Source organism: Canis lupus, chromosome 4 (assembly GCF_003254725.2).
Source record: "Canis lupus dingo isolate Sandy chromosome 4, ASM325472v2, whole genome shotgun sequence".
Taxonomy (NCBI): domain Eukaryota; kingdom Metazoa; phylum Chordata; class Mammalia; order Carnivora; family Canidae; genus Canis; species Canis lupus.
Window position 1 is genome coordinate 75,252,900 of NC_064246.1, and position 144,179 is coordinate 75,397,078.

Genomic DNA, 144,179 nt, shown 5'->3' on the forward strand with positions numbered 1-144,179 from the left:
TTTTACCATCCTGAGGCAACTAGAGATGCTTGAAGCTAGTCAGTTTGCTTAGAATGCCAGAACCTAAGGAGTTCTTTGGAGTGGCAAAACTGACCTAGAATCTCTTCAAACTGGGCAAGCGACCTAACAATATGAGTCACTGAGGCCAACTGTGTAACTGTGTAGAGCTGTAGAGATGCATGATAATAGTATTCCTTGAGAGTTCTTTCCTTACCTGCCACATCAAGGTTTATCATTCATTATAATATATTATTTTCTAATTCCTATAAACTTCCCCTTTGCTGGGCAGAAATTCTTGAGTTCTCTCATGGGTACCATTCAAGCAGTACGATTCATCACAACCACTAATTGATCTTTACTTAAACTTGCCCTAGGAAAACAGAAAGTCCTCAGAGAATATGGATATGTGCAGTGTATGTTGGTTGAATCATAAACAGGAAAAGGTTTCTGTGGGATGTATTTTTAATGAGAACACATTGTTATACTGCGAGCATGTGGCATTCTTGCTTAAGAGAAACATTTACAAGAACACATACACATTTATATCCAAACACCAAATGAAGTAGATACTTTAAATGACCAGTTTGCACCAGAAATAAAATATATTATACAAAACAGGGGTTATATCCACAGTCATTAATCTTCATTTTCTACACAAAACAATAAATTAAATCACATTATATGCAGATAGTTCTACTTACATTAGAATAATAAACTGTAGCTTGTGCGGCTTTCATTTTATTTTTCTACCATACTTCTGGTAGATCTGTATTGTTTGGTAGTCCCATATTTAAAATAACAATGAGTAATATGGCCCAGAAGACAAGGGCTGCAGAAGTAATCCTCCACAGTATCTATTCCATGTCCTCTTGGTTTCAACTATTCACCGTGAACAAACAGGGAACAAAGCTCAGACTCCCAGGACCCAACAAAAAGTCTGCAAACTCACAGCATCTCCAGGTTGTTGAGGGCACCCCATTGCTGTCTTGTAAGTAAGACACACCACACTGGACTTCTTCAGATGTTGGCATTGAATACTAAATAGGGTATCCTGTTTTGAAATCCAAATTTTCCTCTTTCTCGACATTTTCTGCCCAGTGATTGTGTGCTATCACAGCTTTGGTCCCCTAGCAAATAAACAATTTGGTAGTCCATGTTACGACTTACACCTTTTGTTGGAAGGGCCTTTATTCCTGTGCATAAAATGTAGGTCTTTAAACACGTGAATCAAAGCAACAGCATTTTTGCTAACTCTTAGTTTTGCTTGTTCAAATCTCTCCCTTAAGAATCAATCCACACCTGATACATCAAAGAGCTATTATAACATATGGATTTTTACTTCTGAGATTCAGCTTCCATTGAAACCCTTTCACCATGTTTGAAGTAGCTTAAAACATGAACATTAACTGCATCAGCTGGTTTAGAATTGCTTTACCTTTGGTCTGAATTAACATTAGTGGTTAATGAAAAATTTGAACAAACTCCAATCCAGCACCTTTTGAAAGTCATTTTAATCCTAGAGTCTAGCTGTGGGGTATGCTTGTAAGAGACATTTGTGAAATCTACATGCTGAAAACCAAAGCAAGGCTTGTTGGAATATATGCACATCACAGGCTTGTCCTGCGTGTGTGGTCAAGTTAGCATAAGGGTTCTGATCCAAAGCCAGCTACATTCTTATAGGCAGCACTGTTTTGTCTTCTTTCCCTCTGAGGAAGCACAGAGGTCCTACTCACAAGTTGCTACCTGCTTGGGCAAGATGCCGATGCATCTTGGAGCCACGATGGATGGTGGAGGGGGGAGTGAGGGAGGAAGGGTGGGAAGGACAGTGGCAGCTTGCGATGCCACCCTCTTCTGTTTCTTTCAGAGGATCAAGCTCCTGATTCTTCTGGCTGGGTGTGTCCCAAGCTTCTTGCTGAGTCTGGCTGTTGAAGATGGGCTAAATTATTGGGTATTCTGTAGTTCTAAAGACCAACTGAAAAAGAAACAGATCCCTCTGAACAGCACCTTCTCATTCTCTATGCTTCCACACTGCCCCAAAAACATATTCCATGTTTTCAGTTTCAGTTTTTTCCACTGAAGAAGAAATTTAGCCCGTTTTCAGCTTCCCCATAAAGCGCTAACCACCAGGGCATAACTAAACAGAACCCATGAAATATAGATCGAGGGGCCTAATTTTGGTTGGCGTTTGGTTTTATACTGTATCCACTCAGGATCTGGGCTCTTTGTGTCCCAAGAAACATAAGTATGCATTCTTTTCAGTTTATAAATACTCCCTTAATACTGGTGGTATAATATTTTATTTGGCCTCCTAAAGAGACTTCCACAAATAGTCCTGTATACTCACTCACAAGAAGGTGGTGATGCCACGGGAAGCTCATTTCTGAATTGTCACTGTCTGTTGAGGTCTATACAATAGCTTCAATTTTACTGCCAATGGCATAACTTACACTTCCAAAATCAGGAATAATCAGAAAGAAAGTGGTAAAACTGGGACAAAAGGGGCACAGGTTCCTTGAATAAGTTAAGGACCCTAGAACCTGTAAACAGGGAGAACTGATGGGATATTCTAAAGCAAAAGTCTGAATTTTAAGGAAGAGGAGAAAAGGAGACATTCTCTTTCCATACATTTCTCTTCTCCCTCTGTTAAATATAGCTTCTGAAATGTAAAACAAAAACAAAAACTATTTCAGAGCCTATGGAACTATGTCTGTGGTTCAGGAAAGGATAAGCTGACAGTTCTGGGAAGTGTAATGTTGTAGGGGCTTCCTCATGGAAACTATAGTCATCTGCGGGCAGATACGCGATTGATACAGAAAATTATTTCTGGATAAAAGTGATTATCTGGAGAAAACTTTTATTTTTGAGCCCAGAAAAAAAAAATCTACAAAGTTGACAATGATAACCGTAAAACCTATACTTATTTCCAACACAATGAGTATATACTTTCTGTATATACGCCATATATACGCCGTATATACAGAAAGTAAATACTCATTTTGACCTATATAAATATCATCTTGTTTGGCCAGATGAGAAAATACTGATAAAGCTTCCCTTTTAAAATCTGAACACCCTAGACTTCAGGGTAAAAATTTATAGGCTGATTTAAGAACTAAAGCCCTATTCACTTTGCTATATGATATCTGGCTTCTGGTGAAATACGAATGATTAGTTGTCAAAGATGCTGCTTAGCAGTTAGGAATTTAAGTCCCAGATTATAATCTCCAGCGATCTTAACCCAAGGTACGCTTGGGACAAACACCTACACTTGTGAGATCTACATGCTCTTTACAAGCGAAGTTTTCCAACTTAATGGAGTTTTGGTGACTCATATGATGATTTTCAGGAGGAAAGAAGTGGAAATAGACATGTAAATAAGCAATCAATCTTAAGAACCCCAGAACTGCTTTAACTTTGGAACAGAATGGCATGTATCTATGAAACCTCATGATTTGTCCTGCCATCTTTAAAAAACTAATGCCTTATTTCTACCATTTTATCTGGGGATATAATATTAAGTTTAGAACTATTCCTCAAAAAAAAAAAAAAAAAAAGAACTATTCCTCTACCTGAAGTAGAAATAAAAGATATTTGCTTTAAAAATGTTACAGTTATCAGGCCCCTATATAAATTCCAGAAGGGTTCGAAATGTTTATATCCAAAGACTGCAACCAGGTAGAGTGATTTTCTCCCTGTACATAGGCTTGAAATTTACATTTTTTTCACAAACACAAGATAGTATAAAATGAATATCTCTAAAACACATTGAAAACATCATTGAAAAATAAAAATGAGAGAGAAATAAGCTCTCAATTCACACAAAAAAATATGGATGCAAACCTTCCATTCTGTTTTCACTCTGAAGATTTCTGAGCTGTTAAATGTTTTCTCTCCTATATTTCACTTCCCAAACTCTCCGCCTACATTGGAATTTCTGGAGCTTGCCTTTCTTGCCTTCTTTTTCCATCTTTTTTTTGAAGTCAGCACTTTTTCCTTTGCATCCTCCTGGAGAACTACAACATAGTCATTTCTGTTGATCATAACTCATTCTGTTATCATGCTCTCCAGCTGCCCGAATCCCGTTTTTTAAATGTAGAGGGGAACTATGCTTCACACAGAAATCATCGATTCACTGAAATAAGCCACTTGGCTGGCTGAAATAATAGTGACAGAGGCAGACTCCTTCAGGGAAGCATGCTCAGCCAGCTTCCAAGATATTCAGCTTTCACCCTGCCTGCCTCCACTACTACCTGTGTGGATTACCACCTTCATCACTACCAGGGAATTGCTTGAACTCCCCTATTCTCCTCCCTATACATGGTCTTTTATAGTCACTAAGGTAATTTTAGAAACTATTTTCCAGATGTTCAAAATGTTACTGAGGAAAGCCCCGAGTGACATAATTACAAGATGGTACACTAATTTGGCAACTCCCTATTCTCTTACCATTTTCTCTAAAAATTATCAGCAAAAATGGCAACCTGAGTTTAAACCTATGTATAGAGTACTGGGTACAAAGGAGATATTCAGATATTCAATACTTATTTAACTTTGTCCAAATCCCTTATATCTACACCTAACCCGCTATTGCATGGGTTATTAGTGGATGACTATAACACTGTATAAAGTTGTCCTTGAGGAAAAAGGGCTGCCTTAAACCCTAGTTAATTCTAATAAATTCCACCCCTTTATGTTGAAACTTATCATTTGACCAGAACTGGAAGAGGTCTATCCCTAAAATAACTTTTCATTTAAAACAGAAAAATGGGGTGGGGTGGGGTAACTGGGTGATGGGCACTGAGGAGGGCACTTGATGGGATGAGCACTGGGTATTATACTATATGTTGGCAAATTGAACTTCAATGAAAACAAATGAAAAATTTTTGAAAAAAATAAAACAGATAAATTGATGTACTCCTGTAAAGTCTGCGATCTGAATACATTTCTAGATCTCCGTAATTAAAGCAGCAATTGGCATTTGGCTATGGCCAAGGGGGAGAGGGAAACAAGGGGAAAAAGTGAAGCATCTTTCATTGCTGGTTTGTTGTACACTTATATTTTGCTTTTAAAATATAAGTGGAATTTAATCTTCAAAATGAAAAAATAGACACATTTTCTAATAGCAAAATATAAGATTAAAATACCTAAAAATAAAGTGTTAGTGTGAAATAGGGCTTTTTTTTTTACATTAAAAAGTGAAACATTTTAGACTTGCTTTTCTTATATAAATCCTCTTATCTTATTAATAGTTACAACTTTCCAGAATAGCTTTTATGAGACACTGAAGGAGACAGGCAGGAAATCCTTTTTCAAGATACGAAGTCAGGACCTAAATATATACATTGGACAGAGCAGTCCTCAACTTCAAATCTGTCCATCAGCACTAGAAAAAGGAACACTGTATTTCCAACCTTGAGATTTTTCATTACATTTTCCTCTTTTTGGATGTTAAATTTTTCCAAGAATATTCTACTTTTAAAAACTTTATTCTAGCTATAAAACATTTCATTTAAGAAAACCACATTTTTGTAGCCTTATGTGACATGCCCCCCAAAACCATCAAGATATGGAGACATCAGATTTTCAAACATAAATCTAATCATATGCCCTTGAAACAGTATGAACATTTAACAGAGTGAGGCTATATTCTCATATTAGTTTGTCATGAGGTGAAAGGCCAGGAGGCTTATGGTGATTAATAACAGTTCCTGAGCTTCTTACGAAATTTTACAACAAAATGACTAACTGCTTAAAAGAATGAGTTCTTCAAGAGCGCTCCTTCTGTTCCATTGATGTCTTTCATCCCATCTATCTCCTTAAAGAATCTCGGGCCAAAAGAAAAGGCTTTCTTTTAAGCCACTGAAAAATGGGATCTGATGGAATCTTCCCGTAACTCTCGATGTTTTCCAACGTTACTTTCTTCTTGCTGGCTTCGCCTCTCAATGGTTATTCTGTATTTCTTCCTGGGTAAAGGGAAAGTGAATGTAGTAATAAAACCTTCCTTGGCTACAAAATACTATGGTTTCTCTTACAAAGAATGCCCTCAAGGGACATCTGGGTTTGGGCTGATAAATGAGAAGTGATAGAATATGAAACCCTGGTCAGAGATTAAAGCAGTGTGCCCCAAGGCGTTATGCCCTTACTCAACAAGGAAAATTGGCATGCTTTCTGAAATGCCAAAGAACAAGCCCTCCCCTTTTTTCCCTGGGTGCCTTGTGGGTTAAGTCTTGTCTTTCTGCCACAGAAGCTCTCCCTAACTCCCAGGATATGTCCGAGATAAAGATCAGATTAAGTGGACTGTGACCAAAGGAACAGGAATACAATTGTTCCCACAAAGAGTCACATACACTCAGGGTTACATTTCCATACAGAAATGAAGAAATCTTGGTCTAATGACTTGGGACTAAGCCACAAACTCAATCACCAAAGATTACAAAGGAATGGACCGCCCTCATGATTTGGGACTATCAGTATCTTGAACACACATAAATATTACAATTTTATGAGCTTTGGGGCTTAACCACAGTGGCAATTAAATGTGTGGATTCTCCAAATACTGAGCACAGACCAGCCCAAGAATGTGGACTGCTCAGACCCACCTCCTCCTCTTTGGAAGGCAAACCCAGACACCTATTTCTGAATTGGAGGAAGCTTAAGAATAGGTTAAGTTGTTTTTCCTTTGTCCAAATTCCCTCTCCACTTACGAATTTGGTGGGTGATAGGAATTTGCATCAGGATATTTGTGATCAAATGATAGCCGTGGCTCTGTGGCCCATAGAGGGATGCAATAGAATCCTGTGCCACTGCCCAGGATGCTAACCCATCAACCACCAAACCAGCTGGGTCACGAATACCATCACGAATGAATGGCTCCATTTTTTAATTACCATGCTTTTGGGGGAAAAGCAAGATACAGACAAGTGATAAGAAGGACCGTGCAAAGGTGAGTGATTAAGGCAATAAAAGAAAGTGAATTTTAAAACTTGATAAAGCAGTCCTAACCTGAAAAAGTAGAAGGCCATTAACAAGCCAGCTCCTAGTAAGGCCCCCACCACAATTCCTGTCACTGCCGATTCTTCTAGACCACCTGCTTAAAAAAGAAACATAGATAATCAGAGTTCATTTGGAGAAACAATTGGAAATGTCTCAAGTTTCAGTCCCTGGAGGGTTTATCTCAATTTCCCACTTATGGCACATTTTCCTTTTTTTTGTTTTTGTTTTTGTTTTTGTTTCGTTTTGTTTTTTAAGAAAGCTTTTCTAAGGGATCCTGCACTTTCCTTTCTTTACCAAGTACAAAGCTTAATAAGCATTTAAGGAAGGACCAGATGAATGAACACAGTGCTAAAAGAGTGAGAGCTATGGGAATGAAGCAGGTTCAAGGAGGATCCGAGCAACACTGGAAATGGAGGTTTTCAGGTCCGTCCATCCACACTTGAGCTCCTAGTCAGAGAAGACAACTGGACAGACCATGGCACTGACCCAGCACATCTTATTTTCTCAGACAGATGATGACACTTCGAAGTGGTAGAAGATTTGGTGAAAAATGCATTGGGCTAGTGTTCTGTTTTTAGATGTTCTCTCACCAAAGCCAGAGTTTCATGTCAAAATGTCCTATATAGCTTTGTGAAAATGTGAACAATCTGAAACAATCGAGTTCAGTAGTGTCCCACTTATTACATAAACATGATAAATAATGCATTATCCCATTTAATCCTCAGCCCAAAGGATTGGGTATGCTTTTTTCATTTTACATATGAGAAAATTGAGGTTTAAAGACGTAAGGGAACATTCCTACAGTCACAAAACCAGTAAATGACAAGGGTGGGATTTCAAATCCACGCCCGGTAACTCCACAGACTGTTCTTAACACATTTCTGCCTTTCTCCTTCCCATAACTATCACATACACACAAATAACATGGTTTGAAGGCTGGTCCCAAAGTAGGAAGCACACACATGTTAGCCTGCAGTGACGAACTGGGCTGAAATACCGATACTCACTTGGTTCTCCCTCACCAGCTTATCAAAGGGTCTCTCTGAAGCAACGATTTCCAACACTTTCCTCTTTGTAAGCTCCTTCTGAGAATGTCCACTTGCTTCTATATGTATGGCAAGGCTGCTCATAAATAGCATATTTTACACATATTTGCCAATTTGTAAATTTGGTCGCGTTTAAGGGACATTATCTGTTCGGTTCTGAGGGGGTAGGAGGACACGTACAAACTCAAAATCAGAAGGAGACTTGCTACACATTTAATTTGATCTTTTTATTTTCTCTAAGTGGAAGTCTCAAATGTTAAGGGACTATATTATGGCAATACATGTAATAATGGGGAGAAGCCTTCTACCACTATGAAAAAATAAGAAAGACCTAGAAACCTCTGAGGCAAGTGGGCTGCCAGTTTGTGAATTCGTCCCATGGGTTTTACCAAAAGCAAGCTGGACTTTTCGGAACATGAGCTCCTAGATAACATCTGTCTTTTAAAGTTGCATTATGGTTAATACCGTAGATGGTGAAACACAGAGCAATTAAGTCTCTAAACTTACATGATTTGCAAGGAGAGCTGTTGGTGTGCTCCACAATTCTGGTTTCATCTATTCTCAGTTTTAAAGGTCCCCAAGGATATTTGACATTCGGCCGCATTTCAAAACGACCTTCTTTTCCAAAGTAATCACCAATAACCTATGTAAAGGCAAAAAAATAATTATATATATATATATATATATATACACACACACACACACAAACTGAAAGCTCAAAGTTCTCTGTTTCCAGAGGAGGCACAGGGTGGGCTCCCCTATCACGCAGACGATGATGCTGCATTCTTGAGGACTTCGTCAGTCAAGATTTGCGGTCACTGGTGATGCTTTTAAGGTAAGCTGAATTTAGGGAGCACTGTGGCTCCCATGGCAGGAAAGTGGTTACATAGAAAACGATAACCTCGGAATTTATGGCTTTTCTCTTGCTCACGGGAGGAGGCACTGCTCCACTCCTCTGCCATCTGGCACACAGCTCTCACGCGGTCAGCTGTAGTAGAGCCCAAGTTACTTTCAGGGATGTGGGAGAGAGTCGGGGTCCACCTCGGAGCCAGATTAAGCCATTAGAGGTACCCAGCCTCAGACCACCCTATAAAGAGTCAAGAAGGGGGCACCTGGGTGGGGCAGCTGGTTAGGCGGCTGCCTTTGGCTCAGGTCATGAATCCCGGGGTCATGGGATCAGGCCTCACCAGGCCCCCTGCTCAGTGGGGACCCTGCTTCTCCCTCTGCCTCTGCCCATCCCCCTGCTTGTCCTCTCTCTCTCTCTCTCTCTCCTCTCTCTCTAATAAACAAATAAAATATTTTTTTAAAAAAGTCAAGAAGTCTCTTTTAGGAACATCCTGTTTCACCTTTCTCTGGCTGGAAGATTAGTCCATGACTTTGGGAGTTACATTCTCCTCTCTGATGAATTTACCTATTTGCACCCCCATTTCCAGACTGAACTCTCTTTTTCAACTGGCTCGGTATTCCTGGAGACTCAATTCAAGGTCTGTCCACAGTTTCTAGTTCCAACTGAGGTTTCACCAGCTACCGGAGCCCTGATCTAGAAGTACCTTCCCACCCAGGTTCTCGGGATCTGTTTCTCTTTCTTCTGGGCACCAGCACACCGCTCCTGAGTGGCCTGTGACATCCCTCTCTCTCCAGAAGGAGGCCCAGCCAGCGTCCACAGGCCATTTCATGTCATAGTAAAAAGAAGACTAGACAATCACCAAAATATAACAATCGCTGGCATGTGCTGAGAACTTACTGAGTACTTTACACACATTCACTCCTGAGTGCTGACAGCGACCCCATAATGGACTGTTACTATCTGCCTTTTACAGAGGGAGAGACTAGAATGTACATGAGACCCAGACCACTCCAAGCGTTAGAAAACCATTCAGGAAATGTAGCAAGTGCCTGCTGGCTCTGCTCCTCCCACAAAGGCCAAACATGTATACTAAGAGAAAAGCAGCAAGTCCCTTATGCCAGGTCACATCAAGCGCTACAAGGACATCAACTCTGGGTGGGAGCCAACCAACAAGGACATTTGACCACTGGAAACATGGGATTTCCCCACTTCGGGTCAACATGGAACCATTTCTTGAAATCTTCCAAAATACCCTCGACCAGAAGTGAGCCTTCCCTACTTGGAAACTCCCAAGATTTTCAGCTCATTTTTTATTTGAAGGCTGCTTTGGGGACAGCTATTTGGACACCAGGACACATGCATTCCTTGGAATCTCAACAAGCAGAAGGAGCAGCTGAGGCACAGTCTCGTTTGCTCACCTCCTGGGTGCCTGCTTCTGGGTCTGTCATAGCGATCACAGAGAAATCCCCGTACCGGTCTCCATTGGCATCTATGGACACCTGCCCGGCAATACCTAGAGGATGAGATGTGAAGAACTCCAAGTTAGTGACTTAAAAGACCTCCGTCCGCCAACAAAAACAAGAAAATGAATTGACAGGATTTTTTAAACAAACTCATGCCACAGGGAATCTCATCAGACTCTGAGCATTTTTGTTGGCATTTGGAAAGACATTGTAATTTCATCTGTGTCTGCATTCCTAAATTCTTAACATTTCTCCATTTAAAAATGAAAAGAAAAAGAAATAAATGACCTTCTTTGGGGAATATGTTCAAAAAAAAAAAAAAAAGATTAAGGCTAATCCTGAAAGTAGCATGCTTATCCCAGAGTTTTGTATTAATTTAAAAAAAAAAAAACAACTTCAAGGAGAGAAAGGTTGGAGGTGCCGTGAGCTCCTAGACTTGTCATGAGTTTGTGTTATCACTGGCCAAACATTATAAAAGAAAACTCATTCCAGGCCCAGGATTCAGCAAATGCACTTCATTATGGGCTCCAGTGACGCACAGAAGAGCAAAGGGCCTGCTTCACAGGTCATGGGAGCCAAGCGCTGAAGAAGAGCTAGTCTTTACCCCACTTGTGTTCATTCCTTTTTGTTATATTTTGTTTTGGGGGTTTTGTTTCCCCGCTTTTACTGGGATATAATCAGCACATCACTGTATGAGTTCCAAGGATATGGCGTAAAGGTCTGACTTCTGTATATTGTGAAATGATGACCACGATAAGTGTAATTGACACCCACCACCTCATAGAGATAATTAAATCATTCGTTGTTTATCCAGATGAGTTCTGGGCCATGACTAGGTGCTGAATTTAATGCTGCCACTGAGGCAGAGATGAACCGGACACGTTCCCCACTCAAGACAGGGGCAGCCTGGACTAAGCATTTCTGACTACGTGCATCTGAAACCTAGCTTTCACATCGATGAGCTCTGTGACTGTGGGCAAGGATGTAGCCCTCTGGGCCTCAGTCTTCAGGACTGTGAAAGAGGCACACTAGCACCTCCCAGCCAAGAGGCTGTTGAGAAGATTAAGTGAGCGACAACAGGCTGAGCACTTCTGCCACAGGTGTGAAAGACATTAGTTGTCTTCTTCTGCTGTGGCTACTACTGCTGTGCCTGCAATCTGAGAGAGGACATCCGACCGTGCCCACACTACTCAGAGAAGGAACGGGCATCTAGTTGGAGACTCAAGGAAGACCCAGTAAAAGAGCAGGTCTTTATAGGAATGTTAGTAAAAGTCCATGATTTAGACAAGCAGCCATCAGGGAGTAGCTCTCTCAGCAGAAAGGCTAGCCTTGTGAGTATTTAAGGAGATGAAAGCTGAAAGGAAGCAGAGGGACCATGAGGCTCTGGGGGAGGTAGCCGAAGGTGTGTCGAAGGAAGCAGTAAGGGGTAGTAAGACTGGCATAGGGTGGCCAGAGTGCCCACACGAAGGATCTGACTTTGCCCTGGCTAGCAACAGTGGCTTAGCTCATCAGTAAAAGCAAGTGTGTATCATTACTTGATACTAAATATGTCTACATTGTAATTTTCATTAACTAAAGTAAGAGAATGCATATGTCAGCCACATCCTAATTAACTAAGGCTATTTGTTTTCTTTCATTTTAAACTGTAATAGAGTTCAGTGTAATTCTTAGTGTTTCTATTGATTTGATTCTCTCCGGAAGTAAAGTGAATGTCTGGGAAAAGGGATCCCAAGGGAAAGTTCCATCCTCTGGTGTGGTTTGGAGAGGGCAAGTATTTGGGTTTACTGTCCTTTGGGTTGTGGTTTGAAGGCCCACTGATTTTTCCAGACCTTGGTCTACTTTGCCACAAACAGAATGGAGCTACCATTCATCTTGATTTGTCTTTTTAATATAGACTGGTTACAAAGGATACACCTATATTGAACGTGTTTATCTTCAACAGCCTCTACAACTTTTAAATAAGAAACATCTTTTTTTTAAAAAGCGTATTTGTCTCCAAACATATTTCCTACCCCAAACCATCTGTCATTCCGTTCAGAGGTGTTTATAAAGGTGTGTTCTGCTAAGGCTTTTGCAGAGTGTATGAGACAAAGTGGCCCTAGTAATCCAAGACCTCATTACACTTTAAGCTATTACAATTCTGCCAAGAAATGGGGTGAGAACCCTCAGGTGGCCAATTAGCAAGTGAGACTTCACCTGAGAGTATTGTGTATAAGGTGAGATTGTCAGGCTGACAGCAGAATTTTCCTGTACCTAAGTAATGAGACTTTCCACCCTCATTTCTATTGGCCTGTAGTGGACCTCAAGGTTTGAGCCACAGTCCTATTTACCTTGTCACCCTGACCTCTCACACAGAGAGGAAATTCAGCTTCTTCCCAAGCCATTTATTGAGAGCCTTGAATGATGGTCATAGGTTTCATGGTAATAAAATCCAAATTTGTCAAATAACATCCAGAGTATTTTTCCTTTGACAATTTAATGGTCACTTACAGAGCGACTATTTCTCAGAGTTCTTTTGGGGGCTACCCTCAGATTGATCAGTGTTTAGCAAATAAAATGGGCTTTCCAAACACTTCAAGCTCAAAACTTACATTGGCTTCAATTATCTTTACATTCGGACAGATAAGATTCTAAGTTTAGACTGAACTATATAGTCAATTGTTTTTGGACTCATTTCATATTGCCTGTGTAGACCTGGCCCTAGAATGGAAGCACCAAGATAGTCTATGGGAAAATTTAGTTCATGCCCTCTATACAAAACTGAATTCCAGCCCTTGTGGGCACCTGCCCTTCCCTTAACAACCTCCTTTAGAAGACCAAGAACAAATGACCACACCATGTAGCGAGGAATAGCTAAGAACGGGATGTGGCCTACCAAGGTTATGTCCACACACGCCAGTTTCTCAGTGTATTGGGCACAACTTCTGGGAAATTTGACTCTGTCCTAACATGCCCCCTGAATTATCCTATTTGATTCCAGATCCTCAACTGAAGCAGTCAGAAGCTGAGCAAGACAATCCTAGAGACTTACTTGTTCATGTCCTACAATCTATCTAAAGTTAAAGTAGATGTCACTCTAGTTTCAAGTAAGATGTGGCATTCACTAAATCCACCAAGGAGAAGTTACATCCACATCCAATTATCACCATAGCTGCTGCCCAGGCAGCTAGAACCTGACAAGGACAGGATGAGGCAGTTGAATACACTGAAGTCCCAAATGAGAAACCATATATATGTGCCCCAAATCCAGACCTGGCACTACTTGTTTGCATCACTGAAAAATTTTATCAGTTGAATTGCAAATAAATGTAGACATAGCCCCGGTGTATGAAAGGGCTCAAGGAAAGAGTTAGCATGATGCATCATCAGTCATTGGCTAGTCTGACCCCTTTGTACAGGTAATGAAAGAGAAGCCCAAAACACTGTGTCAGGGACTAAGATGCAGGTCCTGAACCCTGGTCCAGCAATCTATACTCTGTATCAAGGCGTTTTAAATGACACCCATCCACATGATCCCCATAAGGTTAAAAACTCCAGAAAGACCATGTCCCTCAAAACCTTCTAGTTGGCTCTGTATCTCACTTAGGGTGGAACCCAAAGTCCTCAGCACAGCTTCCAGGTGCACAGGATCTGCCCTCTACCCACCCGCTGCTTCTCTGAGGGTGGCTACTAACACACTGCCCCTCACACGCTGTGCTTGAGCCACACAGGCCTCTTCGTTCTTCCAGGGGAACTCAGCACTCTCTCTCTCAACAGGCAATGCAAGGTCTTTGTGTTTGCTGCTCTGTCTAGAATGTTCTCTCCTAAATATCTACATAATTTCTTTCACTTCCCTCAGGTCTCTACACAACTGCAACATTATTAGAGACCTTCCCTGGCCCCTGTTCCTTAAAGTAACAGTCCTCCTACCACCCCCTCCTGTCACGTTCTGTCTCCCTACCCTGCTTTCTGATATAGCCCCAGAAATAGTGTATTTATTTGTTTGTCATCAATTCCTCCCCAACTACCCTGAAAGTTCAGTTGATTTCAGGGAGGTTCTTTAGTGCACTGCTGAATCCTCAGCACTTTGAACAATGCCTGGCACACAGTAGGTGCTTAAGAATATTTGATGACTGAATGAATATGAAGTTGATAGCTCCAAAGCTCCAGCAGCTGGATCATTCTCATTGACTCTCATGTCAATTTTCTTTGAGTGTGTCAGTGAAGTGAGAGGAAACAAGCACTCTGTATGCTGTTAGCAAGAATTTAGACTAGTAGACCTTGATATTTGACAATATTTAATGCACTTTCAAAGGCACTAAAAAAAGACACCAACATACATTTGGACCCAGATATCTCATGACTAGAAATGTTCCCTGTCAGATGTACTCGCAAATATTCATCAAGACGTATAAGATGCCTGTGATAGCATTTTGCATAACAGCAAAAACTGTAAAAAACTGAAGTTATCCATCAATAGGAGACTGATTAAAGGGATCTTTGTGCAGCCATATGGCCAAAATCCATGGAACTATCATTTAAAAATGTGCTGAATCTTTGAGTGCTCGTATGGCAATTTTTTTTTACTTGATATACAATTTTAAAAAGCTGAGACGAAGAGTGGCATTCATTATATATTCCTTTTGTACAATTTTTTATAAGATATACAAATGCATATGTGCTGGCAGAAGGCACAAAATATTTTTAGACCGAATCATAGGAAATTGTTAATAGTGGTTACGTTAGGGAAAGGAGACTAGGGTGGGAAGGAAAACTTTCGCTTTTCATTTTGTACGTTTTTGTACTGTTTAAATTTTCCAGCCAAGAACAGTCTCATTCTCGTACAATTTTTAAGTGTCAACAGAGGTTGCTTGAGTGATGAGATTATAGGCCTTTTTTTTTTTTCCAAGGTTCTTACACTTCTTTGTCCTTAAGAAAGCCCACAGCTGATATTTACCATTTTAAAAGTAAAATAAAAGCACAGGACTTGACTGGACTTGCTTACCATCTCAGACCACCCAGGATTGAACAGATAAATATATTACCTGGTATAATTTCTTTTAAAACATCACAGAACTCTTCACAAACTGATTATTTGTTGTGAATGAGGCTTGCGATAAATTTAATTTGAAGAAGCAGAGTTGTTATCTAAAAATCAGAAGGAGACAAGGCACTTCCTGTTTCAGTGGGACTCTACCAAAGTGCTTTCACAAGCTTTCTCTCATTTAATTTTCACAACAAGCCTGTGAGGTGGGTTGATCTTGACCTACTCTCCTTACTTCAAAGCTGAGAAAAACAAGAAACTGACAAAGTACCACAGGTGCAAGAGAGAAAAGCAGAACCAGGGAAGAAGCAGCTGGATCGCCTGCAGTGTTGTCACCTTACAGACTGAATCCTCACCTTCAAAGGTTCTGTTCCAAGTCTGCTGGATAATTTTCCCTCCATCCTTCTTGCTGTAACCAGCTCTGAGTACTTCATGTAAAGCCAGAACATAGAGGAGGATGGCATCGTGGAATCCTTCAACAAACATGTTAACCTGGAAAGGAAACCCCAGTTGGGTGAGCCCAAACACCAACGTCTCAACATTCATGAGTCATGTAGGCAAATCAAAACAGCTAACAAGTTAGACTTGAGGTCCACAAGCAGTGGCAGAGATGAGCAGAAGAGTAGCTAACAAGAATCACGCCATGGTTTTCCTGGCCCTGGCTTAGAAGGAAAACCATACCTCAGCTGGGGACTTTGGAAAGCAGACAAGATATTACAGAAGTCGAGGAAATTGTACCTGTTGGTGAGGCTAAGTATTCCAGGTGCATCTGCCTTTGGCCTCTACACAGGTGCCCTCCTCCTTCCTCACATCTGTTCTCTACCTCAAGCCAACTGAAGCCCAACCTCTCCCTTGAGGTCTTCACCATCTTCAACAGTCCCCACGATCTCTCCATGCTCTGAATGTGACACTGACTGAAAGAACAGTGCAGGTCCATTCATTCATTTTCAGACACCATTGAACACCTACTCTAGGATTCAAAAGGATTCAAAAAAGAGTAGGCACTGCCATTTTAACCTGCCCAGCATCTGTGTCCTCTCTTCCATCTCAGTTTCTCTTTCCAGCTTGTGTTCATAGTGGTTCCTGAGCATCTGACCCCTCCCTCCCAACTCTGGACCCACCCCTACCCTACTAAGCTCTAACAACAGGAATGGAAATAGGCCTGGACCCGACCGGTTTATCCCAGCAGAGTTCTAGGTCAAATAAGATACCCCTTGTCCTCAAGAAACTTAAGTTGCAAGTACTTTGGGGGAAGTCACTTAATTTCTTTGAGCCTTGTTTCATTCCGTAAGTACCATTTGAAAGTTCTGATATTATATTTAAACCCACTGAACATTCATTGAACACGAAATGAGCAAATACAATCTTGAAACCGAGTAGCTTACAAATTCTGTATAAAGTACAAAAAATAAAACTAAAAACAAGTCTTATTTCAGGAGAAAGTGACAAGAATGGAATGCCATGGAGCAGAATGAATTCAGCATCCCACAGATGACCACTGTGAGTCTTGGGGAGGAGGCATTCTATGCTCTCCCCTAGAAAGAGATCCCATAGGAAGAGAGACACACTGACCTGCATCACCTCATTCAAATACAAGCATTCACAGCAGACACAGCCCAATGTCCAGTACTAGGTGGCCTCATCCGGCCCTTAAGGATGATGAGTTTTCATCACAGAAGCAAATATTTTGGATTTGCCAAAGCCCAGTGCTGAGAGGCCGTTTAGAATAATGGCTAGAACCTGGGCTCACTACTCAGCTTTGCCACTTCCTAGATGTGTTTCTCCGCAACTCTGAGCCTGTTTTCCCTATCTGGAAAATGAGGAAAATAATAGTACTTGTCTCATGAGGTTGCTCTTAGGTTTAAATGAATTACTAGATGTGAAAGATCTCCAACAGTGCCTGACAGAGTCAGTGCTCACAGTTAGGTTTTGTTGTTGTTATTGTGTACCTATAGAGAATTATAAACCGAGGGATCCTGCTTAGCCTTTAATTCCTAATAGCAGTATTCAGAAAATAAGCAATCCACTTATGGTATAACATATTTTGTGGACCCATTTTACATTTCATGGAAACTAAGGCTCCTTGTTCATGCTTTAACATGCCAAGCAGTTCTCTTACTTCCAGAGTGGTCACACCCCTAATTCTGCCAGAGCATGAAGTGTGCACCCCACACTGGTCAATTCCACTGACCATCTAGGAGAGAAGGAGGAAGGGAAGAGTGCTGATTCACAGAAAAGCTCAGAGTTAGCTGCTGGACCCAAAGTCTAATCCTAGCCCTGACACATTACTTAATCTCTCTAATCTTCAATTTCCTCATTGGCTAAATGGGACTTTAGCACCTATTCATCCCACAGAGCTCTTCTGGGAATTAAATGAATTAGTGCATATAAAACAGTTTCTGGGGCCACAAAAACAAATGGTAGACACTGGCTTTTACTCTGAGTCATCAAACTTAAGTTTCAGTCATTATTTTCTTAGGCAAAGAAGAATGGAGTAGAAATAACATCTACTAGTCAAAGATAATTTTCTAGATATGCTAATTCAGATATGCTGATTTAGATATGCTAATTCAATTTTCCAAAGAAATATGAAATTTTCACTTAAGCCGTGAAGTCACCATGGCTTGAAAAGTGTGTGTGCTGATGAGTTAATGCATCTTAGTAAGTGGAATTTAGCTGTAAAGTTTCTCTGACCATGATAAAAATATTTTTTTTCAAAATATCTATCTTCCCTTTGTTAATTGTATAAAACTCAACCTGCTACAAAAGGAAGTCACAGAACCTTGGCATATGGGAGATGGAAGACACCTTTAAAAAGCTCTGGTCTAGGGATCCCTGGGTGGCGCAGCGGTTTAGCGCCTGCCTTTGGCCCGGGGCACGATCCTGGAGACCCGGGATCGAATCCCACATCGGGCTCCCGGTGCATGGAGCCTGCTTCTCCCTCTGCCTATGTCTCTGCCTCTCTCTCTGTGTGACTATCATAAATAAATAAATAAATAAATAAATAAATAAATAAATAAATAAAAATAAATAAAAAAAAAAATAAAAAGCTCTGGTCTAATCTCCTTAGTCTTGGAACCAAAAGAGCATCACTCCCTATCAGTCTTCCTACACTCGCTCACTGAGGGTTGTTCCCTCTCTAGTCCTTGTTCCTGGGGAGCTAGTATGGCCCCTGCTTACACTGTAAAGTACCGGCTACTGGGTATCAGCTGTCCACTTCTCTCCCTCCTCCTCCTCTTGATTCCTTCTCAAAATCCTAACCTAGGGCCATCATGCTGCCATTGGTGACCCAAAGCACAGGACATGTGCCCCAGTACCAACCCCCTTCTGGCCCATCCTCTTTCCTTGATAGGCCCTCTCAATTGCCCCCTGTACACTCCCCAATTATCTGGCTGAGAAACACGAACTTGGATTACCCTTTTCTTCTTTTTAAAGATTTTATTTTTTTATTCATGAGAGACACAGGGAGAGGGAGAAGCAGGCTCCCTGCAGGGAGCCCGATGTGGGACTCAATCCTGGGACTCCAGGATCACGCCCTGGGCTGAAGGCAGACCCTGAGCCACCCAGGCATCCAAATTACTCTTTTTCTAACAAGTTTGACGGGAAAAGAGAACAGATAGCTCTGGACACGTGTCCAGGTCTGAAAACTCATTCTATCTTGATTTGCAAATGGATCGCAAAATTTACCTTCTTTCCTCCCAAAGTAGCTGAGTGTTTCCCTCTCCTGCCAAAATTAGCAGGAGAGCTGTTGACCCGCACTGAGGTTCACTGGCACCCCAGCCTGCTGCGGGGGAGGTTTCATAACACCTACCTCATAGAACTTCAAGCCAGAAGCAAAACCCTAGAGACCATCTTTTCTCAAGGAGAACATTCTCACATCCACACGTGTTTTTTAATGGGAGGAAAGCCCGTTAGCACATTATAGGCACTGAAAATCGCAAGTGTAATTTTTTTTTTAATGAAGGAGAAAATGATCCAGAGTACTCAGTTGCCTTGAAACATTTTTCACTCAACCTCCAGGCTAAAAGGAACAAAGTCATCTGGTATGTCCCCCTGCTTCTGGTCATAACAAAATTTGAACCTCAAAGTCCTGACTGACAGATCATGCTATTGTTACTAATCGAAGAAAATAGGATTCCCCCACCTGAGTATTCTAATATTTAGCATCATTTCTAGCCAAAAAGCTCTTCCTTACTGTCATTAGGCATAGTCTTAATTAAATTCCTTAACACAGCCTTTCCCCTGCTAGATGCTGAACAGTATAGTTCATGAGCCCTGGGAGTTTACAATCCCAACCAAACAGTACCACAGCTCCACAAAAACACACAGATGGACTTTACACAACAAAGTTATGAAGTAGACCATGATGAAGGGCAAGCTTCAAGGTAATAAGTACTTATGCTATGTATCAAGTAAAATGCCTGTCCTTTAAACAAGATGGAAGTCACTCATCATCTTCCACTCATTCTGGGAAGTTTGCCAGAACAAGATAGCATGCTGGCACTAACAGAGGTCTCATCATTTTATCTCCATTCTCTTGATTTTGTCCTCTGTAGTTGGCCAGCAGCAGGTCTTCCAAATGAAAGAGCGCCATTTTGTCGCTGGCCTTCCTCTCTGAGAGCACCTGTCAGACATGTCTATTAGTGTTGTGTTATTTTTTTAATCCTCTATCATGGAGAAAGCTGAATTGAAATCTTGTTATATTTTAACTGATCATAAAGAGTTGCCCTTCATGACAGGACTCCTATCTGTGACAGTGAGTGGAGTCTTTCTCATTTCTCTTTGGAGGGGCAAATTCATAGATGAATTCCTCAGTGCCTGAGTTCCAAACAAGTAAGCAGAGTATGCTGCATGCCTCAGCTGTTCTGTAAAGTGAGAGTGAATAACACAGCAGTAATCTAGCTCCCCAGGTCGTCTGGATATCTGAGAAAGCCTGTAAAGCTCTCAGACAGAGGCCACTGGGAGAGAGCTACCAAAGTTAAATGCAAGGCTCGGCTGTCCTGGGATTTTGCTTGTGGTATTCACATAACTCAAGCATATCACACAGTGATTTTATCTTCCTTACCACAAACCAGTGGTTCCCAATGCAAAAGAAGAAAGCAAAGGATATTGGGCAACATTTCTCAAGAGTCTTTTGAAAAAGACATGACCTTTAACCTCTCACTTAGTTGAAGGGGAGATGAGAGAAATGGAAATTTTTTAAAGATTTATTTATCTATTTTGGAGACAGCAAGAGGGGTAGAGGGAGAGGGAGAGAGAATCTCAAGCAGTCTCCACACTGAGCTCAGAGCCTGACATGGTGCTTGATCTCACAACTCTGAGATCATGACCTGAGCTGAAACCGAGAGTTAGACACTCAGCCAACTGTACCACCCAGGTGCCCCAAGAAATGGAAATTTTGGTGGTGAAAAGGTGAGAAAAGAACTGGGTCTAGGACGTGCCCCTTCCCCTTCATAGCAGGAACAATGACAGCTTGTCTAATTCATAAATGAAACTTATCCTGACCTACTGGGTCCCTGTGGTGGTGAATGGGGGAAAGAAATGGCCTGGGCATGCTACATGGATAGAACAAAGGTTAAAGAATATTATACATTTGATGAACACTTTATAAGTGATCTCCACGCAATAAAAACAGAGATTTTGTTTTAATTCAACTTTCTGTTCAATCATAAAGTTAAATAATCTATAATTTAGAGTAACAGCAAGAATTTCCATAAACCAAGTGACATCACAACCTCTTCAACACCAAAAAGAGGGAGTTCTCATTCTTACTGGCAGACACTCCAATGCCTGCCTCTTCTCTACTGGGCCTGCCTTCATGGAATTCACACTTGGTCACTTGCTTATTTTAGCCTTGAGGAAAGTTAAGTTGAAAATCTAAATCCTTATCCTAGTTGAACTCTGAGGAAATGCAAAGGTCAAGAGGCTTACTAACAACAGTTAGGCAGCACATCAGGGAGAGAGCCAGGGCCCAGCTGTGTGCTGGCCGAAGCACTGCCATCATGTCTGGCAGATTTCTTCCTCCCTATACTGAAGTTATGACTTACATGGGGTGGGAGTTTGCCCTAAGTTTCCCAAATGACTGTCTCTGTCCTGGGCTCAGATCCACCCCTGTAGCCATGCCTGCCCCAGGATTAACTCAGATCTTACAGCCTAGAATGTGGCTGCCCTCAGACAGAGGCAGATTTTTTTTCCTCTGTCTCTCTCTAAAACAGAATGGATCATTAAACAAAAGCAGTCCTGGGAAGATCTTTAAGTTATGACCCGTCCCCTACTATAGCAACTGGCTGCCCTTTTAATGATTGCAGCAGCCGTGGAAGCTAAACACAGGCACCACAACACTGGTATATGGCATCCATTTACACGAGCATACCTCAGCAACCCAAGCCACATGGGGCCGCCTGGTAGGGAGCAACAAAGTAGAGGAAGACTCTATGGAATTGGATTCTTCAAATTGGTGGCTGTGGAGCACAAGCAAATGAGAATGACTCAGAAACTCTCCCCTTGCTCATGCAGAGAATTCAGTCATCTGATATGTTTGCCCTCTGAATATGTCACACACACGTCATATCCGGATACTTCTCATCACCCATTACCCTTGAAGGCTTAGTTGAGAAATGCACATACATAATGACCTAATTGTCCCTGGCTTTCAGATGATCAAATGAGTGATGTATGGTCTTGGCCTTGATATCCCACCAGTGCCCAACCAGATAGATGTGCCTCTGCAAGGCTTGGTGACCCAACCCCCACAGACTGCTCTGGATACTCATTGGCCTGTCTTCCCAGGGATCTGTGGTCCTATCAAGCACAATGTTGAAGTGGATAAATGCATAAACCAAAATCCAATGGGAGAAGGGCTGGGCCAGACAGCAGGACCCTGTGTGGCCTGCAGTGTTCATGCCAGGTGGTGAGGCAGACCCAAAACAAGAGGAAGGCTGATGAACAAAGCCAAAGGGAGATGGAGACAGGGAAACACAGAAAGACAATTCTGGCTTCATTATTTCTAAAAGGTCAAAATCAGAAGGGACAGGTAAATTCTAATTTCTCCAACTTGATGAGATCCTTTTAAACATCCTGATAACTTCAGACTACATCCCCTGAGTCATCTGGAGATGTGATGGTAAGTAAAAGATGGGCAAAAATCCAGGCTTTGGGGATTTTTTTCTTGGGTGGACTTTTCATTTATGTCCTGTATCTTTTTTTTATTTATTTAACTTAATTTTTTTATGTTTATGAAACTCCTCCCTCCTCCTTTTTCTTTAAGCAATTTCAAGATGTAGTTAGAACTGAGCTAAGATCCAGAACCCCTACTCCTAGTTCAAGCATTCTTGATTTATTCAATCACTATGAATAGTCAAAAGGTTAATTTTATTAAATTCTTAATTCAGAGTTTCCCAAGATATATTTCACAGAGCAGCAGCAGCATTCCTTAAAATGTTAATGGATGACTCTATAAATAGCAGGATTGTGGTTAACAAGTTTACAGAATGCTAGATTGAACAACGTCAAGCAGTTCTCTTTAGTGCCAGGTAATTATTAGAACATCTAACTTTTCTTGAACATCTCCTACATGCTAGGGGCTACGTAAACAGTTAAGTTCTATTGTACTTAGTCCTTACAAAACTTTCATAGATAGGCACTGTATTATCCCTGAGACAGACTCTAATACTCTTACAGAATGGAGATATCTGAGTCAATGGATGGGGTCAGAATCCCAGAAAATGTTGGATGAACAAGTTCTTAGTAGGAGTCCAAACCAGGACTGCCTAGTTATGACATTTATCCTATTGACACATGTGTTCAGCCAACTAATACTGGAAAACAGCTTTGTGCTCTAGTCTGTGTTTTTAATTGGCTTGATAGCTCTAAAAGTATCTTGAGTATATAGACTCGAAAGAGCAGTAAGAGTCTATAAAAAAGAAGACTAAGACTCAAATGAACTCTATGCCCTACTCTTTACAAAATATCTTGGATTCTCAGAGCATGCCATGAGGTACCTTTACACATTAGCCCCTGGGCTTGGAATGCCCTCCCCATGGGCCTTGTCTCATCCAAAGCAAACTCCTACTCAACTTTACTGGATATTCTTGGGTTACTCCCTCCAGATCCACTTTCCACCCTTCTTCAACCAGCTCTGTGCTCTGGGAGGCTGACTTATAGGGACAACTCAACTGGGTTCCCTTGTCCCCTAGCTTCTGGTTCGTTCAGCAGATGAGAGGGTAGAAGGAGATAAAGATCAGGATGTCACCTGCACTCCTCCATCAGATGTCACAGGTGGTTCTCCAAAACTGCCACAAGCCTCATGGGTGCTAGTAACCTTTCCCTCCTGTTGCCCCTTCTGGTCTAGGGGTTGTAACAACTTCCCACATTTACAGGTCATGGGGTTCTTTGCCATCTTTCGTTGATCTTCCTTAACTCCACACATAACTCTGTGACCATCCCTTCACTGAGTTCTCTTTCATTTCCTTTCAATGTGTCTTTTATTTCCTTCCAGGATCCTAATGGACACATCAACCTTCTGTGAGCCACTCAAACTTGTTCTTGCTGGATCTTTTGCTGAACCACCCTATTCCTCCTTTCTTCCACAAGTGCACTTAGTGCTAACTCATATCATCTCACACACCAGTCTATCTTGCACTTTTGTGTGCTCTGACATTCCACAAGCTACTTGCACAAACCCTATGGCAGGTATCTTAGTTTCCCTGGATCTAGCCCTGCATCTAACACAACTCACTTGAGTTGACTCCACTGTCACCTGTCATTAACCTACTACTTTGACTGTGCCTCTCTTGATGCCTTCTCCTTCTCTCAGACTTATTACTACTAATGTTCTGTAAACTGAGGAAGAAATCACATAGCTCATTATGACATTATGACTACACTTAAAATGGGGTAAACAGTTTCTGAGTAAGAATTTGAGAGATTCTCCTATGATAAAATGAATATATGTTGATTTTAGCTGCTTAAAGGCCTTTTTCACATACTTCTTTGCTTTTGACTGGATCTAATATAGTTGAGATTGCCATTAAATTGATCCTGCAGCTGCTACTAAGAGAAAGACCTCCAGATTTTAAAACTGATACATGATGCTTATGCTGAAACTAACAATATAATTCTCAGCCAGTGAATGAATTAACTTTTTAAAGAAACTTTTTCCATCAAATTTGCTACACACACACACACACACACAGATTATCTACCTTACAAGAAACTTAATTCCCTGAACATTTTGAACACTTTATTGATGAAATTAAGGAATTATTGTAAAATTTCAGGTGTGATAATAGCATCATAGTTCTGTTTTAAAAAGAGAGTTATTTTTAACTCTTTAAAAAGCAGAGTTGTTTGTATCAGATTAACATTTCAAAAACAATTATACTCTCTGAACAAAATTTTTTTTAAAGAATTAATTGAAGAAAAGAGACAGAAAATGTAGGAGATTTGATCCTTGAAAAGAAGGACCATATTTTATGAGAACTAAATGTATATGAATATCCTCTAAGGGTACTCCTTGTCCAGAAGACATGCGGTAGCTAGGACTCAAGCAGAAAGTCACAGCCTTCTTTGCTCCCAATGCACATCTGCATTTTACAGATGATGTAGTTCAGAGTTGATACTGAGGACATAAATGAGGGAGTAAATCCTGGGAAAAAGAGAGCCAGAGAGAAGGGAGCACTCAAATCTGTTCATAAATTCTGCCGTCCTTAGTTGATTCCTAAACTGCACACACACAGGAAAGGCACCAAGGAATCCTGTAGAAAGCAACAGCTGGAAAGTTGAAGAAGCTAAGGAACATCTAAATTGCTGCCTTCTGCACAGAAGAGCATTTGGAGTTTGTAACTTGGGAAATAACCCAGGCTTTCTAGTAAAACCCTATTGGGCCACACCTCTCTGTACCAAGAGACTAAGGATTTGTCCTAAAGCTAAAAGCAAACCAAAAGAGAGTCACCTTAATAAAAAATAAAACCAAGCCTCCAAAAGCTCAAAGTAATCAGTAATTTAACTGCCTGCTGGAACAAAAATTACTCTTCAGAGTAACATAACTGAATACAGTTTTTATAACATATTCACAACATCCACTACAAACTCAAAAATATTAGACATTCAGGGGCAAGAGAAATGATCTATAGTCAAGAATAAAAAGTGACCCTGAAATTATCTAAATGTTGAAATTAGCAGATAAGAACTTTAAAGCAGTTATTACAAATACTTACAAAGGCTTAAAGAAAAAGATGACCACAAAGAATGACCAAATATGGAACCAGCAGAGAAATGAAATCTTTAAAAAAATAAAATCTTTAAAAAAGAGCAAGTGGATATTCTAGAACTGAAAAGTACAATACTGAAAAAATAAATACCCACTGGTTAAGTTTAAAAACAGATTGAATCCACTATTTAAAAGATATATATGAATAGTAAACATCTCAATTTAAAGAACAGAAACAATACAAAATCAATATACATAAACCAACTGTATTTCTATATTCTACCAACAAAAAATTGAAAATGAATTGTTTATTCTGCTTACAGCAGTTCTAGAACACATAAAAGTATCAGCAATAAATTTAATCAAAGATGTAGAACCTCCACACAGAAAACTACAAACATTACTGAGGAAAAATTAAAGACAACTCAAATAAATGGAGAGATAGACCATGTTCATGGATTGAAAGATTCACTACTTTTAAGATGTCAATTTTTCCCCAAATAAGTCTACAGATCAATACAACCCAAATAAAAAAAAGTCCCAGGATCTTTTTTTGTAGCAATTGACGAGCTGCTTCTAAAATTTATATAGAAAAAGTAGGGATGCCTGGGTAGCTCAGTGGTTTAGCACCTGCTTTTATCCCAGGGCATGATCCTGGAGTCCTGAGATTGAGTCCCACATTGGGCTCCCTGTATGGAGCCTGCTTCTCCCTCTGCTTGTGTTTCTGCCTCTCTCTCTCTCTCTCTCTCTCTGTCTTTCATGAATAAATAAAATCTTAAAAAACAAAAAACAAGTAAAGAACTTAGAAGATGAAAAACTTCCTTTAAAGAGAAAGGCAAATTAGAGGACTTGTATTATCAGATTTCAAAATTGACTATAAAGCCATAGTATTCAAGACAGTATAGAATTGGTATAAATACAGACAAATAGAGTAATGGAACAGAATAAAGAGTTCAGAATTCACACTTACATCATTATCTGAGTTTTGGCCAAGTCACTTAAGCAAGTCACAATGGAAAAAAAACAGAATATAGGAAAAAACTTAAACTTGATTTCTATCTCTCAGCAAAATTCATTTGAGATGGATCACAGATCTCAATATAAGAGCTAAAACTATAAAGCTTTGAAAGAAAGTGGAATATTATAAAATAATTATGCCACCAAAAGTTGTCATTAAAGATGTTAAAAAGTGAAAAACTGAAAGAAAATATTCATTATAAATAAATCTGACTTATATTCAGACTATTTAAAAATAACTTATTTTTTAAAGATTTTATTTATTTATTTATTTATTTATTCATTTATTCATTTATTTATTCATGAGAGACACAGGGAGAGAGAGGCAGAGACACAGGCAGAGGAAGAAGCAGGCTCCATGCAGGGAGCCTGATGCGGGACTTGATCCTAGAATTCCAGGATCACACCCTGGGCCAATGGCAGGTGCTAAATCACTGAGCCACCCAGGGATCCCCTAAAAAGAACTTTTAAAGTCAATAATGAGAGATAAGTAACTCAGTTTAAATTTGGGCAAATAGTTCAGCAAACATCACAAAAATGAAGTAAGCCAACACAGCAAACATCACAAAAATGAAGTAAGCCAACACAGCACATGAAAAGAGGTTCAAAATCACTAGTCACCAGGAGAATGCAATTTAAAAACACAATGAGAGAAAAAAATAAATAAAAATAAATAAATAAATAAATAAAAATACAATGAGGTACCATTCTACCTTCATCAGAATAACTAAAAGTAAAAAGCTGACAACACCAAATGTAGATGAGATTGTAGAAACAACTGTAACTCTCATACATTGTGGGTGGAAATTTAAAACTGTATTACTTTGGCAGTTTCTTATAAAATTAAACATATACCTATGCTCTGACCCAGCAATTTCATTCCTAGATATTACCCAATAAAAATGAAAGCCTCGGTCCCCAAAGAGACTAATACAAGAATGCTCATTGCAGCCTTAGTCATAATAGTCCCAACTTGGGAAAAAAGTCCATCAACAGGCGAATAAATTGTGAAATTATGGTACACAATAAAATATTACTCAGCAATTTTAAAAAGAAAGACTAATAAGTAAAATATCATGCAAAATCTCAAAAATAGCATATGAAAGAAAGAAGCCAGACAAAGAGTATATACTGTATGATTCCATTCACACAGTATGTGCCATGTGAATTTAAGAGTGGGCAAAACAAATTCATGCTAATAAAAGCAAGAAGAGTGTTTTGCATCAAAAACAACAAACTACTTAGGAATAAATTTAATCAAGATCTGTGCACTGAAATTAACTCAAAATGGATTAAAGTCTTAAATGTGAGGCTGAAACCAGAAAACTACCAGGAGAAAACACAGGGAAAAAGCTTCTGGACATTGGTCTTGGCAATGATTTTTTGGGGGTATGACATCAAAAGTATAAGCAGCAAAGGCAAAAATAAACAAGTGAGACTATGTCACACTAAAAAGCTTCTGCACACCAAAGGAAACATCAGCCAAATTAAAATGCACCATATGGAATAGGAGAAAATACTTGCAAACCATTTATTTGTTAAGGGGTTAATATCCAAAATATATAAGGAACTCATACAACTCAACAGCAAATAATAGTAGTAATCTAGTTTAGAAATGAGCAAAGGACCTAAACAGACATTTTCCCCAAAAGGTTCATACAGAGAGTCAACACGAAAAGGTGCTCAACATCAGTAATCATCAGGGGAATGTAAATCAAACCACAATGATATATCACTTCAGACTTCTTAGGATGGTTATTATTTAAGAAAAGGAAACAGGAGTGACTGAGTGGCTCAGCTGGTTAAGGGTCCAACTGTAGATTTTGGCTCAGGTTGTGATCTCAGGGTCCTGGGATCAAGCCTGGCATCAGGCTCCATGCTCAGCAGGGAATCTGCTTGTGGATTCTCTCTCACTCTGCCTCTCTCCCAGCACTCATTTTCTCTCTCTCTGTGTGTGTCTCTCTCTCCATCTCTCTCTCTCAGATAAATAAATAAATCTTTAAAAAAATTTAAAAACAAAACAAAAATCAAGAGATAACAAGTGTTGGTGAGAATATGGAAAAAAAAGGAACACTTGTGCACCATAGGTAGGAATGTAAATTGTTACAGTCATTATGGAAAACAGTATGGAGATTCCGCAAAAAATTAAAAATAGAACTACCACTACTTCTGGGTATGTATCTGAAGGAAATGAAATCAATATCTTGAAGAGATATCTGCAACCCCATGTTCACTGCAGCATGATTCACAATAGCCAAGACACAAAAAATACGTAAGTATCCATCAATGGATTAATAGATAAAGTAACTGGTAGATATTCAATAGAATATTATTCAACCATAAAAAAGAAGGAAATCAAAAAAAAAAAAAAGAAGAAGGAAATCCTAACATCTGTGACAATATGACAAGATGAATCAGGAGGGCATTATGCTAAGCAAAATAAGCCAGACAGAAAAAGACAAATACTCGAGGATCTCACCTGTAAGTGGAATCTAAGAAAGTCACATTCATAGAAAGTGGAATGATGATTGCCTGATTGCCAGGGGCTGGGGATGGGAGAAATGGGGAGATGCTAGTCAAAGCGTACAAACTTTCAGTTGTAAGATGAGTAAGTTCTAGGGATCTAATATATAGCATGGTAATTATACTTAACAACACTGTATTGTATACTTGTAAAAATAATAAAGAGTGTTATCTTTTAGATACAAACTAAAATATTTACAGATGACATGAGGATGCCTTTGATTTGCTTCAAAATTATCAGGTGTTGGGAGTGAAGGCAGGCAAGTTTATAGATGAAATTAGACTGAGTTGGTAATTGTTGAAGCTCAGTGACAGGGACATGGAGCTTGACTATATCACACTTTTACTTTTTGTATATATTTGAAATTTCCCACAATAAAAAGTGTTCTTTATTAATCAATTCCCTAGATGAACAACTCAAGCCTGAAAAGTAGTAGAAATTTTCAGAGTTGGTGCTATTAGAACATATGAAAATACATAACAATCAGGTCAACATGCATGCTTTATCTAGTTCTGTTTTCTATCATCAATCAAAAATTTTTAAATCAATACTTTTTAAAAAGATATTCGTAATAAATAATAGTGAAAGGGAAAATAAGGGAAGGGAGAAGAAATGTGTGGGAAATATCAGAAAGGGAGACAGAACATAAAGACTGCTAACTCTGGGAAACGAACTAGGGGTGGTAGAAGGGGAGGAGGGCGGGGGGTGGGAGTGAATGGGTGACGGGCACTGGGTGTTATTCTGTATGTTAGTAAATTGAACACCAATAAAAAAAAAAAAAAAAAAGAAAACCGTTAAAAGCCAAAAAAATAAAAAATAAATAAAAAAAATAAAAAAAAAATAAAAAGATATTCGTAGATCTTAGATATCAACCTAAAAGAATAGAGCAACACAGCAACACACCAAATGATCAACATGCTCTCAATGCCATTTGGAATCCATCATAATGAACTTATCTAAATCATTCTGGAACGCATTTTAGGACAGCCGTTGGAAACTATGCAAATAATGAGTTTCATATGCTTACTAACTACCAGGAAAAATAGTCATCCCTTGTAATTATCCCGAAAGTACGCCTTCAGGTCTACAGTTTGAGAATTCAGTTAAGTCTTCAAATTTCAAGAAATGCCCCATAGTCTTCACAAGGATGGATCATGCTGCATCTTATTATACATTTTGAAGAGATTGATCTTTTTAAGCCTATCTCATTAAGAAAATTGTTTCATTCCCTTAAACAATTAAAAGATACTGCATTTCTTTTTTAAAACATGTAGAGCTAACATTCTCGGCTAATGTGAGGAGACTCAATACTTCTAAGAAAGTCACCAAAATGGTCAGAGTAAAATACTCTGGATGCACATGTGTCATGATTTTGAATCATGGTGGTAGCCCGAATATTTTGCAAGGCACAATAACCCTGAGCTCAATAAATATTATTGGCCACAATAGAAGAAGCTCCTGGGTACAGCCCAAAATAATCAGAGAATTTAAAAATTCCACAAATTGAAGGGAATTTAGAGCTCATACAGTCCAACCAACATATTGTACACATGAGAAACTGAAGCGTGCAGCAGTGGCCTGATTCATTCAAAGTCACACAGATACCAGGACAGAACTATAACCAGAACTCAAGTCTCCTGACTCTAAACCAGCACCTCCATCATCAGTGTTATCAAGCAAGGCACCAGAGATAGAGCACCACAGATATTGGCCTCTTCTTTCAAAGACTAATATAACTTCTCTAACATAAGATTCCCAAGATGTTATCTGCATATCGGGAGGAAGAAAAAACAGAATGTGAAAGTTTATCCTAGCAAACACATTTTTAATCGTCAGGAAAATAGGATCAAAGGGAGAATATCGGATATCAGATTATTAAAGCCAGCTCTTGCTGCTATAAAAAAAAAAAGGAAGAAGAAAAGAAAAATTATAAATTGACATAAAGCCAGAAAAAAGGGCTTAGCCTTGTTAGGTCCACTGCTCAGAAAGCCCATCCATCATCATTTAAGAACCTGCTATGTTATTTTAAGAGCTGAGACATGGAACTTAAAGAGGAAAAGTCCTAATTAGAGACTCTATTCTCAAAGAACTGAAATGTCAAAAATCCTCTCTCAAATCTCACTGTCATCTGATTCAAGGACCCTCCCTCATTCCCAGGGCATAATGAATGCATTAAGGAGGTTGGCAGTCAGCTCACATTCTTCCTCTCCACCCACATTATTGCATTCATACTGGGCCATTTCAACGTCCCTGTGCATTATTCATTCATTTAACACTATAGCCTCTTGGTTCCCTGATTGCCATTATTTGACAAATTTCATCTCCACTCAGTTTCAACTCACTTTCATGCACACACCCTAAACCAATGCTTCTCGGACTTTAATGTGCATACAGGTCACCTAGGAACCTCATCCAAATGCAGGTTCTGACTCAGTAGATCCAAGGAATGAGGCACTAAGATGCCTCATTTCTACAGTCTCCCAGTTGATCCCAATGCCACTGCTCCAGAGACTACACTTTGAGTAGCAAGACCCTAGACCTTGTTATCACCTGGAGCTGCTCTACTTTCAAAATCCTTGACAATCTTTTTTTGACTAGTCTCCTACTTCCTACTTCCTTCTGCACATAGAACAAGTTCCTTGAATTTAAACTTCCATCCTCCTTGACTCCCCTCTATGCTTTGTCCAGCCAAGCACCGAAATTGAGCAGTTCCCAATAAAAGGACAAGGCGGGAAGACACCATGTTATTCAGGCAGAGGTACTGGTGGGAAATTGGAAGCAGGGGCCTGTCACTCAAGAGAGAGGTTGCAATTGGTGATATAAATTTAGGTGCTATCCACATAGAGATGAACATCCTGCCCAGACAAGTGGATATGCTGCCCAGAAATTGTGTTTAGAGAGAAAAGGGCCAAGGGAAGAACCCTGGGAAACACCAATATTTGTGGAGCAAGTGGGAAAGAGGATTCATGAAAGGACACTAGGAAGGACTGCTGCGTAGGCAGAGAACTTGGAGATGGCGGCATCTTGGCAGCCAAGGGAAGGGCAAATTTCACCACAGAAAGAGACCTTTCCAAACTACTCCTCTGTGAAATCCGTCCGGTCAAGCCAGGTTATTTTGCTCACTATTCCCTAAATGTGTCTAATGGCATTCCTACTTCTAAGCCTGGATTCACTTAGCCTCACTTACGAGGCTCATCTGTACCTATCTCTTCTTCCCTGTACTTCCATAGCCATCCACACAGATGCTGAATCATCCTCACAGGACCTGGCACAATGCCTTGACCAAAGGAAGGACATGGTAAAGGCTGGATGGTATGCATACAGATTCACACAATAACCATCTTCAGGCTCAACTATATGCACGGTGATACTCTGGTTCAAGTGCGCCGCAAGAATACATGTGCACCGAGAGAGTGCATAGACTATATCTGAAATCTGTTCTCCCCAAGAAATTCTTGGATGGAGGTTTAACATAATATGTGTCACTGCTGTGTATAGAAAAGGAAAAGTGTCCTTAAATTGAAATGCATTTGTATGCCAACACTGGGCAAACTGGGGCACCAATCTGACATGAGGCCATTTGCTAATAGAAAAATTAAATCTTCAAGATCTTTAGTCTAGGATAGAAACACAGCTATCTGAGTTCAGTGAATTAGTGATTATCTTACCTAGAGATAACAGGAAAGGGAAAGAATAAAGGAAGTAATTAATAAAGATCCCCAAATTCAGACCAATTATCAAATTATTATATGGAAAAAAATTCCTCCGTTCACCTCCTCCCTACCTCTGATCACAGCCTGTGGGAGCAAGATTTTTAGAACTTTATAAATGAAGCAAGTTCACTCCAGGGGGAGAAAAAAATCAGAAGACAAATACTAATCCAAAATAATTTCCTACAGCTTGAGTTACTTTCAGATTTCACAACTGGGAAGAGGATTGAGTCCCCAGCAATACATTATCCTAGTTCCTCTCTTTTAACAATTGGCTGGACCCCAGAAAGGATGTCATTTAAAACTGCTACTGCACACTGCTCACAGGGCTATGGGATGTTCTGCTCTCAGCTGCCGGGCTATTTTCTTTGGACACTATCACTCAAGGCGCTTAAGCTTATAAAACCCCTTTACAATCATTTTTCATAACTTCCAAGAGCAACTCAGTGTGGTTTTCTCCATTTCGCAGATTAAAGTCTCTGGCACACAAGGTGGCATGCCCCGAGGTCATCAATTGTTTTAATGCCCATTAATTAATATTTATTGAACCACTACCTTGGGCTCCTCCACCACATCCACCCACCCGGATAAGCAGCATCAATGGCCAGGCCTTATGAACCACACTCTGCCCTCGGACTTCAAAAACCTGTGGCTGCTGTCAGCATCAAACACCAGAATCCGGGGCTAGTGCAGCGGCCCATGAAGCTGCCCGGGGCCTGGGCGCCGCCCTCCTCCCTTCTCCCAAGCTCGAAGGCTGAACACACAGGCATTCTCTTCTGGCTCCTGTCACATTATGTCAACTGCAGAGGCCTTTTGCTGCTGTTCTATCCGTGAAATGCAAGGCTTCATGTAAGGGAGTTGAAGTTCTGAAAGTGCCATGCTGCTCCAGCTGGAGGGTGGTGGGGGGTGATGTGACCAAAGCAACATTTCCTGAGCAGAGCTCTCATTGAAAGAATGAATCCTGGCTTACAGGTGACTCTTTCACCTCCTCCTCCTGACAGCAAAATATCACCTTTAGGTTCATTTACTGTAAGTCTTCCTTTTCTAGGTTCTTCCTGTAAGTGCGACATCCTGGTAATGTTAATCTACTGAACCCCAAAATCTTTGTGTAAATGAATTCCTCACCATATGGGAAAAGAGGGATGCTGAGACTCTGAGCCCCCAGGAGCATCAGGGGAGGAAAAACAAAAAATCAGACATTTCATCCTCTCCAATTTTGTTGTCTGTTCCTTCACTTGCACTAACGGATATAATTGTTAGAGCTGATGCATGTTCTTTTTGCAAGCTGAACTGGTAACGTAGCCACAGTCCATATTTTAAGTGATCTGACTATTCTGAAAAGAACTTAAATTGTATTTTCGTTGTAAAGAATTTGGACAAATGTGCTAAAATATCCTCTACTCTATGCAGTGACAATACAAATAAAAAAAAAAAAGTAAAACAGCTTAGGCTTCCAATTGTGAAACATATTTCCCCACTGCATTGCTATTTTAGTCATGCGTATTTGAGTATATTGTCGCGGCTATTGCAAAATATCTTTCTAACTGAAATTACATCACTGTACATAATGGAAATTAAAAAACAAAGATTGTCTTTCAAAAGGTCAAAATGAAACCTACTGTTTGGAAAAAATCCTTTTTCACAGGTACTGTGGTCTTCCTTAAACATTTTCAGATCGCACCTGTTCAATAGTATTTTTGCAATTAATAAATCCACACCTGCCAAAATGTGAAAAATCACAAGCATATGGATAATTACTTACAAGCAAACAGAAAGCACTTGAAATAGGAGATTCCCAAGTTTTTAAAATATTCTAATTTAGCACAACTAAAGCTATTTAAAAACCATAGGAATAAAAAATTTCAGAACAATTTTCCTATTTCAAGAAAAGGAAACTATTTTTTAGATTTCAGGGCATCTTTATTTAAATGTGTTTTGAAAGCCAACTGGTATTTCTTTAGCTAGCAAAAAGAATGGCTTTTAATAAGCCCTTCCTTTTGCAGTGCCACTGTCTGCCTGATTACGTTTTCCTAATAAAACTAATCTTATTAATATGTTGGCATGTGAACTCATTATTTTTCTGTTGTTAAAAGCCAACTTGTGGTTCGCTTTTACTCTTTCAAATACAATTAGCAAAGCTCTCCAGTGCCTGAAAGGGCCCTTTCATTTGGACAAATTATTCCCTGGCTGGCTTTAAAGAAAGGGGGTGAGGACAAAAAGGGGAGATGGCCGGGCAAAAGGGGGAGGGTCTCCTCTATTCTGATGCATCCTTGGCAGACACAAAAGCTCGCCTGTGCACAATCCCACCAGAAGTGGGGCAAACACGGCTTGCATCCATCAGCTGCATTTTTTTCTTTTACTGAAGGGCGAACTTTTAAAAATCTCGGTAAAAGTATACAGAGTCCATTAAATGATATTATGTTAAGACAAGAGGGAGTGAAGTGCCTGGCCAAGATTTTATTGATGACCTGATAACTTTTCAACTGATGTCACCTCCCACTCTGTTCCTGTGCAAAACCAGTGTCAAAATACAAGCTGGTTTAGACAGCTTTACTGCTAGGCCATCCCCTCATTGAAGGAAATGAGAGTGTTGTTTTTCAACATTTTGGACTTTCCAAAATGTAATGTGTGGCCTATCTAAACAATGATTTATTAAACCTGTCTCTGTTCAAATACCTTGGCTAGATAAATCGGCTGCTCCCCAGGCTCCCATTTCATTTTTGAGTGTCAGAGGGAAACGTGGGAGAGAGTCAGTGCCCAGATACACATCCCACCTCCCTAACAATACTGCTGTGCATCAAACACTGCCGGAATATTTGTTTAATTAGTTAAATTTTCAACTTTTAAATAAGGAGAAAAAACAAGCTATGGGTGGCCCGCTAACCTCAAACGAGCAAATATTCAAGGTTATAAAATCACCCCCTGCTCAGAATACCTGGTTAGAAATGAAAACAGCATTTACCAAATTCTACCCCAAGTCAAGAACAGAGGTGGCATTAAGAAGCTTGAAACTGAATTTGAAAGCCAAAGCACTAAGGATGCAGCATTATTTCATTAAAAAATGGACTCTATACATCCTTTATAACTAGAACACCCTTTCTTAAAAACAAAAAGCCATTTCTGAGGTTAACTGGAGAAATACTAAAAAACAGTTCTGGTCCATTCTTAAAAACTAGGCTCTAATTTTGCGCTTGCAAAAGTACACTTGCAGCTGTATCTTTGCTAGTGCAAATTGAACACAAAACACTGCAATTACTTACGTATGCAGAGAGGAGTTCTGTGAATACAAACACGTGCCATAGAATGGCAACCACTTCAAACCTAAAGAAAAGTTGGTCTCTTGTTTTTAAAAACTACAGTAATAAAAATTTCCAAGAGACTTTTCTGAGGTATTGTCGCAAGCAGCAGCATAGTGCATTGTAATAAAAGTCTCCTAAAAGGGGATTGTTTGGAAGGGGTGTGTGTGTGATGATTGTTACACTGTGATTTTTCAGTAAGGGATAGGTACCTTCCAACCCAGATACAGACAATGAAAGGCAGCCTCTAAATTAAGACTAAAGTCAGAAAAACACTTTCAATACATATTAACAGAAACCCGGGGATGGGAAAGCTCCTTGACGCGGTAGCCCGAATCTCTGGTTTTACAATAGAGGAAGCCTCAAGAGGTAAAGGGACCTGGCCAACGGCTGTCTCTGCCCAAGGCCACTGCCCTAGTCCATGGTCAGGAAATCTGCCTTCTCTCCTACAGCTCTTTCCCAGCTGGATTGCATTTGGCTCTAGAATAATGCTGTCTGCAATACCGGAGATTACCAGGGGTTGGATCACATTCAGAGGAGACAGTCCCTGCTTTGGAAGGTAACTGAGCCCCACAATGGGGACATCTTAACATGTTTAATGTCTTTAAATGCTTTTTAACTTGTTTTTCAGAGTATTTTGTTTTACAATAAGAGAGTCCTAACAGATTCTAGAAAGAAAGGGTTTTAAACCCTTGCCACTGCATTGTAATAAATTACAAATAACCTACCAGGATGCAAACAGCCCCCGTTATTGTCATTTAAATATCCCATCTTTTAACCTTAAAAGTCCACTTGGCTTTTAAAACATCTACTTTAAAACCTAAACGTCTACTCTGACTGGCCAAAGGATCCCTAGTTGATGTTCCTGTATATGTACAAAAGAATCATTTTCAAGTGAAGCTGGTATATAAGTTATATTAGAGGAGTTTAGCCCTAGACATAAAGTAAAAAAAAAAAAAAAAAAATTCATACACCAGTATAATAAACCTGTAAAAGAACAACCCTTTCCTTAGTATTACTGTTGATGTGTGTTGTTTGTGTATAGTTGTTTTTAAAGAATCATAGAAGGCAAGCATGTCTGTGAGGGTGAGAAAGTGAGCACTAAGCTATTAAGTCAAGAAAAAGTAGCCACTAGAAGGGAAACTAGAACCAAACAGGAATTTCTAAAGGAGCTACAGCATTGGGGACCAAAAGAAACATGATAGATCCCTCTCTCAAACACACACAACTCTCTTCCTTGCTTTAAATATAGCAAGATTACTCACCCACACCTGTCACTACCAAAAACAAACAAACAAACACACAAAACAGGATGGCATTGCCATCTTTGAACATTTGCGTAGTCCTGAGATTCAACAATCCAAGGAGACTTCTGGAAAAACACAAAGTCCCTCCAAAATCCCTACCAAAAAAAAAAAAAAACATTACAAGAATTTTTTAAGGTGCAAACTTCTAAGTGGAAAGAGTGCAGGAAGGAAAGAGTAGATGAGAAACATCAACAAAATTTTGAAAGCTAGAAAGGGGTGACTAACACAACAGACCCAAAAAACTAAAGCTAGAGTGTGCACAGGAACAGAGCAGGGAGCTCCACTAGAAAACAAAGAATTCTTGTAAAGAGATTCTAGAATTGGAGACACTAGTTATCTCTGGAGGCAGGGATGCCATACAGCTGAAAATGGCAGGATTAGGTGAAAGTCTGTACAGATCACCTCAAGTCAGATGAACCCATCCCTCCCCCAGCCACCGCCAAACCTTACCCAGAGAAGAAATTATCCCTTTCTATCCAGGCAGAAAACAGGTTTATCGGCTGAAAGTGTTGATACACAAAAAATATCTGAACAGGAAGATATCAGACACAGCTGGAGTCCCAGTGACCATAAAACTGAAAGTGAGGTTTAAGTGAAAATTCTACAATCCTAGAGGTGAGGCTTTCCCACCATGGTCTCCCAGAATGTACAGAAGCCTTATGACTCTCAGGAAGGGATTTGGAGGAGAATTCTTTAGCTAACTCGATAAGCCTAAGAGAAACAACCTCCAGCTAATCATATTTGGGATAACCCTTTGAAAAAGCTAGCTCAATATCTTATCACCTTACAATAATATCTACCTCTAAACAAGTTCTCATGCACACAGAGCTTCTAGATAGCCTCTTTCATGGATCACCCTTAAATGTAAATAGCTAAGGATTACCAATAGTTTAAGAAAACCTTGTAATATGAAAGAGAAAGAAATCAAAAGTAATATTTTTAAAGGAATTTGAAATAAGTAATGAAGAAAGTAAAAGAAAACTTACAAAAAACAACTTGTTTCAACAAAAGATACCAGAATTACAAAAATCACCTGTTTTATGTTCCCTTAGAAAATATTCTACTTACTAAATGATGACAGTCTACCAATTATAAATGGATAAGTTAAAATGTGAAACTTCAGATAAGTTAAAATGTGAAATAAGTGTACTCTAGAACTGATGAAAGGGTATATACAGAAAGATAAGATATTAAATCCAGGAAACAATAGAAGAGTACTATTTTTTAGAAAGAGAGGTACTCAGATAATAAGAGAGAGCTCTTGGAAATTATAACTACGATAGCAAAATTTAAAAATTCAATGGGAAGTTTGGAAAATAAAGTTGAGGCAATCTCTCAGAAAGGAAAAGAAAAAGGCAGAGTTGAAAATGACAGAAAAAATTGGAGAATCAACTGAAAAGAGCTGACATCCAACTTTAAAATTCTGGAAAGAGCAAAGTGACGAGCACAAAGATTTTATAAGACCCACACCAAGACACATCATTGTGAAACAGCAGAGCACCAGTGAGCCAATTGTCTGCCTGTGGCCTCCAATTCATTTCCCCTCCCTACATCTGCTTTGCTCTGCTCTGTATCATAGGAGGATAATTCTTCCAGGCTGCATAGCCCTGTCAGCTGACTTCTGGTTGGTTCAGCCAACAGGAAGCACTGGTGGAAAAGTCAGGAAGAAGGGAAAAGCCAGGATATTTCTTCCTCTCTCCCATCTCGCCTTAGGTAGCAACCATCTCTGGCAAAGGATGTATTTCTTCCATGCTTCTAGCTCCTGTGACCAGCCCTAACTCTTTGGCCCCTCTTTGGTATAACTATTTCTCTCCTGGTCTTGCTAGCTCTGGAAGTAGTAATAGCTCTTGCTGTTGCAGTTTCTGGTTTGCCTTACTATTCCACTTGGCATTTCAGCTTTTCCTACACCTTAAATTTAGCTTCTCCTATTAAACTCCTTCTGTTGAATTACCTAGTTTTTCTTGACCAGACCCTGATTAAACAATCGACAACAACTAAAGGCTTCTAGAGGTAGAGGGAGGAAGAAGTGACATGAAAAGGATAAATAATCAGAATGGTAACACCAAAAGCTGCAAAACAATAGAGCAATGATATCAAAATTTGAGGGAAAATTAATCTTCAAACCAAAATTTTATACCCAGCTAAATAATCGATTATATAAAACAATAAAACAAAATGTTTTCTGATATTCAAAGTCTCAAAAGATTTCCACTCATACCACCTTCTCCCTCAAAACTAGAATAAAATTCAACTAAGAAGATTTGACATCCAAGAAAAAGGAGAACAAATACAGGAAAAAACTGAAGGACATTTCCAGTTTGATAGTAAAGGAAGCAATTACTCTAAACTGGAGCAGAAAAACAAGGAACTGAAAAAGAAAAATCAATACCATCCTTATAGGTAATGAGAATGAAATAGTGAGAACTACATGGAAGCAAATAAAAAAACAAGAAAATTATTAACTTCAGAGGAAAAGGGCTATACAGGAAAGGAAATGTAATCATAAAATACCACATGTTTCTGCTACCTGGTTCAATATTATACAGTCATAATAATAACTCCGAATATGGGGGGGTAGCTTTTCTTCAATTTTTTTTTAAGAATGTACCTTTAACTAAAAACTATGTTATAAAATACTGGAAGAATGGAAGGATGGAAGGAAAAGTAGTATTTGTAGAAAAAGTGTGTAAATTTCTTTCCATTTTAGAAAATAATGAGATATCAAATTTTTCATATCAAAGACAGCAGTATAAATAAGCTATTTTAAAAATATAGAGGGAAACAGCAGAAGAAGCCAATAAAAACATTAAGGATTATTGCCTCTAAGGGATGGGAGTCAGGAGTAGAGAAGAACAGGACACTGCTGTTTGTCCATAACTCTTACAGTACCATGAATTTATTTTTAATTCAGTCGGGTTCTTTTTTCATTTGTTGTATTCAATCTAGAAAGCCCTGTATTACTTTGGTTTCAACAACAACAACATCAGGGGAAGAAGGTGAGCTTCACCCAAAGGCAGAGCCAACTGTTCATGAGGCCAGCCAGTGAATGGGCCGCAGAAGTGCCAAACACAATAGGGAGAATGGGGCAAGGCCAAGAGTGGGATTTACACGACTGAAAAGTCAGACAGGCTGCCAGAGGGGAAAAGATGTCTCCAGCCCTGGCTCAGTCTAAATTGAGAAATAGTAGCAAGGACAAATTTAAGTCTACCTCTTAAAGTCATAATATGAAAACACTAGGAACTAGAAAGACTAGACTGACTCTCTAGTCCAAAATGAAGGAAGGAAGGAATGACCTAGTATCTCTTTCATCTCAGCAATAAACTAATGGTTTTAGAAATTAAAATTAGGAAATACTCAAACATTTAGGTGTTTCTTCATTTTCTTCCAGGGGAGTGATTTTTCAATGCAGTTGCACATGCACAATGTTATGCCCTACCCATGAGAATACACAGGGCTTCTGACAATAACTGGGCAAATGGAATGCTGACTAGCCATCGTCTAGTTCAATGACTCTTACTTTCTTGTGACACTTTTTTGTGACATTCTTCACCCCATTAAGAATCAGGTGAAGGGTCCTGGCCCCTCTCTCTAGAAACATACACCTACTCCCTAGTACTTCCTTCCTTTTCCTGCACCCTGCACGCTATTCCCTAGATCATCACCTAAAAATACTAGGACCATGGATATTTTCACATATACACCACACAGGGTCTGCTACAAGATAAACTGTCCACACCTCTGTGAGTACTGTCAGTGTACCAGAATGCTTTACGTTGTGGTGCATAATGTTTTATAACCATGTTAGCATAGAGATGCAGCTCTGGTGGGCTTCCAGAGCTCATGGCCATGGATATACCTGCTTCAGTATTTTTAGGGAAAGAGGACCTCACCCCAGGTAGGACCACTGCAGGGTCACAGATCAAGCTCACAACCATGATATCTGGAGAACTCAGTAAACAGCATCTCATGATCTAGAAAATAATGATTTACACTGCAGAAGAAAACAAGGAAAACAGGTTGCTGCAGATGAAGAGACAGACTACTAGCCAGATTTTGTCAAGCGTGTAAAAGAGTAAAGAGAAATTGATATCTTAAAAGAGCGTATTTGGGCAGGCAGGGTGCAGGAAAAGGAAGGAAGTACTTCAGCCTGTGTTGCCTGCCAGGCTCACTTGTAGGGCCTGAGACACTTAATCTTCAGGTCATGGGTTCACCTCCATGTTGGGCACGTTGTTAATAAAGGGGTCAGACTGATGTAGTGGAAAAAGAAAGTCATTGAAGCAGGAGTCAGGGGATGCAACTAATCTTGGCTTGGCTACCACACAGTGCATTCTAAAACCAAATGCCAGGGCTCTAGAATTGCAACCACTCACACGGCAAAGGCCAAACACCCATTAAGATACCCTTGAGTGAGATCCACTGCCCATGCGGCTCCACCAGAAAAGGCCAAGCAGGCACTTTCCAAACACTTGTCTGAGCCAAGGTGGGAGCCCCTCTGATACTTGGGGGCCTCTCCAGTGGAGTCTTACTTCTAACTTTAGGTTTCTGATGATTCTCAGAGAATCTTCAGAATCCCCATTATGAAAACCCATTACTATCCCCCAATACCATCTCCTACAGCGTAAGTGAAACTGACTCCTCATTTTGTGGACTGAACAAGGTCTAGGTACAGGGTTCCATCACCACCCAACATTGTTATATTGAGTGAAGCGTACTAGTTACGTCTGGAAAGGTCACCTCACCTGCCTGGGCCTCAGTGTCTACCTTTCCATCACTGTGATGAGAGTAGGTCGGATTTGATGTTCTCTGGTTTAATGATAACTAAAATCATAAGCATGACAATAAAAGTTTACATTTATTGGCTGCTTCCTTTGTACCAAGCACACAACAAAGGGAGGCAAGAATGAACAGAAATAGTTCCTCCTCTCACAGGGGTTACAGTCTGGTAGAAGAGGCCAGATTTAATTAGAAAAGCCCACACATAGCTAGAGGCTATGATGGAAAGGATCAGAGTGCCTTAAGATAGTGTGGAGTGTCAGGAAAGACATGTCCTGAGAAGGTGGTATCTGAGTTGAGATCTAAAGGGTAAATAGGAGTAATAGGGACCACAGACATGCAGAAGCATCATATACACTGGTATGGAGTATAAGAAACGAAAGTAAGAGAAATAATAGCTATTGTCCATTGAATATTTACTAAGCGCCTGGAATTGTGTTAAATATTATTTATATACAATTCTTTAGTTCTCTCAACAGCCTTGTCAGTTAAAAATTATTATCCTCATTTTATAGTCAGTAAACTAAGGCACAGAGTTTCAGAAATGTGCCCACGCTAAGAACAGTAAGAGGCAGAGGCAGGTCTACAAAACCCCAAGGCCACATATTTTAACCATCAAGCTGCACTGTCTCCAGTAATGGCCCCTGGGCTCTACTAAAACATGATGTATCAGAATGGAATAGGTCTCCATTAGCTTCACTAGTAAAAGGACAAATGTACTTTAAAAATATTTGTCAGTTAAGTGGCTGACTTGATTTTGGCCTAGATCATGATCTCAGGGTGCTGAGATTGAGCCCCAAGTCATGGGGCTCTGTGCTCAGCGGGGAATATGCTTGATATTCTCTCCCTCCTCTTCTCCCTCTGCCCCTCCCCCCACCTGCACGTGTTCTTTCTCTTTCCAAAATAAATAAATAAATATTTTAATATATATATTTTATATTTTTATGTTACCTGTAAGAATGGTGAAAACATCATCCTAAAGACATGTACTAAGAACTAGACCATTACAGTCCATGCAACAGATACAGCTCCAATGATAGCCCTGCCCTAAGCAGTCTGATTTTCTATCACGCCACACACATGCACCCACCAAACTACCCACCACAGATGAGGAAAACAGGAGTAGATATTTGACCCAGAGATGCTAATGTAGAGGTTTCCAATAAATAGCCTCTGAGATGATGCAGCTGAAGAAGCTGTACCCAGGCAAACATGCATAGGTTCAACCATAATCTTACTCCCCACAATTTGACTTGGGAAATAAAGAAGCTCAAAGTCTTGAAGTATACAGAGACCAGAGTTATGCCTGGAGTGCAGACATTGTTAACATAGAAAAATCTAGTAATGAAAATGATGTTTAAAAGATACAAACTTCCAGTTATATGATAAATAACTTCTGGAAATCTAATGTACAGTATGATAGCTATAGTTAATACTATATTGTATATTTGAAAGGTGCCAAGATAGTAGATTATAAAACTTCTCATCACAAGAAAAAAATGTTTTGTAACTATGCAAGGTGATGGAGGTTAACTAAACTTACTGTGGTAAGCACTGTGCCATATATACATATATAAAATATTAATTTATATGATACATGTCAATTTTATCTCTATAAAATTGGAAGAGAGAAAAATCTAGTAGTGCGACTTAGCACATTATAACAGAATTAAGAAAAAAATCATCTGATTATCTCATTAGATACAGAAAAGGCATTTAATGAATTTCAAACACCCCAATCTACATAGATGATAAAATTGCGTAGAACTTAATATGCACACTCTATGCGCACACACACACACACACACACACACACAGGTCAATGCATTGTATCAGTATCAATATCTGTATTGTGATCATATACATAATTTTCCAAAATGTTACCGATGGGGAAAATTGGGCAATATATACAACCAATCTCTTTGTACTGCATCTTAAAACTGCAAGTATCTCAATTTTAAAAATTCAGTTTTAAAAAGAGAGGCCAAGAGGTAGAGATGGGGGAAAAAAGGGTGGGGTAAAGGAAAAGAAAATCAATTTTATGGAAACAAAATTGCATTAATCCATCAAAATTTGAAATCAAAATCTTTGAATTCAAAATTTTGAAATCAAAATTTGAAATCAAAATTACTATAGTAATTTCATTTAAAAAATCAGAGCCACTCAACTTCTCAATGTTTCAGTATAGACTGACAAAAGTTTAAAGTTTCAAATTTTTGCATTTTGAGACAATCAGAACCTTTTCAAGGCTGCTACCAACATGCTAAATATGATGAGTGCAGTACAACACATATGACATAGTGTCAGGGATATATTACAATTCACAGTGCCTATGATAAAAACCTGTGTCCAAAGTCTTTCCCTAAATTACACTATATAAACTTCAATACTTGTGCTATTTTTGTTTCAGTTATTCTAATAAAAGATGCAATTGTGCCAAAACAAAACTTCACCAACAAAGAATAGAAGGGAACTTCCATAATCTAACAAGGACTCTCCCCAAAATTCCACACTAAAACATTATGCTAAAATGATGATATGAATAGATATGAGATGTTATGTGTTCTTCATACTAAAGTTAAAAACAAGGCAAGGTTGCCCACTATCACTGCTTATATTTAATACTGTACTGGGATCCTAGCCAGTGCCATTAAAAGTTTTAATTTAATTAGTTATACTTAATTTAATGAAGTATACTTTTAATTAGGCATACCTAGGAAAAGAATTGAAAAGAAACAAAACTGCCACTAATCACAAGTCATGTGATTGTTTAGAAAATGAGTGGTAAACTTTAGAACTCATAAGGGAGTCCACCAAAGTTGCTGGATTTGAAATCAGTACCAGAGGCTGAAAAGCCCATGATGAGTGTCATGAACTGAAGTTCTAAATAAGTAGATAAGAAAACCCGTTAGTACAAAGAAGAGAAGAAAAGACCTTTACAAAAGAGCTGAGTCCTAGAATGAAGACCACCAAGCCTTGCTAGCTGTGTTAAGCATCTCCTGCTGCGTTAGATCAAGGTCTAGCACCTATGATTCCCAGCTACAGCAGCTCCCGGGTCTTTGACTCCCCTATCTCCCTCTTCCACAATACTCACCACAACCTCCTGTCTAAACTAACCCAATGAAAAAAAAAGAAAAAAATAAATAAATAAATAAATAAACTAACCCAATGAACATCTGCAACTGGCGCTCAAAAGAGCCCAACCAGAACACACATAACATATGCTGGGGCACCTGGGTGGTTCAGTCAGTTAAGCATCTGACTCTTGATTTCAGCTCAGGTCATGATCTCAGGATTATGAGATCCAGCCCCTTGCCAGGCCTCTGTGCTGAGCAGGGAGTCTGCTTTAGAGTCTCTCTCTCTCCCTCCTCCTCCGTCTCTCCCGACCCCTGCTTGCTCTCAAGCGCTCTCTCTAAAAATAAATAAATCTTTAAAAAACACATAAAATATGAAGAGTAGACACATGTTCAAAATTGGCATAAATTCTTATAAGCTCTAATTTCTACCTAAAATTATAATTCTTATTTACTTATAAAGTCATTTTTAATGATCCCATCATCAGAGAGAAACAATATTGTAATCAACTACACCTAATCTCTAAAGCACTTGGCTTGGAAAATATTATGGATCTTTCCAGTAGGTACAGAGGAACATACTTCTTTTGTCCAAGAAACATGATTATGTGGAACAGCCTCTATTTTAATACTTGAACTTCAACAGCCTCAGGTAGGAGGCCAAACAAAAATGTTCAGTGCTTTTATGTTCTTTGCTATTCCTGAGGCAAAGGACTTGGATGATGACAATACTGTCACAGGTTTCCTCAAACTTGGGCTCTATTGCAGAAGCTCTACTTCTTTCATGATTCAGAACCCACTGTCCAATATGGTAGCCACTAGTCATATATGGCTACTTAGCATTTGAACAGAATTAGATATGTTGTAAGGCTAAAATACACACTGGATTTCAAAGACTTTACATAATAAAAAGAATTTATAATCTCCTCCATAGTTTTTACGTTGATTAAATGTTGAAAGAACATTATATATTTAAATTTATATTTAAATAAAATGTGTTATTCAAATTAATTAACTTCACCTGGTTATTTTAACTTTTTAAAAATGTAACTACTAGAAATTTTAAATTACATCTGTGGCATATATATATATATATATATATACATATATATATAACAAATATATATATAACATATATACATACAGACACACACACACTGGGCAGTACTGATTTAGAAAGTCAAAAGGTATTTTTTTTTATTTTTTTATTTATTTATGATAGAGAGAGAGAGAGAGAGGCAGAGACACAGGCAGAGGGAGAAGCAGGCTCCATGTACCGGGAGCCCGACGCAGGACTCGATCCCGGGTCTCCAGGATCGCGCCCTGGGCCAAAGGCAGGCGCTGAACCACTGCGCCACCCAGGGATCTACAAAAGGTATTTTAAATGATATGTGTATTACATGTAACATTTAAGACATGAATAAATAGGCTTTTAAGACCCTTTATATATCTTTTGATAGCAAATTCTTATAAAGACAGGTGTAATATAACAATAGTATAAAAGAGGCATTTTTATTGAGCTCCAACTTTTTGATGGAGCTAACACAATGCTTCAGATAGAATTATCAGTAATCCTCCCTACAGGGAGGAGTAGTTTGGACCAGGGAGATTGTGTAATTTGCCCTAGATCACACAGCTAAGTGTTAGATTCAGGCTCTGAATGTAGGTCTGTCTGAGGCCAATGTCTGTAGCCAGTAATACTTCAAATAAAGAAATTGAGAGAGGTCCTGTTTGGAAGTGCCCAAGTGAAACTGGTCATACGAAAATGGCCATTATCCACTTCGGGCAAGAACTATCCAAAGTGATCTACCTATTGCTGAGAAGGTGTTCCTTTTCTGCTTTAGACACTGAGGAGTTAACAGTTTTGAAAATCAGCACACCAACCCAACCAGTCTGAGGAGTCCACTGCTCATCCTTCTCTGAGAAAAAATCTATAGGAGTAATGCAGAGTTTTGAGAAGCCACATAGCAAAGTGTGCCAGAGGCCTCAAAACAATGGTGTCAACCCTGGTATGGTCAGCTGTCTTTGGGGCCACCTCTTAGATGAGTTCCTTTGCTTGGTCCATAGTGTGTCCAAAGAATGTATCCGTAACAACAGCACTCATGGAGTGGGAAGATCTGGAATACCTGAGAAACATTACACTGCCATAAGAGAGAAAAGCAGACTCGCCAAAAAGATTGCCAGAAGGGACTTCTGAAATTCAAAACATCTCTGCCATCAAGCTTTGGAAAAATTAAGCATGCAAAACTTTGGCACTCCATCATCCATCTTGTCCCCAAACACGCTCACAGCCAAATAGGCGATGGAAGTCTACGGACATCTGCTCAGCATTACCACAAGTACCCACAAAGAGCAATTTTCCCTCCTGCAGCAGTTGAAAAAGTGGGGTGGGGGTGGCTGGGGGTGCGGGAACAGGCCAGAAAAAAAAAACACACAGAAAGCTCAGTGACATTCAGACACGAACCTAGGAAGTCTTGAATGGTTCAGAGTGGGACACTGTCACCTCTGATTTAATTAGAAGACTGTTTTCAGGATGCTGAAGGTCCAGGCCCATAATCAAGCACTTACATAATCCTCCTCATTGAGTCCTTGTTTCTCAACAGAACTTTTCACCTCCATGGAAAACTTCTCAAACTCAGGCTTCACTGTCCTCAGTAGAGTGATTGTTTGGAGGGACGAGTATGCTTGCTTAGCTTCAAAGTCATGTTTGTCTCCTCTCTTCCACGAGCCATCTCCTACAGAGAAATAAAAACATTTATAATTCCAAGGCAGTCACCATAAAGGAACCATTCTCCCTCTTCGACTGCAGTGTGTCACTGCATGGTACTTTTGGCAGCTGGGGCAAGTGGTATTGTCATCGTTTTGCACTTGGATATAACCTGACAATGCCAAGATCCTCAAAGGAGAAGGCCTTGTGAACACGTGTTCTTTTGAAATGTGAGAGAGAAAGAAAAGCACGCTAGAGTTAACTGCCTTATAATAACCACGTAACTGTCATTTTCAGCCTCTGAGAACTGCAGCACTGCAGAAATAATTAGAAAGTTTTTACTCCTTTCCATTCACATTTTTTTTTAAATACCTACAATCAACTGTGGAGGTCAACCGAGTTGTTACGCTGGTACAATAAACCTGATGTTATGTGGATGTGGAATGACAGGAATGCCACGTATGACAACGGATATGCACAAGTATGATAAAGTTGGCGCTAGTCATAGAAAAAAGTTTGAGATTATTGATATTTTTTGAAATATTTCTGGAATCTCTTCAGAATGAAAGTAACTTAGGTGAACATGAGGACTTATCTCTCTCTCTCCAGTGCTGGCAACGTCATATAAAAATTATTTATTGGGCCATATCCATCAGTGCATCGATGGTGATAAAATAAAAATTGCTAACATTCATTGAGCACTATTATAATAACAAAGCTCTATTTATTGAACACTGCATATGTATAAACTCATTTAATCTTCACAAGAGTCTATGTTGGCAAATTGAATTTAACTAAAATATTTTTTTATATATTTTTTTAAAAACTCTTCACAAGACTCTGTGGTTCAGGTACATCATCCCCTTTCACAGATGGGGAAATAGAGGCATTGAGAAACTGAGTGCCCCTTGCCTCACAGTGCTCCCGTTCACAAAAGCAAAGGCAAATGATGTGCATAAGATATATTACTCTTCTCTTTATGATTTCATTTTTGAGGGCACACGTGGCCTGTAGGACCCCAAAACGAAATGTTTGGCAATGAACTGTTGTTTCTATCAATCATCATTATGATCCCTACAGATCTCTGGAATCACCTCTAAGAATTCAACCTGCTGGAGTCCAACATCAGAGTCATTTGTGCGCACCGAGCCCTAGTCCACGGCCGGACACCTGGAGCCCAGCGGCCGAGTAGTGAGGATGCTTGGGCTCCAGGGCATCCCTCTCCTCTTCCAGACAGAGCTTGGTGAAGCACTCCTATCAGTGCTTAAATCAGACAAATATCAGTGAACTACGTATGCCCCGCAAGGTTCTGTGATGGGCACCACGGTAGGCATTACGAATGTCTGGAACAGCCTCCGCCAGCCTCAAAAAAGGGATTCAGAGCCACCATGTAAATAGCTGAAGTTATGACAGGGTAACAGCTAGGTCACTCTGGGCAGGAGGCGCCGAAGAGTACAAAGAAGCAAGCAGAGGGTGTAGGAAGAGGCAAGGGAAGGAAGGAGGAGGCAGCATCCCGGGTCCTAAATGTGTGAACAGGATTTTAATAGAAGGACAGAAAGACGTAAAGGGGTGGTTGGCAGAGCCATGGCACAGGCAAAGGTGCAAATGTATACGACACCCAGTAGGCAGCTGGGAGCCCCAGTCCACAGCTCGAGAAGGGGCAGAGGCAAAAGCTTGTGTGTGGTGTTGTCTAACGATAATCCTCATAATAGCAACCATTTACTAATTGTTTCTATGTGCCAGGGAGCTGTTAAAAGATAAATAAGACAGAGCTGAGGACAGAATTCATTAAAGACTAGATCCATTCTAAATTTCAGGCCACTAAACCAAACCTGACAAAGTCCTCCTCCGTATGAAACCTCCCAAACACCAAGGAGGCGACCGCATGCAGGGCAGGCAGCGGTGCCTGTAGTGACCTCACTGCAGGTCCTGCCCTGAGCCAGGGGACAGCCAGCTGGGTGCTCGAGACACGGACGTGGCCTTTGTTGAGGAGCCAAATCCATTCACTAGGAAGACCTCCCCCCCAATTCTAAGAATGTCCAGAACATCTTCATCCCAAGGAGGAACCCGTTTCTTTTAAGCATGCAATCAAAATTTATTGATTCTTTATCATTGATTTGAGATATCAAGACAACAGGAGTGAGCTCTGCAGGCCAAGAGGGTCAGAGTTTCTTAGCTCTGGGAAAGAGTACTCTCCAGGTGCCTAAGAAAGAAAATACTTAACCCTACAGGGGCAGAATTAGAAAACACATACAGAACTGGAAACAGCAAGTATCTCACTTACTGAAATAGGAAAACACTTTTTTTCTGAAAGAAAAAAAATACGATACAATACATCTGTCTACCGCAATCTAAAGGGTAATAACTTTGGAGTTTTGTCTCCTAGGAAAAAAAAAGGAAAACAGTAATGCTTAATAAATCTAATCCAAATTAAATACTTATCTGGTCACCACCATAATCAATCCCGTGACTGCCTGAGTTTGTGGGTGCCCCTTATTTTAACGTGTCAGTAACACTGCCCACACCCAGGCTGTTGAACACTGGAAAAGCAGAGTTGGCTTGGCATGATGCCCCATCAGTAGGGACAAATTTAATTCAGTAGACAACTGGGTGCCTCTGGAGATTTATGAGTGTAACAGAAGAATGACATGATCAGAATCACGCCTTGGGAAATAGCAGCAATGGATTCGCATGGGGAGACATGGAGGGTTCACAGCCACAGCCGTCCCGGCAAGAGGTTACGGGAGGCTATGCGAGGAAGTCACACTCCAAAAAGCCAAACGTGCTTTTCTGCATAGTTAGAACCACGAGCAAGTGTTCTTTTGCTCTTTCTTTCTTTTTTTTTTTTTTTTTGCATATGTGGGTGTGTGAATCTAGTGAATTTTCAATATTTACTGCTTTTAGAATCATAAGAAGAGGGAGAGCCCTTGAGAATGAAAGGAGAGGACAGTGTGAAGGAATCTCAAGACTCTACCACAGTGAGGGAGTGAGGGACACCAGGAAGGGAGGCACATCGCTGGTGACGCCAGAGAGGAAAGCAAAAGGGGTTGTAATTAGAGGAAAGAGCAGAGCCAGATGGAGGAGGAGGGAAGTGATGTGGAAATGGTAATGATTTCAGTTAGGGTCACGGTCAATCCAAGGTGACCAACTCCAGAATGCCCAAGTGACAACACCGGGCTGGAGCTGGAAATAGTGGTGTGAAGCCAGAAAGAGGAGTGAGTGCTAGAGAGAGAGCTGGATGTCATTTCCAGATGGCCTCGAGTTAGACCAGGGCCTGACTGCACTGGATAAGAAAGCGAAGGGGGAAGGGCCGGGCACAGACACTTTGGGGATGGTGTTCCTAGTGGGCAGGAGGAGTATGAGGAGACAGAGAGGAGCTGACACGGAACCAAAGAATGCTGGGCCGACCAGCACTAAGAAAACCTGGGTCTCCAGAAAGAAACTGGTGGAAACAATATGGAATGCTCTAGAGCTGTGCTGCCTAAGAGAGCAGCCACCAGCCACATGTGTGACTATTTAGATTTAAATTAACTAAAGTTAAGTACAATTTAGAATTCGGTTTCCCAGTCTCGCGTGCCACACGTTGGGTGCTCGGTAGCCACATGGGGCTGGTAGCCACCACCCTGGGCAGCACAGAACACAGTCAGCATCACAGAAAGGCCCATTGGACAGCACTGCTTTAGAGGCACGGAGAAGGCCGTCGGTGACCTTGATGATAACACTTGCAGAGTGGCGAGCACTAACGTCATATTCTTCCAGTGGTCCTGAGCACGAGATTAAGAAGAGGAAAAAGAAGTCTACTGAGTGAAAAGTAAGGAAGGTGACTCTTCGCAGTTGTTTCAGAAACGAGGAAAGTGAATTTGCTTTGTTTTGTATTAAACATCATGGAGCCCCAAACTTGTGTGTAGAGTAAGAGCACAGAATATTTGTGAAAGAGATAACCTGCTCGTCACCAAGCCCTGTACTCAGCAATCTCGTGGCCACGGAGCTGGCGCTGGCAAGGGGCACCCACACCGGGATAACTAGCCGAGACTACACAGAAGATGTCCAAGAAATGAATGCCTGAAGCTCACCTGGGCTGGCTGTGTAGCATTATGGCTCTTGACCTCGGCTCACCCCACCCTCTCCAAACATCCAGGTGTTACATGCTTGCCACGAACTAGGCTGGTCCAGTTGCTCCCAACAGTAATAACAGCACCACTTAGTGGGTGATGCCATTGTGAATGGCATTGGCTGTAGCATTTCATTCTTTAATCCTCTTAAAAACTTCATGAGGAAGATGTAAGTATAACTGCCACCATACAGATGAGGAAACTGAGGCTCAAGGAGATTGATGTGCCCCAAGTCCCTTAGCTAATAAACAAAAGCAGGATTCAAATGCAAGCCAGACTCCAAACACTGCTGCCATGCCATCCCTGCTCCATATTCATCTCATCAGACTTTGAGGTGTCCCAAGCTTTAAAAATGAACATACGATGGGATGACAAAATGTTAAAAAAACAAAAGTAACACAGAAAGTAAGATCAGAAGAGGAAGTGTCTAAATGTGATTTAACAACTGTTACAGGGATCCCTGGGTGGCTCAGCGGTTTAGCGCCTGCCTTCAGCCCAGGGCGTGATTGCGGAGACTCGGGATCAAGTCCCACGTCGGGCTCCCTGCATGAAGCCTGCTTCTCCCTCTGCCTGTGTCTCTGCCTCTGTCTCTCATGAATAAATAAAATCTTTAAAAAAAAACCCGTTACAGTTCAAAGATTGTGTGAGAATTCTTTTTCTTTTCACATCATCCCAAACTGACTTTAATGTGCATATGTATTACTTTTATAGTAAAACATAATAAATCTAGCAAGTCAAATAATTGATGTGCATCCTCTAACTCTACTATACCTCCATGTTCACCTTAATTAGTGCCCTCTGAGTTATCAGGAAGTCAAGAAAGCTCTACAATAATCTTAACAGCCCTGGACAGGATCGCCCAAATAACTTGCCACCTAACTTACATCCAAAGACGATAATGCCAGTGAATAAGAATGCTGATAGGTGCTATTTAGAACTCTACAGGGCAATATAATATCATCTTCTCTCTAGATTTTTAAAAAAGATATACTGATTTATTGATTTACAAGAGAGAGCATGTGTGTGAGCAGGGGGAAGGGGCAGAGAGAGAATCTCAAGAAGACCCCATGCTGAGCACAGAGCCTGACAGAAAACTTAATCCCTGAACCCTGAGATCATGACCTGAGCTGAAATCAAGCATCAGATGTTTAACCAACTGAGGGAGGCACCCAGACACCACTTCTCTAGATTTTTTTAAACCTATCCTGTCAGTCTTATTCTCCATCATTTGAAATCCTCCATAATATATTCTGAATTCCTATAACCATAATTTGAGCAGATCTGAGAATTTTTTTGAGTTCTCACCAAGAACAAACAATCCAGTAATTAGTAAATATGGACACTATCAATATGGGGTTCTTTTAAGATCTAATAGCAAGTAAGTATTAATTAAAATACAGCCTTTTTCTAGAACTGGTGTAGAGTTTGGTGTGAGGAAGCACAGGTAGAAAAGAATGTTGAAGAACTTTTCATGAACATGTATCTGATTCTTAGGGCACAATGGGGAGCCTAGGTGGCTCAGTCGGTTAAGGTTACAATTCTTGGTCTTGGCTCAAGTCATGATCTCATGGGTCGTGGAATGAAGCACCGTGTGGGGCTCCACGCTCAGCAGGGAGTCTGCTTGAAGATTCTCTCCCTCTGCCCCTCCCCCCACTCTTGCACATGTGTGCACCTGGGCTCACACACTCTCTGTCTCAAATAAATAAATAAATCTTTTTAAAAAAAATCTCAGAGAAGATCCCTTACTGATGATAGACACCAGAACCTTGATCTAGGTCTCTCTGCCTGCCAGAAGATTCTGTTTACTGCTTCTGCCCTAGGGAGGAACAGGGAGGGCTTCAGGGTTTGTGGCAAGCATAGACATTTGCCTCCCTATACCCATTCTTGCTTCTTCCTTAGTAACAGATTCCTAAATTGCTTTGGGGTGACACTGAGTCTAGCTGAAAATACACATTTCCTGGCATCTCTCACAACTAGGAGAAGCAAAGTAAGTAGAAGTTAGTGAGAGGGGCTTCCAGAGAGACCTTCAAACAGAACTGAGTCAACTGAGATGGTGAGATGGTCTCTGCTTGCCTGTCATCTTTCCCTCTTCGTCTTGCCTAGAATGAATACACCATCCCTGGAGTCCTAGCCACCGTCTTATGATTTTGAGGATGGACACTGTTCACTAAGATTAAGGGAGCCAAAATACAGAAGAAGCTTGGATCCCTGATGACATGGAACCACCACCTCTACACCGGGCTGCCCACTTCTGGACTTCTTACAGGTGAGAGGATAAACCTCTACATTTGTTTAAATCACTATAGGCCGAAGTCTTCGTTATTTGTATGCAAATGTAGTTCCTAATGCACCTACATCCATTTTTAAACCGTATTAGATAAAAGTTGGCCAATCTGTTAACAGACTATATGGCCTAAACTTATCTATAAAACTATACCAAGAGGGGTGCTTGGGTTGGTTAAGTGTCTGCCTTTGGCTCAGGTCATAATCTCAGGGTCCTGGGATCAAGCCCCACCTGGGGCTCCCTGCTCAGGTGGGAGTCTCCCTCTCCCTCTCCCCCTGCCCCTCCTCCTCACTCACTTTCTCTGTCTCTCACTCTCTCAAATAAATAAATATTTTTAAAAATAAACTACACCAAGAAAAATGTATAAACTTACCATTTTTTAAGAACTATATATAATCATCAAAGTAAACTGAGACTACTAATATAACTAACATTTATTAAACACTCATTATGTTTCAAGGTGTTTGCTATGTATCTCACATACATTACCTCATCTATTACTCAGCTTGATGCCATGAGGTAAGTACTATTATTACCGTTAAAAGAAACTGAGGCCGGCAGGGGAAGGCAGGGTTACCTCAATTTGCCAGACTGATACCAGAGCCCAAAGCCTAAGCAACCATTACATAAAAGATAAAAATGAAAAGAGGTCTAATCAGAAACTCCAAGGATACTCTGAAAGTTGTATGGAGCACAATGTATAAACTCTACGCAGTTTAAGTTTCAAGAAGCAGAAAAACTGAACACAAGGAAAAATGCATTTTAAAAAGTTGTCCCCAAATCACCAAGAGTAAGTCACATGGCTATGACTTCTTATGCCGTGATACCATGCAATGAGAAGGACACGATGTCATTTTTGTAGTATTCTTGACAAATAAGTATAAACTCAATCTTACCATGTGAAAACAACAGGTAAATCCAAATTGGGAGACAATTTACAAAATAACAGACTCATCAAAAGTGTCAGGTCATGAATGACAAAGAAAGACTGAGGAAATAACACAGATTGGTGAAGATTAAGAAGATACAACTAAATGGATTGGATCCTGGAACAGAAAAAGATCATGAGGAGGAAAAGCAGTCAATTTCAAATAAGGCTTGTAGTTTAGTTAGTAGTATTGTATCAATGTTAATATTCTTATTTTGATAATTATAGTATGGCTATTTAAATTATTAACATTAGAGGAATCTGGATAAAAGGTATATATGAACTCTATTATTTTTGCAAGTTTTCTGTAAGTCTAAATTATTTCAAAATAAATTTTTTTAAGTTTTTCAAAAATTACCTCTAAAAAGAAGTTAGGTCCAGATACAGAGTTGAATTGTTTCCATCTTTCAAGGAATATTCTTATGGTATATAAACTGTTCTAGAGCACAAAAACAATGGAAAGTGTCCCAATTAATTTTATAAAGCTAATATAAACCTGATATTAAAATCTGGCAATACCACCTCAAGGCAAGAAAACTCTGTCCAACCTCACGCATGAATATAGACTCAAAAATCCTAAATAAGATACTAAAAAGTTAAAATCAGCAGTACACCTAAAAAAGTCATCATGACAAAGTATACTTAATTCCAAGAACACTACATTGGTTCAGTCTTAGGAAATGTATTAAAAGAATAGGTCAAATGTACGTGATAAAATTCACCACTCATTTCCAATTTTTAAAACCACACTTAACAAACTAGAAATAAAAGGATACATTAACATCTACTTCAATTCAAGAAGTCAGAAATTAAAGTATCATCATAGTTATATAATATTATCCTGGAGGTTCTTGCCAATGCGATAAAAAAAGAAAAAGAAAATGTTCAACTGACAAAATGGGGAAGAACTCTTGTTGCTATATAAAAATGATATAAAAGCTATTGGAATAGGGGATTTAATATATGGAACCCTTGCAAGATAAATAAAACAGAATCTCTTAGCTTTTCTATAAAGCAACTACAGTTATAAAATGTAATGGGAAAAGAACATGATCATTAATAATATCCGAGAACATAATATCTAAAAATGAATTCAACAAGAATGGTACAGAATATAAATGAAGAAACTGCAAAACTTTGCATAAAAAGAAATTTGAATAAATAATTTAAAAGTTAGATGATGTAAGGATGCAGGAAAACATACAAACTCATAGTCTGTTGCAAAAGCATTTATATATATATACACATATGTGACGCACACACAAGACTACTCAATATAGCATTATTCTTAATAGTAAAAAGCTGAGAACAACATAAATATTGAAAAATGAGAGACTGGTCAGGTAAAGATGGCCTATCAGCATTATAAAACCCTGTGTAGCCACATTTCAAATAGTATAACCATTTTATTGAAAAATATTTTTATAAATATATTTTTTATAAAATAAGCAAGATGCACATGCTTCTAAATATTATGATTAAACTTTAGCTGGGCGGCAGAATTTTCCGGGCGGTAGCTTATTTTCTTCCCTGTGATTTTCTGTTTCTCAAATGTTCTGTAATACTCACGTATGGTGATTAGCAAAGTACTACAAACTTTATCTGTGGATGCGAGGAATTCCAATACCTAATATTTGCACTGCACTGGCCCATTTATAATGTGCATTCACATGCATTTTCTCCAAATAAATACTATGTTTGCATCACCAATGTGCAAAACTCAGAATAAATGTTTAATAATTCTCACCAGTCTCTGTCACTATCTCTGTGAACTCAATATTATAGCCAATAATATAATTACATTCTGATCTGGGGTCAAAAAATGAGACCACCATTTGGCTTATGCCAAAGAAGGGGAAAGAGAACCATGACAGCAAGGAGGAAAAAATGGGTGTTCATCCTGCAAGCCTCAACTCTTCAACCTTATCCACTACAGGAAGCAGGAGCTACTTTTGTTTCGTCAACTTTTCTTTAGCCCTGTGAGAACTCTGTTTTATTATCTGTTTATGCACAATGTTCTATTGCTTGAGTTGTTTGACTAAGCCAGGGAATCAGAGCAGGAAACTGAGGTGTATCCTTTAAGGTTTAGATCCTGTCTGTCTCTCGACAGCAAGAAGAGTTCAGCATAAACAAGCCATTTGTTACAAGTACACTAATGATTCCCTATCACTGCTCCGTTCTGAGCAGCCAATGTGCAGTATTTGAGAAATATTGAGAAAATGTTCCATTGTCGCATGCTGTCCCCTTGGAGAGAGCCCTAACCACGTGTGGAGGATGTGTTTTGAACCTGTGATTTCCCTGGCCTTCTCAACCACCCTCCAGCACAGAAACACCCAGAAGTTCCCCAGATCTGTTTTAAAGAATCCTATGCTTTCAATCAGAGGCGTTGGTGGATCTCAAACTTCTAAAGAGGGGAGGCTTAACCTGTGGTCATCTGGAAGGAAGGGGCTGGGAGCAGTAGCTTTCAAATGCTTTACCCCAATTCGCCCATAAGGAGTATTTTGCTTTCACACTGCAGCCCATTACAAACATATGTGTAACGTGCTTAAATAGATACACACATACAATTATATTAATAAGTTTTATGAAGTAATAATATGCATGCAATGTGCGACACATTTTGACATGTCCTATTACCTTGACATATTCTAGTCTATTCTATTAAAAATCATGCCCACATCTCATTAAAATATTCCCAAAGCCCCTCATGGTGGTAACCTGCAGCTGGAAACACCCTGGAAGGGGGGGTCTTTGGGGCTGGATTTGTGACCATCTGGAGCGCCCAGAGCTATGCTCTCACCCGGACAAGTCCCCTGGCACCCCCCAGTATGAGGCACCCTCTTGCTCGGGGTTCCCAGAGAAGAAGAGCTTGAGGACTTAGGAGAGTATCAAAAATTTCTAAAAATCCTTTTAATGGAACCGAATCTATGGAGGGAATTCACATTGCTGGCTTCCTGGGGACCTGTTCCTTTTTTTTTCTTTTTTGTTTTTAATATTTTGTTGTTGTTGTTATTCATGAGAGACAGAGAGAGAGAGAGAAAGGCAGAGACCCAGGCCGAGGGAGCAGCAGGCCCCACGCAGGGAGCCCGACGCGGGCCTCGATCCCGGGTCTCCAGGGTCGCGCCCTGGGCCGCAGGCGGCGCCACAGCGCTGGGCCACCCGGGCCGCCCTGGGGACCTGTTCTGACACCTGATGGGGGTTGGGGGTTGGGGGTTGGGGGGCTGGAAGCACAGTTACCGTACGAAGAACTGTTGAAGAGCTCGATGTTGAAGAAGGCGTAGTCGCCGCCCGTCATCCCGCGCCGGTGCGCCGCCAGCATGATGCCACGGATCGTGTCGCCGCTCGCGCACATGATCACCACTGCGGGGGAGGAGCACACCGCGTCAGACCCGGCCCGGCGGGGGTGCTCACCTCGCCCCCAGCCACCCCCCCACTCGTTCCTTCCCAACGGCGGAGGGACAGACCGGCGGCTGTACCGGGAGGCCGCCAGCCGACGCCCGCGCAACCGGGGACCACGAGGCCGCGGCCGCCCACCCGCCTGCCCCCCGCACCTCGGGGTCCACTGCGCACCGGGGAGCTGGGCGGGGGCCCCCAACACCCAGCTTTGGGAATGCTCTACGCCTAAAAGACTCCGAGGAGCAGAAAACGAAATGTGTGATCTTGCATCCTTAAAAGAAAGGTAATAATAAAAAAAAAAATGTTGGAGGGGATCCCTGGGTGGCTCAGCGGTTTAGCGCCTGCCTTTGGCCCAAGGCGTGATCCTGGAGACCCGGGATCGGGTCCCGAGTTGGGCTCCCTGCGTGGGGCCTGCTTCTCCCTCTGCCTGTGTCTCTGCCTCTCTCTCTATGTCTATCATGAATAAATAAATAAAATCTTAAAAATATATGTTTTGCTAGAAAGGGCATCATTGAGACAACTGGAGAGATGGGGCTGTAAATTAGCAGTATTGCATCTGTGTTAAAGGTTTTGCATCTCCGGGATCCCTGGGTGGCTCAGCAGTTGAGCCCTCCCTTAGGCCCAGGGCAGGATCCTGGAGACCCAGGATGGAGTCCCACATCGGGCTCCCTGCATGGAGCCTGCTTCTCCCTCTGCCTGTGTCTCTGCCTCTCTCTCTCTCTCTATCATGAATAAATAAATAAAATCTTTAAAAAAAAAAGTTTTTGCTTCTCATACTTACACTGTAGTTATGTAAGTGAATGCCCTCGCTCTTGTAATCACACACTTAAGTATTTAGGAGTAAGAGAGCATGATGGCCCTACTTACCTCTCAAATGGTTCATAAAAAGTGTGTGTGTGTGTGTGTGTGTGTGTGTGTGTGTGTGTGTGTGTTGAAAGGGGGTAGGAAGGGAAGGAGTTGGGGAGAGATTTGGAGTGAAAGCATATAGGGCGAAATGTTAACTATTGGTGACAGTCTGGGTCAAGGCTGGGGAAAGTTCTTTATACTTTCTTACATCTTTTCCAAAAGTATAAAATTATTTCGAAATAAAGTTTTTAAAAAATACTTCAAAGCTGTCATCAGATTTGCCCAGTGTAAGCCAGTGAAGAGTATCACCTGCTTTTTGTACTGAATAGCATAGTAAGTACATTTTCCCAAAAAAGCAAACTGAGTGGTTTTAGGGGGAACTGTCGTTTGGCAAATCAGAGGAGGCGGTGAGCAGTATAAGCTTTCTGCCTGAATTCCGAAACATTTTTCTCAAGCTGTCTCACCATATATAGGAAATAGTTAACAAGACTGCAGGTCCCTCCTCACGTTCGCTCAGTTTCTACCCACACTGCCAAACCTGAGCAGCTTTAAGTGGCTCCAAAACATGGTTGTCCGCCCCCCAAGAGCTCCAACAGGCTAGGGTGAAGTGGGTGCCCGGCCGTTCTCCAGTTAACTGGATCGCTGTCCACGGCCTGGTCCCCACCATGCAGACCACTGAGTTTGGCTGCACACACGGAGAGAGGTGACCCGGAGAACCCTGGGGGCTGTCCCCATGTTATCACCATGCACGCCAGCCCTCCGAGATGTGTCTGTTCTTTGTAAAAGCATGGGTGCTGAAAGACATAAAGCAAACTTCAGGCTGTGCCAAAGCTACCTTGGCAACCTCCATGAAGGGTTAGGCGCCTGTTGATATTTCATTTATTACACATGTTAATTCAGAGTGTTAGATCATGACTCTGACATTTCTTACTACAGAAGGGCTTGCTGTGCAGGCTAAAGGTCTAGAGAACAAGTTTTAACAATACAAAATTCCAAAAGGTCTCTAACTGTGGGAGTAGGTGTTGTTTGTGCCTCGAAATATTGTTATATATTTGGGATAAAGAGTCAAATACCAAGATGCCTCAGTAAGGAAGCTTTGAAAGAAACTTTTCATCACTCATTATGACCTAGACCCTTATTTTAGCTCGGATTCAAATTCTAGTCCCAGAAATGATGAAAGAGCCACAGTGCCCGCAACAGAGCAGCCAATAAGGAAAAGGCGGAGGCTGGACAAGTTTGAAGAGTGCAGATTCCAAGAGTGGGCATCTACAGAAGGCCCCCGGAGGCTCTAGCTGACTGTCCACCAGCAGCCCTCGTCATCTTGTGATCAGCTGATCATAGTCTGGAGTCTGGCCCTAAACCCCCAGATAGAGAACCTGTCAGTGCATAAAGAGTAGAGTCCTTGTTTGGAGTCAGAATCCCAATAACCTAACTCAGATGTTTTTAGATACTCTCAAATGCATATTCCTTCATTTTAATGAGGGCCAGAATTGTCACAAACACATTTGTGTCAACATGTACCTGGGCATGCCAAATGAGAAGCCAAATTGTACGCAGCAGTATGTTAGTGAGGATGAAATCCTAACCAGGGAGGTCTGTTGGAGGATTCAGGCATCCAAAGGCATCAAGCCTTGGTAACCCTAAGCATCCTTGTAAGTGCTTTACCACCCCAGGACCTAACCGCTGTGCCCTCATGATGGAACACAGGCTTCCCTAAGTCCTGGCTGGGCCCTTGCCCAACACTTGCCCCCCATCACTTCTTTGTCTATTTTTACAGCTCTGGCCCATCTCCTTCTCCCTATTTCCATGACCACCAAGATAGGCTTCTGACAGACAAATTCCTTCTTTAAATGTCAGTACCTGCTGGGACTGAGCAGGAGTGACACAGGACAGCACTGAGGCTCTCCGAGCAGACTTTGATTATTTTAGATTTCATCCATTTTGTGTGGACCATGCAGTTCAACTCTCAAAACTCTCTAGTTTCGAAGTTCATGGGCAGGATATTGTTTTTTCTTGCATAAAAGAAGTCCGTAATGCACATTATCATCCAGTTTAAGTTGGAACAAGCACTTTACAGACACTGGCAAAGCGGAGGGAACGCAGAATCCTTTTAGATTTCTAGGATGTTCCCGAATCTCTTAGGGCCGTTTCATTCATGCCTAATTCAACAGCAACTATTTTTAGCAACTTGCCTTTATACAATCTGTCAGAAGGTTTAAAATAGTTTTCACTGAAATAGCTTTCTCTTCCGACTCATGTTTCTTCAGTTTATATAATAACTAATTAAATTACACACTTATTATAATAAGTACAACTGGTATAAACGGATTTGGTGACAACTCTTGGAAAGAACGTGGACAAGTGTGAGAAGCGTGTGGGCATAATCAGGAGAAGTATACAATGACCAGCATTCACCAACAGTCAATAAAGTGTATGGAGAAAAAGAGAGCTGCAGTTAATGCTGCAGGCTGCTTAAATGAAGGTCAATTAAGACAATTTATGCTGTATTTAAGCACAGTTAAATATATACATAGTCAATTTTTTTGGTCAAATTGTTGAACTTGTAGAAGGTGGGATGATGGTGTGATTCTAAGTTTCTGGATGGACTGTTCAGCATTCTGCTCTATTTCTCTCTCTTTGCCAGAGAACTTGTGATGTCCCATGGCACCTTCCACCATCTGACTCCCAGTGTCCTCTGTAAGTGACTTTGCGATCACCCTAAGAATGGCAGAGAGAAGTGCCAGGGGGTGGCCACAAGAAGCCAACTCAGAGAACCAGAAACAGTCCAGGTACCATATCTGAGTTAGGGGGGTATCTTTTCCCCAGTCTCATGTTTTCATCTGGAGCAAACTCTAAGAGGGTGACCCTCCTCATCCCGCAAGTGCCTTCATTCATCCTCTCTCCCACCGGAGGAAAAGGAGTAAATTATTGGATTGGTGAATCTAAAAACAAAAATGGCATGCCAGTCCTTTCTCCCTTCCTCTTTCAGGTATGTGTCTGCTTGCAGAGGGCACATATTAAGGGAGAAGTAACAGTAAGTAGGCCCTTTTGGCAACAAATCTAAATCCTTGTTTTCCAATAGGTTTTATCAATAATAAAAACATATTTTCATTTTCAGGGTACCTGGGTGGCTCAGTCAATATAGCATCTACCTTCTACTCAGGTCATGATCTCAGGGTCCTGGAATGGAGTCCTGCATCAGGCTCCTTGCTCAGGGGGAGTCTGCTTCTCTCTCTCTCTCTCTCTCTCTCTCTCTGCTTCTCCCCCCAGTCATGTGCTTGCTCGTTCTCTCTCTCTCAAATAAATAAATAAAATCTTTAAAAAAGAAACACTTTCATATTCTCCAGCTGACTCTTGCACCTATCTTCCATTTGATTCTAAGCTCAAAAAAAGAAGAGAGATGTTATTTCATGGAAGCAAACCAAGATATGCAATGTACTGCAAATTGAAAACATGATAGCAGAAATTAGAAACCAAAACTTAATAGAAATTTGGGGAATAGTCAAGGAAATATCTAAATAAGAGGAATTTCTTTTTAAAAAACAGGTAGGAAGTAGGAAAAAAGAGATAAGATAGAGTTTCAATTCAAGAAGTCTAACATCCAAATAACACAAATAACATCTCTGTTCTCTCTTTCCAGACAGAACAGAGAAAATTAAGGGGATAAAAGAAATAATTTAAGAAATTTTTTTAGAACTGAAAGACATGAGTTTCTGAACTGAAGAGGTGTATCCCCCAATACTCTGAAGTGCATAAGGCAAGATACTGGCATGAAAATACATCATAACAAAATGTTAAAACTTTGAGAGCAAAGAGAAAATTCTGAAATTTTTCAGGAAAAAAAAAATAATAACAGATAACAAACAATAGGTCAAGAACCCAAATCAATTCAAGCTTCCTAGTAGCAACATTGGAATTTACATATAAGACAATCCTTCAAATCTTGAGGGAAAATGACTTCCAACCTAGATGTCCATAATAATGTATAAGCGTAGAATGAAGACATTTTTGGTCATGAAAGGTATCCAGTTTTAGCTCTCATCCTTCCTTTCAGAGAAAGCTCCCGGAGGATGTGCTTCACCAAACAAGAGCATAAACCAAGAAAGAGGAACACATAGGGATCTAATCAGAGAGAGAGAAAGGGAGGCCGTGGAAGTTGTAGGGGGTATTAAAGAAAGACTCCAGAGTGACAACTGTGCAGCCTTCTTAGAAAATAACCAAACTGGGGGCACCTGGATGGCTCAGTTAGTTAAATATCTGCCTTCAGCTCAGATCATAATCCAGAGTTCTGAGATTGAGCCCCACATTGGGCTCCCTGCTCAGCAGAAAGCCTATGTCTCCCTCTCCCCTGGCCCTCCCCTTGCTTGTGCTCTCTCTCTCTCTCTCTCTCACTCTCAGATAAAGAAATAAAATCTTTTTTAAAAAGGGAAAGAAAAAAAGAATCAAACTGGAACATCTCAGGGCTTAAAATAGAGTTGATGGATGATTTAGTTTCAAGTCCATAGGAAACTAAGCAAACAACCAAAAACAGGCTTTTTTTTTTTTCAACCCGAAGAAAACCAGAACAATAAAGAAAATATTGTCATAATAGCCCATTTGGTCCAACTACAAATAGCATTTAGAAGGCAATAATGATATAGACATTGAAAGCTGAGCTAACCAAAAAATTTTTATACAACCATTCTGAAAGGATGTTTGCAAGGAGAGCTTGAGCATGTGATTACCCGTGCAGGGGAAGAGAACTAAATTATCATCTGCCCCTGGGATGGCAGGAGAGAAAACCTCCAACTGAAATAATCAATGTAACATGTCATTTAGAAGTACAAAGTCAAATACCTACAGAAGTCGCTGCAAGGGTTGCAAATGCTTTCCTTGGGGAAGTAAGGCATGGGAAGCAGGAGACAGGAAACTTTTGTTCCTAATTAGGCTCCTGTAATCTTCTGACTTTTTAAACTATATAGCTATATAACCAACCCCCATAAAATTAATATTATTTTTGAAAAAAGGACTTCTTTCTGGCCATTTCTACACTATATATTGGGTTTCGTTTGCAAAATAGAGATTGCACTTTTATTTTTGTTGTTCACAAAGGTCCATCCACTCCAAAGGCTTTCAGAGCTTCTACCCTGCAGCTTACAATGCTTCTTTTTTCCCCCTGCTGTTAGTTATTTTACACTTATCATACATTCTTTGCTTAAAAATTCTGCTTATCAACCACTTGGTCATTTACTCCAGCCTAATTCTAAAAATAAATGACTCTTGTACTGATTAAATACTGTTATCTCTATAGTTGTTAGCAGGCCCACATCAACATTAATGACTAAAAGGATAAAACTGCAGTTCATTATACAAAAATGTGTGTACATACTACCTCTAGTTCTGCACCTCCTAAGGTGTATAGACAAGACAATTGCTAGCTTCTGTTGCTTGAAAAAAAAATATTTTTAAACTTGTCTTTTTAAAAATAAATTTATTGCTGACTCTAGAATACTGAGGGCAGTAGTGGACTGTAGAATTGAATAAGTTTTAAGTAAAGATCATCACTTTTTTACTAATACAGACTCAGGTATGTGTATTTTGGTGATGATGCATGTTGGTTAAAAACAAAAGAGGGGGAAAAATGTAATTATTTGCTTCAACGGTAAATCCCTGAAAGGGATAATTAATGCTCCTCAGCTCTTCCTTTTACAGCACACAGACAAGTGAAATTCTAGTCATTACTATTTGAGATGGTGGCACATCAGTTTTTACCCATTAAGAAATTCAAACATTTGTGATATGATTTTAAAGATGAGAGTAAGTTCAGAAAAAGTGCTAAAAATGTTATCTCCAAAAAACGGGGGCTGGAGGGGGGAGGCTACTTTCTGGTTCTATGATCTTTAATACGGAGCTTTCAAGAACAAAAATGTGGTCAGTTATGTTTTTAATATTTGAATGAGCACAAATCCAAACCACAGATCAGTGTGAAGAAGCCTGATTCTCATCTGACCTCACTGTTTTAGGAGGAGGAAATTCTCCTTCTGAGAAGGTAAATGCTTTGCAGAGGCCACGCAGCAGCAGCAGCCGAGTGGAGATGCCAAAGCCAGAGCACCTCCTTCTCCTGCCAGGGCTCTTTCTCCATGACGTGGCCTCACCTCGGTGAGGGTGATTATTATCATATACATAAAATCATAAGAGCCACAATCAAACCTGACGTTTACTGAGCCCTAGGTATGTGTCTGGCACTGTTTCAGCACATGCTGTGGGTCAGCTCATTTAACCCTCTCGGCATCCCCAAGACAGGCCACCCCAACAACTTCCCCTTTACCTGAGGAGCCTGAGGTGTGAGATGTAGTAGCAGGTCAACCTCTTATGCCAGTAACGCCTGAGCCGGGGCAGGTGCTCTGGAAGTCAAACTCCACCGAACCCCTGTACCGAAGCCCTATGAAACACTTTAACCGCTTAGGGCAAAGTAAGGGTGATTAGTCAAAGATCGCTGGAGAGAGCTTTGTTACCGAGCACCTAGGGTGGGAATCGGGGTGTTTAACAGACTTAGGAGCGAAACTGCTTTTGTTTTATTATTTATGAATGTTTCTCTTTCTGCCAAGTCACTGTCGGAAATATATTTCAGAGTAAGAATGGTAGCCTCATCACCTGTAAAACATACACAGTGCAGCCCCGCGAACTTTCACCGCTAAACTCGATCTTGGACAAAATAAAAGCAGCTGCTACTGCTGCTGCTGCAGCAAAAAGACCTGGGAACAGCTATGAGGCTTCGGTCATCAGAGATACTCCGCGGCACCCAGCTGCAGCCCAAGCTCTCCGAAGCCCCCAGGCCCACCAGGGCCCCGGCGCCTCCCTGCCCCCGGCCTCAGCCTCAGCCTCGGGAGACAGGGGTCCGGGGGCGCGATCCGCCCCCATCGGGCGCCCCTAGGCCATGACTCTCAGGCCGCGCGCGCAGGGGAGGCCGCCGGCGTCCCGACCCGCAGGGCTGCGGCCGCACAGGCGCCCTGGCAGCCGGGGCTCCCGCCCGCAGGTCAACCCCCACCACCACCACCCCGCGCGCCTCCGGCCCCAAAGCCGGCCCCGGACGTGCCAGGCCCCCTAGAGCCCAGCGGGGAAGAGTCAGGTTCGGGGAACGGGGCAACCCCGGGTCTACCGGGCTGCGCAGGACCCCGGGACCGGGCGGGAGGAAGCACACGTGGGTTTGTCCGCCGGGCGTGGCGAGTCCGCGGCGCTGGGACGCAAGGGCCCTTCATCCTCCTCAGCAAACCCCGCGCCCGCCTGCCTGTCGGGCAGGGACTGGGCGCCCACAGCCTGCAGGTCACGCACCCACCGTCAACAGCTCCCGCCGCTTCTCCGAGGAGCGCGTGCGCTCCCGCGTGCGAGCGGCCAAGCCGGGCTCGGGGGCGGCCTGGGCGCGCCCCCCGGGGGGCCCCTGCCCCCCTCACCTGCGCCGGGGCCCCTGGCTTCCGGCGGCGCTGCCCGTGCCAGATCGTGGACTAGCCCTGCGTGGGGCGCAGCCCTTCTCGCCTCTGGCCTCCCCGCGCGGGGTCGTGGGGAGCTGTGCCGGGACTGCCCCACCGGCAATCCAGGGGCGTGCACGCCGAGGGGGGAGCCGAGGGGGGATTCCTCTAGCACGGTGCACCCCAAACCTGACACCAGGAAGGAGGCAACTCTCCTATGCTGGCACCTCAGCCCACCTCCACGCACCCTACACTGCAGTGAAATGGGCCGCACTGGGGGCTTCTGAGATTAGGCATCCGCGCCCCCCCCACCCATTTCCCCTCCCGCTCCCGGTAGCCGCGGCCGCCATCCTCAGCCACGAGCTTTGTCCGGTTTTGCTGGTTATGCAAACTCCCACAGACGGGAGGAGAAAACTTGGGGCGCACGTGCAAAGGCTGTAAGCGCCCACTTGCCCAGCGCGCGCTCCCGCACAGCCTAGCTCGGGGCGCTTTAGAGACCTTGGTGCGGAAGGTGCGGTGGCGCGGGGCTCGGGGCTGGGGGCGGCGGGGGCGGGGGGCGGACGGAGTGTCGCCTGGGTCCAGACACAGCGATGCATTTTTGGTGGAAACCACAGAAGCTCGTTTATAAGCGCCACGGAAGGAATGAGAAGGGCGAAACAATGACCCTTTAAAAGAAAGCTGGGATCTGCGCAAGGAGCAGCCAGGGAAACCCGGCGAAGGCAGCGCCGGCCGGCCGTGGAGCCAACGCCTAGGCTAGCGCACTGGAAGGGGGCGCGCGCTGGTAAAGGGCTGGGGAACAAGTTGTCCGGCGTCGGGACGCTTGCAGACCCTGGTTGCCGCAGGGAGCCGGGAGTGCGCCCCCAGTCACCAGCCCGGCGCTGGCGATGGGACAGAGAAGAAGGAAAACCCAAGCGACTTGACAGCACCTGTCGGACCTGGGCACTCGCAGCTGCGGCTCAGGCGCCCCTCCCCCGGGTCCACCGCCTCCCCAGGACCTCTGCATTCACCTCGCGACCGCGGAGGGCGACGGTCAAAGGCTGTCGCAGCCAAGCAGCGCACGCCCGGCGGCATCCCCGAGTGCGCGTCCGCCCCGGGTCCTCGGTGCGGCGGGGGGCGGGAGGGGGGCAGCGGGGTCCGCAGAGGAGCGCACGGGTGTGTAGGGAGAGCCGCCGGGGCGGCGGGGTTAGGGCCGGGGGCCCGGGGCGCGCTCCTGCTCACCTCGCTCGCTGGCCTGGATGTAGCGCACGATGTCGTCCAGGTCCAAGTCTTTGGTCTCATCGAAATTGTAGGCGGACGTGTGCAAGCCCTCCTCCTGGAAGACCTCGTGGACCCCTTCGAGGGTGAAGTAGCAGTTCCGCTCCAGCTTGTCATCGCTGTAGACCAGCGCGGCGCGGCTCCACTGGTGGTGGCGGAACAGGGCGAGCATCATCTCACCCATCTTGGCGTATGCGGGAGCCACGCGCGTGAGGTGCGAGTACTCCGTGTCCTTGTGCTGGAAGCCAGCGGCCAGAGCCCCTGCCGACAGCATCGGCAGGTCCCAGTGCGACGCCAGCCGGGCCACGGGCGCCGCCGCGTACTCGCACACCGGCCCCAGGATGAGGTCGGGCTTGGCGCCGCGCGCCGCCGCCACGCGGTCCACCAGGCTGAAGAGAGCGCGGTTGCCGCAGTCCGAGTCCTCGTAGGCCACCTGGAAGCGGGTGCCGGGCGGCAGCAGCCGTCGCTCGGTCCCGTTGCCCTCCACGCTGCGCAGCGCGTACTCGATGGCCGGCCGCACCCGGGCCAGGGAGAACAGGTACGAGTCGTCCTGGGGCAGCAGCACCAGCACCTCGATCTTCTGCGGCTGCAGCGCCTCTCTCTCCCGGCGCCCTCCGCCGAGGCTGGCGCCCCCGCCGCCGCCGCCGCCGCCGCCGCTGCTGCCGACCAGCAACGCCCAGACCAGCAAGACGCACGCGGGGCCGGTGAGCACCAGCGGGGACGGCATCGCGCCGCAGGAAGGCCTGCCTCGCCGCCGGCTCGCCCTCCGCCCCCCACCACCCCGGCTCTCGCCGCCTCACTCTTCTCTCCGAGGTCCCTGCGCCCCCTTGGGCGCTCTAAGAAAACAGAGTAAATATCCCCGTCGCCCAAAGACAGAGGAGGAGTCCTTCCTGGCCGTGTCAACCGTTTAAAAAAAAAAAAAGAGAGAGAGAGAAAGAAAGAAAAGGAAGAAAAAGTTCACCGCGCGTAAACCTGTACGCCTGTAATATATTTCTATATATACGTATAAATATATATATATATATTCGCCCTCCCTTTATATATGCTATTTTGCTTAGAGGTGGCTTCTTATTTGGGCGTTGCTAAGATGGCTTTTGAAAGCGTATTTGTAAAAGAGAAAGAGAAAAAAAAAAAAGTTAGACTTGTCCCAGTGCTTGTAATTGACGGTGCATCTCCCCCGCGTTTGATCTCATTGATTCGCGCCGGTTCCTGGATCCATAGCCCGCGTTTAAATAGCGTGGCAGCGGCCGCGGAGCGTGTTACCACACAGGGCGCTCCGAGGCTGGGCTTGTAGTTCCAGCGGGTGGGGGGGGCGGGGGTGGGGGCCGGTGGGGGCTGGGCCGGGGGAGCCTCTCATTAACATTCTGACATCAGGGCTCCTCCCCGCACGCGCACCTTCCCAGCGCTCCCGGGTCCCTAACCCCGACAGCTCCCAGCCCGCCCCGCCGGGTCCTTAAGGCCGCAGGCGCCCACGTCCGCGCCGCCGCTGGGGTCCCCCCGCCTTACCCCGGGCCCGCGCGCCCCCGCGCTCTCCCCAGCTCCAGGCTTGAAAAGGGGGAAACGTGCTTGAAAGGGAAGAAACGAGCGCGGGCGCACACACACACACACACACACACACGCACGCGCGCGCGCGCGGGGCAGAAACACAACAGGACTGGAGGAAGGGGGTGGTCCTCCAAACGCGTAGTTTCGTTGCAAAACTGCGTAAATCCCGCGCTCCCTCTCACCTCTTTCTCACTCGGGCCAGATTCCCTCGTGACGCGCCGGCTCGGGGCGGGCCCCAGCCCCTCCCGGGCCCCTGGCGCAAGGTCAGGGGACGGGGACCAGGGGCCCAGGGCCGACGGCGGGACCGGGCGCCGGGAACTCGCAGCCAGCCCGGGCGCGACCTGCGCCCCCGCCCCCGCCCCCGCCCCGCCGCCGCCGCCGCCGCGTCCCCAGGACCGCGGGGACCGCACAGCCCCGAGGCCCGCGAGCTGCGCGCGGAAAAGCGAAACTTGTGGCTCCCAAAGGCGAGCGCGGCGCTCGGCCTCTGGAGGTGGCGGGGAGTCTGACGAGCATCTCCGAGCGTCCTCGGGGTTTTGTCGGCCGAGCCAGGTAACGGAGGACACCGCCCCAAGTCGTCACCCGGGGGTCCCCTCCGGGCAGGAGCACCGCCTCCCCCCGTCCCCACCGCTTCTCCTCGGGGCCGCCGCAGACCCCGCGCTCGCGGCTCCGCACCGCCCAGGAAGGGCCCGGGTCGCGGGCGGCGGAGACCAGGCTGCAAACGCGGCGGGGTCGGCGCCCGGGGGCGGGGGCGGGGGCGGGGGCCGCGGGAGCCCTGCCGCGCGCGTGCAGCCCGGCCACACCGAGGTCACCTGCGGGGCGAACGTGCTGCCTGGGACTGGGGAATGCTGATGCCGAAGTGCCGCAGATTAAAATAAATTGAAAATGTTTTCAAATGGTCTCTCATTAGACTGTGTCCGCGACTTCCTACTAGTCTTAGGCCGACGCCCTCTTTCGGCAGAAACTTGCAGCCGACCCAGCGCCGAGGCCCCCGCCCCAGGCGCTACCTTCGGTGGGTTTGGTAGCGGTGGTTCTGTTCTTCTCTTCTTTTCTTTTTTCTTTTCTTTTCTTTTCTCTTTTCTTTTCTTTTCTTTTCTTTTCTCTTCTCTTCTCTTCTCTTCTCTTCTCTTCTTTTTCTCTTTTCTTTTCCTCGCTCTTCCTTTTTTTTTTCCTTTTTTTCTTTCAACGCGGAGGCCCCAAAGAACAATCGCTCTCATTTGTCATGGTGAAAAGGCAAGTGGGGTTTCAGGAGACGTGGCAACTTCAAGCAACAGCACCTCCTTGACGTTCTTTCTGGCACCGAAAGTGTAATTATGGATAACGTTTCACCCTCTGGGTCACTTAGATTTCAGGTTTTATGCACTATGATCCCTGGATCTTCGAGTAGGACCTTCCTACTCCTGCAAGAAGTCTCGTGTATTTAATTAGAGCTGCTAATCAGTAGCAAAAGAGGCATCTGTATAAAATTTTAATCCCACAGAGAGAGTCATTGGCACACGCTGGGAATGGAGATTTAGCACTTCACAGCGATTAAACCCTTCCTGGACTCCTGAGAAGAGAGGGAGGGAGGGAAGGAAAAGGGAAGGAGGAGAGGGAGGGAAGGAAGGAAGGAAGGAAGGAAGGAAGGAAGGAAGGAAGGAAGGAAGGAAGGAAGGAAGGAAGGAAAGAAGGAAGGAAGGAAAGGAGGGAGGGAGAGAGGGAGGACACAACTAAATCACAAATTCCAAGGGTCTTAATGGATTTCAAAACTGGTTGCCAGGAGACGTGAAGGGACCGAGGTTTCCTATTACTGCTTTCTGTGCCCTGTGTCTGGGGAACACCGGCCAATGGCGATATGATTCTGCACACTGAGTGGTGTGGGCTTATTAGGAGAGTCTGGGGTTTCAGTGGCACCCGGCGTGAACGCCTCTGCCCCAGCCACACCAAGGGTCACGCCCAGGGCAGTGCATTTACGTTGAGGTATCATAGCCTCTCCGTGGCCTTTGGATCAGAGTTCTCAACTTCCAGCATGTCACCCAAGGGCACCGACAAGCTGTGGAAAGGAAGGGCCCCCAAACTAAACAGCAGAACCCGAGAGGCCAGTGTTACTGCTCTTGCTGGTGCTCAAAGCGCCCCTTAAAATTTTCCTGTGAGCAGAAATTAGGATTTTTTTAATTCAGGTATAATTGATATGTAACATTGCATTAGTCTCAAGTGCACTACATAATGATTCCATATTTGTACATGTTGGGAAATGGTCACCACAATAAGTCTAGTTAACTTTCATCACCATGCGTAGGTACAAAAATTCTCTTCTTGTGATGAGAACTTCTAAGATCTCTTTGCAAATTTCAAATATGCAACCCAATCTTAACTATAGTCAACGTGCTATACATTACCTCCCCAGGACTTGTTCAATGAGAAATTAGGATTTTTAAAGAAAAAAATTTTAATTGAAAATATGCACATTAATGGAAGTAATATAAGTATATGAATTTTAATGTTATGAGTTTGTTTGCTTTCCATCAAATTAGATTTTTTTTTTCTAAGCGGCTGGAAAGTCTGTATAAATTTCTTGAATACCATGAAGTTCTCTAATCTCAGAACTGGAAAAGATGTTAGAAGTCACTCAAGCTGACATCCCTTCCTCACTAGATGGTAAATTAAGGCCAAAGACTAAAAATGAGGTATTTAAATACATCTTCATCCCTGAGAATATTTTAAAATGGGATTGAATTAGAAATAAGCATGTACCACCTATTATGCCGTGTAGAAGAGATTTGGAAACAAAGCTAACTTTCATCAAGTAATAACATTCTTTGTATTAAAATTTTACTTCGGGCAGCCTGGGTGGCTCAGCGGTTTAGCTCCACCTTCAGCCCAGGGCCTGATCCTGGAGACCCCGGGATCAAGTCCCACATCAGGCTCCCTGCATGGGGCCTGCTTCTCCCTCTCCCTGTGTCTCTGCCTCTCTCTCTCCCTGTGTCTCTCATGAATAAATAAATAAAATCTTTTTAAAAATAAAATAAAATTTTATTTCATATGCAGCTAAGTTTTGAGGATATACAGTACACTAAGATAACTATTAATAGAGTATAATAGAATTTTTGCAGCACTATAAACATAAAGACGGATTAAGCCAAGAAAGAAGGAAAAAAGAAAATAGCAATAATTCATCCCTTAGAGTCAATTTTTAAACATGTTCCTTTCAACTCTATAAAACAGTAAAATGGAAAAAAAAAAAGATCGCTAACCTTTTCATTTAGTACATTGTTTCTGGCTACAATTGCTGAAGAAAAACAAAAGAAAGTTGCAGGGAAATTCTGCAAAATAAAATTAACCACATGAAAGGCAATGTTAGCTCTAACATGATTATTACAAAAGCTAGTAGACTTTTTTTATAGGATTTAGAAACGTTTTCATCCATGTCCACAAACTGTATTTTTTAAGGTTAAGCTACTAAAATAAGGTGGCCACTTTTCTATATGCAGTGTTCGTTTGCCAACTCTTTGACGTGTCCAGTGTCTACGTGTTAACTCTGCCACCAGGAAAGACAGCGTTGTCCAGAGAACCTCGACATGCCATCCTGTGAAATGTGCTAGAAGCTATCATAAGGAAGTTTTTTCCACCAATTTTAATACTCTGTATAACCTCCCCCCCACAACCCCAGGGGCAACTTCTAAAGTAAAGGGCCTTCCAAAAAAGGGAAAAAAGGCGGGGAGGGGGGCGGCTTCAAGATTTTTCTAGGAGAACATCTTCTCCCTCCTGAAGCCAGCCCTGAGGTCACCTCGAAGGATACCCCTGTGAAGCCTGCGGCCCACAGAGAAAATATCTTCCGGGGACAGAATTGGTGAAAACACACTTCCCCCTAGAGGCAGAAAAGATGAAAGAATATTACACACAGTTCAGAACATTTCTGTAATTTAATGAGCATTGAGGTTTTAGTTTTAACATATAGTTGATGTTTTAGAGGGAGACCATTCAAGATCTGGGAGAGAAATCCGTGAATGCCAAAAAATTAAATCGACGACGTTGCCTCTGGGTTTCAGCTTTCCTTAGCAGCGACTCTATTCATTGACCCCTTTTCTTCTATTTTACGAATCTCTGATTTTTTTTCCAGCGCTATAAATAATAGCAATTGCATATTTTTTTCTATTTGAATTTGTGATTCAATTTCACCAGAAACTGCAGTTCCAGATGGCCCCGGGGAATTCTTTTGAAAACAGCTCTAACGGACTTGCTTCCTTGAGGCCAGATTAGTTTCTGTGTCCTGTCCTCTTAGGCCTGTCCTCTTAGGTTCCCATTAACCAGGATCTCTTTTCACTTCTTTGAAGATGTCCTGAGACAAAATGACATGAGAAAGACTTCTGAAAAATGTGGAGCTGCTCTGCTTTAGCCCGAGTACTGGCCTATGTTCCCTCGGATTTGCAAGCCACACGAAGAATTTTCCTATCATTGATTTAGAGGGAAGTTATTTAATGTGTAGAGTAGCACAGTGACGAAAAGCAGTGTGCGTGCCTCACCTGCATGCATACCGTTACTGTTGTATTCAGCTGGTGTCTTTAGTTGTACATTGCATTGCGCTTTTCCAGAAAGGATTTGTGAAGGCACAAGTAAAAATACATAGAGTGGAATTTTGGGAAAATCTCCTTAGGGCAAAGTCCACGGCCTTTGGGTCCTACTCTCTTAGACGATGCTATTTCCCCCATACACCTTTGCTAATAGTCCCAAACCTCAGCCACACTCATCTCTCCCCTCTGGGCTTCCACAGTGTTCCTCGGGGTCATGACCACACTCTATGTTATTTCCCTGTACAGGGAGGTACGTCTGGGCTGGGGTCTGGGCTTCCAAGTGGTATCCTTGGGAAATGGATTCGTTCGTGGGAAAGAGCACCCACAGATGACCCTTCCAGCGCATGGGCAGGTTATCCCCTCCCTGTGTGACCTTCGGTGTCTTCATTGAGCTCGATTTTCTTGCATTTCTTTACACTGGAGATAGTAATATTGTCCTAGTATTGTAAAAGTAAGGATCAGAAAAAAGAGATGCAGAGGGGATGCCTGGGTGGCTCAGTCGGTTAGTCATCTGCCTTCTGCTCGGGTCATGCTACCAGTGTCCTGGGATCAAGTCCCGAATCCAGCTCTTGCTCAGTGGGAAGTCTGGCTCTCCCTCTGCCCCTGCTCCAGCCTCCCTCATGCTCTCGCTCTCTCTCTCTTTCAAATAAATAAATAAAATGGTTTTAAAGAAATGAAAGAAAAAAATGGATGCAGAGTGCTTTGTATACGGTAGGAAATTAATAAATGGCAGTTCTCGTTATTAAATTCCCTTCGATGCCTGGTAGAGAGTACTGCACCAAGTAAGCGTTCAATAAATGTTTATGGAATGAAGGAATTAATTCAAAACCCCAAACAGTAAGCCTTCCGTGTAACTTGCTTGGAATTATCTATCGCCTGATCACCAGGCCTTACTTAATAATGTTTGGTGACAGTGGCTTCCCTGGGGGAACCTTTTGGGCAATCACTGTGATTCCCAACCTCAGATATTTCCTGGTAAGCTTGAGACAAGAGCATGTTCAATGTCCTTCCCTCTGCACAGGAGAGCAAAGAGAGCAGGAGCCGATGTTTGCCCCCCACGGCTGCCCTTCCCATCTAACAGGCTCCTCCAGAAAGTCAGGCGGCCTCCAGCCTGAGAGAGCTAAAGGGAGCCAGGGGAGCCAGAGATACATCAGAGAGTGATTTCCCTTTTTGGGAAAAAATTAAGCAGCTTGCACAGAGGGGCAGGACTTTGGGGATGGGGAAGCAATAAGCAGGTTGTATGGAAGCACAGAGGATTGTGCTGGAAGGAATGTATTTAATTTATAGATCATGGGCATTTATCACAAATAATGAGAAAAGAATAAAACATATCCTAATGTGCTAAGTACCCAGGTAATAAAAATGTCAGGCCCAGGGTTTAACGCTCTTGTGCAATTCAGCAAACCTTTTAAGATACCTACAGTGAGCCAAGGACTATCGTGTTCTATGGCTTAATTAAACCTACTGTATCAGACATTCATTTGTTTTGTTTGGGGCTGTGATCTGACCCAAGTTATACTTACTTCTATGCGATAGAAAATCACGTTATAATAGTCAACTGTGCTATGTTCAGGAGAAACAATATCAGGACAAAATTCTATCAAATCTCAAAAACATAAAAATAATTTTCCTGGTGTTATTACATCACAATGTTCAATGGTTTATACTCTGAATTAATGAGCATTAATTTATTAGAATATAAGCTTCATGACAGCTGCAGTTTTTTCTTTAATCCTGCATTCCCTCCTTCAAGAAAGGCACAGGAGGCACTTAAAATTTTTCTCACCAATGATAAATCCAAAGAATATAAATTTTCCATAAAACATAATTTAGAAGAGAAATAACAAAATAAGAAAGGGAAAAAAGAGATAATTCAAAGAGAAATTCACTCGTAGACACAAACTCATATATATAAACTTCTAAATTCATAATTTTCTTTTTTTTTTAAAGATTTTATTTATTCATGAGAGACACAGATTGAGAGAGAGAGGCAGAGACACAGGCAGAGGGAGAAACAGGCTCCCTGCTGGCAGCCCAACATGGGACTCGATCCCGGGTCTCCAGGATAAGGCCTTGGGAAGAAGGCAGTGCTAAACCGCTGAGCCACCCGGGCTGCCCATAATTTTCAAGACATTCATATATGACCATGTTGGATTTCTGAATACACAAACAATATAAGTCGCCAAAAATCCTAAATGCCAATTTTAGGACGTCTTTAACACACTGATTCACCAACATCTCATCACTCACACTCCATTCTTGATTATTTCCTTGTTCGTGGGAAAAATACAGTATCCTAAAAAAAAATCAGTACATTATCTTTTGTCAGGAAGAGGAATTTAAGGTGATGAGGATAAATTTTTTTACACTATGTGCAACGTTGTGAAATATAATTTTTAATATCTTTCCAGCAAGTACATTCCACTAGGTATTAAATCTTGGATAGCTGATACATGAGACTAAAATAGAATAGAATGCCATGAGGAAAACATCAGGAAAATTCTTGACATTTGCCCTCTCATATTTGCGGTGATCATGTTGTGACATCAAATTTCGCCCTAACACTAACAGAGAAAATTGCTTCTTCAAGCTGACATTGTTACTTTTCAATTGTTGGTAACTCTTTTGGCATTAAATATTCTTTTCCTCTTCATCCATCCTACAGAAAATGTCCTCTTTTCAGGACTTCGTCTCTTTCTCCCTTTACTAACTATCTGGGGAAAATAGTAAAGATTATTTTAACCTGAATCCATTACATTGCAGACTCTTCGAAGTTTCGAGGTATGACATGGAAATGACTTTCTACCTGGGCAATTTCTCATATTCCAGTGTATGTAAGTGTACAAAATTGTCTCAAATTGCAAATCATTCATGTCATAGTGGATCACTATGAGGTTTTTTTCACCTCAGGCACAAATTTTTTTTAGTTAACTGTATCATCAATTCTTGTCACATTCAATCTGGCACCTATCAATCTGCAAGATTCTTTTTTTTTTTTTAATCTGCAAGATTCTTGTCTTACTTTCTCTCCTTCATTGGTCTCTTCACATTCCTTTTACTGCATGGGATCCTCTTTATGTGTTTAATATATGCATTAGGTAGGTCTATATTCTTGAAAAAGAATATTTCTTGTGCATGCCTGTGTCATTCTAATATAGAGATTGTATTATGCTATTTCTTATTTTCACATAGAGTAACACAGATAGATCTTAACTATTAGGTGAAAATTTTGTATCATTACTTTGGTTTAATTTTTAGACCTGGTAATCTCTTTTTTCCCAACTTTATTGAGGAATAATTCACAAGTATAATTATACATATTTAAAGTGTACAATGTGGTGATGTGCTGTACATATACATTGTAGACTAGTTACCAAGTTCAAGATAATTAATGCATATATGCATCACCTCATACAGTTAACTCTTTTTATGTATTTGGTGAGAACGCTTAAAGTCTCTTAGCAACTTTCAAGTATACAGTCCTGTATCATTAACTATAGTCCCCATGCTGTACATTTGATCCTCTGAACTAATTCCTCTTATAACTGAAAGTTTTTATTCCTTTTGACCTACATCTCCCTATTTCCCTCTCCCCCCAGCGCCTGGCAACCACTATTTCATTCTCTGTTTCTATGGAATCAGCTTTCTTTTTTATTCTATATATAAGTGATAGCATACAGTATTTGTCTTTCTCTGTCTGGCTTATTCCACTTACCATAATGTCTTCCAGGTTCCTCCATGTTGTTACAAAGTACATTATGCAAAAAAAATAAAAATAAGAAAAAATAAGAAAAAAACAAATTACGTTATGACCTTTTTATGGATGAGTAATATCCCACCGTATATTCATTGTAATATTACATTATATACGTTCATGTAAATATATGTAAATATGTATATACAAATAGATCTCGCATTTTTTAATCCACTCACCCATTGAAGGACATTTAGGCTGTTTTCATATCTTTGCTATTGTGAATAGTGCTGCAGTAAACATGGGAGTGCAGATATCTCTTTAAGACACTGATTTTAGTCCCTTTGGAAAGATTACCAGAAGTGAGATTGCTGGATCATATGGTAGTTCTATGTTTAATTTTCTGAGAAACTGTCATACTGCTTTTCATCATGGCTACACAAATGTACACTCCCAACAATAGTGTATAAAGTTTCTCTTTTATGCACATTTTCATCATATATCTCCTCTTTTTGATAAAAGCCACCCTAACAGATATGAGGTGATATCTCATTGTGGATTTGGTTCGCATTTTCCTGATGATAAGCGATACTGAGCATCTTTTCATACATCTGCTGGCCATTAATTTATATATCTTCTTTGGAAATACTGTCTTTTCGTGTTCTTTGTTCATTTTTAAATTGGATTGTTTACTTTTTCGCTATTTGGGATGGGCACTATATATTTTGGATATTGACCCCTTATCAAATACATGATTCACAAATATTTTCTTCCCTTCCACAGGTTGCCTTTTCAATTTATTGATGGTTTCTTTAACTGAACAGAAGCTCTTTAGTTTGATGTGTCCCACTTGTTTGTTTTAGTTTTTGTTGCCTATGCTTTTGGTATCTTATCCAAGAAATCATTACCAAGACCAAGTCATAGAGCTGTTTCCCTGTCTTCTTCTATAAGTTTTGTGGTTTCAGGTCTGATATATAAGTATTTAATTCATTTCAGGTTAATTTTTGTGAGTGGTGCAAGATAGGGGTTCAATCCCATTCCTTCACATGTGGATATCGTTTTCCCAATATCATCCTAAAGAGATATCCTTTCCCCATTGTGTGTTCTTGATGCCCTTGTCAAAGATTAGTTGACTGCATATGCATGGGTCTTCTGGGTTCTCAATTCTGACACACTGGTTTGTGTGCCTGTTTTGATGCCAGAATTATACTGTTTTGATTATTATAGTTTCATAATATAGTTTGAAATCAGGAAGTGCAATACTGTAACTTTGTTCTTTTCAGTATTGTTTTGGTTTAGGGGTCCTTTGAGGCTCCATAAAAATTTTAGGATAGTTTATTTTTAATTTCTGTGGAAAATGCCATTGGAATTTGATAAGAATAGCATTGCATCTGTAAATTGCTCTCAGTATTGTGAACATTTTAACAATATTAATCCTTCTAAGCCAAGTACATTGGGTTGGTATATTTTCCAATTGTTGTGTCTTCAATTTCTTCCATCAATGTCTTATAGTTTTCAGTGCACAGGACTTTCAGTTGCTTGGTGAAATTTATTCCTACTTTATTGTTTTTTATGCCACCATAAATGGGTTTCCTTTTTTTCTTTCAGATAGTTCATTGTTAATGTATAGAAACACACAACTGAGTTTTATATGTTAACTGTGTATCATGCAACTTAGCAGAATTAATTTATTCATGTAGTAACTGAGTTCTAACAGTTTTTTAGTGGAATCTTTAGGTTTTGTTTACATAGGATCATGTCATCTGCAGAGATAATATTACTTCTTTCTTTCCAACTTAGATGTTTTTCATTTCTTTTCCTTGCCTAATTTCTTTGGCTTGGGCTTCCAATATTATGTTAAATGGAAATGGTGAGAGTGGACATCCTTTTCCTTTCCTGATCCTAAGGTCTCTTAACTTTACACCATTGAGTATGATATTGACTGTGGGCTTCTCATATTACAGACTTTACTATGTCAGTGCAATGATAGTTCCAGCCCTGGGGACATCAGGCTTGACATTTGCTGATGTCTCATTGGCCAAAGCATGTCACATAGCCAAACCCAACATCCACGTGGGAGGGTACCATGTAAGAGAGTGAGTGCCAGATGCATACTTCATTGGGAGCCATTAAAATAACAATCTACTATTCTAGAGGACAGTTCCACAGCATACTACACTAAAAGTACTGATTTACTGAGAGTCACCTAGAAAGAGGTATGACTCCCTGGCCAAAAACTGAAACCTAGAGAAATATTTAACTCTTCTGGGTTGAGCTGGCCCAGAAGATTGAGAGAACACTGAGATAATGGTTTTTAAGACAACATCCCCACATGAGGACTGGAGAAAAATTCAAGGTACAAACAAAATAGGCAATGAGACTTCGAGCTTTGGAGCTGGAGGACATCTACTGAACAGGAATTCTCAGCCATGGAAGCAATCTGTGACAGAGAGGGCTAGTTTTCTGCCCAATATCCATTCTTCCCTTTGTCCTTATTAACAGAACCCCATTTTATTCAAGGCAATAATCTTCTTTATTGATCAGCCTCCCTTGAAACTAAGTATGACAATGTGAAGCTAAATATAGCTAATCAAATTCTGGAAAAAAGTGGATTTTCCTCAAAAAGTTAAAAATAGAACTATCCTATAGTCCAACAATTGCACCTCTAGGTATTTACCCAAAGAATAAAAATCCTATTTCAAAGGGATACATGCATCCCCTGCTTATAGCAGCATTATCTATAAGAGCCAAACTGTAGAAACAGCCCAAGGGTCCATCAACTAATGGATGAATCTGTCAGCCTTTTCACTCTTCCTTCCTGGAATACGTACATGATGGCTGGAGCTCCAGCAGTCATATTACATTGTGAAATGACCTTTGGGATGGAGACTTTGTGCCAAGGATGGTGGAGAAGGAAAATCAGTATCTGAGTCCCCAGTGGTAGACTGGTAGGTTTCTTTTACAAGAGTGAACAAACTATATTTTTTAGCCATTCTTTTTTTTTTTTTTTTTAGCCACTCTTTTTGTTTGAGTTTTTAACAAATACATCTGAACTTAATCCTAACTAGTACATCAAGGTAAATTGAGTAATTGGTACTATGTACATTGGGTTACTTGTGGCTTTTTGAAACATAGTATTTATTTTTTCCTTTTTTTTTTTTTCCTGTTTTACAGAAAGTCTTTCAAAGCTCTGTCCTTGTTTCAGCTGTATCCAGGGAGCAAAAGGCAAGAGAATCTTGCCTAGACAGAGACTGTGTATACGTGGGTGGTGGTAATAATAAAATGAGAAGACACATGAGGGTACATAATTAGAATTACAAATCAGCTTCCCATCATCACTCAGGCACATTGATAAACTTAAACGCTGGAAGTTCTGAATGACTAAGAGGAGAGAATTACTCTTTACATGTCCTGGAGAGCCATCAGATAAACCTTGAACCATTCTTTAAAAGATGGGAAATTTAAAAAAAAAAAATATGGGAAATATTTGAACATAGAAAAGAGATAACAACAGGGGCACCTGAGTGGCTCAGTGGTTAAGCATCTGCCTTTAGCTCAGGTCATGATCCTGGGGTCCTGGGGATCAAGTCCCACATCGGGCTCCTCACGGGGAACCTGCTTCTCCCTCTGCCTATGTCTCTGCCTCTGTGTGTGTGTGTCTCATGAATAAATAAATAAAATATTTTTTTAAAAAAAGGAAGGAAGTAAAGAAAGAAAAGAAAAGACAACGGACACTCCAAATTATAGTAGTCTCACGAGCTTTGAGTCAGTTAACGGTGTGCTGGCTAGACTCAGAGGATGGACTCATTGAGGTGAAGAGTTCATATGGGAAAGTCATAGGAAGATGGAATGGAAAAAGAATAGGAAAAACTGTTAATAACATATTAGAACTTGAAAATTTCTCCTGAAATCATTGAGCAGAGCCTGAGGATTTTTAGGCAGGGGGATAATATGATGAAGCTAATGATTTTAAAAGATTAGTCTGGTCTTGACATTAAAGATGGGTTTGGAACTGAAGGGAATCTAGAGGTTAGGAGAGTCTTTAAGGGTTCATATAATAGCCCAGATGTGAAATAATCTTTTCCTGGATGGACCAATGTGATAGCAACAGGAACTGAGACAAAAAAGACATTGAAAGCCTTTTCGAAGGAAGTCATCGGGACAAGAGGACAGCAGAGTTCCGAATAACATTAACATGGTGACTTGGGAGTTTGTTTCTCTGGAAAACCAAGAAACTCAAAAAGTGTAACTGAAAGCTATTACAGAAAGCTCAGAAAAGTTTCTGAGGTTTTAGGTCAGGCCAAAAATCAAAGCATATCTGAAAATCAAAGTGATTGGCATATTCTAAGAAAACCAGAAATGTTTGACCTGAACAGTTCCAATATTAGTCTGATAGAACAATTATGGAACTTTATACCTTTTTGTAGATGATAAATCTCTGCAGAGCAATCCAAGTGAAATGGTTAAAACAACAAGTTCACTACATGCAATTTGGTATCCTGGATTGGGTCCTGAGATAGAAAAAGGACATTCGTGGAAAAACTGGTGAAATCTGAATAAAGTCTAGAGCTTACTTAATAGTAAAGTACCAATGTTAAGCTCAAAGTTTCAGCAAATGTGCCACAGTTACAGAAGATGTTAACGTTAGGGGAAACAGAATGTGTCAGTCCATTCAGGTGGCTATAATAAAAATATCATAGGTTGGATGGCTTAAACAAAAACATTTATTTTTCACAGTTCTGGAGGCTTGGAAGTCCAAGACCAAGGTGCCACCAGATTCAGGGTCTAGTGAACTTCCTGGTTCATAGAGGGCCATCCTCTTGCCATGTTTTCACACTGTGGAAGGGGTGAGGGAGCTCTCTGGAATCTCTTTTACAATGGCACTAATCCCATGATTGGGGCCCCACACTCATGATCTAATCACCTCACCAAGTCACTCTTCCAAATATCATTACACTGGGGTTTAAGCTTCAACATATGAATTCTGGAACACACACATTCAGCCCATGGCACTGGGAATGCAGGAACCCTTTGTGCTATATTTGCAATTTTTCTGTAACCTAAAACTATTCCAAAATAAAAAGCCATAGACTTTGAAGCCAAATAGAACTAGACTGAACTCCAGCTGAGTGAATTTAGGCAATTTCCCTAAATCTCACTTTCCTCAAAAATGAAAGATGGTAACAAGAGTATAGATCTCATGGTATTTAATGAGACAATACAGGTGAAAACTCAAATGTCCTACCAGGTACCCAATAACACTTGGGTTTTTTTGTTGTGGTATTGGTGAACTCTTTATTCAAAAGAGTTCTCAAATAACTCAAAAGTAATGGAAAGATCTAAAAATTTCCGGGTCAAAAAAATGATTCAACCACAACACACCTAACAGGATGGCCAAGATCAAACACTACCAACACCAAATGCTGGTGAGGGTGTGTAGCAACAGGAACTCTCATTCATTGCTGATGGGAATGAAAAATGGTGCAACCACATCAGAAGGTTGTTTGGCTGTTTCTTACAATGCTAAACATACTCTTACCATATGATCTAGCAATCATGCTCCGTGGTATTTACCCAAAGGAATTGAAAACTTATACTCACACAAAACCAGCACACAGATGTTTATAGCAGCTTTTTTCATAATTGCTAAAACTTGGAAGCAACCAAAATGTCCTTCAGTAGGTGAATGGATAAATCAACTGTGGTACATCAGATAATGGAATATTATTCTGCCTAAAAATAAATGAGCTCTCAAGCCACGAAAAGGCATGGGAAAAGCTTAAGTGCATATTACTAAGGGAAATAAATCAATCTGAAAAGGCTGCATACTGTATGATTCCAAGTATATGACAGTTTAGGAAGACAAAATTATGGAGATAGTAAAAAGATAACTAGCTGCCAGAGTTTGGGGACAGGACAGAGATGAATACACAGAACATGGAGGATGTTTAGGGCAGTGAAAATAACCTGTCTGATACCATAACGGTAGATAAATGTCATTATATATTTGTCCAAACCCATAGAATGAATCCTAATGTAAACAATGAACTTCCAGTGATTATGATGTGTCAGTATAGGTTCATCGATTGTAACACATGTACCATTCTGGTGGGGGACACTGATCATTCGGGGGAGACTATACGTGTGTAAGAGCAGGAGTATATGAGACATCTCTCTACCTTCCTATTAATTTTGCTATGAATCTAAAACTGCCCTTTAAAAATGAAGTCTTTTTTTTTCCTTTTTTTGTATCCTTTGGGTAAATATCTAGTGGTGCAATCGCTGGATTGTAGCATAGCTCTATTTTTAACTTTTTGGGGAACTGTTTTCCATACTGTTTCCCTGAGTGGCTGCACCAGTTTGCATTCTCACCAACGGTATAAGAAGGTTCCCCTCTCTCCACATCCTTACCAACACCTGTTGTTACCTATGTTGTTAATTTTAGCCATTCTGACTGGTGTGAGGTGATATCTCATTGTAGTTTTGATTTGCATTTCCCTGACGACAAGTGATGTTGAGCATCTTTTCATGTGTCTGTTGGCCATCTGGATGTCTTCTTTGGAGAAATGTTTATTCATGTCTTCTGCCCATTTTTTAACTGGATTATGTGTTTTTGGGGTGTTGAGTTTTATAAGTTCTTTGTATATTTTGAATACTATCCCTTCATCTGATATGTCACTTGCAAATATCTTCTCTCATTCTGCAGGCTGCCTTAAAAGTTTTGTTGGTTGTTTTCCTCTGCTGTGCAGAAGCTTTTTATTTTGATGAAGTTTCAATAGATTATTTTTGCTTTTTTTTCCTTATAAGAGACATATCTAATAAGAAGTAGCTATGGCCAATGTCAAAGAAGTATGTAAGTATTGAATCACTAAGTCCTACACCTGAAACTAATATTATACTGTACATTAAGTAACTGGAATTTAAATAAAAAATTAAGGAAAAAATGAAGTCTTTTTTAAAAAGAAATTAAAAACATTAATATTTTGTTTTATTGAGGTATGATTGACATATAACATATTAGTTTCAGGTGTATAACAATGATTGGATATTTGCATATGTTGGGAAATGATCACCACCATAAGTCTAGTTAACATCTGTCACCATACGTAGCTACAGAATTTTTTTTTCTTGTGATGAGAACTTCTAAGATTTACTCGGTTAGCAACTTTCAAATACACAATAAAGTTATATTAACTATGGTCACCGTGCTGTATGTTACATCCCCATAATTTATTTATCTTATAACTGGAAGTTTGTACCTTTTGACTCTCCTCAACCATTTCTGCCACTCCTTACCCCCTCCTCTGGCAACTACCAATCTGTTCTCTGCATCTATAAATTTGGTGGGTTTTTTTTTAAGATCTGATTTTTAAATGGGATCAAATTTAATGTTATAGATACTCTGATGGTCAATTTTATACATCAACTTGGTTGAGCTATAGTCTTGCAGTTACTTAACCCAACACTAATCTAAGTGTTTCTGTGAAGGTGTTTTGTAAATGTAATGAAAGTCCACAGTCCATTGACTTTAAGTGAAGGAGATGATAAATAACCTGAATGGGCCAGATTAAATTGGTCAAAAGGCTTTAAAGAGTATACCTGAGGCTCTCATGAGGAAGGAACTCCACCTGTGGATAGCAGATAAGGCTCTTACTCAAGAAGTCCAACCTGCCATTCCTGAAAACCTGCCTTATACATTTTGGACTTGCCTTCCCTGCCCCACAACATGTCAGCCAATTCTATGGAGTAAATCTCTATTTTTTCTTCTTGTTTTTTAAGATTTTATTTATTTATTTGATAAAGAGAGCATAAGCAGGGGGAGCAGCAGGCAGAGGGAGAAGCAGGCTCCCCACTGAGCAGGGAGCCAGAGGTGGGGCTCCATCCCATGACCCCGGTATCATGACCCGAGCTGAAGGCAGACACTTAACTGACTGAGCCACCCAGGCACCTGGAATAAACTTTTTTTTTTAAGATTTTATTTATTTATTCATGAGAGACACAGAGAGAAAGAGGCAGAGACATAGGCAGAGAGAGAAGCAGGCTCCCCACAGGGAGCCCAACGTGGGACTCGATCCCGGGTCTCCAGGACCATGCCCTGGGCCAAAGGCCGGCACTAAACCGCTGCGCCATCCAGGGATCCCCTAGAATAAACTTTTTAATGCATATCTCCTATTGGTTCTGTTTCTTTGGTTACATCTGGACTAATACAGGTAACTTCACCTAAGATTCTGGATTTAGTGTGTCACCACAAGCAGCTTGAGTTTCCAGTATTAAACTATGGTGACCAATGTCCAACAAAGTTGAGGTGACAGATATATAATGCAGAAGAATGCATTCTAGGTGGGTTCACAGGTTCCCCTCTTTCAGCTCCCACCCCAAGGAGTATGGAGGAGAGTCCCTGATGACCAGCTGATGACGGTATACAGGACTGAAAATGGGCCTCCACTGTGCCATAGGGACAGCCCCAAACACAGCAGTGAAGGAAAGTAGTGACACAAGCAGAGTGTAGGGCCGCACACTTAGTCATCCACGTCATGTGGAAAAAGAAGTGACCCAAGGTAAGAACACTTACAGACCACAAATGTACACCACTGTCCACCCCTAGCGGGGTATGAACTGTTCTAATCTCCTAACAGGAATGGAAAAGGACACATTCCTCACTGTTCTTCAGTGTCCATTCATATCAGCATTCATCCATCATTCATCCACTATCTATGCGCCTGAGGTTTTGTTTAGAGGCCCACATCTGGCACAGCAGCTGCAGTCCAAGATATTACCTGGCTGGGTGTGAGTAACCTTCTGTAATCCTCCGGGATTAGTCTAGATTTTGTAGGGGCCGAATCTGCGAACTAAATAGGGATGCAGGAGGACTGCTATCCCCTGCACACCTTAGGGTAACATCAGCCTGTGCCATTTCCCATGAGGATGCAGTGTTGTTTGGGCTGTGGCAGGAGGCAGGGTGAGGAGTTTCAGGGAATCCTCACTGTGGTGCTCTCATCTTTCAGGCCAATGTAGAGTCTCTGCCATATAGCAGGCTAGGAACCAGCTTAACTGGTATAGACCTAGCCAACCCACCGTGAAGTAGACCTGGGTCAAGACTCTCTTTCCTGGCCTCCCGTGTGCCCCCACTAGAACAGTTGTCCACAAAACTGCTTTGGGTTCTCAGACAGCAATGTCACCTTGTACCCTATGTCCGACAGGTTTGGAAATGTTTGGTTATCCCCTTTTTCCCAGTGATTGGTTATCTGAGCAAATGGTTATGGGTCTCTCTGGAAAGGGATTAGAGGAATCATCACCATGTCTACTTGCTACGGTGTTGGGTATCCTTCCTTCTGGAGACATGGCCTGTCCTTAATTCAGGGCATCTGCCTTAAAACAGCTCAGGTATGAAAACTGACCAAAGGATCATGACTTTTAGGTCTGGCTGCATTCAGCCCTTTTAGTTTCCATCCTTGATTTCTCTCCATGGCTTAAATTAAGCAATACCCTTACTGCCTGCCCTTCTGCCTCCCTCCCGGGGAGCGCATCTATTAACTCTGTAGCCTTCTTGGACATCAGCCCTGCCCACCCCCATGACCCTCCAATCCTGTAGCCTCATTGCTCCTGATGATTAAAGACCTGCTGTTCTTTATTATTTTGGAGTCCTTTTATCCCTCCGTTATCAGGAAGCTCAGTTCTGTCATCAGCCTCACCTACAGGGACAACAACCAAAGAGACTCTCAGCAAATCTGGTGCCCTCTCAACAGAGCATTCTTTAACATGTTGCTCAATGGACTGTCCTTTGGGACCTTCCCCAGCACGTAACCAGCAGGTGGGATTTCTGGCCTTAGAGTCTCTGTCCACTCCCATGCTCTTTTCTGAGCCGCGGCCCGAAGAGGAGATGGGTATGAATCCTGAGGGCTGTGTGGTGGGCTGCTTGGCAGACACCATGTGCTGTCTTCCAGCAATCAGGGAGGGTGGCTTTTCATGGGAATAGTACACCCTTTCCTCAGGCTCAGGATGCCCAGACGAGTCTGGGACTTCAAGATTTTCCCCATCCCAAGTCGTAGGGCACCACTCTTGCCCAGTCGTGGCCCTGACGTTGGTGTCACAGGCTGTCTACTTTGGGAACTCAGCCACCTCCGGAGCACTATCACTCTTCTCATCACACCCTAGGGCTTCACCCTTTGTTCTGCTCTCCAGCTGCAGAAATACTGAGATGGGATCAGCGCAGAACTAGAGAAAGGACAGACCCCACTGAGAAGTCCTGAGCCAGAGCTGTTTGTCATAACCCATGTGATTCAGGTTGGTCTTCCTTAGGAGGAAAAGTGAGGGCATTTTTAGTCACATGAAGAATAACCCATCATGTTAGGCAGGTGATTGCCCGGGTTGGCTGTGGGGTTTGGGGATGCTAGTGAACGTGAAAACGGAGATGCCAAGTGGCGGCTGCAATGAGGATCTGTCGGGGCTCTCCCCCCAAGGCCTCCCCGGCCCTCAACCCCCCAACTTCAGGACAAAGTAGGCAGCATTCAGTGTTCTGCCTCCTACCGTGGGAACAGGGTCAGAGGGAGCCTTTCCTGTCCCCACTCCCTGGCAGCCAGCGCACCACCATCGGGCCTGTTTTTGCCGAGGTCCAGGCATCTGGAAGGAGGGGCACCCCGGTGGCTGAGGCTGTCAGGAGGACGTGCACATGTCCGGGAGCCAGAGATGCTGGCGCTACCGGCCTGCTTCTAGCAGGCGCACGTCCCGGTTCTGATTCTCAGGCAACTGGGCCCGGCTGGCTCTGCAGCAGGTGCTCTCGGCAGCCCACCTGGATCCCCCGTGAACTGCAGCCCGGGCTCCACTGCCAGCGGCTGCAGCTCCGACTGGAGGCTCTCCCCGAAGCAGGAGGCCGCCTGCGCCAAGGGCAGCCAGGAGGGCCCTGAGGCTAGGGCCCACTCCCCCAGGGCCTGCCCCCCCGAGAGCAAGATGACTCAAAGATCCCTGTTCCCACAGGCTCACAGAGTTCCGCGGAGGGCACCTTCCAGGGGCCCACTGTGCTGGCTGTGATTATGCACCTTCTAGCAGCTGCCTCTCTTCCCATCTCACTTCTCCACTCTCCTAACCAGTAAAAAAGCCAAAGAAATTTCTTGCTTTCAAGCTCTTTCCCAGGCTGCTCCTGGAGGGAACCAAAACGCACAGGTTCTCTTCTGCAGAAAGGGATTTCAATGAGAGGTGACCCGAGGTGCCAAGAATTGAGGGGAGGGGGAGCTCGCCACAGGGAAATAGATAATCCTCAGAACTCAGGAAGGGTAGTCCTGGCAAGAAGAGCCCAGTCCACCCGTCACTGTATCCTCACTGTATCCCTCCTAAAGGAGCCAGAGTTTGAGAGTGTGTCCACGTTGCAGAGCTCAGGTCGAGGGCTGCCTCTGGCCGTGTGCGAGGGTTGGAAGAAGAGAAAATGTTCCTTTTGGCTTCTGATGAGGGAAGGTGGTGTCTTCTCCCATCAAGACTTAGAACATGAGCCAAGTGCTTTTACAAAGGGTTGAACTCTTAAAAGAGGAGAGAAAAAGACAAATTATAACTCCAAGCAGGAAAAAGCCCAATGGCCTTGAATCTATTCCATTTTATTCTCCAGGATTATGAAGAAGGGATGATTACCCAGAAACACCCTGCTGTTACCACCCAAATAACAATCACACCCTAAGCCATCTGCTCATCAAAATGTCTGTGATACGAAAGCTTTATGAGAGTCACAATACCTTGTTCCTTCCCAATCTGAGACTGACTTTTTTTTTTATCTGTCATTTCATAAGTTAATTTCTCTGCCTTTGTAAACTCTATTAGGATTTAGTTTCTACCTTCATGAAATAGCTCATCTTTCTCTTATACCAGATGCCGTACTTCCACCCTCTCAACTTCCTTTATATTATTTATAAATCATATCTCATTTTTTCTGTACTTTTCCTAATCCCACAAGAGCATAAGGACATGGAATTGAGATCCAAGAAGGCAATAAAGCATAATAAGAGGAGCCACCTTTTGAGCACTTGCTCAGTGAGAACGAGGCACTGTTGAGTGCCCTGCAGGCATTAGCTCGTTGACATCTCACAGTAACTCTCTGAAGTAGGCATTAGTATCAGCTTCCTTACAGAGATGATGAAACTTGAGCCTCCAAAAAATGGAATAATTTGCCTGCAGTAGCACTGGAAGCATGTGAGAGGGCCAGAATCTGAACCCAGTTATTTAACTCAAAAGCCCACATTCCTAAAGGAGTACTCCATGGGCAAAACAAGGGGTTTGGATTCAACCAGAACTGGGATTGAACTTGCCAGTGTCAAGTGTCACTATTATAGTGGAGAGCAACTCAGAGCCTCCCAACAAGGTGGGCTCCCCAACTCCACAACCCTGCTGAACGCCATCTACCCTTTTTTGCGTTGAGAAATCGTCAAAGGGTTTTCCATTTTAGCCATTAATCTTTTTTTTTCCCATTTCTTTTTTTTTTTTTTTTAAGGAGGCTCCACGCCCATCACGGAGCCCAGTTCGAGGCCTAAGCTCACAACCCCAACATCATCACCTGAGCTAAGATCAAGAGGCAGATGCTTAACGGACTGAGCCACCCAGGGGGCCTCCTTTTTTTCATTTCTTCATATAAAATGTAAATGCATGCATCTACATTTTGACATATATCAGACGTGTTTGGGACTGCTAATCTATTAAGAGGAAAGGTCTCTACCGGAGAGTTTTCTAATCTAAAGATTTAAAGATGGGCTTGGAATAGTCATAGAAAGAATCCCAAGTAAATTATTGATATGTCAGAATTTTAGTACTGAAAGGAACCAGTCCAATTCTTTCATCTCATGGGTGAAGGAGGGCCTGGAAAGTGAAGGGATTAAAAATACCCACTGCCACTAGGGGAAGCCAAGCACGAAGGCTTAGGGACTCCATCATTCCTCAGTATATCTTAATTGTGTTATCATACGTTATGTTATTAAGAACTTTTGCAATTCTTGTTCTGAGCCTGCAGTGTGTAGACATGCTACTCAGTGAGCATTTAATGTTTGACCGAATTTTTTTAATTTTCTAAATTCAGCATTTTATCAAGTAAGCCATTTAAAAAAAATCCACCAAGTTTGTTTTGCAGGGTAAAAAATATTTTTAATACATACATAAGCCCTCAGGTTCTACTTCTGTTTGATTTATGCTTTCTTAGGGAATCACTCATCTTAGAAGTCCCTGTGCTTCCTAGTCTCATTGTAAGCAGACACTTTTCTCCTTCTCAGCAGGAGTCATTTTTAAACTGCCAGAGCTATGGAGATCAAACAGAGGCTTTGGTTGACATCTTTTATATGCCCAATTACTGGGCTTTGGGGGAAGATTCACAGTGGATAAAATTTACATTTTCTATAGACATATGTTCGTCATATAAAATCCAGGGGTCCTCTGGTTTTATGCAGCTATTCAAAGACTATGAAGCAAAATAATGGATTGTTTTCTTCTTTTGAATAAGGAAAAACCATGAAGATCCAGTTAAATAATAATAATAGTAATAATAATAATAATAATAATAATAATAAAACAAGAGAAATAAAAAACAAATTGTAATAGCCAAAAGGCGTTCTGTATTAGGGGGGAAATCTCTGTTCACAGAACTTCGGGTCTCAGGCAATCCTAAAATGCTAGATGTGGGATCCCTGGGTGGCGCAGTGGTTTAGCGCCTGCCTTTGGCCCAGGGCGGGATCCTGGAGACCCGGGATCGAATCCCATGTCGGGCTCCCGGTGCATGGAGCCTGCTTCTCCCTCTGCCTATGTCTCTGCCTCTCTCTCCCTCTCTCTCTCTCTCTCTCTCTCTGTGACTATCATAAATAAATAAATAAATAAATAAATAAATAAATAAATAAATAATTATAAAATGCTAGATGCACACCAGCCCTGCGTGGATGTTGCTATAAACTGGGAAAGGCTCAGGAAGGGCATAGAATTGGGACCCTAGGCAGCTTTAAAATGTTTACCATTAAGGAGAGGGGGGCCCACCACACCACACAGGGTGTAGGAAAGCACCAAGACGCAGAAGGAGCAAAGAAAGAATGAGCCAGGCCCTTAATTCTTGGGGAAGGAATGAGTAAGGCAGGATTGACAGGTTTGAACAAGTTGAAGATGAATAGTTTGAATATAATTTCACGGGGCTCTAAGCTCTAGGGGTGGTCTCCAGCTGTCCAGGACCTGATTTAGGGCACGGGAAGCAGTGGTTTGGTGTGTGAGTTAAGGAAAGGAAGTGGCTGGGGAGTCAGACTTTGGATGCGATGAGAAAGCCGCTCACCGGGGAGTCGTTGGTGCTCTCTAGAAACCAGCTAGCCCGGGAAGGGGCAGTCTCTCCCCAGCCAGCAAGGCCTCCCAAGATGTCAAATGTCGTAAAATACAGAAACTAGAAATCATGATTAATACAGAAGGCCTCTCTCAGGCAAGTCGGTTTTTTGGCAGAATTAACTCAAACCAAAATGTCATGTAGAACTGCTATTTGACATTCATCAACTCTGATGGAGAAACACAAGAGGAAATCTATACAATCTGGGGGTTTGACATATAATTCTGTCCCAGACTTTGCTCAAAGCTGGTGGGATATGAAACTGAGCCCATCACCTAAATCACAAAAGTATTACATTCAGAAAGCTTCACATTATCGTAAGGATAGAGGCACACTTTACCTTCCTCCTCTCCCGTTTAAAATCTATCTGTATTTTTTTTCACATTTTTAAAAATTTAAATATATATTACTTTTCAAGTAATAGTTTTCTTTCTTTTACAGGTTGTGGGGTTAGTTTTAATAGAATAAAAATTAAAATATGTTGGTCAGCAAAACCTGTCATTATAGCTAAAAATCAAAAACATTCTAACTATCCACAGCTAAGAAATTAAGTAAATCATGAGATATCCATACAAGGAACCATGAAACACATTTTTGAAATAATGTTGCTGAAGAATAAGGAAGTGCTTTTAACATACTTAGTGAAAAATGTAAGTTATAGAATTCTATGTTCTATACAATCTGCTCTTCTGTAGAAAGAGACAAGTACTAACATCCATTAGGAAAAAAACAAAACAAAATGAAACAAAACACCAGGAGGATATGCACCAAAATAGGATCCACAGTTATATGAGTTGTAGGGTTATAGTTGATTTATTTTCTTCTTTTCCCTTGTATATTTTAAATTTCCACAATAAGCATGTATTATTTTATAAAAATTAGAAAATAAAAATCTTATTTATTTTTCTTATATTGGAGTTTCTTCTCCCAAAGAAATTTTCTCCTATTGCTGATTCTACTGGATCATAAGGCTCATATGACAGGGTGGCTGGGACCTCAGCCCAGACCTGCTGCACAACCTTTTCTTATTCCAGACCCTATTCAAAACTGTTCCTATGGGTTACCCAGTAAGTGAGTCAAAGCAGCATGCCCAAATGGGGCACATGCCTCCAAAATGCAGAAAGGTTCACTGAGCATCATACCTCATTCTTACTGGCGAGCAAGGCAAGGTGCAATAACATGTCTCTCCCTTTAGAAGAATATCCCAAAATGTCCAGATCACTAGGCTCTAAAAACTAACCAAGATACCAAAGCCCTAAACTTTCTCAGGGTTTATTTTTCACCCTAAGGCATACCTTTTTCTTGGTAAGACATCAAAGTGGTTTGCTATATCCTCGCCATTAGCATAATTCCATCCACTATGGGATATCAAAATGACCAATATTCCTCCAAACTCTACTGTGATAGAGAGCAAGAGAACTGACTTAGCCCTAGGACTAAGCACATGGGACGGGATATATATTCCAAACACTTCAGAAAACACAATCTGCCACGCCATGGCTGTTGAGTCCAGATTTTGATTAGCCAATGTAGCACACTGAAGCCAACGCGTTACATCTAGAATCCCAGAAGCGTGCTCCGATGTTAATAATTCAGACCAAAAGAGCCTCACATAGTGTCCTTTTTGGTCTAACACCTTTAGAATCCACTGTCACAGTTCCTCCCCAGACTCTTGCCAACTCAGATTGGTGACATCTTGTAGCTGTGTATAAACTCTGTCTTCCCAGACCAGCCCTTGAGCCTCTCCATCAGGGCTCTGTTGGTTTTAACTCTTGTTATGGGCCTGGAAGCAACGAGTGGTGACACTGGTTTGGGATGCAATTGCCAAGTATAAAAGGCTATTAGGAGGGGAAGGCTTGTTCTCTCAGAGAGGAGTGCGGTTTCCTCTGCGGGCAGGGGAGATAAGGAGAACTTACAGATTCAAAGTTCTCAGCCTTGTCCATGTCTGCCTAAGTGTCTTCAAATCAGCCAGGCCTCATGTCCCACTCCAGCTTCACCAGTGCCCTTGCCTTAGGGTAAGAAGTCTAGCAGGTTTTACCTTCCTTACCCTTTACCCCTTAGCCATATCAACCCTGCAGTTACAAAAAAAAGGATTCCCTCCAAGCTGTCATAAAGGCCTTCTGGTTCCCTATGTGTATTCTTAAGTTTATCTTTAAAGCTTTTCATTTCCCTCGGACTATCTAGAAGAAACCAGGTGTCCCCATGATTTTTACAAACACGACTATCACTATAGCGATTAAATCCCACAGCCACATGATCCCCATCTGCCTTGCCTTGCCCTCCATCTGCACTTCTTCATCATGCAGTGATCATTTGGGTAGTCATGGTGCCGCTAGGTGCCACAAATTATCCATGTCTCATTCTCCACTCACCCCTACCAAGCACGTGATCTCTGGGCTTCTTGACTAGACACACAACCCAACCCCAAAATCCTGTTGCAAGGGTCTGTTTTTTGAGGATAATATGAATTATAAACCTGGAGTTGTTCCTTAATTCCACAACCCCACAAAGAACTACAGGAATAAAACACAGATAACAACTGTCCCCTAACTTTACATAGGCTGCATCATATTACACTTTTCACTCTAAAATCCCCAATCTGTCATTCTTGGACTAATCTCTCTCCTCTTCCCATTCTCACTCAACTTTTAATTAAGCATTTCCTTGGAGGTGTTTAATTCCTTGCTTTCCACCTGAGGCAGATTACCAATGTGCTTCTTCAAAGTCAATGTGTTCTCCAAGAAAATGTGAATGGACTTCTTTTCTCTTACTACTTTTGCATCCCCAGCATGGAGCTCAATGACCATCTCATAAGCCATATCAAAATTGTAATAACAACACTTTATATTTTAAGTATTTAGTATCAGTTTTATGTATCTTATCTCATTTAATCTTCACAACAATACCATGTGGTATTTACTATTATTATCCTCAACTTACCTATGAGGAAACAGGCTTGGGGAGTTTGAGGCACATGTTCAAGGTTACACACACAGCTGGTAAGTGAGAGAACCAGCACCATTTGACGCTAACGCCACCAGGCTCCACAGCTTCTTTTCAGTTGTATTTACGGAATGAACAGCCAGATGAGGAGCCACAATAAATGCTATTTATAGCTTTTGACTTTATTCCGACATTATTTTTTTTGACCCAGACAAAATTTCCTCCCATTATCATTGACCCTTTTTTTTCATTGACCCTTTTTACCAGACTTAGCCCTTGTGATTCCATCAATGGTTATGTGTAACAGAAACAAGAAAGAAGAAGAAGAAGAAAGAAGAAGAAGAAGAAGAAGAAGAAGAAGAAGAAGAAGAAGAAGAAGAAGAAGAAGAAAGAAGAAGAAGAAGAAAGAAGAAGAAAGAAGAAGAAGGAGGAGGAGGAGGAGGAGGAGAAGAAGAAGAAGAAGAAGAAGAAGAAGAAGAAGAAGAAGAAGAAGAAGAAGAAAGAAGAAGAAAGAAGAAGAAGAAGAAGAAGAAGAAGAAAGAAGAAGAAGAAGAAGAAGAAGAAGAAGAAGAAGAAGAAGAAGAAGAAGAAGAGAAAGAAAAAGAAGAAGAAGAAGAAGAGGAAGAAGAAGAAGAAGAAGAAGAAGAAGAAGAAGAAGAAGAAGAAGAAGAAGAAGAAGAAGAAGAAGAAGAAGAAAGAAGAAGAAGAGGAGGAGGAGGAGGAACAGGTGACTGGTTGAAAAGTAACGTCGGCCCACAGAATTAAAGCAATGGCTGACCGGCAAATTTTGGAAAGGACGGAATCCAGGAAAAACCAGGGAATAAAGAAGCAGGAGCTAACAGGCAGGAGCCTGCCTTGGGCCTCCACCTTTTCAGTCCTGGTGTCACTCTGCGTCAAGCCTCAAATTCCAGTGACAGGCTGTCTGACATCATTGGATCCCCTGTCCAGCCCCAGGCCGGGGAATGGGGTGGAGGTGCGAGGGGGCATCGGGATTGGCAGTTCCACCAAGACTGCATTCCAGAAAGGAAAACGGAGGGGCAGGAGCCATCGGTAGGCTGCGTGGGTGCTGAACAGGCAACAAAATGTCTGCTGCAGTGACCTCAGCACATCCACGCTCAGAGGAGAAAGATCTGGAGTATTGAAAACAGGCAAGGAAAGGCACACCAGAGGCAAATGCTAGAGAAAAGGTCCAAATTGTTTGCAGTACTGTTTCTCAAAAGGACCGCTTCTAACAAAATAAATAAAATATTTTTCTTGGGATCCCTGGGTGGCGCAGCGGTTTGGCGCCTGCCTTTGGCCCAGGGCGCGATCCTGGAGACCCGGGATCGAATCCCACGTCGGGCTCCCGGTGCATGGAGCCTGCTTCTCCCTCTGCCTGTGTCTCTGCCTCTCTCTCTCTCTCTGTGACTATCATAAATAAATAAAAATTTTAAAATATATATTTTTCTTAAAAAAGTTCACGGACCATCCAGTGTCTTAAATTACTTTTTACTACAACGTTACTTAGATGTGTACGACTATGAAAATGGGGGTAGAAATCCTTGGATTTATAGCACTTATAGGATCATGAAGCCACAACAAATTTTAAAATTCAATCCAAACAAAACGACAAAAGCAGTGAAATTCAAGTTACTTACATAAATTGAACTTGACAGCTGATATTTTTTGGAGGCAGAGCTGCTACTGCCAACGTGCATCTGGTCCTGCCTGCCTCACTGCAGGCATTTCAGAGTCCAGCAGAGCTGTGCTGTGACGTGCTTGCCCATGACTCAGTTCTCCCACCCCTTATCCCTTCAATCCACAGGGATTGTCCCACCTTGGGGCAGCAGGGCCAGGTCATTACTTGACCATCATATCTGTGCTCTTTTCTTATTAACCCACAATAATTAGAGGAGCACTATTTGATGTTAATGAATCAGAAACACAAAGGCAAACAGAGACCTAAAAATTCTTGACAATGGTCAGATATGGGATGATCACTCAGATGCTCCATAACATGCTGATATTAAAATTTTTTAGAGTATTTTAGAAATTTAAATGCAACTTTTAAACTTTCTTATGGAGAATGCATGGATATCTGAGACTATATCCTTGGAACCCCAGGGATCATGAGCCCCAGTTTGAGGAACAGGTGTTTCGAGCAATGGCATCATCCTTAGAATAAATGTGTGATGAACCCCTTGGAAAGGGTATCACAATGATTTGCTGCTATGAATTCCTAGATATGTATGGTGTATAAATTTCCATATGCATCTGGTAGTTCTTATGCCCTTGGTCTTCTGCAAGTTGTCTTTAAAGAGAGAGAGAGAGAGAGAGAGAAACACCTTATAGCCTCGTAATGACCTCTATGGAGTGGGTGAAAGCTCCAATTTCTACCAATACGGTAATACATGTTTGTCAAATTGTAGTTTTAAAGCATGTAAATTGAGTTAGTAGAGGTTGGGACTCTGACCATTCCTCTAGTTATGAAATGGCTAATAATTATCCAGCTATTCTGAGTAAATGCACATGTGGAGAATTTGGCTTCCTAGTGATTGTGAAACACAGCACTTGATTTTAAAATATTTCTGACCCAGTAAGACTAAATGACATTCTTCTCCTTTTAAAAAGATCAACTCAACCAGATTTTGCAAGTATTGACTTTCTAAATACATTTTTTTAAATTATTCTAAATTCTATGGCTGAGTTAGAATCAGAATTATAGCATCTTAATAAGGTACAAAACAGGGGATCCCTGGGTGGCTCAGTGGTTTGGGGCCTGCCTTTGGCCCAGGGCATGATCCTGGAGTCCCGGGATCGAGTCCCACATCGGGCTCCCGGCATGGAGCCTGCTTCTCCCTCTGCCTGTGTATCTCTGCCTCTCTCTCTCTCTCTCTCTCTCTCTCTTTCTATCATAAATAAATAAATCTTTAAAAAAAATAAGGAACAAAACACTGATGGCTGAAAAGCAATGCTTCCATAGGTAAGATAGGGTCCTTCAAGAATGTTTGAATTGTGCATTTATATTTCTAAAATAATCTCAGAAAGTTTAATATCAGCATGTTATGATTATCTGGGTGATCATCTATAACAGAAAGATTCTGATTATCACTGATGGCATCAGTCTCTTTAATCTATAATTATGCCTTGTTTACAAGTGTCTTAGAAACATGAACAAATAGCACTTAGAATATTTCAGTGAAGAAGAGCTCTCATATCACCCACATAAGAAAAATGTAATCTTGCATGTGCTAGTTCCAAATCCCAGGATGACCCTGATTACATAGATCAAGAGAAGTAGTTAATGGTCTAGGTTTATGAAAAGAGGCAATACAGAAATATCTTCTTAATATACAATTTCATTTTGGGGTGCCTGGGTGGCTCAGTTGATTAAACGTCTGACTTCGACTCAGGTCATGATCTCAGGCCCTGGTGATGCACCTGGCTCCATGCTCAGCAGGGAGTCTGCTTCTCCCTCTGCCCCTCCCCCAGCTCATGAGCATGCTCGCTCGCTCTCTCCCTCTCTCTCTCTCTCTTTCTCTCTCAAATAAATAAAATATTTTTAAGATATTTAGTTTCATTTTACACATAATATTATATATAGCCCTTAATTTCCGTAGTTAGAAATTCAAAGAATTTGCTTTTAATAGTAATACATTAATAATAACATGTTTTGGGGTGCCCAGGTTACTCAGTATATTAAGCATCTGCCTTCCACTCAGATCATGATCTCAGGGTCCTGGGATCGAGCCCTGCACCCTGTTCAGCGGGGAGTCTGCTTCTCCTCTTTCCCACCTCACGTTCTCTCACTCTCACTCTCTCTCAAATAAATAAATAAAATCTTTTAAAAAATAATAATAACATGTTTGTCAACATTTTGTATCTGTATGAAAACTCCCATGATGCAGTTGGTCATACTGAAAGAATGCAAGGTTGGGCAAGTTTAATTACTTGCACAATTCCAAATGAGTTAATAGTTGAGTAATAACTAAAAAAATATAAGAGATTTCTGCACCATCTGTCACTTAAAGATGTCAACTTTTACTGTACCTTACATGAGAAAAATTAGAACATTTTAGAAATACCAGAAAAATCCTATGGGGGTACCTAGTGGCTCAGTCAGTTGAGCGTCCAACTCTTGATTTCAGCTCCGGTCATGATCTCAGGGTCTTATCTCGGCATTGAGCCCTGTTTTGGGCCCTGATCTCAGTGGGGAGTCTGCTTGGGATTATCTCTCTCTGCCTCTGTCCCTCCCCCTGCTTGCTCATGCGCTCTCTCACTCTCTCTCAATTAAATAAATAAATCGGTAATATATATATATATATATATATATATATATATATATATATATATAAAGAAAAATCTATGGATCATCACTTTTTTAGCTGTAATCTGGGGGAAGATATCCTGTAGAAAGTGCCAAGCATGTCAGGGTCTTCATTTCTAACTGGATATGAGCTAATTTATGAGCATCACGTGATCAAGTGTAATGGATGAGCTTTGAAAGCACCCAGGCCTGGGGCTGACTACAGGCTTCGCCATTTATGAATTCTGTGACCATACATGTCCTTAATTAACCAATTAAGGACTGAACTTTAGTTTCTTAATTTCAGGTGAAGAGGATAATAAGATTCACTTATAGGAGTGAGAGGACTTGGTTTCTTTTCTGGCTCTCTAATTCACTCTGGAATTTTGGCAATCTCACAACTACTTCAGACGTCATAACTTCTAGGCAATGAAGGCTTTGATGGTTCTCAACAGGAATGGTACTTTCCTACACCCAGGAGCATTTGGATTTGTGTGGGGTAGGTTTTGGTTGTCATAAAAATTAAGGGAATCAAGAATGCTAAATGTCCTATAATGGGGAGGCCAGTCCCATACGACAAAGAATTGTTCCATCAGAAAATCAACATAGCCCTGCTGTGAAACTAACATAGATCATCACTGATGTTTTCACTTTGATATTTCAGCATTTTATTTTATGTCATTGTTTCTTTACAATCATCTTGGATAAACCAGTAATTAAGTGCTGTGAGCCACCAGGACACACACGAACGTGTTTACCAAAATAAAGAATCGTGGGGCAAAGAATTGGCTTTTTGGAGGGGAAAGGCAGTTGGAATGGAGTGCTCAAAGTAAGTCTAAGAGTGTGTGAAATAGATGCTTTCCAGAAAATAGTTCCTAAAGTGCTCCAGGCTAACTGACCTGAGGGCTTAGGAAAAAGACACTCCTCCTCTGCCTCTGCTAAGACCCACCCCTTATGCTCCCACCTCCTTCCTCAAGGCTGACCTCTTTCCAGGATGACTGATTGGTGGTGAGACTGTCCGTTCCTTTCACAGGAAACTCCAGCCTCCACTCCCAGGGCTGTAGTATTGTTCTTTAGCCCCCAAAGACATCAGAACGCATTTCTGTATTGGTACATTTGCCAAATGGGGTATTCAATCTTTAATAACACCATTTGGGGTCAGCCAAGTCCCACCCAGGTCGCTTTGCTCCAAGCAAAGCTCTTTGGCACAGTCTCTCCTCCAGCATAAGGCAAGAGAAGATTGGGGCCTGTGTGTGTTCCCACACTCTTCAAAGTCTCTGCTCCTGATACTGGAGCAAGAATAGATACACGTTGCTCCAGTGTTTGGAGCACTGACGTACAAAACTCCATGGCCTGGATCTGTACTTGGAAGAACCCCACTGATGCAAAGATAATGGGCAACGAGGCGGCTCTGCCCACCATATCGCCCCCCACCCCCCGTGTACACAGACTAGTCATTTAGCAAACACCTGTCAGTTCCAAAAGGTCTTTGCTTCACCTTTCAGTACTAAAGGCCTGTCTCAACTAGTTCCCCCAGAACAAAGGGACAGCTGACCAAACAAATTAAAAGTCAGAAGTTTTCCCAGTTTCAGCTCATCAGGTGTTCAAACACTGTGGGGTACAGCATCAGTCAACATCACTCGTTACAACCCAAACATACACTGATTGCCTCTTATGTGTCAGCTACAATGCCAAGTCAGAAAGAAAGAAGAAAGAAAGAGAAGAAAGAAAAGAAAGAAAGAAAGAAAGAAAGAAAGAAAGAAAGAAAGAAAGAAAGAAAAAAGAAAGAAAGAAAGAAAGAAAGAAAGAAAGAAAGAAAGAAAGAAAGAAGAAAGAAAAAAAAGAAAGAAGAAAGAAAGAAAGAAAGAAAGAAAGAAAGAAAGAAAGAAAGAAGAAAGAAAGAAAGAAAAGGAACACAGCTCTCTAGATCTTTAGATTCAGGAATAAACATGTAGTCTACGGCCATACCACCCTGAACGCGCCCGATCTCGTCTGATCTCGGAAGCTAAGCAGGGTCGGGCCTGGTTAGTACTTGGATGGGAGGAATAAACATGTATAGAAATTCAGTCACAAGTTCCTGAGAAACAAATTCAAGTAACAAACCTACCGCCATACATCTCTTTGGCAAGCCTGAGAATTTGGATGCCAGTAAGCCCAAGTCATTCCTGACAGGCATATTTAGAAAAGGAAGAATGCACGTGGAAGCTGGACTGCTGAAAATAGAAAATGAAGGTAGACCCAGAGCATGTCTTCAATGAAAACTCAGGAAGGTAAAGGAAGTGGAGAGAAGCCTACTTCCTCAGGATTGTGCTCTGGGATTGTACAGAAGGAAGGAACTAAGACATATATAAGAGGGCTTGACAGCCAGGGCTGAGTAGACACCAGGCGCCCCAGGAAGGCCAACAACTTGGCCTGTCTCCAAATCAGCACTATTTTTTAAAATGGTTCAACATTTTTATTTAGTGAGATTAAGGTTAGGGTCCTTTTATTCTTCCTTTCTTTCCTTTTTTTTTTTTTTTTTTTTGTAAGATTTTATTTATGGGACACTTGGGTGGCTCAGTTAGTTGGGCATCAGCCTTCAGCTCAGGTCGTGATCCCAGGGTCCTGGGATCCAGCCCCTGCTGAGCAGAGAGCCTGCTTCTCCCTCTTTGGACCCTCCCCACTGCTCTTTAAAAATAAATAAATAAATAAATAAATAAATAAATAAATAAATAAATAAATAAATAAATAAAGATTTTATTCATTTGAGAGAGAGAGAGCACACAAGTGGGGGGAGAGGAGTAGCTGTATGAATGTGGTCTCTCAAAATATCTTACTGTACTCTTTCCTATTTTTTTTTGAAATCTGATAAACTACTCTTTTCCTTTTTTTTGTATTTTTTTATTGGAATTTGGAATTTGATTTGCCAACACACCTTTCTATTTCTTGTGATGACGTGAGATGATACACCGCCTGCCTGATGAGATGAGGTGAGGCGATGGCGGAGACGTGGTGCCATAGCATTAGGCATCTAGTGACCCTAGACAATAGGTCAGAAGGAGGATCATCTACTTCCGGACCACGGCTGACCACGACTAACTGAACCCCAAGAAACAGAAACCCCCAATGAGGGGGAACAACTATAAAGCAAATGGAGCCAGGCTTCTCATGCAGAGGAGAGGTACAAATACAGGAAGGAAGGAATGAACTTTTACGGTGATGGATTCGGATTGGAGGCATTGGTGGGCGGTCATGAGTTTCAACAAATAGCAGATACAGAAATTAATATAAATTTAAGAGTGTGTTTCTGCACATACCTATATCAAGAGAGACAGTGAGAGAATCTACCTACCAAAAGGGCCCAGGAGTAACAATACCCCAGTAACAGTGAGCACACCCAGTACCCAATCCTAACCACCACTGGGCACTGAAGGGAACCAGGGCTCCCTGAGGAATGGCCAGCCCGCCCCAGGCTGGGCAGGAAAAGTAGAAGATGAGCCTGGAGCCTCTGACACCAGAGAGCAAACAGTGCTCAGGGGATGAGGGGACATGCCAAAAAGGAACAGAAGCCAGCCTGAATGGGGGCCAAAATGGGGACAGTTTATCAAGATAAGCTACGGTAATCATAGATTCTTACCCAAACACGTGAACCCATATTCATATTGGAAAAACACAATCAATGAATTGTCATTCCTCGTTTAACGAGGTACAGGATATATACAGCTCTCCACAAAAGTAGTTACTAATCTACTTACTAATTTCCAGAGAGGAAAAGAGAAGTTTCGGAGGTAATAATGTTCTGTGTTGTACTTGCAGCTTTCCTACATGATTGCTCCAAGATTCTATCTTTTAAAAGTGCATGAGAGGGACGCCTGGGTGGCCCAGCATTGGGTCCCAACGCTGTTGGTTAAGTGTCCTGCCTCAGGTCATAATCTCAAGATCCTGGGATCAAGCCCCACACTGGGCTCTCTCTGCTCAGTGGGAAGTCTGCTTCTCTCTCTCTTTCTCTCTCTCTCTCAAATAAATAAATAAAATATTTTTTAAAATGCATGAGAAATGTTCATTTGACTCTGACCAAAACATAGTCAGTGGCTTGAAAAAATTCAAACAGAACATTTCCAACTTTTCTGGTGGTTGTTTCCTGTTGGGATTTTCTAATTCTAGCCAATTATTGGGAGGTCTATTAAATAATAAAAGAAATCTGTCATCCCTCATCCATTCCATCCGCACCAAGCTCCCTGTGCCATGCTTTCCTTGGGTTGCGTACCCCAGTTGCCTGGGACAGCTCACATTCAAGTGACTGGACGACTGTGTGTGTGCGCAGCACAGTCAGGAGACACAGCTTGGCGCTCAAGTTACTTTATTTCTACTGGTAGGTGCCATCTGTCTGGCCCAATTTATCGTTGCCCTACTGCCAACTGGGGCCGCATCAGCCCCTGGGGACTACTGCTCCCCCCACCCTCCCCAGGCGGCCCCCATGGAGCCACAGTGAGCGTGGAAGTGACCCTGCAGTCCCCACTGGCTGGCTATTCGGATGGACACATGGACAAGGAGAAAGCAACATGTCTCTCACTGCACATGCTATCTCAGCAAAGATATTTGCATGCACATTGTTTCAAGTGCAGAAGAAAGACCCTAAAAAGTTTCCATCGAGCACATTTAAATTATTTGTAGCATAACCATATTACTGTTTAAAGATGTGTAAGATGCTATGGATAATCCCTCTCAGAGCTGCCATGGATGGTTAGGTGGGTTGTGCCCTGCACAAGGGCACCTGGCTGATTGAGGCTGTGTCCACCCAGAGAACATGGGGCATTATAAGTTTTGCATGGAGAGTCTGTATGGCCTAGCAGCAGCCATGGATGTATTATCTTTACCACTCTGACTCAGTGAGCAACAACAAGAAATTGTATATCAGAGAAAGACAATTACACGGGTTCACTTATATGTGGAATATAAGAAACAGCACAGAGGGTGGGAGGAAGGGAGGGAAAACTGAGTGGGAAGTCATCAGAGAGGGAGAAAAACCATGAGAGACTCTAACTCTAGGAAACAAACTGAGGGTTATTAGAGGGGAGGTGGGTGGGGGGATGGGGTGACTGGGTGCTGGGCTTTAAGGAGGGCACGTGATGTGATGAGCATGGGTGTTATACGTGACAGATGAATTATTAAAATATGCATCTGAAACTAATAATATGTTGGCAAACTGGATTTAAATTTTAAAAGGAGAAATTGGGTTTTTTTAAGATTTTATTTATTCATGAAACACAGGACCCCAGGATCACGCCCTGAGCCAAAGGCAGGCACTCAACCGTTGAGCCACCCAGGCGTCCCTAAAAGGAGAAATTGTATAAATATATGTTCACTTCTCACTCCACTACCTCAACTCCTTAAAATCTCGTTTTTCAACTATAAATTCTCCTTCCATACGGTGTCAAGAACCACTCCTTGCAATCTGGTAAGACTGGAGAAATAGCACAACATGGTACTTGCAGAGCACAAAAAAGTACAAAGCACTAGGTGGCTGGAAAAGAATAGACACAGGACGACTATATCAAATTTCGAAGTAGCGGTCACTTTTAAACTTGCCTGTAACATCTTGTATAAGCAGAAATGTAGCACTGGGGAAGTTGCATTCTTACATCATTATTTGGATGATGTCCTATTCAAAATTCAATATGATCATAATGGTTGTAGGGATTTTTCTATATTTATTATAAAAAAAATTTACCTAGCACATGTTTCCATTGAGTTCCACAGAGAAAACTCATGTCTCTTGCATAAGTCCCTGGGAGGAAAAAATCTGGAACATGGACTTTACCCTGCTAAAGCAAGTTCATGATGGAATTATCATGCTATCATACTAGACAGGTTTTTAGTAAAATTAGTGTTGGTAAAAACAAAGAAGAAAAAAAATCTCATTCCCTTTTCAAGTGGGATTTTGTACAAGAGAATACATTCTCACTGGCCATGCTATATAGCCAGACAAGTAGGCAGATTACTAGCTGTAGTGTTATAATTACAGGCCTGAGACTTGAGCGCTAAGTCAGGGTGTAGAATTGAAAATGTACAAATCGGGGCTCAGTGGTTGAGCACCTGCCTTTGGCTCAGGGCATGATCCCGGGGTCCTGGGACTAAGTCTCGCATCAGTCTCCCTGCATGGAGCCTGCTTCTCCCTCTTCCTGTGTCTCTCATGAATAAATAAAATCTTTAAAAAAAAAAAAAAAGGTTAAATAAATAATTAATAAATAAATAAATAAATAAATAAATAAATAAATAAAAAGAAAATCTACAAATCATTCACTGGCTCAGTATGCAGTTTGATTCCCTAATGGGACTAGTTCAAAGTTCCTTTTTTTTTTTTTAAGATTTTATTTATTTATTTACGAGAAACACACAGAGAAAGAGGCAGAGACACAGGCAGAGAGAGAAGCAACCTCCATGCAGGAAGCCTGACATGGGACTCGATCCCAGGTCTCCAGGATCAGGCCCTGGGCAAAAGGCGGCGCTAAACCGCTGAGCCACCCGGGCTGCCCTCAAATTTCCTTTTAACATTATATTATAGATTTAAAAAGTTTGCTTCAAAGAAAAAATCTAAAAAATCTAAATCTGTTATGGCTTATGCGTAAATTTTTTATTAATTATTACTTTATTATTAACTATTTCAAAATACACAAAATAGAGTATGGTACACCATTTGGCTATAATAAATATCTTCACTTTGCCATCCATATTTCCTTCAGGTTTTTCTGTTGTTAAGTGAAACTTAGCACTGCAGCCGCTGTCTCCTCCGTGGCCTTTCCCAGGGTCATTTCCTGCCCCCAGCCCAGAGCAGCTCACTATCCTAAAGCTGAAGTATTTCCATCCCAAGCATATTTTTAAACTTTTACTTCCTAAGTACATAAACAGTATAATTCTATAACTTGGGGATTTTTTTCACTTCATATTGTAGTTTTGGTTTTTTTCCATATTACTATACAGACTTCCAAGTCACTTGTGCTGATTACCATGGGGTGTATCAATCGTTTATATCCATTCTGTTCCTGAAGGAAATTTCGGTTGTTTGCACTTTTACATCATTACAAACAAGACCGTGATGGATGGTCTGGTGCATTTTTCTTGGAGCACAGGCATGAGAGTTGTTCCAGAGACCTATCCATCGCGTTTGCTTTTCCATAAAGGTTGCTTAAATATAGCAGATTTATATGGCTGCAGCTAGCGACAGGTTGCCAAGAAATTTCTTCCCTTCGTGGAGGAAAACCTCACGGTCGGGGAGGGCTCTCTGGGTGACCTGGGCCCCTACCGTGCAATGACCCCTGCAGAAGCCCAGCTCTCTGGAGGAGCAGCAGGGACCGTCCAGCGCACCTCCTCCACGGGGGATCCAGGGCCTGCAGCTCTCCGCCCTGCGGGTGCCCGCCCGCTGCCCCTAAAGCCTGCAACAGACGGCTGCCAGCACCGTGGAATGATGTGTGCATGTGACAAACAGCCAAAGCCGTCCGGAGGTTTCCCAGTGAACAGGACAGCTGGGACAGGCAGATTAATGCCCCTCCCCTGCCAAAGATTTCCCCATCCAAGCCCTGAAACCTGCGAAGGGACCGCGCAGGTGCGATTAAGTTAAAGGGCCTTGGGAAGAAGCGATCATCCTGCGGTACCTGGACGGGGCCTGGCCCAGCGTAATCCCAGGAGTCCCTAGGGAGGAAGGCAGGGGGGTCAGGGCTAGACGCTGCAGGATGCCTTTGGAGACAGAGGAGGGTCCACTGATGGAGGAATGTGGCAGCTTCTAGAAGCTGGAAAGGGCAAGGAAAGGGATCCTCCCCCGGAGCCTCCAGAAGGAACACGGTTTTCCCAACATCTTGATCTTAGTCCCATGATCTGGCCCAGTGTTTCCTTCTGGACTCCAGAACTGCAGGGTGGTGGATCTGTGCTGTTTAAGTCACTGAGTTTATGGTGATTTATGACAGTGACCTGGAAGGAACAACAGCGAGGATGGAGGAGGACCCACCTCGTGGGTCCCAGGACTCGCAGTGTCCCTTCAGAACCCCAGCCACCAGGGCTCCCGAGCCCCATTGGGGACTTGGCGACCCATTCCTGCAAGTAGTCAAAGACCTTTAGAATTTGTGGGTGTGGGGGTGGCGGGAAATCAGGGTGTTGTTTGTGCGATCGTCCGCATCTAAGGATTGGAGGAAGCTCTCTGGCATCCCTTGCTCCCTCGTCAACCCCTGAGTTTGGAACCTGAGGCGTTGTCCCCCTGTTCTAGGTCTGGGGGCTGCCCCCTGGGGACACCCACCTGGGATCCTGCACTGGGACCCTGGCTCTGAGCCTGACCTCGGCCTGGGGGGCTCCTGCCTGGGCCTCTCGCTTAGACGGAAACCTCTGCACACAGACCCCTTCTGTTCCATCTCCGCATGTCCCTGCTCTATGACAAATGTGGATCTTGCTGCCCCATTCCCTGGACTTGCCACCTGGTTCTGCTTGTCCTGCGGGTTGGTCTGACCTCCGAGGCCTAGAGCTGGGCATGACTGACTGAGACTCTTACACTAAGCGCACTTCCCAGCCACTACTCAGTTTGGTATCCTCATTAAATGGAAGGTCTATCTCTTCTGCAACCTGAATGGAAGAGTAGCCACAACAAAAAAATAAAAAATAAAAAGTAAATTTAAAAAGAGTAGCCACAACAAACGGATGGCCTATTTCACAGCCAGGAACGGTGCTGGCAGCTTTATATACTCAGCCCGTTGGGTCCTAAAAGATCCCAGGGTGTGTCAGATATCGGAATACCAAGGCCCCAGCCTTCTTCTAGAAAAACACACCTTCCTTCTTTCAGAGACCCGCTCCCCACCACCCCACCACGAAGACCATGTAGCTGTAGTGGATGTGGTCAACGACGTCCTCCGCTCTGCAAGCCACCGTAGGGGTATGTGAGCTGAGCTCATGAGAGCTCCTCACCCTCCTGCCCACCAAGACGGGGCAGGTGACCTCCAGTGCGGCTGATAGTAGCCCTGCTCCAAAATGTTTCCAGCAGAGCATTTTAAGGAAGGATCCCTCTCCTGGGAAAGAGGGGAAGGGCAAGCTAAGAGGTCTCTAATCTCACAGGGAAAGCTGTTTGAAGAGGATGAAACAGATCCAAGGACACAAGAGTCACACTGAGAAAATAAACTTTGACGGGATTGAAGTCCCTAGGGATGTGCAATGCACGGTGCTTCCAAGAGTGGGCTCGGAGTCAGACTGCCTGGGGAACGCTGGGAAAGATCTCCGAACCTGAGTTTCACCTTTGTAAAAAGATAATAATAGTACTTCAGTCGTGGGGCTATTGTGAGGATTGAATGAATTAACACAGATGAAGCATGTTGAACAGTGCTTGGCACACGATCATCTCACAATAAATATTAACTATTATAACCTGCTCCACTATGTCCTGCCTTTGGTTTGGTCATCCGAGCAAATGTCTAAGTTAGTGTTGGGTCAAAAAAAAAAAGAAAAGAGTTACTGTTGGGTCTCTATTATTTGCAACCTGAAGCATCCTGAGGGATGTAGTCATGATTTTTCTAAATTCCTGGATTCCATGTGATGCTCTAGGAGAAAGAGTTTCCATACATAAGTTTGAGCAACTCTTAGATATTCCTTGTGTATTTTAATTTATATCCCTCCCCTCTTTGATAGTCTCATTAGATGTGAATATAGTAAAGGCTCTGAGTGACCCTACAACCGAAAAGCCGGTTGAGCTTTATTCAACCTAGCACTTTCCAAACTTAATTTTTAATTCGGTTTCTTTTCTTCTTTCCCGAGATCCTTGTTTTCTATTCTACAAAATGAGTGTTCCACAGGATACACGCTGGTGTGATAAACAGAGCATAAAGACAAGAAGGCTGAAGAATATGCTGAGGGACAGGTTGAACCCACATCTCTTTGAATCTAAAATATACGCCCTTTCTATAGTTGTACACATACACACAAACACAACAGAAGTATCACTAACCATCCGGAAAGTAAGTGTTAGACATACAGGTTTTGAGTTTGCTTTTCTGTTTTGAGTGTAACTTTGCCAGAGAACAAAGTTCTGAGCGCTTGTTCTTGCAGATTCACTTATACCATGCAAAATCAAGTAGAATTAGACCTTCTTAAGAAAATTCTCAATAAAAACAATCTGGGACATGCAACAGCCTCTTCTTTGAAAAATTATAAGAAAGATGCCTTTTCTTTTTTTGGATCGCCAGAGCCAATTTTAGAAGAAACACTAGCTTGGGAGATGTTTTCCTTCTAACCTACACCGTCAGATACCTTTGTCTTCATTTGCAAGAGGGCCAAATTATTGCACAAGTTCTCACATGTCCCTCTGGACCAAACTCTAGCTTCTGATTATCCAGAGCTGTGTCATCGGACCTAAGCAATGGATACTATTGTTATTATCATTATTATTGTTGTGGGTTGGTTTTGATTGTTGGGCCCTAAGAATGGTCAGAGGGGACTTTTGGACCAAAGGAGAGACCCGGTTGCCTCTGGCAGCCTTACAATCTAAATTAGACAGAGTTGTATAACAGTTTTAGGCATCTGATATGGAACTTGCCAAATTTCATGGCTTCAGGCACACGGAATGCACATCCCTGCTCCAGGGAGGCTAAATATTTTTCCAAATCAGTAGATAAAACAAACTCCCTGACCTCAACTTACTTCCTGGCGCCTGGAGTCCTGAGTAGCTGATGAAGAGTGTCTGTCTGCTATCAAGTGACAGGACACCCTCAGACTGGCTCCTACGCGCGAGACCATGTGGTATCTGATCCTGTCTCCATCTTCAGAGCTAAGATTTTGGCCACAACTTAAAGATCTAGGTCCAGAGGGCAATGGGCCAGGGTTAGATACCATTAAATGCCATTGAATCAGCCTTGAAGGGCAACTGTGGCTTCCTACTGCATGAGGCAATGCTCTGCAGCTGGAGGCCGGTGACAGCCTGTGATCACAGACCCCGGGCAAACCAAGCCTCAAACGTCACATCTGAAATGGAGAGGTGGCCACACCAGTGTCTTAAGTAAATACTCTACACAGATTTTGGACCCTACGGAGCCAACCAAGTAGGGAGTAAATCCATCCAAGGGAACCTGAAGCTTCTGACCTAAGGGCTTGGTTGGGTAGACGCCTTCAACTATTTGACAGTGACTCTACTGACTGTGTCAGACACTGCCACCTTATGGATAAAATAAGAGCCAGCTAAGCTTTGAAGACTGCAAAATGCAGGCGGGGGGAGTTCCCATGGATGGTCCGGAGAGAGATTAATAGAGAAGGGAGAGCATAGATATTAAAAAGTATCATAGGGTGTTACAGACAATAAAAACTAATTTCCTACTAAGGAAAAGGGCTAAGCCCTTTGAGTCCTTTCTAGGAGAGCTGCCGTAAAGGCGCTAGGCGCTAGAGCCTTTCTGTGTCCCTCAGCTCATGCCCCTGGCATCATGTGCCTGGAGGTTTCCCCTGGACACTCCATTGCATTTGCCTGTTAGACTCTTCAGCATTGTGTGCTTTTCTCCATATTTTGTCCTCTCCCTGCCCCATCCCCTGGCAAACAAGCTATATTCGATCAAAAGCTGGGGTTACTATCTTTTTCTTTTTTTTTTTTTGAGTCATGGGAACAACTTTTTTCTGACATCTGCTGATCCCAGGGAGCCATGCAGCCACAGTCTCCCCTCACGTCCTACTTTATACACAGAAAGTCACATGACCCACTTCATTCCAAGCCGCCCTAAACCTCCCAGGCGCCGGGGTTCCTGCAAAGGCCACCAGGCTGCCCGTGCTACTGAGTGGGCTGCTTCGGGGGACTGCTCACCCCACTGTAGGTCCTAACGTACACCCTGGAAAGCAAGGAGAGCGTCACTTCCCACCTCTGCATCCCTCAGACCTACCTGGTGGCCTTTAATAAATGCTTACTGTATGAATCAACGATGGAAAGGCCTGTTTTAATTCAAGAACAGCCGTAGATTGAAAAGGTTCTGCTCTTAGCTACCGTCAGGCCCAAAGAGTCAAAATTGGAAACACGGAAATTAAATATTTTCAAGGAAAAATTGAGTCTGGCTTCCTGGTCTTTTCTATCGTTGTCTATTTTTTAAAAATTAAAATAAATTTTTAAAGAAGGAACTCTTGCAGGGGTCTGAGTGGCTCAGTTAAGCGTCTACCTTCGGCTCAGGTCTTGATCCCAGGGTCCTGGGATCGAGCTCCGTGTTGGGCTCCTGGCTCAACAGAGTCTGCTTCTCCCTCTCTCTCTGACCCGCCCCCACCCATACACACACACACACACACACACACACACACACACACACACTCATGCTCTCTCTCCCTCAAATAAATAAGATCCTTAGAAAATAAAATAAAATAAAAAAGGAACTCCTTTTTAACATTTGTCTGCACTAAGATCACAACACAGTGCCTTAAATTTCCATAATTTTCTCTTTAAGGAAGTGGATTTCAGTTCTCCAGAGGAATGCTCAAAGAGGAATCCTGTGCACTGTCAGGAGCTGAATCAGGAACTGGTATGGCCTCCCAGACCTTAGACTGGGGGCCTGATTTGAAGAGTGACAGCAGAAGGCTGGGAATCAGAGTCGCAATTGATTTAGGATAATAACCTTGAAAAAAAAAAGGATAATAACCTTGGCTTTTACTGCTAACATTCTCCTTTTCTTCATGAAGGCTCTCTCCATCAATTTTTATTTGGTAGATAAAATGCATGTGGGACGCCTGGGTGGCTTAGTAGTTAAACGTCTGCCTTCAGCCCGGGGTATGATCCTGGGTTCCCAGGATCAAGTCCCACATCGGGCTTCCTGCATGGAGCCTGCTTCAGTCTCTGCCTCTCTCTCTGTGTCTCTCATGAATAAATGAATAAAATCTTTAAAAAAAAAAAGTCTTTAAAAAAAAAAAGATAAAACGCATGTATGGGAAACAGTATTTTCTAAATGTTGTCACAAAGACTAGATGCTCAGAATGTGTGGATGTAAATATGTTGTTTTAGTCCATTCGTTATTGCTGTGCAACTGCTTGGGGAGCCTATAGGGATTTCAGGGTGGGTTTTCATGTTATTTGAGGTTGTTGCGTAATAATGACAAACTCTGCAAGCAAGGTCTGGTAGGATTATTGAATCTCAGCCCGTTGACTTCTCTTTGGGGAACATTGGATGTATCATCTGGAAGGAAGAAAGATGCAAGAGTAAACAGTTGGAATGAAGTAGAGATCATCTAGCACCCGACAGAAAGATGGCATGTGAGCAACTTAGCTTGCCAAGGGTGCCTAGCACACATGGGTACTTAATCTAGAACAACTAGGAAGATAATGGGGACTCGCCATTTAGCCACGTTCATGGAGACAAAGGGGGGAAACTCCCAGCAAAGGGCTGGGATGTTGTCTCGTTAGGGTTGTGCCTCCATGACTTCCCCTGCAGAGGGCTGGTCACTGCTGGGGTAACCAGCAAGGGGGGGCACCGGAAATAGAAAAAAGTTGTTTAGGAATTCTCTCTTGGGATAGAATTTGGAAGGTTAGGTTATCTTTAGTAGCCCAGGAACTAGGAAGTGAGGCAGCTCGCTCCAGGGGACCCTAAGCAGAGAAGACTTGGCCAAGGGCCTATTGGCTTCCTGTAGCAGTCAGTAATTCTCTGCCTTTTGTCCCTTCTTAGCTCTCAGGAAGGCCTCTCTGACGTGACCTTGGCTCCGCTGTGCTGTAGGCATGCGTGGAAAGGTCACACTTCCCTGTTTAGGCCAGTTTTGTTAAAAGGGAAACAATCGTTGCCACTCTCACCGCTACCCCCAGTCATCATGGAGTTGGTAGCAGGGGTGCATATAAGAGATCCCCCACCGGATGGTGGAACTTGGGGTACAAACAAAGGGGCTATAGGATCCAGCCGTTCCTCTTCTCCAGGAGATTTTCTTTCCAGGGTGAACCTTGAAGGACCTGGTTTGTTTGAGTCTTTTTTATAAAACTAGGGGTGGTGGGCAATGACTGCCAGGCACCACTGGCTCCTAAAAGAAATGATCTGATACCTAAAATGAAAGAAGTTTTTATGGACTGAATTTTGTTCCCCCTAAAATTTGTGTTAAAACCCTAATCCTCATTTTGACTGTATTTGGAGAGAGAACTTTAAAAAGATAATCGTAGTCAAATGAGGTCATACAGATGGGGCCCTACTGCTATAGGACTGGTGTCCTTATAAGAAGAGGAAGAAGAGGAATGCCTGGGTGGCTCAGCAGTTGAGTGCCTTCGGCTCAGGGCCTGACCCCGGGGTCCTGGGACGGAGTCTCACATGGGGCTCCCTACAGGGAGCCTGCTTCTCCCTCTGCCTGTGTCTCTCCCTCTCTCTGTGTGTCTCTCATGAATAAATAAATAAAATCTTTTAACAAAAAAAAAAGAGAGAGAGAGAGACAGAGAGAGGAGGAGGAGGAAGAGGGGAACGCTGGAGTAGCTCAGTCGGTTGGACATCTGCCTTCGACTCCAGTCATGACCCCGGGGTCCCGGGATCCAGTCTCAAGGTCAGCGGGGAGCCTGCTTCTCCCTCTCCCTCTGCCCCTCTCATCACTACTGGTCTCTCGCACTCTCTCAAATAAATAAATAAAATCTTTAAAAAAAGAAGAAGATGAAAAAGAGGAAGAGAGGTGACTGGGTTAAGTGTCTGACTTGTGATTTCAACTCAGGTCATGATCTCAGAGTCATGAGATCGAGCCCTGTGTCAGGCTCCATGCTCGGTGAGGGGTCTGCTTCTGTCCTTCTCTCTCTCCCTCTGCCGTCCCCCAGGCTTTCTTTCTCTAAAATAAATAAATAAATAAATAAATAAATAAATAAATAAATAAATCTATTATCTATCTATCTATCTATCTATCTATCTTCATTAAAAAAAAAAAAAAAAGGAAGAGGAAGAAACCAGAGATCTCTCTCCAGTGAGCCACAGAGAGGTAGCGGTCTACAAGCCAGGGAGTGAGGACTCACCAGAAACCAACCCTGACAGCACCTTGACCTTGGACTTCTAGGCTTCAAAACTGTGAAAAAAAAATCCCTTTCTGCTGCTGAGGCCACTGGGTCTGTGGCTCTCGTCCTGGCAGCTCATGCCACCAACACGGAGGCCCAGGCCCCTCGCTCCCCGAGGAGTCTTGCCCTTTGCTGAGGCGCCTGTTAAGACATTGTGTTCCCGGACTCAAGTCCTCTGAGGACGTTTCCTCGGGGAAAGGGGCAAACTTGCTGATGGTTTGAATAAAGTAAAGTACGAGCTCCAAGGCTCCACCAGCAAAGGGGCTCCGCGATCCCCAGGCAAGAACTTCTTTGTCACTGCACAGCATTTTCTTCTCCAGAAAACATCCACATTCTGAGAGAGAATTTACTTCTCGGATCTGCAAACACCTTGGTGGCATTTTACAATATCACCCAGTAAGTTCCCGTCTGTGTCCTCTGGCGACTTTCAAATGCTTCCCATGCCACCAGAGCGCCCCCGCCTTTGTCCTCGTCCAGTGAACGTCAGGAGGAAATCACCAAGACTGCATTCCTGGGTTTCACACTTGCTGAGGACAAGAAGGAAAGTGTTGGATTTTTCCTGATATCCCAATCCCAGGGCACCTAGGAGAGATTACAATATTCACTCCATAAACGTTGCCTTCGGTGAACTTTAGCAGAATAAAAATTCAGCCACTGTAAACACCTGGTTGAAAACTGCCAACCCTAGTTCCATTTGGATGACGCTTGCTCATGTCTGCCTCTGTTTGCCTCACGTCTCTCAAGATGCTTTTTGCAACACTCCTGGCATCATGTGGGAAAAGCATTGTAAGACTGCAGTGTGAGGGACGCCTGGGTGGCTCAGCAGTTGAGCATCTGCCTTTGGCTCAGGTCATGGTCCTGAAGCCCCAGGATCAAGTCCCATGTCAGGCTCCCAGCATGGAGCCTGCTTCTCCCTCTGCCTGTGTCTCTGCCCCCCCTCCTCTGTGTCTCTCATGAATAAATGAATAAAATCTTTAAAAAAAAAAAAAAAAGACCGCAGTGTGAATACAATCAGCAGAACATCTGATCATAACTAAAACATAACCCAGGACTTTGAATCACAGATAAATCATTTTTCTTGAAGCATCTGAACCAAAACACATAGTGAATGCAATCTAGCAATACAGATGGTCAAAGAGACTGGAACTTTTAAAACACAGCATTTTGCGGGGTGGGGGGGCCTGGATGGCTCAGGCCATTAAGCGTCCAACTCTTGATTTTGGCTCAGGTCATGATCTCAGGGTCCTGAGACCAAGCCCCAGGGAGGCTCCGTGCTCAGTGGGGAGCCTACTTGAGATTCTCTCCCTCTGCTCCTCCCCCTGCTCATGCTCTTTCTCTCTGAAATAAACAAATACATCTTTTTTTAAAAAGGCCGTTTTTTTGCAGTCTTGAATTTGTAGAACAGATACATTCAGCATGATGCACTTTATTTTTTGATCATTTGAAAGCTGTCTCTAACCCTTATATGTCAGAAGAATTGATTGGATTGAATATAGTTGGGACACCTGGGTGGCTCAGCAGTTGAGCTCAGGGTGTGATCCCCCAGTCCCACATGGGGCTCCCTGCATGGAGCCTGCTTCTCCCTCTGCTTCTCCCTCTGCTCCTCTCTCTGCCTCTCTCTCTCTCTCTCTCTCTGTCTGTCTTTCATGAATAAATAAATAAAATCTTTTAAAAAATGAATTGAATATGGTTAACGTTCACCAAGGAACAGCAAGACAATTATCCATTAAGATAACTGGGGTCTCAAAAAAATAAAAAATAAAAAATAAAAAAAATTAAAAAAAAAAGATAACTGGGGTCTCTAAACTAAATCTCGCCCCACCCCACTCCCACCCCACCATCCATTCCTTTCACTGAAACGTTAGTATTGTCATTTTGAGATGCTGAGCTGTGCTATGGCTTTGGACCCCCACAGGGGAGATTTGGGGGCCCAAACCTGACAGCTGTGTGTCCTGGGGCAAGGAAACACGTTTCCCCTCCTTGTCCGTGGACGAGCCCACAGCACTTACAAAATGCTGACATGGGGGAAACCGGGATCACCAGGGAAACCCTCTGCCCCTAATGAGAGACTCTTTGTAGCTGGAGGCCAATCCCTAGCCCTCTTCTCCATCAGCCTGTGTACATATTGGAGGTTTCTCCGACTTTTGGCCTTTAAAAGAAAAAAAAAAAAAGTGTTTTGTTTCTTCGTTCCTTTTAGTCCTACCACAATCTCCTTCATTCAGTCTGCCCATTTCTAGAAGCTCACATCCAAGCTCCGGCCTCCTACAGCCCACATTCCCGCAGTCCTCCCTCCACGAGGCTGTTTCGGGTACAGTGGTGTAGTCCATCTGCAGAATGTGAAATTGGGGGCTCCTGGACTATGTCAGGGCTCCAATGTGGTTTTTCTTTTTTTTTTTTTTTTTTTTTTTTGGCTTTTCAGTTTTTGTTGTCTCTAACCTATATAGTGTTGAATTTTTTAAAATTCATCTATCAATGTCAGAAAAGAAAGATCTGCTCCACCCCCCCGCCAACCCCGCCCAGCACGACCTACAGTTCCAAATGGCAGCAATTAGCCAAAGCCAAGTAACAGCTGCTCTTAGGACAAGGCGCATACTCTGGGGTCTGTCTGGCCCAGGGCCCCCCACTCCCACAGCTCACCCACCCACCACACTCCCTTTCTTCACCCGCCTGGCTCCTGAGGGCCTTCGAGTCCATGCTCTCTTCTCTCAATCTGGACATGGACCAGCAGATCCAAGGAGCACAGTAATGTCCATCCCACATCCACAGGGTGGCTGGTCTGGACCTGGGCTTCCAAAATGGTAGCCAGTAGCTACACGTACGTACTGAGTGCTGGAAATGTGGTTCATGTGACCACAAAATAGACTTTAAATTTTTTTTATTTAATTTTTCATAGTTGTTTAAAATAACAGCATAAAGTTCTACTGGATAGTGCTGGTCTAGACCAAGAGAGATAATAAGAATGAAAGAATCTGTCCTCCACTGGCAAATGTCAGTCTATGACATTCCATGGGATCAGAGCAGGCTTCTTTTTTTTTTTTTTTTAAAGATTTTATTTATTTATTCATGGGAGACACAGAGAGAGAGGCAGAGACACAAGCAGAGGGAGAAGCAGGCTCCCTGAAGGGAGCCCGATGCAGGACTCGATCCCAGGACCCCAGGATCACGCCCTGGGCTGAAGGCAGACGCTCAACCGCTGAGCCACCCACGTGCCCCAGAGCCAGCGTCTTCATTCTGGGTGCTCCTGCCTCACCGCTGCTGCTGCCACAAGTGCTCCCCTCTTCGGAACAGAGAAGCCAAGCAGGCCCAACGACGCCCAGTCCCCCGGCTTGTCCCTCCGGCCCCCACTGAGCAGCACACAGGAGTCCGCAGCGCCCCCTTCCTGGGCTGGCTCCCCGTCTCCAGAGCCTCCCCCTCTGCCTGCCGGCCCTCTTGCCTCCCAGGCACCCCGACTAGGGAGGACATCTGTCGCACGGCATGGAAGGGAACTGGGAGACGCCGCAGTGGCCCCACCTCACCAGCTTGGAAAGCACAGCAAACCTTTGAAAGAAAGGAACAAAGAGCATTCCTCCGAGGGGCACAGTGTGATCTGGGAGCCTTTCCTGAGAGAGTCCAGGCCTGATTTGGACGCCGTGGAAGACAGGGAGCCTCAGGGAGAGGGGACAGACGCCGGGGCAGGGCGCTTAGTGAGGAGGAATGACCAAAGGCAAGACCACTTGACCCTCCGCCTGAGCCAGCAGCTGTGGTCTCCTGAAGTTGGTGGCACCTGCGCTTCCATCAAAATACTTAGAACCAGAGCTCTTTTCTACCGCCTCCTTCTGCTCCTAAAATAGGACCCAGGCTGTCCTCTCCAACCCTTCCGGGCGGTTACAAGACACACTCCAACCCCCGCGAACTAAGAGGACGAGCCGTGACCGCCAGGAGTGTGGCTGGTGCACCACATAACGGGCTTGTCTTGCCGTGTCCAACTGGTCATTGAAGAGTCCCTTATACAGTATCTACGATACATTTGTGACATATCATAGATGATGAAATATTCATTTCATTCCAACAGCAAACACTATTGCTAGTATCATCCCCTTTTGCAGATGAGAAAATCGTGGCTCTGCAAAGTTAGGCGACCTGATAAAGGCCCCCCTGCTAACCAGGATCTAAGACTGAAATCCAAGTCTCCTGACTCCAAACGCCGAGCTCGCGGCCGGTGAGGCCGTCGTTAGGAAGACAGCCCTGTACAAGCAGGCCGGCCGTCCTCTCGTGCGCCACGGAGCCCTTTCTGAGAGTGAGCACCACGGAAGCTACTGGATGGATTATCGGAGTCCTGAGCATGCTAGTGTTTTGAAAGGCAGGGCTGGTGCGAGGCACCAAGGTCCACACGGGGCCTCTGCGCCACCCAGGGAGCGCCCATCCTCCGCCCTAAGTCCCTGCAGATCGAGGCTCCCCTCTGCACACGGCAGGGAGGTCCCGCCACCGTGAAGCAAAGCGCGTGCAGTGACTTGAGGTTCAGGGGCAGAGGTGTTCTTCCCTTCCCTTAAAACATTCCCACTTCCAGGCCGAGAATTCACACGGAAGAAGTTCATCGATGCAGAGAAGTGTCCTTTAATTCCTGGGTCTCGCCTCGGCCCACACCCCTACACGCTAAGGACACCTTGCTGTGTGCAAGGCTCAGAAGCGTGCCACGGATTATAACTTCTCTCCTGAGGATTTCCATGAAATTTCCTGACTCTAAGGTTTGTGAGATGTTGGAAGTTGCCAGAGGAGTCTGTGGATTTTGCTCGGTGAAAATAGAATCACAGAATCTCAAGGCTAAAGGAAACCTCCCAAGTCCATGCTTGCCAGGGGCTGGGCCAGACCAAGCTCCTCTGATAGACGCGCACCTGCGAACATGCTGCTCCTTCCCATCCCGTATCTCTCACCCCCCAAACGTTTTCTTTGCTCGATTCTCTTCTTCATCTTCTCGTTGTACTATTTATTTTCCTTTCGGAAAGAGTAACTAGGCCATAACAGGTTTCCTAAGTAGACCTCACCTTCCCCTTGCCAAATCAAGAAAAGGAGTGAATGCAAAAGTAACTATGATGTGACTAAGAATGTGGGTGGGCGGGAGGCTGGTGGGGACCCAGCCCAGCTGCCTGGCTGCCTCTCATGCTTCTGGCTCCCATCTCCTCGGAACCCCAGAGAGCTACCTCCGAGCCTGAGGGGGAAACGATGGTCTGGAGCAACAGCAACTGCCCTTGCCTTTGGATCCATTGCTCACACTGCAGGGCCCTTGCCCAGAAGCTGCAAGGAAGGTAAGAGCAAGACAGAATTTCAAAGAGAAAGGCATTAGGGGTCAAATCTTTGAGCGTGCGTCTTTCTTTGGCCTCCTGGGAGGATCTGATGGGCAGGGGACTTCCAGAGAGCAAGCAAAAGACATTGTTGGAAATCATTGTGTACCAAAAAAATTGTGGGGACGATGGGAGGTAATTGCTCTTGGTCTTGACCCATAGGTTGGGGTCAAGGCCCTCCTAAGGCCAAGGTGATGATGGCTGTCATTAGTAAGGGGGTCTCAGAGAAATGTACCCCCAGGGAAGCAGCTTCTGCCCCAGAGAGACTCCAGCGCCCTGGAGAACATCAAGTGGATTTCACCCAGTGTGTCCATGGGTTTCCCAACATATGAATTTCCTCCTGTGAAAGGAAAAGCAGATCTTTCCTTTTTTTAGCTCTCAAAGTATCAAATTAGGGTGACCTTACAGAGCAACAAACTACAGCTCGATAGATGGAGAGACCCTTGAAGACTTCCTGACTTCCACAAATGGAATTGTTGGCCTCAGGAAGTCACAGTGACCAACTCTTGCTTCAAACGTTCAAAGACAAAGCAGATCCGTCAGGCAGGTGAGAAAGGGGGCTCTTGGATCCGGTGTGTGTATTCACTGGTTGGCCTGTATGGTTTAGAGAAACAGAGCAGGGAAAGTGCACTTCAGGAAGCCATCCTTTGAGATAGGTTGTTCTAAAACTTCGGGGCACTTTTTCTTAACAACTCCCCTTCTGTGTTTCTCTCTGCCCAGATAAAAGGCATTTCTCATCCCTACTCTGCCCACCAAACCCCATGACGAATTGCCAGCTCTGAAGAAAAACATTAACAAATAGAAGGAAAGAAAGATCCCCACGTGGAGCCGGTTCTTGTGTTCATGGCTAGAGCACAGAGAGGTCCAATCAGACCTTCAACAGGAACTTGTTTGTTGATTGACAGCAAAAAGAGACTAGGTTTTGTAAAATTTTTTCAAAGTTCATGTCATATAATGTGTTAGGTAACAGGCTTAGCCTCTGAAAATCTTAAAGACAACATTTGCTATTTCAGTCTATTAAAAACTAGTAATATACCAGCATGACTATAGCCAGAGTCCTTATTTGTCTTGGTCACCATGATTTCTGTAGCCTCTAGAACAGTGCCTGGCATATGGTAGACTCAGTGAAGAATAAGGAATGAAGGAATGAATGAACAAATGAATGAATGAACTGGAAGTTCATTAGGTGGGAAAGGAAATGAAGGAGCATTGAAAGTATCCTGAACAGGAGAGAAAAAAGAAGCAAGAGAAGTGTCTGTTTAGGTTCTTCTCATTTCTTTACTTAAATTTTCATAAATTAATCATGATCGTCTCAACAGAGACCATGTTAGTTATTAGATTTTAGCTTCTTTCCCAACATTGTCCTGTTGGACAATGTGTTGAATAATGTAAATGGACACCAAATGGGATACCACTGTGAAAGTTTGTAGCATGTTGTGAACTTTATTACTTTACCACTTTGGTTTCCAATCTCTTAATTCAGTAGCAAATGTTGTTGAGAGGATAGAAGTTTAGTCTGATAAAGACTTTGGACTCGTCAAGAATTTTTTCATCACATTCATTTCATCAGACTTAAGAGGTAAGAATTATCTTTATTTTGTAGAGTATTTTCTTCTAATAATACTGAGTTCTAATAACTGGATTATAAGGTAAAAATTACGTATTAAATAAGCAGGTGCCATTTTACAATTTTCCTAGTTCCTTTTTTTTGTTTTGTTTTGTTTTTATTTGGTTCTGTTTGCTTTTCATTGAGTGTTGAAATTTTTTACTCACGTTCTGATTGTAACTTTGCTACCACCTTCTGGCAAAATAATGAACATCTTACGATCTTTGACTAGAATGAGTTTCCACAATTTTGTTTCATTCTGTTCTATACTTATTTACTTCACCTGTTTTAACCTGTCAAGGTTAAAAACAAAAGCAAGAAGTGTTGCCGTAGCTCATCCAGGGCAACAGGTTGAGTCAGGAGACCGAACTTATGCCCATTGGGGTGGGACACACCAATGACTGTGTGAATCTGTCCTGGACATTTCAATGGCTCAGAAGAGAATGAAAGATCAGGATCCTCACCAATGGCTTCACTTAGTCCCAAGATCTGACCTTGCCCTCCCTACCCTGCCCTCCACAAGGAAAACATATTGTTGTAACACAGCAAAAGGAAGGGAAAGAATACCGAGCCATTCAACTGTCACTCAAATAAATAGACCCTACACAAGATGAGCAAATGTCAAGGAAGATTTACCCACACGGTACATATAAGAGGAATTAGGTTTTCACAGAATTGCCCACGTTAAACATAAACAACATGCAGAGAAACGGCACACAGACTACCAACACAATGACCACGAGCAGTCTACACCCACACATCACAACGTGGATGGATTCACAAGCCAAATGCTGAGACCACGAAGTCGGATGGAAAAGGACGCATACTGCAGAAAGCTACAGGTCATTAAAGCCACGCAGGCAAAACCAGACTCTGCTGTGACAAGTCAGCGCTGACAACCCTGTAGGGACCAGGCTGGGTCTGGGGAACAGCTCCGCCCCCTGACTCCTGATTTTTTTTTTTTTAATTGGAGTTCAATTTGCCAACATATAGCATAACACCCAGTGCTCATCCCATCAAGTGCTCCCCTCAGTGCCAGTCACCCAGTCACCCCCACCCCCGCCCACCTCCCTTTCCACCACCCCTTGTTTGTTTCCCAGAGTTCGACTCCTGATATTTCCACTCAAGGCTTTCCCTTCTTATCGACATTAAAATATATAAATATGTATATGACATATATTATATAAAAATAATGCATTTATAATTTATATATAAATAAATATATATACATAGTTTTATATAAATTCTTGATGTATATGGGCACCAATTCTGTGACAAAATCTTTACCTGCTGAAAAATAGCATAATACAGAACCATGTTATTCATTACTCACTATGAAAAAGACCTCATTGTGCAGCATAAACAGTACTGATTCTGCAGAAGATCATGTGTGGGGACAGCTACGGTAATCGTGTTAGCTTGGGTTGCTATAACAAAATACCATACACTGGATGGTTTAAAACACAGACATCTTATTTCTCACAGTTCTGGAAGCTGGAAAGTCCAAGATCAAGGTGTTAGTAAAGTAGGTTTCATTCCTAGACCTCTTCTCTTAGCTTATACATCTCTCTGTGTGCTCACATGACCTCTTCTCGGTGCAAGTGAGAGACAGAGAGAGAGAGAGTGAGAATGTGAGCAAGCTCTGGTGCTTCTTCTTATAAGGACACTAATCCTATTGGATCAAGGCCCCACTCTAATGACAACCTCATTACCCTTACTCGCTTCCTTAGAAGTTCCATCTTCAAATAAAGCCACACTGGGGGTTAGGGCTTCGACATCTGAATATTGTGAGAACACATTCAGCTCGTAACAGGAGTGAGGCCAGCTCATGGGTGGAGTCTCATGGCCTCCAGTCTGTGAATGGGCTAGATCCCATCTCTAGATCCCCTTTGTCTGTGGTCCCATTAGGAGAAAATCCATGAAGCAGGACACACCCACAGGTGGCTTCCTCCTTCACCTCACCATGGAGCATTGCTGTGACTTACCTGCTTGGGGAGAGGAGGTATACTGGTCAAGCTCCCCAGTGGCAGGCAACAGAATCCGGCCCACTCGGTTTAGGTAAAAAGAGATTTGTTTGTAGGTCTGTATCTCCGAATCGCTGAGACGGCTAAAGAAAAAGACTCTAGGGCACCTGGGCACCTCGGTAGGGTAAGCATCTGACTCTTGATTTCCACTCAGGTCACGATCTCAAGGTGGTGAGATTGAGCCCCTCATGGGGCCCCGTGCTCAGCGGGGAGTCTGCTTGAGATTCTCTCTCCCCTGCCCCTTGCCCCACTCACACGCACCGGCGCTCTCTTTCAAATAAATAAATCGTAAAAAAGAAAAGATGTTTACATCCTACTCGGACATCTCATGAAAACTGGAGATTCTGCTTCTCAGTGTCTGAAGTTGGGCCCAAATTTCACACTTCGATGAGCTCTCGGTGGCTTGGCCATGGGCCTGAGCCCACCACACCCCACCAGCCTTCTCCCCTCAGCCACCACCTGCAGACCGAGCCCCCAGGTCGCCTGTCATCACAGTCCATACCCCCAGGTGGCCCTGCACTGCACCCCATCTCACCCAATTTCCCTTCCTTCCCTGGGTCCTCCGGAATCAGCTTCTGCTGGCAGCAAATCCTCTAGCATTGCCAGCTTCTCCTCCAAGTGATCCCATCATGCCCATGTTTTATTATTATTTTTTAAAGATTTTATTTATTTATTTGAGAGAGAACACAAGCAGGGAGAGTGGCAGAGGGAGAGGAGAAGCAGGCTCCCCGCTGAGCAGGGAGCCTGACATGGGGCTCGATCCCAGGACCTGGAGATCATGACCGAGCTGAGGGCAGACACTTAACCACTGAGCCCCCAGGCGCCCCTTCACCCCTGTCTTACAAGAGGCGCGGTGCCCTCTGAGGACACCACCACCCCAGCCCTCTTCACCGATGCTGGGGCTTCCCTCACTTGAGGGGTGGAGGATAGGGGTCCTCCTTGCTCCTTCCAAAGTGTGCTCCTTGTCCCACCCGTATATTCCTCCTTCCCCTTGGGTAACGGCACAGGGGACCCCCAGCAGACACCACCTTAACCAAACTGTCAAAGTGATCGCCAATAGTGGGACAAATAAACACCACGGACCTCCTGATAAGATGTTCTAAAATTAGGCTACATCCTTGCCAAAAATGCAGAACCTGAATTTAATCATCGGCGCACATTGCACAACCCAAATCGAGAGATACCCTACAAAATAATTGGCCAGTGTATTTCCCAAATATCAAGGTCAAGAAGGATTGAGTAAGTGCTTCAAATTAGAGGAAACAAAGAAGACAGGACGAGAAAATGCAGTGTGTGATCCTGGACTGGAACCTGCACCAAAAATAAGGACTTCGGTGGGACACTAGTGAAATTCAAGTAATGTCTATAAGACTACGTATTTCCTGATTCTGGCGATTATACTGTGGTTATGTAAGATATTAACGCTGTAAGAACCTGAGTAGGTGCTTACCCCGATCCTTTGTGCTGTTCTTGTAACTTTTTAAAGTCCGAAACTATTTCACAAACAAAAGGTTTTTTTAAACTACAGATTATGTTGAAGTCAGATTATTTTAAAGAGCCCTCACTAAGCCTCTGTGTTAGTGTCACTTACTGACCTTCTGGTCACCCTTTCTTTTTTTTTTTTAAGATTCTTTATTTATTTATTCATGAGAGACCAAGAGAGAGAGGCAGAAACATGGACAGAGCGAAAAGCAGGATCCCTGCGGGGAGCCCGATGCAGGACTCCATCCCCCCAGGATCATGACCTGAGCCAACGGCAGATGCTCAACCACTGAGCCACCTAAGCCCCCCTGGTCACCCTTTCTTCATGCCTCAAAGATGACTTCATCTGTTAATATCCTCTTCCCTCCTTTCCCCAACCCTCTCATCTAAAAATCTCCTCCGCTTCTCAGCCACCTCTCAAATCTTGAACTAAAGTACCCAAACTATAGCTTATTGACCCCAAGTCCCACTCCAAAAACATTGAGTTCGTTGAGACCCCCCCAATTTACTGACATGACCATTTTTCCAGGATCCATCACCTACCCTCGCCCCCAGCACCATACACTGTCTGCCTACTTCACCCACCATATATCCCATGTCCAACACTTTAAATGCTCTCTTGCAAACATTCAAACATTCAACCCCCTTGGCCATCTCACCCTCTGTTCTACTTACCTGCAAAACTCAATGTCACAGAAACTCACTATCTACCCAAACAGCTCAATGTTGCTAGGGGGGAAAAATCATACTAACATGCTGATTGGTGCCATTTGAAATCGTGAACATAGGTGGGCAGTAATATTCAAACAGGCACTAACACGACCAGAAAACCCTTCTTCATGTCCCTGATAAATATGCAATCCCACCATTGAAGAAACCAAGCTTGGGTTGTGTTTAGATCAGTATTTTCAAAGAGACTTCATTGCTGGCATTCCAATAACTGCTGGGAGAAAGTGAAAGTTGGGCACAGAATGTCTTTGTGGTTTACTTTCTTTTCATCTGAATAATTGTACTGTCACCATGCAAATGGAACCAAAAAAGAAAAATTACCAGGACTTTGCAAAATGAATTCTGCAAGTTTTAGGTCAACTCTTGTCTTTATTCACATGCACCAACCAGTCTCCCTTAGCTGGTTGCTGTGCTCCGAAATCAAGTCTCAAATTCAGAGAAGACTCTTGAAAAACAACAGGATGTCAGTGACATAAAAAATATATATTTGGTGTCTGTCTCATTTCCTGGCCCCTGGAATCTCTGAAGTGAGGTGTCTTTTTGAATGCTCATGAGCTGACTAGTGGCTGGGGGCTCCTGGCTAGCGTCAGGACGGGGCCTGGCTGCCAGGGGAACCGGGCATACAATTAGGTTAGAATTTCCTGCCCTACCCCCCTTACCCCCATCCACTTCCTGGAAGGAGAAAGGGGAGAAATTGAGATAATCGCTCATGGCCAATGACTTAATCAATCATGTCTACAGTAATGAAGTCTCCATAACAACCCTAACAACCTTAACTGAAGGGGTTTGGAGAGCTTCCAGGTCGGTGAATATGTGGAGACGGTGGGCAGGCAGTATGTCTGGAGAGAGCATGGAGCCCCCATTCCCCACACCTCGCCCTATGCAGGTCTTTCATCTGGCTGTTCCTGAGTTATTATATCCTTATATACTAAACTGGTAATCTAGTATGTAAACTGTTTTCCCGAGGTCTGTGAGCCATTCTGGCAAATTATAGAACTTTCTGGAAGCCCAGGTGACACCTCGGACTTGCCAGCATCTGAAGTAGGGAGGGGGTCAGTCCTGTGGGACCTGATGCTAACTCCAGGTAGTGTCGGAACTGAACCTCACAGCAGGACACCTCACTGCTGTCCGGACAACTGGAGAATCACTCGGTATACAGGAAAAGCCCCACATAGAGACCAGTAATGTGAGTGTTGTGTGTAGAGAAGGAAAACAACATTTTTCCTTCCAGAGTCCCTTACACCAGTGCTGATCGAAGGGTAGTACTGGTCCAAAACAAATCAAGTACAGAAGTTGAAAGGAGGTGCCAGGAACACTTCAAGTAACTTGACATTGGTGCAACATCCAAGCACTGGGTATGTGACAAAGGGCAAAGAACATTCCAGGGCTGTCCCACTCGCTGGTGAGCTGTGTGCCAGAGATGAGTAGGAGTCCTGAGCAGCAGAACCATATTACAAGATGCACTGTTTTACATTTCGTCAGCTGTAAAAAAAAGCATGTGCAAATCTTAGAAAATGTAAGTATTTCTTTTCACAACTTGTTATAATAATACAATAATACAATAATTTTAATTTTAGTCAAGGTAGCTTTCTTTTAAATTTATGGTTCATACTACCAGCTAAATTAGGAAGTAATTTATGTTGTTTATTAATTTACTTATTTATTTTTACCTGGTTGAAAGATTTAATAATACTTGTAATCATGAGATAGATTTTGGCGTTGTGGTTACTTCCCAGTCAAATAATGATCTTTTTCCTTTTCTTTTTTTAGTTTGAAATAATTTCAAACTTTCAGAAGAGTTGCAAGAATATATAAAGACTTTTACCCCTTACCCAGATTTACCAATTTTTAACATTTTGCCCATTCGCTTTATAATTTTCTCTGTGTGTGTGTGTGTGTGTGTATGACCCCTTGAAACCAACCCCCCTTACCCCTTACCCTCCTGTATTTACCCTTTTAAATCAATGCAGTGCGCTGCTCCTTTAATTAAGAAGGTCTTGGTATATTAAAAAAAAAAACAGATAATCCTAATAGTATGTTTATTAAGTAGCAAAAATCATGTATGACATAAAAGCTAATATTTCGACATGATAAATACTATGATGTGATAATATAGAAGCTGATTGTAAATAATCATTGTCTCTTACTGGATATGATAGTTACTCAAGAGGGGAGTTTCACTGACAAAGTCAGGAACAAGCTCTTAGTTTAAAAAAAAAATAGAAATTGGTTCCTACTTTTTAAAGATGTGACTTGAACAGCTTTACTTACTTCTTTGCCTGGTAACATCAATACTTTTAATGATTTTAATAGTTTTATGCAACATGTTCTCCAGCTACAAATAAGATCTGAGGGCAAAAACGAAAGTTATAATTTGGAAAGACAAAATTTACAGGCTATAATAACATTTACCATAATTTAACATTAATTACCAATACTTTAGATACTAGATAGAATATTTTGAATTTTATTTTCCACCAAAAGATGGAAATGGGTCTTGAATTCATTTCATCAAAAGATGATTTAATTTTAACTATAGCAATACAGGAAATATTGTTAAAATTGATTACTTGTGAAGGATTGGTGATGACTTTTGAAAATATAAACTCCCTTGTCTCAATCTCCATTAAAGTAACAAATGAGCATCTCAAACTAGCCCCTGTGAGCTGATTCTCCTATTATGTAAGTTATTAAAAACAAAACATAGAAACAGCATAATATACATTATCCCCAGAGTAACATCATCATCTAGACTAGATACATTTTAAGAAGGGATCAGATAAATCTAGATTAGACAAATTTTCAATCTAGGTTAAATAAATTTGAACAAGTGAGAAAACAAGTTCACTTATCACGTTAAAAATTTAATATTTGTGCATAGCAAATATTAGTACATTTATAACAAACATTTGATACAAAACTAAAATGCTGGTTATCTGTGGCATTTGTTCACAACTGCATTTAGGCATTTAACATGGGAAGATAGCTATCCCACCCTAACAGTTTGTTCAGTTTTATTTACATTTGCAGTGAATGATGGATATTTTTTATTTTCTTTCTACTTTTTGTTCTGATTATATTTATTAAAATTATATTCTTTGTTGAATCTAATAATTAAGAATTGCGACTTGTATTCTGTGTGTATTTTTATATAACTTTTCTAATAATTTTTTGTTGTATTTTACAAAAGTACTGGTGCACAACCAATTGGAGAGATGACATGTCTTTCACCACAGGTAATTTGAGCAGCGCTGCTGTCGCCTTTGACAGTCCCTAGATGGCCACTAGGTGGTGTCCAAGGATCTCCTCATCGACTTAGCCTGTGTGGCCCTTGGAATGGCATCTCCAACTGAGAAGGAACAGGCACTTTGCTATGAACTTTTCCAGCGTTATCTGGCAATATTGTCATACCTTTCCTATTTGTCAAGCCCACAGAGAAGGCAATTCAGTCTCCCTTGTACGGGACATTTGTAAATGTTGAGATGGACCCAAATGAAGACGTGTATTTTCATATAAATACATTTTGTTAATTGTTGCTAATAGGCTTCCTGCATGAACTGAAGCATGTCTATACACTAAAGCTGTTAGAACAACTGTCATCAAGAAGATTCTCTTTGAGATTCTTTGTCCGATAATAACAGAAGCCAACTACATCCAGGTCAAATTACAAAGGAAATCTATAACAAAGCCTTTTCAGTGTTCACAGCTCCCAGAATCAGCAGGACAGTGGAACAGTGGGAGGGAATTCTGAAAAATAACTGGCTGAAATTAGTCCACAGAACAGATTCAAGAGGCCACATGCCTTGCATGTAGCTCTCACAAATATGAAATATGAGATCCACGTTCAATAGAAAGACAACCTCCCCACATTAATAGACGGCCCATGACACTTACTGCTGTTCCCTCAGGAGCCACTCACAACAGAATAGTCCGATATTTAAAGATATGCAGGATTCTATTAAAAACACAAATGAAGTATGTAAAGCTTTCCATTCACAGGTATGGAAAGCCATCCCCGATGAGCCCGGCCATAACCTATGACGGACATCGAAGTTCACCAAAGCAAACCATTCCTTTGGCCACACTGGCAGGGTCATAACAAAGACTTCCTTACCACCAACACTTTTATAAGTTGCCAAGTCCTTTACCTTTCAATACATTCCTTCCTTGTAAAACGATTTGCACCAGTGGGGCAGACAGCAAAGAGAATAAAAATCTGTCTATGGCAGAAGTTGACCTCTCACATGATGAACTGTCAAGGCTTCCAAGCCTGCCACTTGCGACTACAAGCTAATGTCCGAGTTGTCTACCTGCCTTGACAATTTACTCTGGCCATTTTTCCAAAGTTGCCAACATCTCCCACCGCTTCCAAGTATAGATTCCCTCATGAAACAGAGCACTCCTCTGAAACCTTTCATAAGCCAAAAGGGTGGAAAGCAAAGAAGCGATCACCATTAATTTATAATGGAAAAAATCTGGAGCATTCCCAGGCACAAAAAAGTAGCCTTAAGCTTTTCTGATACCTCAGTACCCATCTTGCTAACAGCTGCACAGAATCTATCAAGATAAAGCACAGACGTTCACAGACACAGTTCAAAGCTCTGGCAGCTTGATGCGGAGATGCTGCGTGTAGTTCCCAGGGAAGCCGCTGGGTGGCGCCACCCTCACTGCTCTGGGTGCACAGGGCCTCTATAAGAGCTTGCTGCAAAACACTGAGCACTATTTTTGCTTTTTGTCTTTATATATATAATTTTTATATGTATATATAAAAGAAAATCTTCCTTGAATTTCTTTCAGTTATCCAAAACAGGTACAAGGTCTCTTGTAAAAGTGAAGTGGCCTACTGCGACCTTTTGAAAAGCAGAAGATACCTGCACCCAAACACCCTCCTCTTCCTCTCCGTTTGCCAGAGCCACTTGGCAAACCGCTGCGGAGGCTGGATGTGCTGGGAACCTCTTCCTGGTCAAGTGGCAGTGGCAGTGACAGTGGCAGGCGACTTCTAATCATTGATGCACAGCAACATGAGATTGCCGCTGATCTCAGGTTCCTCCTCACGACCTTGATTCTCTGGTACTGAGATGGTGAAAATTTGCGGCCTGGGTAGAGAGGAGTTTGCCCAATTAAATTGGTGGACCCAACTTTGAAGAACTTTTCTTCCTTGGGAAATCGATCGTTTTTAGTTGATGACTTTAGCAGTTGTTTCTGGTCATTAATATGACTGTTTTTAGAGGCCACTCTTCGCCAGGAGAACACACACGGAGAAAATAACTAAAGGAAGTTCTTCGCAAGGCCAAAGGAAAGGTTTGAAGACACACTCACTTGATCTTCCTTTGACTTTAATCCAGAGGACCAAGCAACAGAGCTTTCATCCCAGTACTAGTTCTCTCTAACCCTATCTGCCTGTTATCACTCAGGTTCCCAGTTTGAAAAGACGCACGTAAATTAGGCTAATTCAAGCAGTGTGTTCATTAAAATAGATTATTTATAAAGGTGTGGGCAAAAGGCACGGGAAAACCAAAGGTCACCATGCTCTAACACGGAACTGGTAGCAATGGAGGAACTGTTACCGTCCACAGCCAAAAGAGGGGAAAGAGCAGTTACTGGAACCCAAAGGAAGAAATTCACATAGAAGTCACCTTGAGAAGAGCAGTGATGAGAAGCACAGCAGGCCTGAAGCGATTCCATTCCACCCCTTTCTCCTTCCATGATGGACCAAACCCAACCAGAAACTAGAGAGGATGGCCTGTTGATGTGATCCATACATACGTATCAGCCTCCCAGGACACAGAACAAGGTACAATGGATCTGGAGGGAGATGGAACATGTAACACACACACACACACACACACACACACACTCCCCATCATCCTCTCTGGTCCTTCATCTGGTAGGACTAAGCCCCCACCACAGGGTGGGCATGAAGTTCTATCAACTACCGTGTCGTTACAAGTTGATACTGATTTTTCTCACACTCCCACCTAAACCTAAAGCTTTAGCCAACACTGGTGTTACCCGTATAACTTATTTCAGAGAAAAGGCCTGAAACTAATATCACACTGTATGTGAACTAACTGTAATTTAAATTAAAACTTGAAAAAAAAAAAAAAGAAAAGAAAGAAAGAGAAGGGAGACAAGAAACAACCGAGTAACATAAACCACTGCTGCGACGCTCCTGACGTCTGCGAGGCCTGTGTCGGGTCACTGTGGCTGCCCTTTCCCACCGTCCACTCATGGGCTCCTTAACCTCTCCCAGCACCTTGGCCAGACCAGGGTTCAAACTCTGCGTCGCTACAGCGTCTGGGACACTTGGGAGTATTTTATGGGTTGTTGCAATTTTTCATTCACCAGGACAACTGGTCAAGGGGATATAAAAGGTCATCAATAAATCTTAGGTTTCCATAGTTCCCCATAGCCCAGCTTCCTCTAGACAATCAAGATCAGTTAACTCAGCTGACACAAGTCCACTGGTTCGGTGGCATAAGTCCAAGACGGCCAAGGGCAATGTCCACCACCAATTCACTGGAACCATTCCTCCCTCCCACACTAAGTCCCCCAAACTTAGCTGCTTCTCAAAGAATTAAGAGTGGGGGGGATCCCTGGGTGGCACAGCAGTTTAGTGCCTGCCTTTGGCCCAGGGCGCGATCCTGGAGACCCGGGATCGAATCCCACGTCGGGCTCCCGGTGCATGGAGCCTGCTTCTCCCTTTGCCTGTGTCTCTGCCTCTCTCTCTCTCTCTCTGTGACTATCATAAATAAAAAAATAAAATAAAAAATAAAAAATAAAAAAAAAGAATTAAGAGTGGGGGAAGGTAGCCTTAAATGAAAGATCTGGCAATTACCTTAACTAACCTAGTGATCAGAGTGAAGCAACCTGGCCCGATGGGCCTGAGGGCGTGCTGTGTGCCCCACGTACAGAACCTCACCTACGTAGTTTTCTTGCCAAAGACATTTCACCTGAAGGGAGCCATGAGGAAAATGAAAAGACAAATCCAGAAGGTGAGATATACTATAAGATACACTATACTTGGCTTGAATTCTTTAAAAAACAGTGTTTTGGAAAACAGAAATCGTAGGTAGTTATTCTAGATTAAAAGACATTAATAGGGATGCCTGGGTGGCTCAGTGGTTGAGCATCTGCCTTTGGCTCAGGTTGTGGTCCTGGGGTCCTGGGCTGATTCCCACATCGGGCTCCCTGCAGGGAGCCTGCTTCTCCCTCTGCCTGTGTCTCTGCCTCTCTTTCTGCATCTCTCATGAATAAATAAAATCTTAAAAAAAAAAAAAAAAAAAAAAAGACACTAGGGCAGCCTGGGTGGCTCAGCCGTTTAGCGCCCCCTCAGCCCAGGGTGTGATCCTGGAGACCTGGGATCGAGTCCCACGTCAGGCTCCCTGCATGGAGCCTGCTTCTCCCTCTGCCTGTGTCTCTGCCTCTCTCTCGGTGTGTGTCTCTCATGAATAAATAAATAAAATCTTAAAAAAAAAAAAGACACTAATAACCAACTGAAGGGCGTGAACCTCAACCAGATACTGACTGCATCAGGGGAAGAAACGAGAACACCCTGGGGAACAATTCGAGAACTTTAAATATAAACTGAATACTGAATAAAGTGAGTGAATTTTTCTAAGGTGTGGTAATAGGTAGTGAAGTTAGGCAGAATATTTTTCTTTTTAGGAGATGCATACGGAGGGCCAATGGCTGTCTCAAGGAAAAGCATAAACACGACTGTTTGGATTATGAACCCACACTGCTGTTGCCCTCCATGGAGCACCATTTTTGCTTGCAGGAATGACTGCCAAACTATGATTATCCAGACTTGTGGATCTGAAGACATTCTCAAATATAAATAAACTGGGTCTCTCATTTCAAGGAAAAAACCACATTTGTTGCCACTGGTGGGATTCAAGCTTTCAAGCAAAAATCACACAGTGCAACTAACCCTCCAGAAACTACCACTTGTCAAGTTTGGTGGCTCTTATGAAACCTTATCTGCAAAGGCTACTAAAATACTCCTCTCTTTTCCAATCACTTATTTCTCTGAGGTGGAATTCTCTTCACATACTTCAACCCAAACAACATATCACAGAAGCAGGTAGGATAAATCCCACTTTCTTCTATTAAAGAGAATGGTAATAGGTAATGTGACTCCTCCTTTTTTGTTTTGGAAAACATGGTTATTTTTCTTTTAAAACTATTGTGTTTAGCATGTCTTTATTCCTAAGAAATGCATACTGAGGTATTGAGATAATAGCCTATCTATGGTTTGGTTCGCTTCAAATAGTCCATCCAGAAAGATTTGTACATTATGTATAGATGAGTGTGTGTTCGTATACATATGTATCTGCAATTTATTTTCAAACAATTGAGAAAAAAAAAAAAGAATGTTGCAAAATAATAGGTAAAGGATATAAGGACGTTCTTTTTACTGTTCCTTCAATGTTTCTGTAGGTCTGAAAATTCCCCAAATAAGAATGTGTGTTTGCTGGGGGGTGAGGGGTTTCAAGTCCAAGGTCATGGGATGGTAGGCAAACACTCTTCTCCTGGTTACTGGATGTGAGAGTGACAGGAACCACTCCCATCTAGGACCCCTTTTGGTCTTAGATGCTTAGAGCTCCCCCCACAAACGCCCTCTCAGCCCCTCCTCCATTTGTTTATAGGCTCCCCTCCCCCAGCAGGCCCTGTAACTCTAACAGGGGTACATCAGGATCTCACTCTGGCTGTGGAGCTGGAGGCAGCAGGAGGTGCTGTGGCTGCCTCTGCAAGCAACAGAGGTCCAGGGAAATTTGGAGGTTCCGAGTCCTCAGCTCAATGCCGCCTCCTTCCCCAGTGAGCACCCTTAAGAGATCTAGGAGCACTAAGCATCGAACTGGAGCCACGATGGTGCACCCCACCCCCCCCAGCCAGTCCTGGGCTCGTTCCAGCACTGCTCTGCCCCCACAGATGAGGCTCCACCAAAGCTGCCAAGGAGCCTCTCTAGCTCTTTCAGGATCTTAGTTTTATGTGCACGGCTTTTACTTTTTCTTTCCCTCTGTACTTTCTCCGGGCTGTCAGTCCCACTTGCCGCATCGATAAAGGGTTCCAAGCCCCAGCGGCTTGGTCCCTGAAGCCTTGCCCCTCAACTGCACCTCCCGCTACCACACTGGGAGTCGGTAGTTGTGGCACAGCCGCAGACCACGCTTTCCTCAGGTCTCATGCCCCCACCGACACTCGCCCTGTCCTCTCCAGATACATGTGCCCGCCTCGCAACTTAGACGGTGTTTCCTGGGGCCGTTTCTGGTACCATTCCCAGAGCAGTCACAGGGCCAACAGGAAGCAGGTGGCACCCTCACACCGCAGCATGAGAAGGGTTTAATAGAGACCGTTTACAAACACGAGTCGAGTAGAAGACCACAGAGATAGTTAACATTAGGCCCAAAGGGACGAGGTAAGGGGGTGACTACTGGAAATCAGGAGAGAACTGGGTAAAGCTCCTTGAGAGGTCACCTTTAGTGGAGGGACACAGCCAGCCCAAGGGGACCTGGGAGGGAGGGAGGAACTCAAGGGAACAGATATTCCCTCTATTCTTAAGTCTCTTCAATCTCCTAGTGAGGCTCTGCACCAGCCAGAAGCCAGAGCACAGGGGCGCCTGGGGCTGTGGCCATCCGGCCAGCCTGCAGGGCCAGAGAGCCGAGTGGATTTAGAAGAGCACTGGAAGACAGCCCACATACAGTGGAGAGCCTCCAGGTCCAATTTCATTAGACCCATTAAAAAGTTGAGAGGAGGGAAAAGAGATCATAAGGCCAAATCCCATATAATCCTCTTCTTTTCCCCAGTATCATCATCACCGGTTGTTTTTCCTACACTATCACAAAGCCCATGGTGCCTGAAGTTAGTGGAGACCAAGACAAAAGGAAATCCTAGTCCCTATACTCAAGAATAGTTCCACCTGGGGTGCGTAGATGGCTCAGTTGGTGGAGCATGTGACTCTTGATCTTGGGGTCCTGAATTTGAGCCCCATGTTGGGTGTGGAGATTACTTAAAATACTTTAAAAAAAAAATTCAACCTGTCTCAATTTTAGGAGCTCTGGCCAGTGGCAAAACCTAACAGGTGCAATCCAACACAGACCCTTTGGGGGAGTTCAGCCTTGATTAAAGGGTTCGGCAAAGTCAACCTAACCCTAGCATGCACGCTACTACGTGCTGGGGTGCAAGGATGAACGACTGCTCCTCCCGCTGGTGCTGTGAATGTGGTTTGAAGACAATGAACAAGATTCACTGGGTCAGACAACAACCCAAGCTTATGATGCCAGTGAACATCAGGACGACGGTTCCTGCGGTCGAGTCCGCCGCCCAATCGATGAAGCGAGAGAATTCCGCCACTGGCCATGGCCTGCATCAGAGGAACATAGTGAGGTAAACAGTCTCAGGTTTGGAGTTAGCCAGACGTGGATTCAAACTCTGCTTCTGCCATGTTCTTTGTTGCTTTACCAAGTCAGCTGTTCTCTGGAAACCTCCACTGCCACTTGTAAAGTGAGAAGAGAACCTTCTCATGGCATGATGAATATTGGATGGGAAGAGAAGTAAAATGCCCCCGACTCACCACACTTCTCCACCCTGGCGCTCAACGAATCCAAGTGGTTGCTACTCCACTGGGTAGTTTACAGGAAGGGACGGTGTACATGAACTTCATAATTCAACTTAGTGCTTCCGCCTTTCCGAAGATAAAAAAAATTTCTAAAAAGGAGTCTAACCCAAATTTTTTTCAATACGTACAGGAAAGAAATGTAAGTACTCCGGTTCCTTTTCTCCCTCCTGGAGATTGCTGGAGTTGAAAAGCTTACAGACCCAGACTTCAGTGCATTTTTAAATTTCTTTCCAAGTTCTCACACCCATTGACCTTCTGGAGGCGGTTTTCTAATGGAAGTGGCTTGAGACAACACTGCTCTGAACGTTGCTTTACAGCAAGTTAATAGCTTCCTTTCTGTTTAAAAATTTAAGAACCACTGTTACAGGACTCTAATGCGTTGAAAATGTTCTCAATTGTTTGAGAGCTTTCTCTGCCTACCAGTTAATGACTCTATGCTGAGCAAGAAGCATTTCCCTGTATTTGGGGGGGGGGGGGGGGATAAAAAAAAAAAGTCATAGATCAAAGACAGATTTGAGTGCTTGGATGACAAAAAAAAAAAAAAAACCCTTTGTTTCTGAACAAAGAATTTTAGGGAGGGAAGCCTGGGTGGCTCAGAGCGTGATCCTGAGATCCTGGATGGAGTCCCGCATCAGGTTCCCTGCAGGGAGCCTGCTTCTCCCTCTGCCTATGTCTCCACCTCTCTCTGTGTCACTCATGAAAAAATAAAATCTTAAAAAATTAATAATTTTAAGGAAAATCATAAAGCTTCTGAAATTACTTGCCAATTAATAACATAAAGGGTTGGTCTTCAAACCTGACCACCAGGAGATACTCTTGACCCTAGATTAAGGTTGAAACCCTCAAATTCCTGAAAATCTTCAGATTGCTACTACCATACACCTTCTCACTACCCTTTCATCCTTTTGTATCACTCAAGCGTGAATCCATGAAAACGTTCTCTCTCTTCATTTTCCAAGACCAACAGTGAACAGAGGAAACAGAGCTCATGCCTCAAAAAGCAATAAACAGGAGAGGCTTGTGACTGGCTCACGCACCAGGGATGACTGCACAGTGGCCAACACGCACTGCTGGACAAGTCCATGCTCTGAACTTGAACAGCTGAGCTGCTCAGAAGAGCAAAAAGTGAGAACCAAATGATCTCATTCACATTAAAATCAAGTAGACAGAGATTTTTTCCTTAAAAAAAAAAAAAAAACCTGAAAGTATTCACAGTTCAGGTGGCACTTAGGAAGAAGTTACCAGAAAACCAAACTGGGAAGTGACTGAAACTGTAGGTGACACACAAAAGTCAACTTAAACATATACTGACGTAGCCACCCCCAGATGTTGCACTGTTTCGATCACACACTGATTTCCCCTGACCCCACATCCTCCCACCTGTCATTTAGTTTTTTTTTTTTTTAAGATTTTATTTATTTATTCATGAGAGACACAGAGAGGCAGAGACACAGGCAGAGGGAGAAGCAGGTTCCCTGCAGGGAGCCCAATGGAGGACTTGATCCCGGAACCCTGGGATCACACCCTGAACCAAAGGCAGATGCTCAACTGCTGAGCCACCCGGGTACCATCACCCCTCATTTCTCTTTATCCTTTACAGCCAAGCTGCTGAATCTCTGCTTCTTGTTCAACCAGCCTCTGCCTTCCCCACTGTCACCATCACCAGCAACCTACAAAATACAGATCTGCAGAAATGGCAAGGTTGTAAAAATCAAGGAAAGCCTGAAGAAGTGTGTCAGAACAAAGACTAAAGAGACACAACTATCAAATGGGTTAAGAAGCTTTTGCTATAAAGACATTATTGGAATAATTCAAACGGCAGAATTTGAATGGGGCCTCTAGGTTAAGCGATGTTACCATGGAGAGAATATATTTACATATGTACCACTATTGCAATAACTATGTATGGGGTGGGAGTCAGAGTAGGAGCTATCAGAAGACTTGGTGTTATTAGAATAGGGCAAATCGGAACTTCACATGGCTTTCAACACACATGAGCCACGACGTACACAATTTTAGTGAAGTTCTGGTATGGCTGGTAGGAGGAAGCACTTTCTACACAGTGCTTTTGTTACCCCGGGATATGGAATCCAACTGCTGAGATTCAGAATAAGTGTTTTTCCTGGCTGAGCTAGAGTAAGAAAGTGCCCTAAAATCATTTCCAAGCTAAAATAAGTCACCCAAGAAGAAAGATAAACTATTTAAACTTGATCAAGAGCCCAAGAGTGAAAGGAGTGTTTCCCTTTCCTCAGAAACACGTCATTGTTACTCTAGGGCTGAAATGGCTTTTTTTTTTTTTTTTTTTTTTTGGAAATGGCTTTAAAAGCAGGTACAGGATGGTCTAAATTCTGTAAAGGACTTACAAAAAGCAAGTTGGGGAAAAAGTCCTGTGTAGCAAGACCTTGTACCTTAAAATGTATTAAGTCTTAGATGAACTGTTATACAGTAAATAATTCCATAATTTTTTAATGTTTTATGCTTTTTAAATCCATTTTTAATCCCATAACTTGAGACATACTACACAACTGTAAAGTCAGTGATTAACTGTGTAAATTCCAAGTATAATATTTTCCTTCTTGACTGGACTCAGTATGCTCTACAAATTTACAGTTGATTGGATGGACCAAGAAGAGTCATGGGTAGTCTTCCATGGATCTTTCTATCCCTGTGTAAGTTTCCCTGAAGAGAAATCTGAACAATGAGATTTCAAAATATAACAAAGCAAAAGTACTAAGAAAAGAGACACTTTCTAAATGAAAATGTAAGTTTAAAATACTCAATGGAGTCTAGCATTCAATGTAGTTAAGTATAACAAGGAATAATCAGACCACAAAACAAAAAGGTTAAAAAAGGAGAAGAGACTCTGTACACCTTAGAATTTGCATTATTCCACCTGGATTAGACAGATGGGGAAAACAGGCCCACACCACCTCAACCTGCACATCCTACCCCACCCTGCTCCATCCAGTCCAGTCCGGTCCGGTCCCAGAGGTCTTCAGAAGATTTATGCTAAGAATTCACATTCCAAAAGCACTCACACAGGAAGGCATTCTATTTGTTAAACAAAACCCATTCAACAGGTAACTAAGCCATTCGTCTTTAGGTCTGTGAAACTGGGATGACACATAGGGCACATTTCTGATTTTTATTTGAACATTTAAAATATTCACAGATGGAATACTATATTCATTGACATCTCCATGGAAGATGCACCGAACAAAGCACACAGGTTATTCCACGATTACAGAATTACATATTTGTGACTAAGCCAATGTTTATACCCTTAGACTTTATCTGGAAAATACCACTTTAAAAAAAAAAAAACTTAAGTGTTTCACTGGATTACTTTCTATAAAAACTAAATAGCAAAGAATTTTAGGAGATACCTAAAGATTAGCCAGCACTTTTTAAAAATTTCAAACTTTATAGTGCTCTCCTGACATCCCTAATCAGAAACACATAAGTAACACTCAGTTCTCTCTCCCCTCAATAGCCAAGCCAGGATGTACATATTTTTTTTTCCCGAAGTCTTTTTTTCCTATGTAGAAATACGTACATCATCACAGTAACGTGACGAGCTAATGAGGTAGGAGTAGTCTTCAAAAGCAGTTATGAAGCAAAGAAAAAGAGAATAATCAAATTATAGTTTTTCTTTTTTAATGGTTGTTCTTTAAGCAAAATGCCAACAGCACTGGAAATTGCTCAAAAGCTACTCATACTTTAAAAGATAAAGAAGATAACCCCATTAGGAAAACTCTTCTACAAGTACACTCAGGGCTGGCATTAATTAAATTCATTCTGGCATTACAAAGTAAAAAACCGCTGCCTTAAAATGCCAAGTTTTCTTCCTGGAAGAAATCTTACCAAGAAGGGAAGTTTAAACAGGAAACCTCAGTCCTCTAACTTCTCAGTACAATTAACCAGTCTCTTCTTTTAAACCTTTTCATTTCCTATACCCAAAAAAAGACAAAAATTTCTGTATATTGCATACCCAGTAATAGATTCAAATGAATTCAGCAGTCAGCTTATCAAAATATGTCAGGGAAGCACTCCTTATATGAAGGTTTTAATGACATAATGCTATACAGCTAAGAAAATGCCTAGGTAAGAGATTTCAGCACCATCCCTGTATTAGCAGATTGCTTCAAAATGTGCATACACCCTGAATTCATATATACCTAGGAAATCGACCCATCCTCTCCTCTTCAACTACACCAAAATCAAAGTTCTGAGTTCTAATATCCTTTCTGTATACGCAGTAAAGGAATACTTTAAAAATCCATCCAATTAAGTTAATAGAACATATATGTTCCCAAATAAGGGGAAAGTTTTCAATCAAGTATAGTTTGTCTAAAATACCATTTTGAACATTTTTGATACCTATTATTTGAAGGAGGCTAAAATACCAGGAGAGATTCCCCCAATTATGCACCTATTAGGGTTAATGCTAAAAACACTAGAAAAATTATCTAAAAACTGTAAAAACATACTCAAAACAGAACAGCTGCCAGAAAAAAATGTAGTAACTATGTGTATCCTGGCAACTAGTTTTGAAATCAAGTCCTCGACAATTCTACTATAAAATGTTTTAGACGCAGTAATCAAACTTGGTATAATAGTGCAACTCTCTGATATGGCAATAAACCATTTAAGATTAGCTACCAAAAACAATGTTACCAAGAATTTTTTTTTACAGGTCTTTAAACCTTTCAACTATTCCATCTAGAATTGTGTTCTATAAATGTGATCAAAATATCATGTGTTTCATTTAGTTTGAAGAGAATTCCTTCTTCTTCACTGCCACTTTCTTTCATTTCAGTTGTAGTTCCCTTAAATTCTCCTAAGGCACACTATGCCGTGTTTATTGCTGCAAAGCCCCTGAAATCTGTGCCTCAATCTGGATCTGCTTATCACTATGCTTCAATGAAAATTATTTCAGAGTGCCTGCTAAAACTTCGTAACATTAAGTCTAGAATACTACTGTTCAGTAGACTAACTGCAAAGGAATCAAGTCTACTAAGAAAAGGCCAAAAAACAGAAGTATATGTTCCATATACTCTTTCTTCCAAAAACTAACCACATGACCTACTATGACAGTAAAGCTCAGTGATATTCCTGGCTATATATAATCCATACTCGATGTTACAAAATAAAATGTTAGGCCAGTAAGCTTTCACAATTTTTATTAAATCCTAATCTAATATAACAGTATCTGATTTTTTATAGACATCATCCCATGGTGAACAAGTTTAATAAGTGAAAGCAAATCAGACATCTAAGTCATTATTCTCTGCAGACTAAGCAATAAGGTAACTACACAGAACACTACAGGTAACGACATACACTTACTTGCTCAGTTTTCATACAAGCCATGTTTATCAAACTATATCTCCTAATATTTAATACAGTAGAATTAGTGATTGTAGTTCTCATATATTTTAATTACAAGTACCTTATTGAGATAACTAACATTTTGACAGTTTCACTGACTTTCCAAATTAGTATAATATATTCAAGAAAAAGAGCAAAAAGTGAAATGAAAACGGAACATGACAAGTTACAAAAGGAAAACAATGTAAAGAGAAAAGGGGGGGAAGGGAAATATCACTGGAAATACCAACAAGTCTAGACATTGGGCTGGAAGAGAATAGATCAACTATGGTTTTCACAAGTCAGAGTTTATAAATTCAATGCAATACAAATCCTTTTGAATGTAAAAGCCATGGTGAAACTAACAGGTCTATAAACTGTTACTTTTGGCCTTAAACAGTACCAATTCTTTTGAAAAAAGGCCACAACAGTTAAGATTGTATTACTTGATTTTATTTTACACTAGGTGGCGGGCACAAAGCAATCCTCCTTAATCAAGTTGACAATTAGCTTCACTCAGAACACTTTTAATAATGCACATAAAAAAAAAGTATTCAATCTTACAAATTGTTCTGCAATCCAAATATACAATAGCTTGGAAAACAACGTTTAGAAAACAAAAGCCAATGTAAAAAGACAGATTAAAACAACTAGAACAGTACAGGTTTTATATGGCTCTGATTTTACAGTTTTCTTACTGCATCATCAATGTCAGAAATCTGTTCCTTCAGCTGGCTCCATTGCTCAGGATTTAAAGAAATACCTAAAACAAAGTTTTAAAAGTTTAAAGTCAGAAATCTATTTAAGCTTTGACAATTTTCATACTTCCAACTAAAATACTTTTTTATAGACAAATGCCAATGGTACCATACTGAGAGTCAAATATTGTTAATTACATATTCATCACAATTACCCGAGCAGACCAGTCTTATGTTCATTTTTATGTCCAACATTGTATCCTGCATAATACTTATGATAGCCTGTGAGAACAAATGATTTGAAGATGTAACTCACAAAAGCTTGCAACCAAGCAGGCAGGCCTAAGTGGCCAGGTCCAGATTTGGCATGTGACACTCCATTTCTGTATCTAATTGGTTCCAAAATTTGCTCAAAATTTCTATAGGAATTCAAGGTGAACAACTTTGTGCTAAGTTCTCCCAGAAGCATTCATTTCATTTTGGAAAAATTCCTGGGATGTGACCCAAACAGGAGTTCTCAGAATGTACACAGTGGTTAAAAATGCATTCTGGAGTCCTGCTGTCCGGGTTAAAATACCAGCCTCCCTATCACTAACTATATGACCTTAAAAAAGGGGGGGGGGGGGGGGGGCAGGGATATTATCTGAGCCTCAGTCTCCTCACCAGTAAAATGGTATTTACACCTCAAAGCGGTGTTGTGAGTCAATAAATGAGTTACTCTGAATAAAAAGCCTATCATCTGACACATAAGTAAACATTTAAAATGTCAGCTAATAACAGGTCTTTTCTATTTAAGAGGTAAAAATGTGAAGAGAAAGTACTTTGCACTTGGAACTTCTAATATTCTAATACTTGACCCATACAAACAGAGAAATAAACTAAACAGAGAAATAAACTAGAAGTGGAAGAATTACTGTATTTCTCAGAAAACTGCTGGGAGACCATGAAATTGAGAGGAAGGCAGAAGAACATAGTGGGTCAACACTTTGGAAGGACTTTAAAGCTATCAAATTGTTTTAGTAAACATTTGCAGGAACAAAAAGAAATCTGGCATAGGGCACAATGAAATGACTTGAATGAGCAATCCAGCAGTAGCCCTGAATAAGAAAACAGGTTAGGTTCAATTAACCTAAGATCTGTATGAAGCAAACAAGTGGTCCTTCAAGATGACAAACAGGCAGAGTAGAAGATGATAAGGAGGTATTTTTTTATTAGCTAAAGATCAACCTGTAACAGCCAACTACCCAAATATATGAATTTGTTAGTACATAAACATTCTCTAGCTATATGAGAAGTATGCGTCTACGATGCAGATATGCCTGGGACTGGGTGAAGCACAACAGAAAAAGGACAAAGACCCACTAAAAGGATACTCACCCCCCACCCCCCAACAGATATCCTTCAGGAGACGAACCCAAAGGAAACACTGTAAACCAGAATTTTTGATTCCTAATTTTACAACTTCCCAGATAATGTCTACCCAAGAACTCATGTAAATTTTTTTTTTAAGTTCTATCCAAGCAAATTAGCAGCCAAATGAAGTGATATTAGGGGTATAATTTTTTCTGGGTTGTATTCCAACAGCTATTTAAGATATGTCACTAAAATAAGTTAAATACCATGTCTAAAAGATTACTACTACTCATGAACTGAATGAGGATGCTCCAAATGCACTGCCAACATTATTTGTTTCAAATAAGGTAGGTTACTTTATTTTTAGTTTAGTCCTCATATTAGGACCAAATTCAGGAAATTAAATCTCACCTTTTCTTCCA

The 144,179-nt window shown here is 42.3% G+C and overlaps 2 protein-coding genes and 1 long non-coding RNA gene across 5 annotated transcripts in view; all 3 read right to left on the reverse strand.

The window, feature by feature from the left end:
* Positions 1 to 444: 444 nt before the first annotated feature.
* On the reverse strand, positions 445 to 69,553 carry NPR3 (natriuretic peptide receptor 3). 2 transcript variants are annotated; one of them, XM_025436234.3, is made up of 8 exons: positions 68,220 to 69,553; positions 58,552 to 58,674; positions 47,852 to 48,018; positions 15,729 to 15,864; positions 10,305 to 10,399; positions 8,547 to 8,682; positions 7,003 to 7,087; positions 445 to 5,963 (listed from the first exon to the last, which is right to left on the reverse strand). In XM_025436234.3, exons 1-8 carry the CDS (start codon positions 68,980 to 68,982, stop codon positions 5,852 to 5,854), a joined length of 1,617 nt encoding a protein of 538 aa, XP_025292019.1. In that variant the 5' UTR covers positions 68,983 to 69,553; the 3' UTR covers positions 445 to 5,851. The 2 variants fall into 2 exon arrangements, with proteins under 2 accessions (XP_025292019.1, XP_025292018.1); XM_025436233.3 differs by having other exon boundaries at positions 7,003 to 7,090.
* A 56,501-nt stretch (positions 69,554 to 126,054) lies between these two features.
* Positions 126,055 to 128,981, reverse strand: LOC118354433 (uncharacterized). The gene is made up of 2 exons (XR_004814868.2): positions 127,990 to 128,981; positions 126,055 to 127,200 (listed from the first exon to the last, which is right to left on the reverse strand). It is a non-coding gene; the product is annotated as an uncharacterized LOC118354433 (long non-coding RNA).
* Positions 128,982 to 139,467: 10,486 nt separating this feature from the next.
* The window catches only part of SUB1 (SUB1 regulator of transcription), a 20,543-nt gene continuing 15,831 nt past the window's right edge, over positions 139,468 to 144,179 (reverse strand). For both annotated transcript variants that reach the window (XM_025436288.3, XM_049109404.1), the window contains 2 exons: positions 144,169 to 144,179; positions 139,468 to 142,469 (listed from right to left, as the gene is read on the reverse strand). The exon at positions 144,169 to 144,179 is cut by the window's right edge and continues 98 nt beyond it. In XM_025436288.3, the coding sequence (XP_025292073.1) occupies positions 142,390 to 142,469; positions 144,169 to 144,179 (91 nt within the window). In that variant the 3' untranslated portion in view covers positions 139,468 to 142,389. The remainder of the gene's footprint in view (positions 142,470 to 144,168) is intronic.

Excerpts from the sequence above, each read along its gene's own strand:
- NPR3 (XM_025436233.3), bottom strand. The coding sequence starts at position 68,982 with ATGCCGTCCCCGCTGGTGCTCACCGGCCCCGCGTGCGTCTTGCTGGTC. Across the intron at positions 48,019-58,551 it reads CTTCAACAGTTCTTCGTACG|GAGATGGCTCGTGGAAGAGA; the intron begins GTAACTGTGCTT and ends ATTTCTCTGTAG. Across the intron at positions 7,091-8,546 it reads CAGCTCTCCTTGCAAATCAT|CAGGTGGTCTAGAAGAATCG; the intron begins GTAAGTTTAGAG and ends TTCTTTTTTAAG.